The 144,179-nt window shown below is 40.3% G+C and overlaps 4 protein-coding genes across 4 annotated transcripts; 1 reads left to right on the forward strand and 3 right to left on the reverse strand.

Annotated features, from left to right (window-relative positions):
• Window positions 1-15,556: 15,556 nt before the first annotated feature.
• Window positions 15,557-36,320, reverse strand: LOC117269221 (leukemia inhibitory factor receptor-like). Its single transcript, XM_033646107.2, has 18 exons — window positions 36,148-36,320; window positions 35,846-36,045; window positions 34,770-34,921; window positions 32,857-33,004; window positions 32,469-32,732; window positions 32,253-32,379; window positions 31,221-31,357; window positions 30,960-31,105; window positions 30,700-30,853; window positions 30,542-30,603; window positions 28,564-28,786; window positions 23,608-23,787; window positions 23,413-23,514; window positions 23,148-23,306; window positions 21,535-21,663; window positions 21,289-21,382; window positions 21,111-21,162; window positions 15,557-18,669 (listed from the first exon to the last, which is right to left on the reverse strand). The coding sequence occupies exons 2-18, from the start codon at window positions 35,946-35,948 to the stop codon at window positions 18,187-18,189; spliced, it is 2,715 nt and encodes a 904-aa protein (XP_033501998.1). The 5' UTR covers window positions 35,949-36,045; window positions 36,148-36,320; the 3' UTR covers window positions 15,557-18,186.
• A 7,219-nt stretch (window positions 36,321-43,539) lies between these two features.
• On the reverse strand, window positions 43,540-65,910 carry crata (carnitine O-acetyltransferase a). The gene is made up of 14 exons (XM_033646581.2): window positions 65,687-65,910; window positions 61,925-62,221; window positions 61,595-61,713; window positions 60,307-60,360; window positions 59,518-59,683; window positions 57,057-57,231; window positions 56,628-56,809; window positions 53,001-53,101; window positions 52,671-52,790; window positions 52,427-52,549; window positions 48,276-48,411; window positions 47,824-47,886; window positions 46,319-46,456; window positions 43,540-45,365 (listed from the first exon to the last, which is right to left on the reverse strand). Exons 1-14 carry the CDS (start codon window positions 65,711-65,713, stop codon window positions 45,150-45,152), a joined length of 1,917 nt encoding a protein of 638 aa, XP_033502472.2. The 5' UTR covers window positions 65,714-65,910; the 3' UTR covers window positions 43,540-45,149.
• Window positions 65,911-67,147: 1,237 nt separating this feature from the next.
• ptpa (protein phosphatase 2 phosphatase activator) lies at window positions 67,148-104,722 on the forward strand. Its single transcript, XM_033646582.2, has 10 exons — window positions 67,148-67,285; window positions 68,211-68,308; window positions 69,317-69,403; window positions 72,399-72,524; window positions 77,398-77,515; window positions 79,320-79,419; window positions 81,679-81,803; window positions 84,277-84,377; window positions 94,268-94,375; window positions 103,951-104,722. Exons 1-10 carry the CDS (start codon window positions 67,261-67,263, stop codon window positions 104,023-104,025), a joined length of 963 nt encoding a protein of 320 aa, XP_033502473.1. The 5' UTR covers window positions 67,148-67,260; the 3' UTR covers window positions 104,026-104,722.
• Window positions 104,723-119,087: 14,365 nt separating this feature from the next.
• Window positions 119,088-122,058, reverse strand: ier5l (immediate early response 5-like). The gene has a single exon (XM_033646125.2). The coding sequence runs from the start codon at window positions 121,882-121,884 to the stop codon at window positions 120,994-120,996; it is 891 nt and encodes a 296-aa protein (XP_033502016.1). The 5' UTR covers window positions 121,885-122,058; the 3' UTR covers window positions 119,088-120,993.
• Between the last annotated feature and the right edge of the window lie 22,121 nt (window positions 122,059-144,179).

A 144,179-nucleotide genomic window follows, 5' to 3' on the forward strand; every position in this document is an offset into this window, starting at 1 on the left:
TTGGATATACTCAAGGAGGGATGTGACGTCAACAGAAAGCAACAAAAAACTCAGCAGATGAGGGTTAGCTTGTTCATATAGCTTCTGCCGCCATGTAAAAAAACTAAATGGCCCGTGAAAAAAATATTTTTTCCAGCGGATATCTTAGGTACAACATGATTGAGCTAGCAAAGCAGTTTTGTGTTGATATGTGTGGTATGTATTCAGTTTTGGGAAATCACGATGTCTAGAAAGCATCAGTGGCTGCCGCTGACAGAGACAGCTAACACTAGCAGCAAAGCTAACATCAGGATGTCATCTGTTGAAAGCCTCCCGTTGTCGGATATGACATGAAACTACTCCAGATGGCTCAATCATGTTGTAACTCAGACATCCGCTGGAAAAAATATTTTTTTTCACAGGTCATTTAGTGAGTTATTACAGACCGCTAAGGGCTATCAGCTAACGGCATCCCTACATCGCCCCGGTAAATGGTCATGCAACGATTACGTCACATCCAGAGCCCGTAACTTTACAGGAACCTTCCTTGTACTCTGCTCTCCCAGTGGAGACACGGCGGTTGAGAGGGCCGAGCGAGAGGACGTTCCTGTAGTAGTTCCTGCCCCCCAAATAGTACCAGGAACTTCTTCAGTGGAAACAGGCCTATCCACCTTATTTTTCACGGAAACACGGAAGCAAAACAGAACGCAGCCAGCTTCCGTTTTTTGTGCGACATTTCCGGTCCAGCACTCTTTCCACTGTGTAAATGGGAATCCCCTTGTTGTTTACCTTGCTGAGTTTAGCTATATACAGTACAGGCCAAAAGTTTGGACACACCTTCTCATTCAATGCGTTTTCTTTATTTTTATGACTATTTACATTGTAGATTCTCACTGAAGGCATCAAAACTATGAATGAACACATGTGGAGTTATGTACTTAACAAAAAAAAGTGAAATAACTGAAAACATGTTTTACATTCTAGTTTCTTCAAAATAGCCACCCTTTGCTCTGATTACTGCTTTGCACACTCTTGGCATTCTCTCGATGAGCTTCAAGAGGTAGTCACCTGAAATGGTTTTCCAACAGTCTTGAAGGAGTTCCCAGAGGTGTTTAGCACTTGTTGGCCCCTTTGCCTTCACTCTGCGGTCCAGCTCACCCCAAACCATCTCGATTGGGTTCAGGTCCGGTGACTGTGGAGGCCAGGTCATCTGCCGCAGCACTCCATCACTCTCCTTCTTGGTCAAATAGCCCTTACACAGCCTGGAGGTGTGTTTGGGGTCATTGTCCTGTTGAAAAATAAATGATCGTCCAACTAAACGCAAACCGGATGGGATGGCATGTCACTGCAGGATGCTGTGGTAGCCATGCTGGTTCAGTGTGCCTTCAATTTTGAATAAATCCCCAACAGTGTCACCAGCAAAACACCCCCACACCATCACACCTCCTCCTCCATGCTTCACAGTGGGAACCAGGCATGTGGAATCCATCCGTTCACCTTTTCTGCGTCTCACAAAGACACGGCGGTTGGAACCAAAGATCTCAAATTTGGACTCATCAGACCAAAGCACAGATTTCCACTGGTCTAATGTCCATTCCTTGTGTTTCTTGGCCCAAACAAATCTCTTCTGCTTGTTGCCTCTCCTTAGCAGTGGTTTCCTAGCAGCTATTTGACCATGAAGGCCTGATTGGCGCAGTCTCCTCTTAACAGTTGTTCTAGAGATGGGTCTGCTGCTAGAACTCTGTGTGGCATTCATCTGGTCTCTGATCTGAGCTGCTGTTAACTTGCGATTTCTGAGGCTGGTGGCTCGGATGAACTTATCCTCAGAAGCAGAGGTGACTCTTGGTCTTCCTTTCCTGGGTCGGTCCTCATGTGTGCCAGTTTCGCTGTAGCGCTTGATGGTTTTTGCGACTCCACTTGGGGACACATTTAAAGTTTTTGCAATTTTCCGGACTGACTGACCTTCATTTCTTAAAGTAATGATGGCCACTCGTTTTTCTTTAGTTAGCTGATTGGTTCTTGCCATAATATGAATTTTAACAGTTGTCCAATAGGGCTGTCGGCTGTGTATTAACCTGACTTCTGCACAACACAACTGATGGTCCCAACCCCATTGATAAAGCAAGAAATTCCACTAATTAACCCTGATAAGGCACACCTGTGAAGTGGAAACCATTTCAGGTGACTACCTCTTGAAGCTCATGGAGAGAATGCCAAGAGTGTGCAAAGCAGTAATCAGAGCAAAGGGTGGCTATTTTGAAGAAACTAGAATATAAAACATGTTTTCAGTTATTTCACCTTTTTTTGTTAAGTACATAACTCCACATGTGTTCATTCATAGTTTTGATGCCTTCAGTGAGAATCTACAATGTAAATAGTCATGAAAATAAAGAAAACGCATTGAATGAGAAGGTGTGTCCAAACTTTTGGCCTGTACTGTATATCACATTTTTCACGTCACTATATCACCGTTTAGACTAATCTGATGTTTGTAAAGCCTATAAACACAATGACTGAACAAACATTAGTATTTTCTCTGTGTGTAATTAATAACATGGTTATCGTAGATTAGCTGGGCTAACCGTTAGCTGTTAGCCATTAGCCGTGTCTGTAATAACTCACTAAACTCACAAAGTGGCCCGTGAAAAAAATATTTTCTCCAGCGGATGTCTTAGTTACAACATGATTGAGCTAATTGGAGTAGTTTCATGTCGTATCCGACAACGGGAGGCTTTTAACGGATGACGATCCTGATGTTAGCTTTGCTGCTAGTGTTAACGTTAGCTGTCCCTGTCGGCTGCAGCCACTGATGCTTTCTAGACATCGTGATTTCCCAAAACTGAATACCACACATAGCAACACAAAACTGCTTTGCTAGCTCAATCATGTTGTAACGGCTGGATGGTTGATGCGTATATGCTGATTCGGATGCTATCAGAGCCGATCCGCGCATCACTATGGCTTAACGATCAACTCAGCCAATTAAAACAACCCGTCCTGTGTTAGGAGTGTATGTCGCTGACAGAAAGATAACAAAAACAAAACTGGCTGAATAAACTTGTTAAAAGACTGAAACTTGTATAAAAAATATTGTGGAAGCTCTCTGAGGCCCCTCTGACCTAAAAATGGTTCCGTCCACCCCTGCAATGGATTGGTCTCTGTTGTAGCTAGAGCTGAGTGAATGACTGCTTATGCTGCTGGAGCACCAACATACATGTCTTTTCCTGAGAAAGGGAAACAGAGTTTTAAAAAAGACAAGAAAGAAAGGAAGGAAAGGGAAAGAAAGCAAAGTGACCTTGTAAAAAAATAACATTTTCAAAAGGTGCATGAAAGAGGCATGGCTCAAAAGAGGAAGGACAGGGGAATTTGGCAGGTACCAACATATGGCAAACATAAAAATTACTATATATTCTATCTATTCCCTGGTTCTTCAATAGTGGATCCCTAGGGGGTCCTGTGAGTTGGAGTGGTGGTGGGGGATGTTTATTATTATTTGATAATTTAATTTAAGTTTAATTAAAGTTTGTTTTGTTTTGTTTGTTTTTTGTCAAAGATTAAAATGTGTCTGAAAATACACAATAGTATTAATCCAAACTATTATTAGTAAAGATAAATTGGCCTATTCATTAAAAAAAAAAAATATATATATATATATATACAGTACAGGCCAAAAGTTTGGACACACCTTCTCATTCAATGCGTTTTCTTTATTTTCATGACTATTTACATTGTAGATTCTCATTGAAGGCATCAAAACTATGAATGAACACATGTGGAGTTATGTACTTAACAAAAAAAGGTGAAATAACTGAAAACATGTTTTATATTCTAGTTTCTTCAAAATAGCCATCCTTTGCTCTGATTACTGCTTTGCACACTCCTGGCATTCTCTCCATGAGCTTCAAGAGGTAGTCACCTGAAATGGTTTCCACTTCACAGGTGTGCCTTATCAGGGTTAATTAGTGGAATTTCTTGCTTTATCAATGGGGTTGGGACCATCAGTTGTGTTGTGCAGAAGTCAGGTTAATACACAGCCGACAGCCCTATTGGACAACTGTTAAAATTCATATTATGGCAAGAACCAATCAGCTAACTAAAGAAAAACGAGTGGCCATCATTACTTTAAGAAATGAAGGTCAGTCAGTCCGGAAAATTGCAAAAACTTTAAATGTGTCCCCAAGTGGAGTCGCAAAAACCATCAAGCGCTACAACGAAACTGGCACACATGAGGACCGACCCAGGAAAGGAAGACCAAGAGTCACCTCTGCTTCTGAGGATAAGTTCATCCGAGTCACCAGCCTCAGAAATGGCAAGTTAACAGCAGCTCAGATCAGAGACCAGATGAATGCCACACAGAGTTCTAGCAGCAGACCCATCTCTAGAACAACTGTTAAGAGGAGACTGCGCCAATCAGGCCTTCATGGTCAAATAGCTGCTAGGAAACCACTGCTAAGGAGAGGCAACAAGCAGAAGAGATTTGTTTGGGCCAAGAAACACAAGGAATGGACATTAGACCAGTGGAAATCTGTGCTTTGGTCTGATGAGTCCAAATTTGAGATCTTTGGTTCCAACCGCTGTGTCTTTGTGAGACGCAGAAAAGGTGAACGGATGGATTCCACATGCCTGGTTCCCACTGTGAAGCATGGAGGAGGAGGTGTGATGGTGTGGGGGTGTTTTGCTGGTGACACTGTTGGGGATTTATTCAAAATTGAAGGCACACTGAACCAGCATGGCTACCACAGCATCCTGCAGCAACATGCCATCCCATCCAGTTTGCGTTTAGTTGGACCATCATTTATTTTTCAACAGGACAATGACCCCAAACACACCTCCAGGCTGTGTAAGGGCTATTTGACCAAGAAGGAGAGTGATGGAGTGCTGCGGCAGATGACCTGGCCTCCACAGTCACCGGACCTGAACCCAATCGAGATGGTTTGGGGTGAGCTGGACCGCAGAGTGAAGGCAAAGGGGCCAACAAGTGCTAAACACCTCTGGGAACTCCTTCAAGACTGTTGGAAAACCATTTCAGGTGACTACCTCTTGAAGCTCATCGAGAGAATGCCAAGAGTGTGCAAAGCAGTAATCAGAGCAAAGGGTGGCTATTTTGAAGAAACTAGAATATAAAACATGTTTTCAGTTATTTCACCTTTTTTTGTTAAGTACTAAGTACATAACTCCACATGTGTTCATTCATAGTTTTGATGCCTTCAGTGAGAATCTACAATGTAAATAGTCATGAAAATAAAGAAAACGCATTGAATGAGAAGGTGTGTCCAAACTTTTGGCCTGTACTGTATATATACAGTACAGGCCAAAAGTTATGTACTTAACAAAAAAAGGTGAAATAACTGAAAACATGTTTTATATTCTAGTTTCTTCAAAATAGCCACCCTTTGCTCTGATTACTGCTTTGCACACTCTTGGCATTCTCTCCATGAGCTTCAAGAGGTAGTCACCTGAAATGGTTTTACAGTACAACTTTTGGCCTGTACTGTATATATACAGTACAGGCCAAAAGTTTGGACACACCTTCTCATTCAATGCGTTTTCTTTATTTTCATGACTATTTACATTGTAGATTCTCACTGAAGGCATCAAAACTATGAATGAACACATGTGGAGTTATGTACTTAACAAAAAAAGGTGAAATAACTGAAAACATGTTTTATATTCTAGTTTCTTCAAAATAGCCACCCTTTGCTCTGATTACTGCTTTGCACACTCTTGGCATTCTCTCCATGAGCTTCAAGAGGTAGTCACCTGAAATGGTTTTCCAACAGTCTTGAAGGAGTTCCCAGAGGTGTTTAGCACTTGTTGGCCCCTTTGCCTTCACTCTGCGGTCCAGCTCACCCCAAACCATCTCAATTGGGTTCAGGTCCGGTGACTGTGGAGGCCAGGTCATCTGCCGCAGCACTCCATCACTCTCCTTCTTGGTCAAATAGCCCTTACACAGCCTGGAGGTGTGTTTGGGGTCATTGTCCTGTTGAAAAATAAATGATGGTCCAACTAAACGCAAACCGGATGGGATGGCATGTCGCTGCAGGATGCTGTGGTAGCCATGCTGGTTCAGTGTGCCTTCAATTTTGAATAAATCCCCAACAGTGTCACCAGCAAAACACCCCCACACCATCACACCTCCTCCTCCATGCTTCACAGTGGGAACCAGGCATGTGGAATCCATCCGTTCACCTTTTCTGCGTCTCACAAAGACATGGCGGTTGGAACCAAAGATCTCAAATTTGGACTCATCAGACCAAAGCACAGATTTCCACTGGTCTAATGTCCATTCCTTGTGTTTCTTGGCCCAAACAAATCTCTTCTGCTTGTTGCCTCTCCTTAGCAGTGGTTTCCTAGCAGCTATTTGACCATGAAGGCCTGATTGGCGCAGTCTCCTCTTAACAGTTGTTCTAGAGATGGGTCTGCTGCTAGAACTCTGTGTGGCATTCATCTGGTCTCTGATCTGAGCTGCTGTTAACTTGCCATTTCTGAGGCTGGTGACTCGGATGAACTTATCCTCAGAAGCAGAGGTGACTCTTGGTCTTCCTTTTCTGGGTCGGTCCTCATGTGTGCCAGTTTCGTTGTAGCGCTTGATGGTTTTTGCGACTCCACTTGGGGACACATTTAAAGTTTTTGCAATTTTCCGGACTGACTGACCTTCATTTCTTAAAGTAATGATGGCCACTCGTTTTTCTTTAGTTAGCTGATTGGTTCTTGCCATAATATGAATTTTAACAGTTGTCCAATAGGGCTGTCGGCTGTGTATTAACCTGACTTCTGCACAACACAACTGATGGTCCCAACCCCATTGATAAAGCAAGAAATTCCACTAATTAACCCTGATAAGGCACACCTGTGAAGTGGAAACCATTTCAGGTGACTACCTCTTGAAGCTCATGGAGAGAATGCCAAGAGTGTGCAAAGCAGTAATCAGAGCAAAGGGTGGCTATTTTGAAGAAACTAGAATATAAAACATGTTTTCAGTTATTTCACCTTTTTTTGTTAAGTACATAACTCCACATGTGTTCATTCATAGTTTTGATGCCTTCAGTGAGAATCTACAATGTAAATAGTCATGAAAATAAAGAAAACGCATTGAATGAGAAGGTGTGTCCAAACTTTTGGCCTGTACTGTATATATATATAATGTACAGTACACAACATCAGTGATTATGATAGGGTAACTTACCTACAAATCTTTATCCATTCATGTGAGCTAGCTTACAGTAAATCAATTAGCAGCACTTTTTTCACTGTGCAGCACTTATCCATAACAGCAACATGCATTAGTTTGCTAATAGTTATGTACTATTGAAACATATTGGCCAATTAGCTATATTACCATTATAGTAATATCATTATTATGGAGTAGTTTGTAACTTTTTTAGGCAAGAGACTCTGACACACCATCCACCTCAGAAAAAGCTGGCAAAAGTGCAGAAGGTTGGGCTAACACACCTAGCCATGCTACAACTGCTGCTGACTTAGCTACAGGCTGCACACACTAGAAGAGACCCAAAAACTATTGAGAGAATTATCAAAAGTGCAACTAAATATATGTAGTGGGGGATCCCTGCTCTGCTTCTCTTTTAGTTTAGGGGTAGTAGGCATAAAAATAGTAGAAGGTCCCTGCTCTTTATTTTAACGGTTAGTGAACTGTCACAGTATCCTTGTATTATGCATTTTACTTTACTGTAGTTCTTTCTGTTAATATGTAAGGAAGGATGCGGCAGCTGTAGAGGAGCAACAAAGCAGTGAGGTATGTATTCTGATGTTCAGTTAGTAAAGACCCTCCCCCACTCTGCCAAAAAGAATTTGACCACACTCCCTTTGACAAAAAGAAAAACAAGTTATTATCTTGTTTTTTTTTGTTTTTTTTTACAGTCCCTAATCATCATAACACACTAGATTAGCTAATATTATAGTCAATAGACAAACAAGTGCAAGAGTATAACGAGCAAGGAATCAATCAACTGATCATTTATCATATCAGATCTGATCAGATCCTGATTTCAGTCTGTTTGTCATTCAGCTAAGAGACCTGTTTGATTGTCCAAATATTAAAAATCTGACAACCAACCAACAAATAACCACTGTTTGTGTGGTGTGTGTGTGTGTGTGTGTGTGTGTGTGCGCGCGCGCATATAATAACAGATCAGTGTGTTTACTTTGGCAGAGCGAAGTAATTACAGTTCTTGTAGGTGGAGCGGCCAACACAAACACACACACAAATACAGCAGATGTGTTCACTGTCTATTCAGAAGGAGGTGAATTAACTGCATTTTTGACATTCTGGTGAAGTATTGCTATAAAAGACAACAAAGTTTCACTCACCAGCACCAACACAGTGTATGAAGAAAATAATGTGCGGACAGAGACAGATGGAAATGTGGCTGCTGTTTTAAATCACTAGTGTGTTCAATGCATGTTAATTTGTAAAGGCAGCAGTATGAACTTCATGTTATAGCTTCGTGTGCAAAACTGCCAGAGTTAGGCACTCTGTTCTGTTCTTGTGCTGGGCTTTGTAGTTTCACGTGCACACTCGCAAATCTCAGAAATTACGTAACTGCGGGAGACATGCAGGTCCTCTTGAAATTTGAAACATTCTGGTCTGCAGCTGTGACGACTGCATGTGATTGCTTCTTGATGATTTTCATGTTGATCTCTCTACCCCTGACCCAATCAATTCCTTTTCCACCTTCTTCAAAAACACACCAGCAATTACATTACATTATATGACATTACATTCATTTACCTGACACTTTTTAAAGTGATTTCAATAAGTGCATTAGACCATGAAACAGAAGATGTATAGAATGTCTGATGTCCTGATGATAATGGTAATTATGTTCCACCACTGAGGAGCTAGAACAGCAAACAGTTATGACTTTGTAGAACAACAACTGGGCCTCACCTCATAGTGAGGAAGTAGCAAGCTGATTGGTAATAGCAGAGCTTAGTGGACGAGCTGGGGTGTATGGTTTGACCGTGTCCTGGATGTAGGATGTGCCTGAATCATTACCTGTCCCGTAGACAAGTATCAGTGTTTTGATTTGAGCAGCACTTGAGAGCCAGTGCAGGGTGCAGAGGAGCAACCTGGTCTCACTCTAAAGTCATAGGAATCTGGTGCTTGGGCAGTGACTTCTAGCATCAGACACCGAAGAAAAAAGCCATCCTTTGATACATTGCTGGTCCCTGTTATAGTTTAATCGTGGTTGGCAGCGTCAGAGGGAAACACAGCAGGACAAGAACAAAAGTTACTGCAGTGAAAGTCCGAGTGGGGCAAGTAGGAGGGGTCGCGGGGGGGCTGGAGCCTATCCCAGCTGACATCGGGCGAGAGGCAGGATACACCCTGGACAGGTCGCCAGACTATCGCAGGGCTGATACATAGACAAACAACCATTCATGCTCACATTCACACCTACGGACCCAACCTAGTCCCCAGTCTGCATGTCTTTGGACTGTGGGAGGAAGCCGGAGTGCCCGGAGAGAACCCACGCCGACACGGGGAGAACATGCAAACTCCACACAGAAGGGCTCCCACACCCGGGATCGAACAGCCAACCCTCTTGCTGTGAGGCGAGAGTGCTAACCACCACACCACCGTGCTGCCCATATGTATCAGCTGTTGAAGGAAAAAAAAATCAATTTGCTGTGTTGTACCAATGAAGTGCATTTATTTTGAAAGAGACTGTATGTAAACAGCAAATTTCCTGTGAAAACATAAGTGTGTTGTGAAAGAAGACAATGCATGTAACAGGCAGAACATAATATGGCGTCCCAGGAAAACCAACAACGAACGCACCCAGGTACCTTGCACATTGTATCTGGACAAGCAAACGTCGATATGTGACGAGGTTAGAGAGAAAATGTGTTGGGAGGAGTGGTGAAGTGTGGAAGATGTTGGCAGTAAAGGACAGGTCATCATCCAGTGTCACACTCAGGTTCTTTGCACTCCAAGTGAGGGACACCACAGAGTTCTTAATGGTGATGGAGTGGTCATGGACAGGAGATGCCTGCCCTGGAAGGATGAGCAGCACAGTCTGGATGAGGCTGAGCTTGAGGTTGTGTGCAGATATCCACTGAGAGATGTTAGCCAGACACATTATGTTATTACCTGATGGGGGGAAAGACAGAATTAGTTGAGTGTCATCTGCATAGTTTTGATAGGAAAAGCCATGTGAATGAATAACAAAGCCAAATGTGAAGAGAAAAGAGGAGGGGACCCAGAGCAGAACCCTGAGGACTAACTTGTCCATTTTATTTTGAGTTGGATGAGGTGTTGTGCAACCATCCATCATTGTACCCAGTGGAAGGAGATGTGTTGAATTCTACTGACAGAGATATCTCCAGCTGTGTTGGAACAGGTGCTAATGCGACAAGCGAGCATGCTAAAGAGCAGCTAGCAAAAGTGTGGATGTAATAACTGTGCACAGGACAGTAACAAAACCTGAAGTGGCCAGCTGGAGATGCATGACAGGCATGGCTTTCTCAGCTGTCCACTTGCATCCGGATAATTGAAACACATGATAATACCAGGTCTAAACAGGCTCTAAGAGATGAAAGTTTACAGTTTACCAACTGTAAACTTGTTGCTGTGACCACCACAGAGGGCCCACCACTCAAATCGTCTGACTGGACAATGGGGAAAATTATGATGAGATATTATGAAAGATTATGTGGGGCGCTTTTCCACTCTGAGTTGAGTTTTTTTTAACTCAAGGAGTTCCAACAACTCCCGGAAAAAATGCCAGGCACCCAGAGTACAGAAACGCAAAGAAACTTCTCCTCTTCCATTGTATTCAGCAGTTATCTTTGCATTGATGTGCCACTGTATTTGTCCACAGCACCAACTACAATGTGGAGAGCAAAGGAAACTCTGCAAGCAAAAGAGCATGAAGAGTGTGAGTATGCACACATCACTTGTTGTGGACACTGTGGACACTGTGAGCACAGCCAGAGTGACTTGGTACAGGTACCATGCTACGCTTGCAGCTCTGTGAAGCTGAACTTAGCATGCAAACATATGCCAAATAGAATCAAACATAAAATAGGTTTTTGGTCTTAAACTGAAGTTATGGGTCAAAGTCAAAGCATCACCAAAGTCAGACATTTTGGGAAATACTGCTCGCCGAGAGTTACGCAAAAAAAATAATATAGAATCAAAGTGAGGTTCAAAAATAACAAATTGTGGTTTTATGGGAAGTTATGGGCCGGTGAAGTGACTTTCTGGAGTCCTAGTTGGTTGCCTGGAAACCACACAATGACAACAGATGACAAAGTGACTGCGCCCAGGCAAGAAGTAGTGTAACAGTAGAGTGGCAGAGAGAAATATAAGACCAGGACAGTATCAGAGTGCAACACATTGTGTGTCAGACTGCAAACTGACTTGTATTTGACTGAAAACACAGCACATGAAGTCGGCCCGTCTCACACAGCAGATACTGTTTGTATCCAGAGTGAAGCTGACTTCACTCTGAGGTTATTTGGCTGTTTGGGGCGAGAGTCCACTGGATGTAATGGAAAAAAATCTCTCTCACACATCTGAAAGTTATCAGCTGCCATGACATCATCTGAACAAACAGGCGTGATGACATCATACTGTGCAACAGAGAGACAGAGAGAGACAGAGAGAGAGACTAGGGGAGAGGATAAAATGGAGTCTTTACATTTGAAACCACTTTAAATGTGAAAATGTGAAAAAGAAAATTATTTAAATCTGCACGCAATCCAAATACAAAAACATAACAACAAAATAAAATTAATATTGTTCAGGCTTTATGACTGTATAGAATATTATAATAACTAAACAAGGAGACAAATCACATTAACCAGCAGTATAGGATAGGTTGGGAATTTTTCAAGTCTTAGGGGGGTGACTCTTTATTTATTTATTTTTTTCTAAATCTTGACCCTCCCCTGAAGCTACAAATATTTTACTTGAGCCCCCCTGAGTGACTGGCTGAAATTGCATGACCGTCCCTCCACCATAAATTTGTTATTAGATTTTTTCAAACTTACCATCTCATGTTTGAAATTTAAAAGTTAGAAACTGAAGATGAAATTCTGGAGCTGAAAAAAGCCTCGGTTTTCCCTCCTGCATGCTTGTTAGTTCATGCAGAGGTTTATTTTTGGCCAAATTTTAAATGAGACATAAAATAAAGTGATTTTTATGAAGTACCCCTGTTATAAGCTCAAGTTTGGTGTTGTTGTTGTTGTTTTCTGATGAAAGCATTTGTCACACATGATGTGTCCAAGGACCGTCAGAAATGAAAATCCTACAATAATTTCTGTTTTTACAGTTTCTGGCTATGATAAATGGTGTTTTGTTTTGTTTTGTTGGCTATTGTTTTATGCCTACTGCAGTTTGGAAGCCATGTTTTCTTTAAAAATAAGCGGTAAAATAATACTATACATTTTATTTTAAAAGGTGCCTTTCAAAATACCCAAGGTCACTGTAGCATAAAATAACACACAGCCATTTCAATTTGAATGCCCCTCTCCTAAGCCATAAATCCCTCCCAAGTGTTAAAAAAATTATTTGACATGCCTCTCCCTCTTTGCACTACCCCCTCCCCCCTCATAAGTAATGAACACTCCCTTAATCTAAATGTTAATACTCACATACAAACATGTTAAAAGAACCACTGGTGGCTCATTTGCTGTAAAGTGATCAAAACAAAAAGTTGCATTGTTTGCTGCATTTATCACTTCATATTTTTTTCAACCATGCAGTTCCTCACAAGGGCAATTTCCTGAATTTAAAGTTTAAGCTGGTAATAATCTGTATTTCTTACTGTTAACAAATCCCACATGCAGATCCAAACTAACAGTGAATGCATCGACTAAGAAGTACTGTGTGTGTATCTACAGCCTGAAATATCTTCTTCCTTTGTGCCATAGAGCTCCACTGTTGTGCAAAAACCTTTGAAAACACATCAACAGCCGCACTGTTGCACTGGGTTACATGTTCCTTAATTACCATGAACACACAGTGGTGTGTAGTTTATTTTGACTAAATCCTATAAACATACATGTCCTGCTCCCACAAGTAGGCTACGTACTAGAGCATCACATGTGGATTAATCTGCTGCTGAAAATAGTCCCTAACAAATGCACTTTTTCCCCCTGCCAGAGTAAGGTTTGCTTTGTTTTGTCTTTTTTACAATAAGAAAACTAAAGAAAACAACACCAATATTTTAATTAAATTGTTGAAATAACTGCCAAACTAGTAAATGGAATAATGTTTCTACTTAATCAAAAAGCTCCAGTGCCCTGTGTAGACTTTGCAACAATCATTGCTGTATTCTGCTTGTGTATATGTGGTATATAGAACTAATTAATCAAAGTACTCAGATCATTTGTTTATTCAAAAGTACACATAATACAATGCATAAAATATGAGATAAGTAAAAGTTCTGCATTCAAAACAAAAGTAGAGAAAACCTGTAATATAATGTTCTGGTGTCATAAGTTAAAGTACTCATCCTGTTGAAAATTGTCTTCTGTAGCTGAGATATTATATATGATATTTTTAGATTACTAACACAGACACATCAGTGTTTGAGCAGAATTTTACTGTTGTAGCTGCTCAGTGGAGCAAGTTTGAACTGTTGTATATGCAGTTGGGTAGTTTAGTGGTTCTGAACCTCGAGGTCAGGCCCCTCCATGGGGTCACCAGACAAAACAGAAGAACCTCAGCTGGTTTCAGTGAAACCATCTGAGAAGTTTAAAGGAGAAATGTTTCTTTAGTAAAACTACGAACAACTCATAAACATCAGAAATATGACAAGAGGCCACAACTAGGATTTTTGTCGGAGTTACAGGCCAAAACAATCGGGAACCACATCTTAATTATTTAACAATGGATTGTGTGTGAACTGTAGCGTACAAGTGGAAATACACAAGTGAAGTACTAGTGCCTCATAATTTCCCTTTAGTGCAGTACTTTTATGTACCTGGTTAGTTTTTGATGTTCTTGATGTATACTTTGTATAATAGTTAAGTCTCAGTCCACACAGAATCCTCTTATCAATAATGCAGTGCTAGCTCCCTCTAGTGGTCACACACATTGTAACAACACATTTGTCAGTCCAAAAACAGTGTATTATGTATTGGGTATCCTTAAAAAATAGCAGTCTGCAAGAAAACAAGTTTTCTTTGTTTTCTCAAAAAAAGTGCATTTTTCAGATAGGAGGTTTAAATCTTAAGCCATCGTATCATTTACATGTACTTTTTTAGTTTATCTCAAAATAAAGTGAAACTGTAACAAAGACAAACATATTTATTGAAGCTCAGCAGAAGTTTCACAGTGAAGACTGAGGAAACTGAGAGGATTTATTGAAGTACAGATTTTACTAGAATAGATTAATGATTCAAAGAAAATGGCATCATTCAGGATATGTTTTTTTTCTGGAGCAATTATATGTTTAATTACATTTTGTGCATTCATGATCACAGTCACCTTGGCTGGAGTCTTTGCCATGTAGAACTGTGGTTAAGGATCCCGGTGTAGTTCTTTCAACCATGCCAATGTTAACTCTTAGCTGGCTATCATGTTGTGGATCTTCATCATGAAATCTTCGATTAGAAGATGAAACAGTCTTGAAATCTCCAATCAATTTAGGGATTTTCTTTGGTAGGCGTTCTTTCAACTTCTTTTTCTGTTTTTTCTACTCCACGATCACATTTTCCTTGTGACGTTTTGCTGCTATGCTGTCCAATAGCAGTGATGTATTATTTGAAAACCTAATTGACATTACAAGACCTTGCCACATAATGTGCCCTGGTTTATTTGGGCCAGCTGATTAGGTAGATGTGGCTCGCCTCACTTTGTCAGTCGACATACACATCAAAATATGACTACCCTCCTGCATCTGTACACAGTTTTGTGATGTGTCATGGCGCATTGTCCTGCTGGGGGGTCACAGCCATCAGGGAGTACTGTTGCCATGAGCTGGTGTACTTGGTCTATTATGGTGTTTAGGTGTCAAGTGACATTCACATATATGCTTGTTTTCATAGTACAATAATTTATTCATGTTGTTAAATGGAGTGGATTGCTGCCAACCAATCTTCGTTGTGCTCTGATATGCAATAAAAATAACGTTCTTAGTTCTTAGTGCTATGAAAAAGTTACTCTGGTCCAGAAAAGGCCTCACGTTTTCTACAGCTGCACAGTTTCATCCAACGGAAGTTTGTTTTCTATATTATTTCATACATGTTTCCCCCAAAATTATGCCTGACATATTTCATCATAGTTAACTTTAGGATCCTCACTAGGATTTTAAGTTCTGTGGGTTGAAACCATGTTTTAGTTTCAGTATCTCAGTGTCACTTTTGGTCATTTCCAAGTAACAAAATCTTCTAAGGGCAGGTTAGACATGTCTCATCTGACTGCTGTGACTCACGATTACAAGAAAACATTTCCTGCATGTTACTCCACTTGGGTTTCACAATTATTACTGCAAAACATACTGTTAGGCAGTAGCATGTCTATATGATGTTGCGTTACAGAGGGTTTGTGATGTATTTGATATTTAGCATAGGAGAGAGATCAATACCCCAAATGAAGACAGAATAGTTTGTCCTATTTTATTTGTTTCACATTCAGTGCATATCACATAAGGACATACAGCAGTTGACAAATTAAATGCATTTCTGTAACATATATATCGATTCATTCTGTTTTATTATACAATATAATTCACGGTGTTATGCTACTTTATCAGTGATCAACAACAAGACTAACAGTATGTTTATGAAGATTCTAAGCCATCCAGGTCATGGTACACCCAGAGGAGTTGCTTTAGTTTCTTAAAGATGTTAAAAGCCCTAAAACTGCGCAAGTTCGAAATTCAAACAAGACCAACAACTAACCACAACAGCGAAAAACAGAGCAGGTCATCCACACATTAGAAGATTGGGAGTTCGATCCCCAGTTTATCTAGCCCATACGTAGAAATGTCCTTGGGCAAAATACTGAACCCCAAATTGTGTGAATGGTTAACTGAGTGGCACCTCTGCCACCAGTGTATGGATGTTTGTGAAAATGTGACATGTAGTGATGCAAGATTAGAGAGACGCTGTACAAATGCAAGTCCATTTATTATTTCCAATAAGAAGTGCACAGACCTATATATTGGGGAGATAATTCAACCTCTAGATCCAACTCTAAGCAGTCTACTGACATCTGAAGGACATAGGACACTCCTTTGGGGACAGCTATGTACACGTATTGGAAAGAGAAGACAGATTGTTTGAAAGAGGAGCGAGGCAAATTGGAATAACCACCACCCAACAAAGGAAGCCTTCAGTTTATGTGAGGTGGTCAATGTGAGACATTCCTTCCCAAGCAGTTTAACACCCATTTACACCTTAAACAAAGTGACTCTAACAGCTCATGTGACAGGCAAGGGCACCACCTATACGTGAATTCAACATGTAGTCGTTTTTCAATGTGTAAGGGCCATGTTGAACTAGAGAAGAAGTAGTTTGTATGATGTGTTGTCCAACTGCATCTGAAATCAAAAGGGTTTATAGCTGTTCTGAAAGACATTCAGTTCATCAGTAAGACGTGATTTTGCCAAGCAGGACAAGCTCCTGGATCAACATCCCACATTGCGTTCCTGGACCAACATTGAAATCAACCAATCACAGCCCTCTGACATCATCAGTGTGCTGCTCCTGTGCTTATTTCAAAGATTCTTTGCACCTCTTCAGAGCTAAGCTAGTTTTCTAAATTGAAGTTAATATAGTTGAACAAAATTCTCAGTAACACTGAACAAAAACCTTGTAAGCTGCTGCGGGGTTAGTGAGTTCGCTTGCCATCTAGGTTGGCTATAGCAAGTAAGCTTGCCAATAGACTAAATTATTGTTCAGTAACAAAGAGTAGGATAATAGCATTTTTTGTTGCAAATTCCTGCAGTTTCCCTCCTTTTTTCCATGTTAATCCTGGATAAATTTGGTTAGGTTTAGCCAGTACCATCATCATCATCACACTGATTCTGGATTTTTTTTTTTTTATGTCGACATCAACCTAGTAGTGATGGTCCTGGATCAACATAAACAAGTTATCTTGGATCAACATGACAATGATGTTCCTGGATTAAACAAATTAGGCTGGATGAAGATGATGGTTCTGGATCAACAGATTATCCAGGGTCAACATTGCAGTGATGGTCCTGGATCAAAACACATAGTTTTGAATAGGCTATTAAAAAGGAGGGGGAATGTGTCCCTGGCAGGTCTTTGCAACTGCAAAATGACATAAACCTATATAATATTATTGAATAATATTTTAGCCTATTGGTAATCTTGCATAGCCTTGTTAGCAACTCGCTAATATTCTAGTCTATTGGCAAGTTTACTGGTTAGCATAACCAACTTAGTTAGCAAACTAACTCGCTAACCCTGCAGTAGCTCATAAGGTTTTTGTCAATGTCAATTTCGAAAACTAGCTTAGCTCTGAAAAAGCACAAATAAATTTTGAAAGAGGCACAGGAGCAGCACACTGATGATGTCAGAGAGCTGTGATTGGTTGATTGCAATGTTGAAATGGGATGTGGGATGCTGATCCAGGAGCATGTCCTACTTGGCAAAATCACGTTGTACCAGTTGATCACATGAAAAGTGATGGAAACAGTTGTGTCAAGAATGAATGGGCAGCGGGTTTCCAAAGCTATTCAGCCATCCAACAAGTACTTCTGAGGGAGTATACTGGCACCTTAAATGACTCCACAGAGGTTAAATGCCTGGGACTCTCCACTAGTCAGTCAGAAACTAAGAATGAGAAGGCTTAATGACTTGAAGAATCTAAAGCAAGTCCAGTTTCCTTTGAGTAAATGCTTCTGGATATAACCAAAGAGTCTATGAGACAGTGCTTTGAGATAAATGGTCACATCAGCATATAAACATGTTCACAATGACAAAGCTAGCATGTTGATGTTCAGCAGGTATTTTTTACGTTGGTAAAAGGTAAAGGGCCTTGAATGTCCGTTAGCTTTTGAATTTATAGTAGCCCATCAACTTGCTGTTGAGCTCTTTCAGTCGAGACCAAAGTAGTGGACAAACAGACATTGCCATCCCTAGAGCAATGCTCCTAGCATGGCTAAAAGTAGGCTTAAAATAACACTGTTATGTGTTCACGTTAAAGTTCCTTTTTCTGGCTACCCTACTTATAACATCTCACACAAGCTATACATTCAGCAGTTATCTGGAAGGTGACTTTGGTAACAAAATGTAAGTGGAGACACAGGACATTGGGCTCCCTGGGTCCTCTTCTGTCTGGTTCATAGTGAAGATCTCTGTGTGACCCTGAGGCTGGTATCCGCCAGAGCTAATCTCTAAAGATGATCCCTCCTGGAGCTCAGGACCTGAGTAAGACTGCTGATCTCCAGGCTGCATCGTCAGGTTGTATGACAGGTTTGGAAATAAACTTCTGAAGGGAGAAGATGGTAACACTGACTGAGAGGGGATGGCTGTAGTGGGTAAGGGGAGGGGTGGTGGGGTGGACTTTTTCAGGGGCTGGTTGTAGTAACCCTTTGGAGTTTGTGCAAAAACAAATGGCATGTTCTCCTGGCTGATATAACCATTTACGGTTGCTCCTTCACTACAGTGCAGCTCCGCAACGTCCACGATATCTTCTTCACTGTGGTGATACTGATCCACATAAAGAGGACATGTAAATTTACCCTGGAAAGAAAAAAACAAAGACAAAATGACCTCAAATTAATTTAAAGATAGGTGGTTTGAGTGTGCAAATGCAAATAACCTCTTAAATGAAAACCTCTATAATGCTCCATAGAAGAAACTCCAACTTTTATTTTCATTGAATATTAAAGAGTAGTAGGGCTAGCACAGCATTTCAATAAATTTGGAAGACTCACAGTCAAGATAAGAGAGTGTACAGCCATGCTAGCCAAATACTAATTTCAACAAGCATAGATATATATAATCATAGATGATTCATTCCTGTGGCTACTGTGCGTCAACGGCGCCGCTATCTTGGGGAGGTCACAGCCAGCTGGCTAGTACTGTTGTGTATCGAGATAAGTCTTCAGCAAACTTGGCGTGCTCACTCAAAAGTCTCAAAGTGTAATTGGGTGCTGGTCCAAAAAATAACAGCATAGCAGAAAAACCTGACAGCACTCACTAATAAGTATAATACTTTTTAATATTTTGGATTGCACAGCAGCAGTCGAACGGACACGTTTCAGCTCATAGCCGTCGATCAGCGTTAAATGGTTTGTGGGCGTGTGTCCCTTTCAACAGAAACCTGCTGGTTCAGATTAATATTAAAAACAATGGGGCATCGGTGACTTAGTGGATAGAGCAGGCACCCCATGTACAAGGCTGTTGCTGCAGCGGCCCGGGTTCGAATCCAGCCTGTGGCCCTTTGCTGCATGTCATCCCCTCTCACTCTCCCCCCTTCACACTTGGCTGTCCTGTCCATTAAAGGCAAAATGCCCAAAAATACCTTTAACAAAACAATACAATACCAATATGGATCATTCATAAATGCAACCTCAGTGATACATCGAATAGTCAATAGTGATGGAAAATCTTGAAGCACACAGTACAATACAATATCAAAGATAGACCAAAATTATATATATATATGTGTATATATATATATATATATATATATATATATATATATATATATATATATATGTATTGGTCTATCTTTTGATATTGTATTTTGTGCTTCAAGATTTTCTATAATTATATTTATTTTATTATATTTTTTTTTATTATATTTAGACTATTTGATGTACCACTGAGGTTGCATTTATGAACGATCCATATTTGTATTGTTTTTAATATTAATCAGAACCAGCTGGTTTCTGTTAAAAGAGACACACGCCCACAAACCATTTAACGCTGATCAACGGCTATGAGCTGAAACGCGTCCATTCGACTGCTGCTGTGCAATCCAAAATATTAAAAAGTATTATACTTATTAGTGAGTGCTGTCGGGTTTTTCTGCTTTGCTGTAATTTTTTGGACTGGCACCCAATTACACTTTGAGACTTTTGAGTGAGCACGCCAAGTTTGCTGAAGACTTATCTCCATACACAACAGCACTAGCCAGCTGGCCATGACCTCCCCAAGATGGCGGTGACATTGATGCATCGCTGAAACGGGCTGAAGCCGTCAACGAGGAATCTGCTGTATATGATATCTATGTCAACAAGCATACTGACATCCTCACATTGACAATGTTAACATGCTGATGTTTAGCAGGTATAATGTTTATCATGCTCATCATCTTGGTTTAGGGTGTCTGCATGCTAATTAGCACTAAACACAAAGTGCAGCTGAAGCTGGTGGTTTTGTGGGTATTGATCATAAACCTAAGTATTGGGAAAAAATTAACCTAATGATGAAGCCAGAGGAAACATCACCAAAATTATTACAATTAATCCTGAAGGAGACATGGCTGTGTTTGTTAAATTCCATGGCAATCCATTCAGTAGTTGTTGAGTCATTTCACTCAAAACCACAAATATCTACCTCTAAGATAAAAAAAAGAAAAAAAAGAAATCAAGGGATCATCAAAGTTATTATGATCTATCTTCTGAGGATCATAAATGTTTGTACAAGATCTCAATGCAATCCATTTAAGAGTTGTTGAGATATTTTAGTCTGAACCAAAGTGGTGGACCAACACACTGGCAATGTCATCTACAGAGCCACACTGCTAAGATAGCTAAAAACGTTCAAAATCAAAGCATCAGAAGCAGAGGAATCCTGACTTAATGTCTCTTGTATCGTCAAGAACCAAAAACACAGGATCCCACGCTTCCCATAATGCCCCACGGTGGCATTTGTCATTAGACCATCCCTACCTTTTAAATGCCTACGTATTTAAAACTTTACACCCCAAGTTTCTTACACAGTCTTTCCTTCAAAAATTTCAAGTCAGTCTGAGATAATATTGATGACTGACTATTCATCACTGTGAATCATCAGGGGTTTTTCTGAGACTTTAAAAAAGCTCCTTGCAGAGCCACAGAGGACATTACACAGCAATGTCCTCAATTAAAGTAATACCCCTTATGACAAATAAGCTGATCTTCATGTGTAAAATTAGTGGAATGCCCCTTAAAAATTTGCTTGTGAGGACCTACCGGTGATGTCAGCACTGGCTTTGGGATTGGAGGGTAGACCTTCTGTTTGATACTGTTGGATGTAAGAATGCATGAAAATAAATCACACAGGTAAGGCAACAACATGCATTCATTCAAATGGAACCATCAGAGGCAACTGAGCAAACTGCACAGAAAATGAATGTACTGATTTGCTTACCATGCCCAATGTCTGAAGCAAACGATAGTGAGGAGGGTAAGGAGACCAAAAACAGTGACCAGGGAAATGACGACTGCACTGATCAAGCCATCACCTGGAGAGTTAAGACAAACAGCCCAGATTAGGAACAGGAGTAAGTCAAATAAAGTAACAAATGCCTGATTGATATGTGTTAGCATAGTTTTACTAAAGAAAACTGATTTGTTCACAAGGATAGTGGTCTAGAAGAGACAGGAAGCAACATACTCGGAGAATTCAAGGTGGAAGTAATGGGTGTATCACCACATTCTCCAACAGCTGTCTTTGCCTTCACTGTGAATGTGTAGGTACCATTCTTAAGGCCTCTTGCTGTTAGGCTGGTGGCCGCAGGATCATCTAAACCAGGCACAAGAGATCGTCATTACAACTAAACTACCCTGAACAACCCCCAAGGTCCAAATTAAACACTATAGAGTGCTTTTTCAGTTAGTTAAGACCCAGTGTGTAAGATTTAGGGGGATTTAAAGGCATCTGGCGATGAGGACTGCAGATTGCAACTAGCAGAAACTAGAACCAGAATTCCCTCAGTGTTCATAGTTCAGGAGGTTTTTAGTGGGAACCGAATTATCTACAGAGGTCTCTTCCTCCGAAAAACAGACAAGGTGATTTGAAACGGTAAAGTCACTGACTATAGCAGTTCCACGTTACAAGTGTTTCTCCTACCCTGTTCAGCTCATCAGCATTTGAGGTGAGAAATAAGCAATGTTGTAACAGACTCTTGGTTCATATTTGATCAGCGCTGCCTAGTTGGACAGTTTGACCACAGCTCATGAGCAGTGACTGAATTTGTTCAGTTTTTGCACAAACGTCAACTTGGACTTAGTGATGAACGTATTGGATTTTGGTGGTCATAGATCAAAGGTCAAGGTCACTGTGCCCTTGACCATCTCATTCTCCTGAATGTAAGATCTCAAGAATGCCTTGAGGAAATTTCTTCAAATTTGGCACAAATGTCCACTTGGACTGAAGAATGAACTGATTAGAATTTGTTGGTTGAGGGTCAAAGGGCAAGGTCACTGTGACCTCACAAAACACATTTTTGGCCATATGTATCTAAATAATTAAGGTCTAATAGGATAAAATGATGAAGTGATGACATTTTATTTCCAAAAGTTCAAATGTAAACTTTACTGTGATATCATAATGTTCTGCAAAAATACTTTTGAGGCCATTACTTAATGTCATATCTTGGGAACAGAAGGGAAGCCATTTGGTCAGATACTGAATTGGTGACTCTAATCTCGGGTGTCCATCTTGAAACTGTGCTGATTGTACAGATCTTCTGAGCTGTCGGGGGAAGATGTATGTGAAGTGATTTTGGAGGCATACAACCGTGAGTACATCCGGTTATTCTAGTTTTTACAGATTATCTGTGTCACGTACTACTGTCAGGATATAGTGACAGTTTCAGCTAATATGACAGAAATTTATTTAACATAAACGTTACCAACTACGGCTTTAATTCTACAATTTTTACTGTGTTGTCATTCAATATCTGGTTTTACAGCAGTGTCCACTTATGGGTGTTAAAAGGAGGAGTTATAGTTACTGAAATGAATAAATGCTTATATCTGCTTATAACTACATTATTGCATGTTAGAAACCATTTCATTTCAATATACTGCTTATAAATGCAAAATAAGGAAAGTAGATAGTTGCTGCAACAGTAGGGACATTGATATGAAGGTTAGTAACAGTTTATCTGACATGTAAATGTGTTCTAATATCTGTGAAGGTGTCTACAGAATAAAAATAATAAGTCCTGTATGTTTTTCTGGTTCTCTAGTCTGTCACCAGAAAATAAAGGTGTGTCACAATACCTGTGCTGAAATTGATGACTTTGTTGTTGTCTGTATAATACAGGACATAGCCTTGGATAAAAGCAGTCTGCTCTCTCAGAGATACAGGGTCCCAGGATACCACAAAATCGGAATCCTGCTGTTTTCCCTCAAGCATTTTAAACAGGCCATCTTGTATTCCTGTGAAATCGTATGAAACACTATTGAAAAAAGTGTGATTTTATGGCACTGACACATATATTAAGCAAATAGGGCTCCACAGAAAAGTCAAACAATTGAAACTTACTTTTTTCGTGGACATAGCCCTCTCTTCTGTCTAGTAGCACAGGGGCTCCCGGGGTGCAGGCATATATGGACAATGAGTATCTCACTCCGTCCTTGAAGTTTTCTTTGGCAAAGACATAAGAGATGAGATGTACTGTATTGTAACATAGGGAAATGTAATGTCACATAGAAAACTATTTTGTAGAATAAGACTAACTTGAAAATACAATGGCGTTGCTCTCACTGGGAGACACTTTCAGCCACTCCACAATGCAGTGCCCTAACGTAGGACACCAGTCCACTATGTAGCCACAGCTGGCTACAGGACTGGCAGACCAGGACAGGTTGAAGCTACCATTGCTGCCAATGATCCGAGAGGTGTTCACTCTTGTTCTGTCTGAAAATGAAATTCTTTCAAAGTTAGTTTTGACATAGTTGCAATTAATTGGCTGTTATTTGTAGCAGAGATTAACGAAACTTGTTGTAACCTAAGTGCATTGTGAGTCTATTTGCCATTTTTGAGGTATTGTGCATTTTCGCTGTGTTCACTATTATGCTAAAGCAATAAATACAACAAATACACTGCCTGACCAAAAAAAAAGTCGCCACCTGGATTTAACTAAGCAAATAGGTACGAGCCTCCTATTGGATAATTACTGCATGGGCGATTATCTTTCAGCTGGCAACAAGTTATTTAACCCCAACTGGTGCAATGAGTTGCTTCTCATTTCCTAAACAACCATGTCGAAAGACACATCCCGTGGTCGTGGAAAAGATGTTAGTCTGTTTGAGAAGGGTCAAATCATTGGCATGCATCAAGCAGAGAAAACATCTAAGGAGATTGCAGAAACTACTAAAATTGGGTTAAGAACTGTCCAACGCATTATTAAAAACTGGAAGGATAGTGGGGACCCATCGTCTTCGAGGAAGAAATGTGGCCGGAAAAAAATCCTCAATGATCGTGAAGAAAAACAACAGTAGAACTCAGGGCTATGTTTAATAGTGAAAGTAAGAGCATTTCCACACGCACAATGTGAAGGGAACTCAAGGGATTGGGACTGAACAGCTGTGTAGCCTTAAGAAAACCACTAATCAGTGAGGCTAACCGGAAAAAAAGGCTTCAATTTGCTAGGGAGCATAAAGATTGGACTCTGGAGCAATGGAAGAAGGTCATGTGGACTGATGAGTCCAGATTTACCCTGTTCCAGAGTGATGGGCGCATCAGGGTAAGAAGAGAGGCAGATGAAGTGATGCACCCATCATGCCTAGTGCCTACTGTACAAGCCTGTGGGGGCAGTGTTATGATCTGGGGTTGCTGCAGTTGGTCAGGTCTAGGTTCAGCAACAGTATGTGCTCAAAGAATGAGGTCAGCTGACTACCTGAATATACTGAATGACCAGGTTATTCCATCAATGGATTTTTTCTTCCCTGATGGCACGGGCATATTACAAGATGACAATGCCAGGATTCATCGGGCTCAAATTGTGAAAGACTGGCTCAGGGAGCATGAGACATCATTTTCACACATGGATTGGCCACCACAGAGTCCAGACCTTAACCCCATTGAGAATCTTTGGGATGTGCTGGAGAAGGCTTTGCGCAGCGGTCAGACTCTACCATCATCAATGCAAGATCTTGGTGAAAAATTAATGCAACACTGGATGGAAATAAATCTTGTGACATTGCAGAAGCTTATCGAAACAATGCCACAGCGAATGCATGCCGTAATCAAAGCTAAAGGCGGTCCAACGAAATATTAGAGTGTATGACCTTTTTTTTTGGTGGTGACTTTTTTTTTGGCCAGGCAGTGTATATACAGGTCCAGTATGTAGGATTTAGGAGGATATTAAATAAATTAGTATTAGTATAAATTTAGTATGTTTTGTTTAGTGTATAATCACCTGAAAACTTAGAATCATCAATTTTTTGTTACTTTAGAATGAGCCATTTTTATCTTCAGAGAGCAGGTCTACTTCCATTGCTATGTTTCTACAGTAGCCCAGAATGGACAAACCAAACACCGACTCTAAATAGGGCCATTTGCATTTTTGTGTTGGCTACCATAGTCAGCAGCCCCTCCGTGACAAGAGCCTTGGAAAAACACTTTTTTTTTTTTTTAGCATGAAACTGTTTTATTCAGTGTTTTGTTTAAATCTCCCGGTCTGTTTTTTTTGTTTTGTTTTTGTTTTTTTGGAGGAAGAGACCTCTGGTCTCTTGGATAATTCATCTAATGCTTAAAACCTCCTTAACATCTGTCAGCAGCCTGTCTCAAACATGCTAACAGCATCAGAGACACACTGATTTGCAACGTGAAATTATTCAGTGGTTTTGTGGGTTTAAATCACCTGTTTTGGTCAAAACCTCCTGAACAATGAACACTGAAGGAATTCTAACCAGGACACATTTCAGCTGGATGGAATCTGAAATCCTCACCACGATGCTTGTCATGCTACTGTATATCCACCTAAATCTTACACACTGTTCCTAAGAAAGAAAGTAATTATAATGTATGAAAAAGGGGTGGGATTGGATAATGTTACTTATTTGTACTCATTTTTGAACTTGTGGTGATTTCTTCATCACAGTGTTAAAGCATTGGTTGATTTCCTTTTTAGCCAACTGCGTTAGCAATTAGCTTGCCTTGTTCTGTTAACGTTTTGGTAAATTTAACGTAGCTTACTGCTTACAGTAAAGATCTACTCCCTCTAAAAGATGATTTCTTATGACTCAGATATAGACACTAACTCACGCGGTGAACATTTAAAAGAACAGTGTATAAGATTTAGGGGGATTTAGTGGAACCAAGTGGTGAGGATTGCAGATTGCAACCAAATTTCTCCCTGTTAGAATTCCCGTATTGTTCACTGTTCAGGAGGTTATTTACCAGGAGCTTAACTATCCACAGAGATCTCTTCCTCTCCAAAACAAACAGATTCAGTGATAAAACTGGTCAAAACACTAAATAAAGCTGTTTCATGTTACAGATTAGGGTTTCTGTGACACTGTTTAGCATGTTGGAGATTGGCTGTTGGCATAGCACCTTCTAATGTGTGCTCACCTTTTGTCTATGATAACTTTAGATCCACGCATTCAAGAGGCTTTTACTGAGAGCCGAATTATCCACATAGAACTCCTCCTCTCCAAAATAAATGGACCCAGTGATTTAAGTCAGTAGGAGGCCTTCAGGGTCGTGATTAGAGGCCATATTATCTCATTTGAATCTTGTAAGAAGAGAGAACGCCTTCGGGATATTGAAAAGATTCTTCCAGTACTGGAAGAAGCATACAGATCCTCCCTCTTATCTGCTGATTACAATAAATTCTTAAAATTAAAATACACATATAACACCATCCTTCATAAACGAATCAGCAATGTTCTGTTCTTTTGTTTGCTTGTTTGATTTGTTTTTGTTTTTTGTTTCTCGCACCCCTGACAATATTGCAGACTGAAATTTCTCAGACTGTATTCGGTTGCTCCATGTATCCTCTGTCCTGTTTTGTTTTTTCATGCAACAATGTCAGGTACTGTGTCTTTTGTGTTTGTATTACGAAAGAGTTAAAATAAAATAATTCAAAATCAGTAAAAACACTGAATAAAGCAGTTTAATGTTAAAACATCAGTGTTTTTCGGACCCCGCTTGTCGCAGAGTGGCTGCTAACCACGCTAACACGTGAGCGACTTGAATGGCCCTATTTAGAGCCAGTGTTTGGTTTGTCCATTCTGGGCTACTGCAGAACATTTTGGGCTACTGATGCATTGCAACATGGAGATCTCCATAGACAAGGACCTGCTCCTTATGTAGATATTGGCTAATTCTAAAATAAAGAAAACACATGTCGGTGAAGATTCTCAGTCATCCAGGTCATGGTAATGAACTGAAGAAGCTTCTTGGATGAGAGGCAAAATGTCTTCAAGAAACGCAAGCAAGTCCAGCTGCCTACGATATAGCACTTATGAAAGAAAACACAACAATTCTTATTTTCACGTGATTATAAACTACAGAAACATACTTCTTATATTGTATTTCTGCAAATATATCCCACTAAAGCCTACACACTGGACCTTTAACATAATGCAGTATTATTTTAGCCGCATGTAGAGTAAATAAACATAACATTTAATGCTAGTCAATGCAGTTCAGGCATTTTTAAATCAGAGTTCTACTGATCGAAAACTGACGCCTAATTCAGCAGAAGACCTCAGTAATATCAGTAATATGAAGTAGTAGTAACATAAATAACTTTAGGCATTCAGATTTATATGACATAAAAGAAAACGTTAAGTCAGAAACACATTCTCAGCCTAGGTCCACATGTAAACTAAACCTGCACCCAACCATAGGAGAAATGTCAGTGGGCTTTAACGGATTAATAGTTTTGGAACTGAACTGAACAAGACAGCTGGTAATGTCCAAGTGGAGGGCTGGAAGGGATCTGTGTTTATAGATACCATATTTAGTCAAATAGTGCCCCTTGGCATCCTGCTTGAGTTTGTCTCAGTATGGTTTTCCCTCAGTTTGCTTCTGCTTTCCTGTTTGACCATTTAATGTATTAGATAACTTGTTTACTCATGTTGATTACTGTGCCGCTCACTTTAGCTATTCTTTTTAAATTGCGCCATGAGTGACGTCACACACAATCCACACACATGACTCACAAAAACAGATAGCTTTGCCAATCACAGCCTCAGTGATAAATAAATATTGCACTTGATAAACTGGATGTTTCACTCCCATCAGTTACAAATGTTACTTCACTACAACTGCAAACCACCATATGCTATGCCCGCTAGGCTTGGGCATATTATGAGACAATGGGCCCCTGGGCAAGGTAATCCATCAGTAATCTATCCATGCTGTGAAGAGTTGTTGCAAGTGGACCCAAATGCAGAACACAAACCAGGAGGCAGATTAAGTTTAAAGTCCCTGACACACCAAACTGACGGTCAGCTGTTAGTGAATGCTGAGCCATCGGTGAGTGTGTCACCCTAGTTGGTGTAGTGTGTCGCACACCACTGGCCTTTGGCAGCCCGTCGGCTTTTTAGGGTTGATACTGTAGGTTTCATGAGCTAATTACAGCTAGGTGTGTGGTAAACTGGGAGAGGAGATGAGCTGATTGGCAGCCAGGTGTGCCTCCAATGGCCAGGATAAGACTAATTTGTGTTAGCGTCATACCTGAATTGAGGCTGGGGATGGTGATGGTTGATGGCGTTGAGCTGCCATTTATATTCCTAGCTGTAACTGTGATGATATAGTCTTCACTGGTGTCCACGCTGAGGGCAACACTATGGGTGTTGTGAGCCACTGTGGTTCTATTTTGTCGTTCTCTCTCCGTCGCCTTTGCCCAGGTCACTTCATAGTCTAGGATCTGTCCATGACTCTGGTTGGCCAGCAGCATCTGTAGAGAGGTAACAGGACTTAAGCTTACCTGCCAAAGCACACCAATGGAGATCAACTTTGCTTTCCAATAAGGCATGCTTTATAAAGTTGTAACTAATAGCTGTATTAATGGTTAATACATCATTTACTAATGTTTTACAGATTAGTTTTAATACACTCATTACAAGGTGTGAAAAATCCCTGAGGCTAATTAGTCGTTAAACAAGTCATTAATAAAGGGTAATGTGCCTTACTTTCTAACCAGCCATCTCGTCTGCAGTTATAAATGTTAGTAAGTCATTAATAAGAACTTTCTAACAAGCAAACAACAAAAGTAGTTTATGCCAATGACAGAGCTAAACTCCCCAAAAAATGTATTTTAAGGTGTTTTTGAACTACAGTAGCCTAGAGAGTAAAGAAAAAGACCCTCCTGATGTTCCAATGACCAGCAATGACAATTAAACGGCTGCACACACACAAACACAGCACAGAGCTACCAGCTTCTGACCTCATGACAGCCACAGCTGCTTGCTCGTGTTAATGTTCAAGTTACCACTTTGCTACCGTTAAACTGTTAGATGTTAACAGTAACATTACAGTTAACAAAACGAGTCAGCAGCCGACCTTTGCATTTACATTTAAGTTATGTTAACGATGATGAGTTAAACTCTGCAACAGCTCAAATCATGATACTAACATTAAACACTTAACTTATCTATGGTCAGTGTTTTATGCACAGCAGATGTCCTCTAGTTTAGAGAGGCAGGATGAAGTCCAACACTGAAAATAAGCAATGTGCTGTGGATGGGGGTCAGCAACAAAACACACTCTAGCTATGTAAAAAAAAAAAAGAACAGTATCAGTTTAAGCAAGACTCCACTGACAAAAACAGTAATTTTAGCTTACTGAACACAGGAGCTGCTGGTCTACCGCTGCTTCGATGAGTCGGTTAGTTTGTGTTATTGTGTGACTTTGGTGAAGCTGAATTAACCCTTCTATAGGCCAAAGTCACACAATAAAATAAACAAAATAACAGTTCAAGGCAGTGGTAGACCAAAGGCTCCTGTGTTCAGCGATGTTAAATCACTGTTTTTCTCAATGGAGTCTGGCTTTGAAGAGCTCAATATGATGGCTTCTTTTCCTGTTGGAAATCACTGTCTGACATTAAGATAAAGCAGTGGAAATACTCTTAATATGGAGTACACTTAAACTGACATTGATTTTTTTTAGGTGGGACTTTTTTAGGTGGCTAAGATACATTCCACAGCAGCAGATTGCTGAGCTTCCATGTCAAACTCCAGCCTGCTCCTCCAAACCGGGGGCATGTCGACGGAAATCTACTGTAGCTATGTAATATACTGTGTACGGAAAGTACCCTATACAGCCCCACTTCAAAAAATCTGAACATGTTCTAGTAGAAATCCAAAATACAAGTATAAACCTGAAATTGAGCATAATAGGTCCCCTTTAAGTCCTCAACTGTAAATATCAATAAGTTATTGAAAATGGATTTAGGTTTGAATGCTCTGCAGCACTTTTCCAGAAGGTCAGAGGTCAAATGGTGAAGTTGAAGCAGGCTACCTGAGGAGCTAAAAAGACAAGCGTCCTGCTGGAGGAGGGTAAGCAGAGAGCCAGACAGATTTTTCACAACCATATAACTGATTTATTAAGCACTGGTATAAAATAATTCACCACCCACAAATAAAGCCATTAATTCATAAAGCCTATATAAAGAGCAGCTTATTAGAAAGTGGTATCCACTTGTCTGACTTACTTTCCAGATGGCTATTATCTGGTTGTCCTTCATCTGCATCCAAACATCAAGAGCATCTGGGACTGTGGAACAATGATGACCAGATTTGTAAACATTATCTATGAAACTGCCATTATGGGTTAAAAGTTTCAAGGTTTTTACGTTTTGTTATTACTTACCATCACCCCTTGTGTGGAAGTTGACACTTTTGCTCCAGTCACTCCATTTCCAGAAATGCTGTGTTGTTCCACATCGTACTCTCACATTATATGACCAATTTGGTATTAAGTAATTTAAAACTGCAAAATTAAGACCAACTCCAAAGATTTCACTCTGGTAACACAATACAGAGAAAAATTATGTTAGTGTAGTTCAGAAAAGGACTTACTTTAAAAAAAACTTTGCTACTGTCTTGCCCTCCTTTCTTTTGTCAACTCACTATGGTATTTTTTTCAACATGGCTAATGTTTACTTGGCATGTTATATTGAGATTATAGTACTGTTGCACGTTCCACTCCCACTTCAGGCTGACATTTCTGGCATTCACGGCTGAAGCCGTCACTCCCTGTGGAGCAAACATGTGCACTGAAACAAAAGACATAACTACAGTCAGCTGAATTGAATTATTTAAAAGAGATGTCAGTGACTGAATTAGCATTTTAGCACATACACAATAATACTCATTTGTATAAAGATATACCTCTTTTAGTCAGGTCTGCAGTGTCTGAAAGATTCACCTTCCCAAGCGCATTTTCTGCTGTCAATGTCCAGTTTCTCTCACCAACATCTATTCGCTCTGTTTTAGAGCATGTCCCCTTCGACGGATCCTTACATGGACTGAAATACAAATGCCAGGAAAGTCTAACATTTCCTTTGATACATACAATTTGCTTAATTCTTTTCCATGGCAGAAACAGGCAACCAGGACTACACCTCCAGTATGGAGGCAAACAAAGGCCACACATTAAAGAAATTGTAAGCTACTGAACACCAAATCCATCCATTTGTTATTCGTGTTTATCCTCTTAGACAATTTTTGTAGTGGACAAATAGTGGTACTGCGATTTCTGGGGTCTGTCACATGATGCCCTGTGGCCCAAAAATACTTTTTCCCATTGACTTACACTGGAAAGGAGAAATCTGTTAATCAGGGGATATATTTTTTGAGTGACACAACCCCTACAAAGTGGCTCATTTCACTATCAGCATTTAATCCATTTGGTCTGATAACATTTTGTAAATCTAGAAGAGTCACAAGAATAAAGTCAGCAGCTGCACCAACCCGAATCAACCAGCTCAAACCCTAGCTCTGGGGACCAGATAGCCCTGACTCCCCGCTGAATCAGCACAACTTCTGTTGCTGTTGTTACTCAGGTTAGACTTAGAATTCCTGCTGGCCATCAGCCAGCACTGGGGTTTGTGCTGGCAGATTTGAGCAACTACAGCTGCCAAACGAAGGTTCGTCTCTTGACAAAGGTTTGTCTCTTGCCTTCTCTCCTCCCAGTGAAGCAGTCCACGGTGGTGGGGAGTAAGGCAGAGGGACTGCGGTGTGGCTAGTTAGCTAATTCTTGTCTCATCTGCAGTCCACTAGAGAAAGACAGAGAGAGTGGGGTTACAAAGGGCTGAGCTGTGCGCTGTGTGTGACTCTACAATAAAATTCAAATCTTTACAGCCTTGTTTGCTTCCATACTCCACGTGTGGTTACACCTGTTTTACCTTTATCATAGCCTACCTCCCAAGTAGCTGATACTTTGTTTCCTTCTCTATCTTGCTGGAGGATGTTCTTCCTACTGTCCAGTGACATTCAACCGATGTCAGATTTCGGGTTTCACACTGAAGGTTACTGTCCTGAGGTGGGTCTGAGTGAAGAAAAAAACCCAGTGTTTATTAACAAGACAAATATAAGACTCCAAAATCCCCAATTCTGCACAAAATAGGTCATACTTACAGCCAATGTAAGCACAAGCCCCACCAATATTTGTTACTGTTTTACATTCCACATTAGTGCAGCTGTCTCCTGATGCCTGATCCAGGTGGACAGTCAGGTCAAATATCTGATTGCTGATTTTAGTAGGCTTCATATCAGCACCATTCAGATACATTTTTTTTAAATCTTCCCCCGCAGGCAGAACACAGCAGAAGGTGAAACTACTGCCAACCTTGAGCCTCCTGTCCCTTGGAAAAACCTGTGGCTCTTTTGAGGTGTTCATCTCTGCAAAAACATGATAATGGACATGATAAGGACAACAAGCAGAAGTGTCATATGTGAAATGTGTAATGGTAGTTTGAATGTTTTTAAAGGTCAAAACAGGGAGTTAAGTAAGCTGAATATTAACCAGGAAGGGTCCGTTCTTGTTTCCATGGGCTTGTATGGTTTTTGTATCGGGACCTGAGCCTGACTGAAGCACACTCCAATGCCAAAGAGGACGTCCAGTTCCAAGAGTGAGTGGATTCTATCTGCTCGGGCTTCACAGGAACTTCAGCCTGAAACATTTTCAAAATCAAATTACAGATATGTCCTTTTGGCTAGTCCAGAAGCTGTGGCTATAGTTATGGAAGACAGCAACACTGGTGCAAAACAAATTAAAATAACACTAAGGGTGGTTTCACACCTATCCTTTTTGGTTCGGTTCAATTGAACTTAAGTTTGTTTCTCCCCTTAGTGCAGTTTATTTGGGCAGGTGTGAACACAGCAATTGCACTCAGGTGTGCACCAAAACAACCGGACGGAGACCTTCATGAAGAGGTGGTCTTGTTCCGGTTAAAAATGCATCCTGGTGCGATTTGTTTGTGGTGAGAACATGTACCAACTTTGATCCAAACCAACGCAGTCGTATTACGCATTGTTTGGGTTAATCAAGCATTAGCATGTTAAAGTCCCGGAAGATTATTAATGTGCGCCTCCTCCTGTACTGCCTTTGAATGCAAATTTAGCACATCCAAATCTAATGCATCAAAACATTGTTTTCTAGTTGGAGCTGCAACTCATTTTCAAACTGTATGGTTTGCCTAAAATGATCAATGACAGCAATATAGTCCACGATGACCAGAGCTAATATCAACCCACGTAGTTGTCCCTTCATTGTAACCTTAGAAAGTGTTGCATTTATCTTGCAAGTGTACTCCTCTTCAACATTTTGTTTTCTTACTGGATTTTTCCATGGAAATTCTGACCAATCAGCTTTCTCACGCAAGGCATTTTATCTTGTCCGCTTGTAAATGCTGCCGTGAGAACACAAATAACTCTAGGCAATTATGTAACTTTGTACCAAAATTAGTCCCTGTAGGACCAAAGCAAGCAAACTCTAGGTCTGAGAGCACCCTAAGAGTCTTTGACATCTGCAGTTGGGTTCCTTTAGTCCTCTGATACTTTGTTGCATTTTAGTTTTGGTTTGGCTCCTGTTCACAATGACTTTTTGCAAATGAAACAAGAGGAGTAAACATGAAGATCTACTGACTGACAGGTAACTGATGGGACAGTTTTGGTGTTTGTCATCCTGCATTACCAGTGCATCATCAGGAACCACTGAGGAAATCAAATTCTGGTGGCGGACAGAAGTTTATGCTTCTGAAGTGTTTATGTTGATATGTTGAGAAATAACTGATTGTAAGCATTATTATTAGGCTGTTATTAAACTGCAAATCAACGGCATGTTATGAACAATGACTAACACAGAGACAGGATGGAAAAAAAGGCATCTTGTACAATAATGATTTGGGGCTTAATACTGTGGGATCACTGTCACACACTTTTTAATGGACTTAATGAACTGACAAAGTACACGGAGTCGTATACTACAATGGCAGTTTTAAGAGTTTTTTAATCTGGGAAATTATCCTTACTTATTGGCAAGTGTGTTACCATGGTTATATTTATGCATTAGCAGAAACAGTTTATGGGATATATGTGGCATTTGTCAGGATCAGTCATGAGATTGCGGATAGATTTCACAATCAGCAGATGGATTTATTATTGATTTAGTTGTTGAAATCATGCTAAAATCACGTCTGCTATCATAAAATCCTGTGGTTGCTTTGTTTCCTTTAACACCACAAACAAACAGTACCCAAGTCAATTTGGAAGTGGACCGAGACCCACCTTTTTCAGTGGTCTCGGTTCGGTTGTTTGGTCCCCATCAGGGTTCGATTGACAACTGTCATACCAGCCCAGACAAACTTTACTAACTGTACAAAAGCACCTGAGTTTGTTTTAACTGAACCAAACAGGTAGGTGTGAATGCATCCTTACATAATGTACTTGCTCGTCTGCTATCAGAACCACCAGCTCATAGATCAGCTCATCCTGTACTGCAGAGCATGAAGGCTCGACTTTCCATGTCACGTGGATCATCTGGCTAGAGCTGCGAACTGTCAGATTCTGAGGTCCACAATGCATGACACCTGAAGAAAAGGAACATAGTACATTTTAAAGGATCGTGGCAGAGAAGGTATTCAGATCCTTAACTTAAGTAAAAAGCACTAACACCACACTGAACATACTCAGTGACAAGTAAAAGTCCTGCATTAACAATGTTACTGTAAAAGTTGGTAAGTATAATCAGAAACATGCACTTAACATATTAAAAGTAAAAGTACTAGGGGTGGGGGGAAAGAAAAGAAAAAAGATACAGCATAGTACCCCGATATTTTTGCGTGGCAATATCATATCAATACACAAACTCATGTCGATTTTTTATGATATAAATTATTAATATTACAAATACAAAGTAAACTTTTGGTAGCCTACTAGAATAATAAAATCCTTTTCTGTCCACTAAATACATTTTGCTACAATAAAATTTCCTTAAGTCAGATGAAAGGACTTAAAACTTTATCTTATTAGATAAAACAGATGTTGACAAAGTTTTCCTTTCAGTATTTACAGCTGAAAAAAGGTAATAACTTGCAATATATTTTATCACAATACTATAACAAGTGTGCTTTGAATCCAATTGCAGCACTCCAGAAGCCAGTGACAGCTGGTAATGACCTGTATTTATAGGCTACATGGAGTAAAAATGAGGCACAGGCAGACAGAAAAGTGTATGGCAGGTGAAAAGTGCCCACTGTGACAAATACACAGCATATAGCAACACATTTAAAATCACAATATTATCGTATTGTGACATAGTATCCTGATAATATTGTATCTTGGATCATGTGGTGATTCCCAACCCTAAAACGTACCCACTGCAGACTCTAAGAAAAAAACCCTCAAATTTCTTAAAAATAAATAAGAAATAACTTAAATGCTTTATAAAAATATATGCCAATTGTTTTTCTGATACCTGCAGCCTATTAGAAGTAACAGGAAAACACACTCACCATTGTCTTGGCCATTTCCATCCATGGCCATTTGTATGCTCCTCCAGAACAATGAGACCAGTAATATCCATGTGATCATCGTAATTCCCCTTACAATGACCATTTGTGGCCAATTGTTGTTATTTCCGTAAGGTCAGCTTGGCTTCATGGATTTCGCACTGTCCTCATAAAATTAAACATCCACTGATTACACTTGATACCTGTGGAAATAAATGTCAGTTTATTTAGTGTCAAAATAATATATACTTTATTAAAGAGCATATTCCCAAGGCTTTTTTATAAGGATGAATCAAAATACTTACATGAGGAAGTCCGACTGGTTGTTAAGGCTCTTACATAGGAAATAAATTTAATTTGAAGGCTAAGAATCAAACAGAAAAAATCATAGTGTCAAGTTACTCTCTGAAGGAGCACTCCCTTTGAAAGTAAGGCCAGTGATACATGCTTTGGAAATCCATTTGCTGCTTGAGCGCATAATGATTGCGAAATCCATGTGGATTTCAATGCAGGAAATGGGGAGGCTGCCTTCTGGTAATAGTGAGTCACAGTGGCCAGATGAGACATGCCTGACGTGCACTCACAATGTTTTGGTTCTTGGGAACTACTTAACAAAGAAAAAATAGTTTCAGTATCTCTGTGTGTCGGGCGGTTATCAACACAGGAGTACAACTCCTCAGATTAATCCTTGTGGGTCAAGGCTGTACAATGGAGAGAAATCCGGAATTTATACAACTTATTGAAAATGTTTTCGTAAGAAAAACACTTATCAGTCTTTCCTGTTCTGTTATCCAGACAGTGCTTTACATAAGGCAAACATGTCCACACAACCAAAAAGCTCTTATTGGTTTCAAGAGACTTAAAATAGACACAGTTGTTAGATACTAAATTCCAAATGTTTTCTGTCCACTGTACATTAGTCCACTTAAAGGATAACTTCAGCATTTTTCAACCTGGACCCTACTTTCCCATGTTTTTGTGTCTAAGTAATGAATGGGAACAGTTTTTTAAACTGGTCCAGTATTGAGTGAGGGGGCTGCAGCCACAAAACAAGCTGCAATTTTACCACGTGGGGCATTTGTGCAATGTCAATTTACATCCACTAAATGTACTTGTTTTTGCAACTGACAGGCTCAGATTGTTATTCTGAATGTCTGACAACATTATGGAAAGGATCTCTACAGAGAAAGACCTTTTTGTTCAAGATTAAGATCCTCTTTGTTTAACCAGAAACAGCTCCGGAATCACCATCGCCACACCCATCGGAGTCAAGAGAAACAAAATAAAACTCACAAAGGCCATTTTTGTTTGTCTTTCCGTTGATCCAACAATCACCAACACTGGTTTACAAAATAAACTCTTAATTCACCCAGTTAGATGTGAAAATACGCTGCCTCTATACACACTAAAATTACTGTTTATTTAAATGGCATCTAGCGGGTATGGAGATCGTGATTTTGGGGCTGTTTCTGATTAAACAAAAAGGATCTTACTCTTTAACAAAAAGGTCCATCTGTGTCGGTATCCTTTCCATAATGGAAGCCCATTTCTCACAAAAAATCCTATAACACCCGCTAACATCTGGCTTTTGCATTTAATGGGAAAGGTTATGACTGGCATTCACACCCAAGACAAATGACTCTGCAGTAGTCATGTCATTTCCGGGTACCAGCTCCAGTCAGCTCCAATCAGCAGTAATGAAAATTCGACAGCCAAATGGACACGCAAATTTTAACCCCTTTGCTGGCGAGATTCAGTGACGAGCTGCCACAAATAACCGTCTATCTCCATCCAACCAGCACTCAAACATCATTCCAAATTAGTCAACATTGAGATTTAGGGAGTGACTGAATAAGTAAAAGATATAAAAAAGAAGTAACTTGTTTTCTTGCCCGTTTGTGATATGGAAGGTGACACACCAAAAAAATAAATAAATAAAAGGAAGGCATACTCATCTAGTCTGGTCTACAATGGCAAATGAGTCTATGGCCTATTTTAAGTGGGTGTTCCAGCATTTAAAAAAACCCACTTAAACATGCAAATTTTTGTAGAAAAGGGGGATTAAGAACACAATCAGAGCCTGTTGGTGGCAAAAACAAGCACTTTTAGTGGACTTAAATTAATAGTGCACAAAAGCCTTGGGTAGTTACATTGCAGCCAGTTTTGTGGCTGCTGACTGCAGGGTTCTCACTCAATATTGGACCAGTTTCAAAAATGTGTTGTTTTCATTAGTTACTTAGACACAAAAACATGGGAACATTTGGGTCCAAGCTGAAAAATGCAGACGTTACCGTTTAAAGGAGCTGTTTGCAACATTCAGAGCATATCCTGTCAATGATTCAGAGTCTGGGACGAGACTGTTTGCACATAGTTCTCAACATGGAGGTGGCTGAGCCATTAGCTAGCAGCAAATGGTGTTAATTCAATAAACAACACTAAAAAGAGCAAGAGTGCTCACAGAGCTGGGAACCAGAGGGTTGGCGCTACATTTCCGTGATGACACAGTCCCGATATCAGCTATAAATAATGTATGACCGCAGTGAAGCACACACAGAGAAAGCATGATTTTATTCTCTGCTCAGGATGCCTTTATTCCACTATATCTTTACATAGCAAATGCTTTGCTGCTATATTAATGCTCTGAATGTGGCATACAGAACCTTTAAATATGTTCTTCAGAAATGTTACATCCGTGGGCAGCTTACAGTCCAAGAGGAAAGTAGAAGAGGAAGCTGAAGCCACTAAGTTACAAAAATGCAACACACAGAATGCATTTCAAGGAAAATGTTCTCAGTTACTCGTAGTAGCCCAACATTTCACAGTATCCTCATAACTCATCTTATGTAATGGGCTCTTCCAAACCAAATTCAAATACATAGCATTTTTTGCATGATGCAAAAGGAAATTCTTCAAAATTGCCAAAACATCCACTTGGACTAAAAAATGAACTGATTGGTTTTGGTATTCAGGGTTCAAGATCACTGTGACCTTGCAACTGTCTCATTCTCATGAATTCAATATCTTGAGAAGGCTTTGAGGTAATTGAGGTAATCATTTTGGCACAAACATCCACTTGGACTCAAGAATGTACTGATTAGAATTTTGTGGTGGAAGGTCAAAGGTCAATGACAATGTGACCTCACAAAACATGTTCCTCCATATTAATTCAAGAATTCATAAATCATTATGACAAAATTTCACATAAATATCTAAAAGATCAAAGGTCAGTTTCACTGTGTTTCTGCAAAACCACTTTTCTGGTTAGTATTCTTATCTCAGGAACAGAAGGAAAGACATTTAGTCAAGCACTGAATTTGTGACACTAATCTTGGGTGTCCACCTTGAAACTGTGCTGATTGTATAGATATTCTGTGCTGCCGGGTTGAAGATGTGTGTGAAGCATCCACATTTTCACAGACGTGGATTTAAACTGCATCTGCAACTTGACCAGTTTGCAGAGGCATACAACCACAAGGCAGTAATTCTAGTTTCTTGATATCTCTGGTGGAGTTTTACAGAAGACAACTGCCATTTGGATTAAAAGAAGAGTTCCATGTGTAGGCTGCCCTATAGGATAACTGGTACTCATGAATGTTAATTGTGATATGAAGTCGTATTTCTACAATTGTTTTGTCACTTCACTGCTATCTATTGGATTTTAATGTATGGTATTTGTTCTGCCAAGGCCAAACGCTCTTTCTCTCCATACATCCTGTTTAAATAATTTAAACAAGAACATGGCTGATGATTACACAAGAAATACAAACCCAAACAGTACTCTTTCCAGTTAAATTGGAAACTATGTGTTAATATTTCGTTAATATTTGGTAACCTCATTCTTGTACTGTTGCTATGACGCCCCTAAATAAAACCTGGCGCTACCTCCAAAAGTCATATAATTATTTAAAAAAGTAATTGCTTACAGAAAGGAATAAGAAAACGTTTGGGGTACACCAAAGAAGGAGACAGGAAGAAGAAACTCTGTATATTAGATTAAAATTGTACTCTTTAGCCACTTTTCATTGAGGCATTTTATGTGCTGCACACAGTCTAAAAACAGCTGGTAAGTCCTTGCAATTTCATTTGATTTCATCCATCTCATGGATAGGCTATGACTTGACACGCAAAGTTGAGTTGTAGGTGAGGCGGCAGACGGAGAAGTGAAAGTGTGGACAGGATGTGAAACACAGGGACTCAATCACCACCACAAAGTGTATAAACAGTAGTTCTCAACATGTTGAGAAGTGTATAAACAGTAGTTTACCTTTTTAAAACATAGAGTGGATACTTGCTTCAATACCCATAAAAGCCACAGTGACTAATCTGTTTAACTACAAATGTTGTGTCAGCTTATAGGAAACTCATTGTTACACACATCCTGACTACTGACCATTAAATCAAAAGAAAAACAAAAAAAAAGAAAAAGGTTTTCCTTGAAAGGGGTTTAACTCATGATTAACAGTACTTTCCATGCTTTTCATAATGACAGTGCCATGCTGTAAAAACCTCTAAACCTGTATATAAACCTAGTTAAACATGCAATACATCATTGCATCATTTCCATTAAAGGTCTCAGTCAAAACAAAAACAAAAGACAGACATTTTTATGATGTCTTGGAATCATGGGAGTTGTTATTTCCATTGTTTAACAACCACCAACCGGCTGAAACTTCTTCTGGTTAAGATTCCTTTAGTGTTCATTGTTCAGGAGGTTTTAAGCAGGAGCCAAATTATCTACATCTACAAATGGACCAGGTGATTAAAACCAGTAAAAACACTGAATAAAGCAGTTTAATGTTACAAATCAGTGTTTCTCCTCAGCTGTTAAGCATGTAAGTGATGGGCCACTACCCTATAGCACCTCCTAATGTGTACTCACATTTTTTCTCTGATAACTTATTCACAAAGATTCTCAGAATCCTCTCAGAGAGTTCCTAACTTAGCCTAAAAATTCCAAGGAATCTTAGCTTAAGAGTGATTCAGGAAGTTTCTGAGAGCAACTCTGAGCAAGGAGGGGACAGACACGTTTATCTTAGTGAGGAGGTGTGGTTGACTCCGTTGCTAGGTATGACGCAGTCTTCTAAAAGCTGTGATAGGTTTTTACAAAAAAAAATGCGCTCCTAGTAATGAAACAGTGAAATCAACCATCATAGAACTTAGACTGTAGGCTATTCAGAAATGTGTAATCGTGAAAATAATTTTATGTCATGATGATGAAACTCAGCAAAATTAAATTAATTGTTACACAGCTTCAAAATGTTTGAACGTACCTCATTCACATGCCGATTATTATATTGATTTTCTTATTGTTATTTTTACTCGCCATGCTGGTAATTTTACTACTTAATCTATTTGATATTAATGTTGGACGCAGACTCAGCTGTCAGCAATTACTGTGATTACTGGCCTCCTCCTTTTGATTTGGCAGAATGACCAAAACAACGAATGAAATGGAGAGAAAAAGAATGAAAAAGCCGAACTGGACAGAAGAGCAGTGCCTGCTGTTGGCGCAGCTCGTGGAGGAGAACAAAGGAGTTTTAAGTGGGAAATTCTGTCCCGGGATCACGGCACAAGGGAAGAGGCAGACTTGGGAGCGCATTGCCAGACAAATCAATGCGTCGTTCCCTCTCCTTTTACGCACAAGCGATGAGTGTGAGAAGCGCCGGTACGTGCTGCAATCCAAAGCGGGCGTTATTGCGTTACTATGCTGGGTGGGAAAAGTAAGCTCATCCCTGATGAGGTCAGCCACAAACATTACCCCTGCACAATCACACCGGTAGCGTCTTATTAAATCACTGTCGTTCAATATACGGAGAATATCTCTCCTTCCTCTCTGTCTTTACGCCATCTTCTCTGTTTAAGACACTCTTAGGCTTCTTAAAAGTCCTCTCTCAAGGCCTCTTAAGATGCTTTGTGAATAACTTTTATCTCACCAAGGGAAAATTCTAAGAAAAATCTTAGAATTGGAGGAATTCTAAGATTTTTCTTAGAATGACGTCACTAAGAGCTACTTTTAGTCTTAGGATTCTTTGTGAATACGGGCCCTGATGTTCAGGAAGCTTTAAGCAGGAGCTGCTGGAGCAGGACTCTTCCTATCTAAAATGAATGTACCCAGTGATTTAAACTGGTGAAAACACTGAATGAAAATCTATGTATTTTCAGGGACTGCTAACTATGGTGGCTAATGCAAAAAAAGCAAATGGGTCACATTCACACACAGCCACCATACAAGGTGCCACCTGCTTCTCAGTTGTTGTTTTTTTTTTTTAAATCACTCACACACCGATGGAACAGCCATCAGGAGCAATCTGGGGTTCAGTATCTTGCTCAAGGATACTTCCGCATGTAGACGGAAGGAGCTGGGGATTGAACTGCTGATCTTCTGATTGGTGGATGACCCGCTCTACCTCTAAGCCACAGCTGCCCCAAATGGCCCTATCTAGAGCCAGTGTGTGGTTAGTTTGTTCTTGGCCACGGTCGAAACATAGCGATGCAACATGGTGGACTCTGTGGATGAGGACCTGCTCCCTATGTAGATAGCAATGGCTTATTCCAAGATAACAACTTTACTGAAGTTCTTACAAATCCAAAGATGTTGATATTGTACACCAATGAGCCAAAACATTAAAACCACTGACAGGTCAAGGGAATAAAATGGGTCATCTTGTTACAATGGTGGCACGGTGGTGTAGTGGTTAGCACTGTAGCCTACACCAGAGGTACCCACGATCTTGGCTGGAACTTGGCTCTGACCTGTCAAGGCATGGACACAGGACCTCTGGGAGGTGGTGTTTGCAGATCTTTTAAGTCCTGTGCGTTGTGAGGTGGGGTCCTACGAATGTCCAACATGAGACGCGACTGAGGCTAGTGTTGCTGAGTATAACAACTCCAAGGTTCAAAGTGCTGACCCTGAGGTATTAGCAAACACCATTAGAAAGAAAGAGAAGTTGTGAGTGTTTGCCAGATACGGAGAGTCTAACAAACATATGCTATCCCATTGCATTATAGGAAAAGTAGTATGCAGAGTTTTGGAAACATGACCCAGAGACTGAGGCCCCATTAACACATGATCAACATGTGGGTATGTTATTTGGATTATGACATATGATCATGGGTCTTTGTTCTTATTATCTTGATTTTCCCTGCGTTATGATTAGATCTTAATATGCACATGAGCTAAACTGAATAAAAAAAAACTGAATTAAGAATGTGGTCATGCTGTATTGATTGCATTTGCACCTGGCTAGGATCATAATGTGAGCCTGAACTCTTCTATATGTGGCCTGACTGATCCAATCACATTACAGTCCTAATGTGTTCTGCATGCATTTGCACCTTGTATTAAGGGGGTAGAAAAGTCAGGATACCTCCACTGCACTGATTTGGTCCATTCTGTAACTGATCTGTCTCTGTCAGTCCCCCAACTTCATGTAAGTGCAATGATAAATCACTGGATTAAGACAGTTTTGGCTGGTACCAAACATATCAGTAGTGCACTTTGATGGTGCCGAAAATAAAATAGTGCAGCAGTAAAATTTAAGAAAAATTCCACTGTAAGAACAAAACCAGCCATAAGGTACAGCAAGTGCTTTGAAAAAAACAAAACATGCATTTAATTTGGGAGAGTATTGAACAATTAAAACAAAAACCATCTCATCATGGTTTGTGTTATTACAAAAAAATCCTGCTTGATTATCCTCTCAAAATATTTGTTTTAATTTCTGCATTCAGAATAATTACACCTCTGTATTAAAACTTAATTTATGATGACTACTGCACAGCAAACATGAAAGAAACTTTTACTGGCCAAAAAAAGTTGATCAAGTGGAGGCATCTCTCCTGGAAGACAGTCATTTTGCAGTTTGAAATGTTTGGAAAACAAATTTTACATTCAGAAAACAACATGTGGCTTCATGGCATGACACAAAACAGGGTAATATTAAATTATTTCAAACGGGGTGACTTTAAACTGATAAAATCTATAAAGATTTTGTTTTTAAAATCTAATTCTGACTTTTGTAACTGTCGTATGAAATAAATAGACACTGGAGAAGACAACAATGCAGAGTAGCCACAGTACTATCACCTGCTGGGTGTCATATGGTGGAGATATTATATATTGATGTAGAAATCAGAGCACACAGGTAAATAAAATGAAATAAAAGGCATGGATTAATACACTGTGTGTTCATGGAGGTAATCTACGCACACTGATTGATGAAATGTACTGCATAAATCTTGTTTGCTAATGATTAATTTACATGTGATAACAAAGTACAACAAAGAGTAAGTGTACAGTGGCTAACATGTTTTGACTTGCTTCTTTCTTTGTAAGAATTTGAATTTTCTGTATTTGTCCTGAATGTCAAATGCACAAGGTGGAAGTCCACAAAACTGTGAGCTCAGTTCATCAGTTCCTGTGCATATATTGTTAGTCTGTGGAGACTAGAGACTTATTGTGTGTGCTCAGATTTCCACACCTGTATAATTCTACCATGAGAGCTCTGGCAGGCTCTGTACAATGCAGCAATGGAGCAACCAAAAAAATGCCATCATAATTATGTTTGAATGAACCATGCTGGCCATTATTACTGCAAAGACGCAAAGTGTTTCCTGATGCAGCTGTACAGCTTGGTGGTGTTCATAGTTTTCAAACAACAGTGGAGGTCTAAGGCACAGAGGCATAAACCAGATTGTGGGCTGTGGGTGATTTGTTGATAAGAACAAAATAATAAAATATTCAATCTGTAACAATTAACATGATCATTTCTGTTATTGATATTTCAGTGTTGAAACAGAAATGTCGTTAAAAAAAATAATCTAATGTGTGTGTTCACTGTACCACCAGAAGAACAGCATTACACAGCGGGTATAATCTCTATAAACAGGAACTCAAGTAGCCAATAGGACCGTAAACAATGAGCGCCGCACAAAAGAGGAAGTGTTGGCCTAGATATCTGTTATTTGGATATCTGCTGGCTACACCGGAACCCCTGAATATATATTGGCTGTTGCACCAGAGGCTAAATCGTCACTGGACTGAGAGCCAATGGGCTTTGAGATTGCAGCCTGAATCACTGCATTATTTAAAGTGTGTAGGATGATCAATATCATGGTGGAAATACTAGTTCAGGCTATCAACCTGAGCTTGGCAGCCTTGCACCAAGTGTGGGGATCAGTCATTCAAAATGTCACTCAGTCACACTAAGAGTAGTCTTCCTATCACATCTGACGCATTAGCACTGTAATTTAGACTAGCCCTGTCACATTCACTTCTACACAGAGGTTAGTAAAGTCTGGAGACGCTTCACAGTTTGGCTCTAGGGGTTTGTTCCAGCAGCGTCCTCATGTCCAACAGCGCATCCTGCATTGCCTGGGCAAGATGTGCTGAATTTGTTTCTTTACAGGCACTGAAAGATGACATCGCAAAGTTGATGTGATCCTCCATAGGATTGTAGCACACGCCGTATCCGTCGGGTACAACCGGGCCGAAACACATGACGCAGTCAGTCTTGGACGGTACCTTGTGAAGAAATGATAATGTAGCGGTTAGTTTTGGTTATGGGCTTAAATACACAAAAGTCATTCCATGAAAACTGTTAAGTTCAGTTCCCCAACATTTAAATGGAAAAAAAGGAAGTATAAAACAGTCAATATTGTTTTGAGTGACACTAATTCACCTGTAATTATTAGCATTATTAGAAGTAAAAAAATCAAATATAAAATTGCAATTTTTATGTTTTCAATTATTTTCTGTTAAAATTAGAGTCTGGTAGAGTCTTGTGAGGTAACACTCCATTTTTAGGAGTATTCATGCTTCATCTTCATGGGAAATGTGTTAATCAAATAATGGGGAAAAAAAAAAAAAAAAAAAGGATTTCAGCCTCATGGTTGTATGCCTACGCAAACCATTCAAGTTGCGGGAACAATTTGCATCCATGTCTGTCCAGACTCATAATAAGCCGTGACAGCTGATAATACTTCAAATATGGATGTTGCCGGCTGCCGCAAAGATATGCTAAGACATGGATGCTTCATACACATCCCCCTCCAAACAGAACAGAAGATCTATACAATCGCCACAGTTTTCAAGATGAGTGTCACCAATTTAGTATCTGACTTTCTGTTGCTAAGCTGTGACAATGAAAACTGGCCAGAAAAGTGTTTTCACAGGACAACCTAATGTCACAGTGAAGTTGACCTTTTGGTACTGGAGAAAACCCATGCTCATACGGGGAGAACAGCAAACTCCACACAGAGCAGGTCTAACATATTCTTCATGCTATTAAATACAAAATTCTACATTTGGTTATGATTGAATGAAAAAAAAAAATCTTAGAATTCCAGTCTTAACAGTTTCCATGGAATGACCCATTAAGCATACTGTCATCTATGATTCTTTGAGGTCTTAGTAATAGGTCATAGGAAGACATAGCTTTGCCATTATGCAGTGGCAGTTTCAACCCTGACTCGTACCTGACTTGTGGATAGCTTGTAGTGTAAGGCTTTGGCGAAGGCAGTGTCTGTGTAGATAGCAGGAATGGAGACTTTTTCTTCAACAGCCTGCATCTTAAGGCCCAGCAGGTGTCTGTCTATGGCCTGGCCACTGACTGCCTGTGGAGAAGGAGAAAATTCATTTGTTGGCGATGTTAGTTACCAGATGTTAACAACTAAAACACAAGACTTTGTTATTCTAGATTTTTGCAAACGAGTGATTAACACCAAGTACAGTGTTTCCTACCAGTTGGCCATTGTCATTTTTTTTTCAAAAGCTACTCAAACAGGAGAAAATAGTGCATTTGTTGGGGATGTTGGTGCTCTAGTATTTCAAGTATTTGTGGCAGCAGGATGGTGTGTGTGGGATTGCGTCAAAATAAACTACAGTGTGTCTGTGTCCATCGTAATGGAGGAACAAGTGCAACCCAGTACAACAGTGTGGCTCACTGATGTGTTTTTAATAGTTTTTGGACAAAAATGGCGCTCTGTGGCAGAGGAAGAAGAAGTATCAGGCTTTCATATGCACATAATGCATCATTAAGTCCCCAGAAATCATCATTTGCCTCCCGCGAAATGCCGTGTACTGTGACACCTGCCATAGTGCCCGGTCACTGAATGTTGATAGTTTGTCTGAGTGGAGGGGGCGTGGCTTAGCCATAGGTCAATTAAATTAACAGTAATTCTATCATCGTAAAACACACTTCATTCAAAGTTGAGAGAAGCAAAATAAAACCCACAAAAGCCATCTTGGTTTATCTCACAACTGTTCCAAGAATCACCAATGCTGGTTTGGTTGATAGTAACACTTAATTCACCGAGTCAGATGTGGAAATATGTTAGCTCTATACATGCTTAAAATTACTGTTTATTTTAAAAGGAGTCTGGTGTCTGTGATGATAGGGATTTCAGGGCTGTCGCAGTTTTAACAAAAAGGATCTACTCTGTAAGAAAGAGGTCTGTCTCAGTAGGGATCCTTTCCATAATGTCTTCAGACACTTAGAATAACAATCTGAGCCTGTCAGTGGCAAAAACAAGCACTTCTAGTCGCAGTACATTGACAGTGCTTAACTGCTTGCAGCATTTAAGGCCCTGACACACCAAGCTGACGGTTGGCCGTCGGTCAAAGTCGGGCCGTCAGTGAGCGTCTCTCGCCCTAGTTTTTGCGGTGTGTCCCGCACCGTCAGCACTTCGGCGGCTTTTCGGCCGATTGAGCATGTTGAATCAGCGGCAGAGCTTGTCGGTGAGAGAGATCACTCTGACTGGCTGTTCAGGTTTTATTTCCTCGCCCCTGTAGCGAGTGAATCTGCCTGTAGTGCATGGCAGTCTGTTTTGCAGCTGCAGCCCTCTCACTCAATACTGGACCAAACTCAAAAGCTGTCATTCCCCTTAGTCACTTAGACCTAAAAACATGGAAAAATCAGGCCCAGTTTGAAAAATAGCAGTTATCTTTCAACTTTGCCAATCAAGTTGCTGTGAATACTCACCATGTTAGTATATGACCTGTGTGCTTTTACAGCTTTCTCCATTAGATCAACCTTCTCTGTGTTCTGTAAAAAAACAAGAGGAAGACAGGAACATTACAACCCATCTCCAAGTAGATTATTGTTAAACAGTGTTCAAATACATTTGAAAAGTAGACTAAAAACTTGTTGTCCAACAAAGTAGAAGGATAATCTGTAGTCATTATACATCATCACTTTGCCTTTGCCTCTATCTGTGACTTTATATTTTTAAATGAGGTTCTCAGTGGTGTCTCTGTTAAATGGATAAAGGCTCAGTGCTCATGTGGTGTTGAAAGACATTCAGCAATAAATTCCCTTGATTTGATACAGCCCAGCATTACCATGTCAGAGATTTTGGGCTGTTAACTGGTCAGTTAACTGCCAAAAAGATTGCTGTAAATACAAAAATACTCCTTAAAAATTTCTCATCAGACCTGTTTACTGGTATCATCAAAGGCCTTGACAAAGGCAGCCGAGGCACTTGAAGCTGATCGGATTGTATCTGTGCGGCCCAGTCTGAACATCCGCAGGGAGGCACTTTCATATGTGGCACAGCAGCGCCGGTACATCCTGCCCAGACAAGAGGAGGGAAAGAAAGTGTGAGGAAACTATGTGCTGGTGAAGACACAACCTCTGTTAGACATAAGCGTAACCTCTCTTTGCCTACATTACATATGTAGGCTATGAAATATAAAAACTCTTCTAGCCTATTCTACATGAACATGTCAGTATAAACTTTATGGAAATCTTTCATGTTCAGGTCAACCCTTGCCTTCTGTTTGGGGAAACCATTGTAAACATGTATCTGATTCACATTGCAAACATTTAGAAACTTCACAGATCTCACTTCATCTTAATTCATTTAAAATCTTCTGAATAATATTCCAAATAGCAAACATTTATACTGTCAACATAACTGTGAGAGAAAACCTCTCATACAGTTGTGCTCATATGTACTATACAGTACGGCTTCAGAGCTAATCACTCAACAGAAACAGTGTGCTGCTACTTAATTGATAACATTAAGTTCAATCTAGACAAAGGAGGAGTTGTAGGAGCAGTGTTTTTGGACTTGCAAAAGGCTTTTGACACGGTTAACCATTCTATACTTCTGTCAAAGCTGTCCAAATATAAACTGTCCATAAATACTCTTAACTGGTTCAAGTCATATCTGTCAGGTCGTACTCAGTGTGTGCGGGTAAATAATGTAATGTCACCGTCAAGAGCGTGTACCATGGGAGTTCTACAGGGTTCAGTTTTAGGCCCTTTACTCTTTAGTCTATATATTAATGATCTTCCGTCAGTATGTGATGATATGAACATCGGAATGTATGCAGATGACAGTCATCTACACACATGGGAAGGATGCTACACAACTGGCAGATAAATTATCTCTTGTCATGGAGAAAATGGCAAAGTGGCTCCAGGACTCATGCCTCACCCTTAATGTAGGGAAAACAGCCACCATGTTTTTACGATTAAACAAAAAGGTAGGGCAGGTCAGGTTCCTCCAGATGTAACTGTGTTTGGAGAGAAAATAAAAACTGTTGATGAGTTCAAGTATCTGGGCTTAACATTAGATCCAACTAGGGCTGGGTGGTATGACCTAAAATTCATATCATGGTATAAATCGAATCCCTTCACGGTAACGGTATATATCGCGGTATAAATTTAAGTGTAAAAGTTATAATAGAAGTGTTTCTGAATGTTTTTTTTTTAGCAAAGCTAAATTGATAAAAAAAACAACAACAACAACAACAACAACAACAAAAGCAAAGATATAATGTATTTTTTAGAGCATTTATTGTGCAGAATGCAGATCTCAAAACTCAAAATTAAAACCCAGTACTCTATGGTGCAAAATGTCCCCTGGGATCTATATCAAAAGGTAATTTCCTTCTTTTAGCAAAATCCTAAATGACTGAGTTGTGTTTTTTCCACCTGGACCTTTATGCTCTGCCATTTCTCCTCTAATCATCACGCTGTAACCTTTGACAGGCTGTTATGATACCACAACTATTCACATATGGAGTTTTTTGTGGAGCCCCTAGCGTCACATAGGTTTACATTACCAAAGGTTTATGACAAACTCTCTTGCCGAAAATCAACTCCCGTGTGCGCACGGTGAGAGAGGAGAGGGAGAGACGCTGTGCTGCTGCCAGAGGAGACACTGAATGAGTTCCCTCTGAGTGGTAAGTCGCTAAAGAGTCTGAGAAGTCCGAGGCTGTTCATAAAACATTAACTCACTCACTCACTCACAAGTTCTCCAGCAACACATGTTGCACGTGTTACGCTAAATCACGGACGTGAACCAGCTCCTCTTGCTCCGCGGTCTCTGTGCTCGCAGCCATTTTCACACTGACGCAGGTGCGATGACGTCATCGACGATAGGACGGTAGAGCGCAAATCTCTACCGTGGGCCAAATTTATATCATTTCTACCGTCTACCGCATATACCGTGCAGCCCTAGATCCAACTCTCAGTTTTAAAAAACACATAAAAAGGATGAGCCACACCTTGAAATTAACCTATTTACTTTTAGATATATAAGAAACTCTCTCACAGACGAGGCAGCTAAGACCTTTCTGCAAGCTATGATTTTGTCCTACTTCTCATATTGTATAAATCACTCTACAAGCAAGCGCTGAAAACATTTGATAAGAAAACACGAATGTATTATCACTCTAACATACTCGCTAAACATAACATGATGAACTTTGAGAACTTTGTGATGTATTCCGATCTATGGCTGGTTTTTGAAATTGTCCATGGCACTGCACCCCCCTCGCTTAAGAAATTCGTTCAGCTCACCTCGGAGCAGTCAAAGAGAGCTACAAGATCAAGCCTCGCAAGTTGCTATTACATTATTTGTTTTTGATTCAAGATTAATGTTTAGGCTATAACACATGGTCCCTGTTAAATAAAATTAGAAAAAAAAAAAAGAAAAAAAAATAAGTTTACTGGCAGACAGACAGACACACACACACACACACACACACACACATATATATATATATATATATATATATATATATATATATATATATATGGGGAGAGAGAGAGAGAGAGAGAGAGGGGGGGGGGGGGGGGGGGGGGGTCTGACAGCCCATTGTTCCAACCATATTAAACCCATTGTTCCGAAGTCCCGTTGTTCCGAAATCATCATGATGCCCTGTGGTTAAGGTCTGGTTAGGTTTAGGCACAAAAACCACTTGGTTAGGGTTAGGAAAAGATCATGGTGTGGGTTAAAATGAAAAAGACAAATACAGTACACAAATACAGTAATAATCACATATCGGAACGACGGGACGTCTGACTAATGAGAGGTCGGAACAATGAGAGGTCGGAACAATGCTACAGCACCAATAAAAATGAGCTTGGTAGATTCTCCAGGGAAGCCCTCTCGCCTCTCCCCGCAGTTAGGGACCGTTCTACACGGTACCGCTGGCAGGGTGGAAATAAGTCAAAGTGTGGAGGAGACGGACCAGGTTAAGCGGCCGACCTCCGAAGCCCTCTCGCCTCTCCCCGCAGTTAGGGACCGTTCTCCAAGGTACCGCTGCTTCTCCTCTCAGTTTCTCTTCTGAAGTACACTGTAAACTCCATAGTTTTGAAAGAAAATAGTGCGGGACTGTGCGCAGGTGCAAAGATGCATTCTGGATGGGGCATGAGCGACCGGAGCGAAATTGGAGCGAGAGATAAGGCTCCGCTCCACCTTTTAAAAAAATAGCCGCTCCTCGCTCAACACAAAATCCTCACGCTCCCCGCTCCGCTCCGCTCACATGCTCTGCCATCAGCTTCCCAGCAAATCTAAACTATCACTTGGACTTTCTATTTTATTTTAAGAACAGCCCAGTATCACTGCTGTTTGTGGTAAGGTTTTTAAATTTCATACTTATTTCACATATTGGTCAGTTATGTCTAAACAGAGAGCAGGAGAAACGAGCAGACACACACGCACGCACGCACACACACACACACACACACAATCAAGCAGACAGAGATTTAGCTTTATGTGTATTTAGAAAAGCACAGAGTAGCAGAATTGCTTGTTGCCTGCAGCTTGTTCAAAAATTACATTTTTGTTAAGGCCAAAACACACCGGCAGCGTCATATGACGGCGGCGCCATTGACGCGAGTCAAGTGCCGCCTCCAACACACACAAAAAGCGTCGCGCTGCGGGGTGTCAACCGGATTTCTATTGCACACTCCAGTCCGCTAGGCTGGGAAGTACAAAATAGTGCTTTTTCAAGGGCGGCGACGCTGGAAAAATAGGACAATAGCGTAAAGTGCAGCGGTGCGGCTCGACCTGTGTGGGTTTGTAAATAGAAAATAATGGGGGCAGCTGTTTTGACGCGCGTCGTACGCCGCCGGTGTGTTTTGGCCTTTAGAGTCAAGTATCTTAAATAAAATCCTGTTGGGAACCAGAACATAATTCGAGGTACTTCTATCAGCACCAGTTAAAATGTGAATGGTGCCCAACCCTATGTGTGATCAAGGCTTTTTTTAAATTCTGTTTAGAATGAAAAGAGAAAAAAGTCTGCATACAAAGATGGTCCCATCTCCACACCACTCTTCAATGTCTCACCTGTAGTACGCCAGTTGTAGCGCTACCTGTATGAAAGCATCAGGACTCATCTTGTGGGCCTTTGGGACGTTTTTCCCAAAGTGGCTGAATACAGTGACCCTCATGTCCAGGTCTTGGGCAAGTCTGTGGTGGGAGAAATGTCATGAGAGTGAGACCAGTCATTCTCTATGCCTAATGACATGCAGTGAGAATGTGAGAACTTATTTTACAGGATACAGAGTGTCATGATAAAATTTGCCCTCACATGTTCATGGCCTGCTTGGCTTCCTCAATGTCCTTCTTGATCTCAGGAGTGATGTTGAAGTGGAGTTTCTTGGGCATAGGCAAAGGTACCATGGGAGTCCGCACCATCTCTGGCTTCCTCCTGTTACAACCAACAAGAAAGAAAAGACACATGAGATGGAAGAAGAACCAAAGTCAGACTCATGAAAGCCATGGTTTTCTGTCTGCGATCAGCCTGTAGCAGAACGCTTCTGTGTACTCTCTGTCTTGCTGTTGAACTTCCAAAAGCGTTATAACAATAAGAAATCCAAATAGACACCTACAGAATCTAAATAAAGAGTGACCCACTTACGTGTATTCTACAACATGGTCGATCAAGGCCACTATAGGTGGGCCCTCAGCCGGTGCATGCTCGTAGTTCGCACCACATGTCCCATCTTGTCCAATAATAAACTGAAAGAAAGATCAAAACTTTAAGAGAACAAAACATAAAACAAAAATATGCATAATGTTCGGCCTAAGGAATTTCTTGATAAGGTCAAATTATTACCTCGCCAATTTTACATTGGTAGTTACATGAAAAGTTCTACAGCTATTTTAAGTCTTTTGAGCAAGTGTAAGTCATCTCAAGTCTGTTTACGTAAGTCCTTCTGGGAGGTCAAAATCAAGTGTTCAAGAAGTATAACACTGCTATAAAAATGGTCTTCTCATTAAACTGTCTGTCTACGCAGTAGAGAGATGCAAATACTTTTGAAATTGGCACTACATGACCTGAGAGAACAGAGAAAAAGGGCATTGGCTTTTACTCAAGAGGTAGAAAACCTGCAACAACTAGACTGCACTGCATGTTACAGGACCAATAAATGCTCCTGCTGGTGGGTAATGTAATGTAGGTTGCCCATTCGAAAACCGTATAGCAGTTGGTTGGTGACAAATGGTCTCTTATTACAGCCAAACAGGGCACTAAAATATGTTTCTGAAGACATTTAAGGCAAAAAACAGGCAAAACAGTAACAGAATGTTGGTTATATTTGATCAGCACTGACTTGTTTTACCAGTTGATCTGAGTTTGACAATCAGAAAGACAGAGAGAGAGAGATGTGGGTCTCTTAATCCACTTCTGTACTCTTTGTGTCCTGATGTCAAAGAACAATCTGTAGTTCAACCAACAGTCAGAAAGACAGCAAAAATCCACCAGATAATGTGATTTAAGGTGTGGGATGAGTTGGGAGATCTGGGCACTGGTAAACTGGAGGGAAGTTTACCACAGGTCATTTACACATATTACCCACATTGTTATGACATAAAGCTGGTTGAAAATCAGCAAGGTATCCCTTTAACTTTCAAAGACAAACACCTTGGATCATACTGACTAAAAAAATGCTGCCTCTGTGAAAGGCCAGATTATTGTGGAGGGGGAGTTTGTGTGTCTGGTGTAGCTGGAAAACATATTTTGCAATCCAGTTCTTTTTGAGGACACTGCCTGGGGATTCCATGGTTCTGCAACTTCAATACTCATGTCAGGAACAACGGAGAGACCTGGGGGTGACTGGGAGGACCAGCCTGCCTAAACTGAACCACACTAGCATTTTGTTACTGGACTTCGAGTCATGGACTGTCCTTAACAAACACTGAATTTAAGCTTACGGTGGTTTCTAAGGAATCCGTGTACCCTTCCTTCTTTCGTTTTTCTGTTTCAAACAAAATCAGAAAAATGGGAAAACAGACCAACAGAAATCACACACTGTCGTTGTTTTTTGTTTTAAAATTAAAACAGAAGACCGTGAAAATGAAGTTTTTAATTTCTTTGTTTTGTTATTGTGATATCTGGATAAATTCGGGCAGCATTCCCCGAGATCTGCGGAGGAACTTTTGAACTTCACAGAGGAGCGCTCCATTCTCAACTACTTGTAGCCTAGTTACGGCCGCACTCTAGCCTTATGCAAACCTGATTTGTTAACTTTTTGAGAGTGGCAAGACACGCAGAAATCAGTGACATTTTGCAGCGTGAAGGGGCCAAGCAGTGTTCCATAATGAGCGTCAGGAGATTCTGCATGTTTCAGAAGCAGAGTTGGAAATGGCTGTGGTTTCTGCAATAAACAGGGTACATGAGAAAAACAGAAAAACAAGATTGTTTTTCTGTTTTGGTTTTGAAATGGAAAAACGAAAGAACGAAGGGTACACGGATTCTAAGGCTGCAGGCAAATCAGATTTGTTTCTCAAATCAGATATTTAAGACCAAGACTGTCCACACTGTTATTTGCAAGTGATCAGGCTAGATTTGTGTGTCCAGACATGAGCAACCTATCTACACGGGTTGCTGTGGTATTGACGTAAGTCTGCAGTAACTACTTGGCTATGCTGGTGACCCAACAATCACGTTTTTGAGTCATGGTGCAGAACTCCTCTGACGCACCAGACAAAGTAAGTGACAGAGGAGGCTGGTACATGTTGCAGTACACTTCAGTCACTCTGGATTTAACGTTGTCGTTGTGTGTCGTGTTGCGAGTGATGCAAAAGAAATTTTAAAATCCAATTTAAGCAGCATCTTGACTGAGATGCATCTGTAGAGAAATCCAGTTGGAGTCACATTTCGAACTCCCTCCAAAAGTGTTTTGGATTTGACTTGCACAAATCGCATTTCATGTGTTTTTTGCTGTCCAGACTTTGTAAAAATCTGGATATTCTTAAAAAAAATTATGTGGGCTGGCAGTCTGAAACAGGCCTAATTGTACTTGCTACCAGTAATATCTACTATTAACTCAATAGTTGTAACATCAGATCTTCCAGCGCATGTCTTCCAGTACATGTCTTAGACCTCAGGTGAAGAAAGGATCAGAGCTGACAACTGATGTGAGGATGTGAAATAAATCCTAGGTGGGTTATTGTGTCACACGAGGCAGCATTGATCAATAAAAATCAAGATTCTCTAACCCCATTGCCTATTTCTCACATCAAATGTTTTGAGAAGTGTATTTTAGTGTACTGTTTAGCTGTAAAATGAGAAAGTTCATGACCCGGCCACCATGTTGGAAACAGACAAGCCACAACCAAGCACTGCCCACCAGCTGGAGCAAAATTTCTGAGCCTGTGGTGAGAAAGTGAAATTTGTTAAATGTTGTTAATATGTTTGTTGTTGAATGTGTTTGGAGTGACGGACAAGTTTTAAGGGGAATTTATACTTCTGCATCGAATTGACACCGTACCTACAGCGCAGGCTCTGCTTCGACACAGAGCTTATACCATAACTTCTGCCGTAACCTAAGTCGTAGCCTGAGATACACCTCCCCAGCAATATAAATGTGTCATGGTAACGCAGACCCCCTGTCTATTTTTGTAAGCTGAAAACCATTTCCCTTTTATTAAGCTCTTATTTACTTTTTACTTTACTTCTTTTTTTAATAAATTGTGAAGACAATTAAACCACCAGAAAACAGCACTTAAAGTCTTGTGTGTCATTTATCCTGGCTTCATATGAGTAGAGGAAATCTACACTATTCACTAGGCTAATTTATACAATGTAAAATGCCATAGGCTTGTGCTAATAACTTTAGCATTTTGCTTTTGTGGGGAAAATGTGTCCAACAAAGTGCTTTGTCTGTGAATCCCGCTAGTTATAATGAAGCCGATATGTGTACTTGTAATTGAAATTGTCTCTATTAAGCCATGTTTAATGTGTAATTTGGGTGTGTTTTGAATCAACTAAACTTTACAGCACTTCACAGAAACCCCACCACCAGAGTATTTTGGAGGTGTAACTACAGAGTGACACAGACACACCATCACTCAAGTATAAATGCTCACAACAGCGTAGACCACATTCGTAGGCTCTGCATAGAGCTGACGCACAGGTATAAAATCTGCCTTTATGCTGCCTTTTGGACCAACAGCCTTGGGAAACATAAGTCAGACTATTAATAGTAACTCCACTTTAACTGGGTGTTGATAGAAGTGTATATAAAAAGCCTCAATGGGTCACCTGCAGCGTCTTGTCAAACCAGCGGTTGCCACTGTTCCACTGGCTGCCTCCTCCGTGCAGCATCTGGACAGCAGCACAGCTGCGGTATGCCTCATCACCTGACACCTGAGGCATTGCTCCGTCCAAACACAAAGTGAAGATGCTCCTTTGGATAGCTGACACTGACTCTTTGTTGGTCTTATCTGGACACATCAGGTACATGCACACACAAAGCAAACATAACATTCTTAGAATATCAGAGTAACATTAACTCATATAGATATCAACATTTTCACATGCTGGGTCTATTTATAGTTGCCATATTAGGGAGGCACTTAGTTTTAACTGATTTTTTTAATCAAGCTTTGAATTCTCACACTTCTCACACTACTTATCAGATATCTCAGAAAACAAAATCCTCTAGATCAGTGCCAGCACTCTTTAGCTTACCCTTGGTGAGGTTGATGTAGGCTTTGCCCCAGGAGTCTCGATGTTGGGTGGTGAGGATGCCCACGGGCTCCACATTGTCCTGTAGTGAGGAGCTACAGATCCTCTCCAGTTGAACACATAGTTGGTCAGCTGTCAGTGGAGTCCCGTTGCTGTTGTACACGTCCAACACAAAGAACTGATTCCAAGTGGAGGAAAGATAAGAAAGGCTCAGTCAGGCTTCTCTGATCAACTGTAGCTAGCAAATGTGATCAGCTGGAGCTAATTGATGTTGTTACAATAAGTGCAAAGTGAAAAGACAAAATAATGATGAGTTGGTTGTTATCTGGTTAGTTTGCTCCCTACATGCCTATATTCGTATCCAAAGATAGCAGTGAATGCTTGCTCATAACCTTATTCTTTTTAATGTAATCTTTTTTTTTTAATTTTTTATTTTTTTAAGATATTTTTTCAGGCATTTTTAAGCCTTTAATTGATAGGACAGATGAGCATGAAGGGGGGAGAAAGAGGGAGTGACATGCAGCAAAGGGCCACAGGCTGGAGTCGAACCCGGGCCGCTGCGGCAACAGCCTTGTACGTGGGGCGTCTGCTCTACCACTAAGCCACTGACGCCCTTTTAATGTAATCTTTGATCTGATGTTTAGGCTTAAGCTCATTTGAGGTTCATACATCACAGATGTTTAAAATACCATTGTGTCTCTGAAGACCTGGGGCGTGTATCACAAAGCAAAATTAGTGGGTTATCCACCTAATGTTGGTTTTAACTCAGGTTTCCTAATATCACAAAGCTGGCTGAGCTTTAACCGGAGAAGATCACCATGGTAACCTGTGCTATTCAGCTAACCTGCCCATAACAGGCTCAGTTCAGAAGACTGGATCAAATACACAAATAGCCCACCTCATGACCAATCAGATCACTGGAGAAATCATTGTTCCTATAGCATCTTGAAAGGGACAAAAGTGGACTATTGCTTTTAAAATCAAGTCATAGGTAAGAGCACATTGAAGAGCACATTGTTACTGCCAAGTAGAATAACTTTACTGTCTTACTTTGCCCTTCTACTATTCCAAAAATCACCAACTTTGGTTTGGTTGAAACAAACACTTAATTCAACCAGTTAGATGTAAAAATATACTGGCTCTGACATGCTCAAGTTACTATTTATTTAAATAGAGTCTGGTGGCTTTGGTAATGGCAAATTTGGGGCTGTTTCTGGCTAAACAAAAAGGATCTTACTCTTTAATAAAAAGGTCTTTTCTGTAGGGATCCTTTTCATAATGTTGTCAGACAATTAGAATAACAATCTGAGCCTGTCAGTGGCAAAAACAAACACTGCTAGTGGCCATAAATTGATGATGCACAAATGTCCCAAGTGGTTACACTGCAGCTTGTTTTGCAGCTGCAGCCCTCTCGTTCAATACTGAACCAATTTCAGAAACAGTCACTTAGACACAAACATGGGAAAGTAGGGTTCAGGTAGGGCTGGGCAATACGGGCAAAAATTCATATATCATTTTAAGGCTGAGAATGGTGAGACACAGTCTGTATCTCAGTATTTTCTATGAAACGGGATACATGTCCAGTTGCAAGTCAAAGTCACATTTGAGATGTCACAAGCACTTTAAGAAAAACAGACTGTGATCAAAATTAAGCAATGCAAAGACAGTTTGAAAATATATAGTTTATAAATATTTTTCTGTTTGAAAATATACAGCTGTACAACATGTAAATGAAAAATTATATAAAATAAATAGCAGGGCTGTACATTAACTTTTTGCCCAGAGCACTGGAGCTACAGAGGTTCAAAGGTTTGCAGCACAGGCCACCAAACTATAATATGAGTATAAAAGTATCAAGCAGGCCTAAATCCAATGGAGTTTGAAACAATGAAAATTCTCTGTGATGGAGTTTAAAGGCGCTTTCCATGGCCTTTCAAATGAATCTAGTGCTGGAAAATGATGTAACTATTTCCATTTAGTTAAGCTATTAATCTTATTTATGCACAGAGCATCAACAGAGAGGCAGAAGGTGGAAAGGAGCATGAGACATTTTATATACAAGATGTATATAATGCGGACATACATCTTGTATATGAAATGTCTTTGTTGCCGTTGCATTTTTTTGAACACATCTGTCATCTGCATCCAGGCACTGTCTCAGTGTCATACAATAGACTACAACTACCAAGAAGAACGGTGATGTGCTACGATCCACCTCACACACAAACTAGCAAACAAACGCTTACCTGACACAATACTCAAGTGAGTGATGATGTTATAATCTAGACTACTGAACTACTTCAACACAGAGTCCACTGTGCCTGTTCATACCAGTTATCCTGTAGCACTAATGCCAGGCCCAGTGAAGCCAGGTAACCACAGAGAGCCATACCAAGTTAAACTTGCTTTGTGATACAGGTCCCTGATCCCAGAAGAGCTCCGAACAAGACGTAGGACTCCTCACCTGAAAGTTGTGCACCACAGTAATGTGTTTAGGGGGCCTAGAGTTCTTGGCATGGTTCACCACTGAATCTCTCTTCAGACCAGGGATACGGCAGGACGACAGCACTTCATAGTACTGATTCATACACAGGGCCTTCCCTCCCAGATGCTCGACTGGTAGTGTCTCACTGCAAAACAAACAAGCTCTGTCATTAAACACCAACTCAACCACAACATCATTTACAGTACTCTTCCATTTACTCAGTATCACTGAAGCTACTATGTTCACTGGATACTGCAGCACTGCACTGAGTAAAGTAGTGCTGCCTCCATCTCTGATACACAGTGAAGACTCAGCTAGTTAGGAGCACTATCATACAAAGTCCAGTATCCCATGACATGGGTGAAAAGATGTTTGTTTTGAATTCAAGTTGATAAATCAGATTCCAGAACAACACGTAAAAATCAGGTGGTTTAGTGACTGTTTGTGAGGAATCTAATAATGTCAATAACTTAATAACCTGCATCATTGTACTGACAAGTTAGCAACAGAGCTTCATCAAAGAAACAGTTGCTGCAACACACAGTAAGCTATTTAAGCTAGTTTGGATGTAACAACTGTCCACCAATTGTGGATGTTTGTTCCAATACTTAAGAAATGTTTGGTAGACTGTCTGAACCCATCTGATCTTTTTACTTGTATTAACTATAGGCAGTAATAGCAACTGGAAGCTCAGAGATAAAAACCACAAATAGGACAAAACAGAGCAGCATAGGTCAATAAGGAGAGTGTTATAGGCACAGAACTTACTTGTCAATCATTGTCTTGAAGTCCAAAACACCTGCTATCAGTTTGGCAGCAAACCTAAACAGACAGAACATGATCCATACTCATTTAAAAGTTAACTACTATTCTGACGTTGGTTAAATGGAATCCAGTGAATGAATAAAAGTTACAACTGTGCACTTTCTAGAAACATCACTTTTAACAAACAGAATGGATGACAGCACAGTGGAGCTGCATGATATGAAAATACAGTATGTGGTGGTAATATGTAGCAAAATGAGACATACTTTATTAGGGGCCGTACACATGCAACGTCTTTAACCACCTGGAATGCGCAAGGTCAGGCGCTGGGTGTGACTCTTGTGCCTTTTCTGTGCCAGCTTTCAAGAGTGCGGTGGCAGATTGCGTCTGAAGTTGCTAAACAACCTCAACAAGCACCGTATCACAGCCTATTTGCCTGAAATCCTGAGTGCAGAGCTGATCTTCGAGGTGCTGTTTGTGTGCAGGCCTATTGTCCATGGGACAGATATAAAGCTCTGGATAGCTCTGCACTAAAATTATCAACTTCTTCTCTGAACTGTTGTATAAAAGCAATATCACACTCGAGGTTGTGACATTGTACTGTATATCATCACGGCTGTAATTGTCTTCGGCACAAAGCCGCAGGCCGAGTGCCTATGACCGAATCACAACTGTGACAATACACAATACAACATTACTCATGTGATACTGCTTAATTACACATCTGTGTGACATTTTGTCACACATGAATCCTAGAGTTATGGCCAAAAACATGTATTGTGAGGTCACAGAGACCTTTGACCACCAAATTCTAGTCAGTTCATTTTTGAGTCCAAGTGGACATTCGTGCCAAATTTGGAAAATTCCCTTAAGGCCTTCTTGAGATATCAAGTTCATGAGAATAAGATGGACAGACAGGCAGACAACGTAAAAACACAATGCCTCCGGCCATGGCTATCACCTGCGTGGGGGTAGGCTTGGGCGGTATCTAATTTTTCATAACTTCTTGGAATTTCACTGAGGTATATAGTATATGAGCGCAGCGCTACGCTGCTACATGCTGTTAATGAATTTAATAGAAAGATGAGTGTCTGTGTTTTTGACGGTATTGAAAATTATACTGCCAGGATTTTTAAATACCCTGATACACCGTAAAACTGTGATCCCGACCAAGCCTAGGCAAAGGCATAACAAAAATGTAGCCAACCAGACTGTAGCTGAAAGTGATGACACCTTAAAAGTTGTCATAATTGTTGCCAAACACATGCTTTGTGTGTGTACATGTGATCACCTTATTTGTCCCTGCTTGTCACTGAAGTTCATGTGGGGCAAGACTAGTCCAGGACTTGAATGAACCACCACAGGCAACCGATAATCAAGATAAGCAACCTGCACCCACCACTGCGACAACTATAGAGACATAGAGACACACGGACACAGACACAAGCAGTAACAGATTGACATTACTGGCAGAATAATCTATAAAAAAGGAAATCACGAAAATGTCAGTGGGGTTTGCAACTGAATTGTGCGGCTAGCGAAAGAAAACGGGTTCTGTCAGGGAAGCCTTGAATCATCACACATCATAATACTTTCTTAATTCAAAATGTCAAAGTCTCACCCAGTTCTCTGTTTTCTGTGCTCTCTTTTCCAGGCTTTTCTGAAGTTTCTCTCCGACCCCTCCTGCTTTCTTAAACTCGTCCACCAGCTCTTTAGTGTGCGTCAGTTCGTCCATCTCCAGGATGGGCTCCAAGGCACTGATGTAACGCTCGCAGGTCTGCTGCAGAGGGGGGACGGGCAGAGTGGGCAGTCCCTTTTGGTGGGTCAGGTATCTGCCAGGGACCCGAGTTGCTGATACAGGCTTCACCAAGTGACAAGGTTTTATTAAGCCACAGGGCTTCACCATCCCCACCTTCACCTGAGAGACAAAGAGTGACAAATTGGGAGGGTCTGGTGCAGACATTTCTAGTCGCCTCTCTTTCTGCTCTGGCATTTGGGCTAAATTCATTCACATATGCCTATTTTGCGAGTGTCGGTGGTGCTTTTTGTGATCGGCTTTGGATGGTGGTGGTGTGTGGCTGCGAGTCATGGAGGAGGATGAGGATATTAGTCTATAAACTCTCCTCCTGCTGACTTCTTCTAGCTAGGTGCCAGCTAACCAGGTTGTGGTTTTCAAATGTAAAATCAGTAAATATCAAGGAAAAAGATGGAGAAAGACTGGCACCAGTCAAACTAGCATCCTGCTAGCCACTGTACAGGTAAGACTCTTTCTCTATATGCCAATCTAACAGAGCAAAGGACAAGTGGAGGTGTGTCCTTTATGGTGAAAAAGGACTGGTGTGACAGTGAGAATGTGAGGTGCTGACCTGCTCCTGTTTACCCTACACCACAAGAGGAATAAACACTCTGGATCACTGCTATATGACGTTCAGATGGAATGCAGAGCGGCACTGTCCGTGTTTGGGGGGAGCAACCATGCAACCATCTTGTTGAGGTAAAGATATGTAAACAAACCATGACACATACCCCCAGTGACACAAGAGATGGAGCCAATCAGTGTCTGGAGCACGTTCCAGGATGCTACAGTCAATGTCAGTGATGACATCAATGAATTCACAAAGTCTACGGTGGATTCAATTTATAAACCAACAGAAGCAATTTAACCCAAAACTACATTTAAATCATTCCACAACCAGAAACTATGGATTACTAGAACAATCCAGAAACATGAACAATTATAAAGCAGCAGCCAGCAATGTGAGAGGGAGCTGATAGTATCGCATCTCACTGGAGTTGTACCTTGTATGAATTTATGTGACAAATAAATGATGATTCATTGAATCATTCATTGATAGATACTTATTATTTCTCAAAAAATATAAAATAAAAAATACATGTCTGTCAGGGACATTATAAACAAGATCAATGTGAATTGGCTTCTTTTATTTTTAATCTGTTAAAGGCCTTTGTTAAATAAACGGACTTGACTAATCAGGATTCTCAGTGGATTTTCTTGGTGTTACACCAAAATCAGTGGCCAGTGGGTTTATAAATTGTGACCCTATCTACAACCCCAATTCCAAAAAAGTTGGGACGCTGTGTGTAATGTAAATAAAAACAGAAAGCAATGATTTCTAAATCCTTTTTGACCTATATTAAATTGAATACAGTTCAAAGCCAAACATTTAATGTTTAAACTGATAAACCTTATTGTTTTTTGTAAAATATACACTTATTCTGAATTTAATGCCTACGACACATTCCAAAAAAATTGGGACAGGGGCATGTTTACCACTGTGTGACATCACCTTTTCTTTTTACAACACAATTAGGCATTTGGTAACTGAGAATGCTAATTGTTGAAGTTTTTCAACTTCTTGATATACCACTTCAGATGCTCAACAGTCAAGTGTCTCTGTTGCTGTATTTTGCGCCTCATAATGCTCCATACATGTTCAGTGGGAGATAGGTCAGGACTGCAGGCAGGTCAGTCTAGTACCTGCACTCTTTTACTACAAAGCCATGCTCTTGTAACAAATGCAGAATGTGTCTCATTGTCTTGCTGGAATAAGCAGAGACCTTTTTGAAAAAGACGTCATCTGCATGGCAGCATATGAGGCTCTAAAACCTTTATGTATCATTCAGCATTCATGGTGCCTGGCTTTGAACTTTGAGCTGGCACAATCTGGATGGTCCATTCCATTTCACCCTGAAGGACACAACGTTCATGATTTCCAAAACAATGTGAGATGTGGACTAGTCAGAACACAGCACATTTTTCCAATTTGTGCAAGTCCATCTCAGATGAGCTCGGGCCCAGAGAAGTCAGTGACATTTCTGGATGTTGTTGATATCTGGCTTTCACTTTGCATGATAGAGTCTTAAAAAGCATTTGTAGATGCAATTACAAACTGTGTTTACTGACAATGGTTTCCCAAAGTGTTCCCAAACCCATGCAGTAATATCCTCTACAGTCATGTCAGTTTTTAATACAGTGCTGCCCGAGAGGTTAAAGTTCACAGGCATTAAATGTTGGTTTTCAGCCTTGCCCCTGTCATGCAGAGATTTCTCCATCTTGATGATATTATGGATTGCAGATAGTAAAATACATAAATTCCTTGCAATTGTGCATTAAGAAACATTCTCAAACTATTTGATTATTTGCCCACGTAGTTTCTCACAAAGCGATCATCCCTGCTTGTGAGAAACTAAGTCTGTCGAGGAAGCCTCTTTCAAGTCAGTCATGATACTTTAATCTGTTTTCTTTCCCAGGCTTTAGTTGTCACTGTCCCAAATTTTTTGGGGAAGTGGCATCAAATTCAGAATAAAAGTATAATCACAAAAAAACAATAAAGTTTATCAGTTTGAACATCAAATATTTTGCCTTTATATTGTTTTCAATTAGATAAAAGTCCAAAAATATTTAGAACTCATTGCATTTTGTTTTTAATTTGCGTTACACGGCTTACCAACTTTTTTGGAACAGGGGTTGTAAAGCCCATTGAGGTATATTTTTGGCAGCATATGAATTATATGTGATGACCTTAAAAGCGACATGTCACCAGTGGAGGGCAGCATGCACTCATTTTCAACTGGACGTTACTCCGGAAAACTTGTCAACAATATTAACAAGAAGTAAATGGCATTGCTAAAACGAACATAAATACTGTATAAAGACCATATTCGGTTCCACGAGCACATGTGATTTATTGTACGACGATAGTACTGTGGTTGCCTCATCTAACGTTAACGCTGAATGATTCAATTTGGATTAATTAAAAACAAGTATCTTGCAGCATCTGTTTCTGTAAACTGTAGAACAACTTCGAGAGATCCGTCACTAAAACAGCTAGCCTCGGAAAACCGAAATCACATTTAAAGCCTTTGTATGTTACTGTTACTGTGCTAATGTCATGTGTAACGTTATTTAACGTTAAATTGTCTTCACAAATGTTGCTGCAAGCAGGTGCGTTTGTTGACATGACATGGCTAACATGTTAACTTTCTTATCTTCCCCAGCTCAATAAAAGTAAATGTTATAGTCTCGATCGAGCTTGTCCTTCAGAGTCTTCTGGCGACATTCAATCTTAGCCAACTACAAAATCACCTTTGACCCAGATGGCTCAGCTAAACGTGAACTACCGCTTATGTCACTTGAGTACATAACGAGCTACGTTAGCAAATGTTGCTAACAGCTAATGTTAGCAAACACTCCTTTACCATCTAGTTACCGTTAGCTAAGTTAGCTAGCTTTCACTGATCAATCGCCATACGGCTTACGTCAGTGATTATCAAGGCAATTATATTTATACATGTCAATAGCTTAAGTTGGCTTTTGCCAGTGTCAACAGGCATATTAGTCTGATAAAGGTGCGTTCCTTACCATAGTTCTGCTGCAAATGCCCCACATTCTGTCAATGAAACGCCCACAGATTCAGATCAGTCAACACTCAAAGTCCAGCACAGATTAGCTTGAAGCTAAAGCTAGGTATTTTACAGGGGTTCTGTCGGACCTTCTGCAGACAGGCTTGAGGGGACACTCGTGAATTTACAACCGCACGTCAGCTACTCAAAACAGTACCAGGGTGGAGTTGCTCAGCTGTACAGGCTGCTTATCCAGCTGCAATAAAGAAGTGGTGGGTGTGAGTGATTTAAGTCACCTTGATATGCTACCTGCAGTGTTTACAATTGAAATACATGCAAACTGATATATAGAGATAGATTTGTTTCAGTATTATTTGTGTGAGGAGATCGAGAAGATTTGTAAACTCATAAAGATTTTTGCAAATATAAAACAAACAAATTACACTTAAAAAAAAAAGACTCAGTGTGCACAAAATTCAAATTTGCATTGGTAGAGTTTAGATTCACAAATAAAAAACTGGATTCACAAGTATCTGTTTGAAACTTGGAAATGTTAGGGACTGTCTGTTATTTATTCAACTCAATTCAATTCTATTTATAAAGCCCAATATCACAAATCACAAATTGCCTCACAGGGCTTTACAGCATACAACATCCCTCTGTCCTTTGGACCCTCACAGTGGATAAGGAAAAACTCCCCCAAAAAACCCTTTAACGGGGAAAAAATGGTAGAAACCTCAGGAAGAGCAACTGAGGAGGGATCCCTCTTCCAGGACGGACATGCAATTGATGTCGTACAGAACAGATCAGCATAATAAACAATAATCCGTATGACAAAATGATACATAAAGAGAGACAGAGACAGAAGAGCTGCAGGACAGACAGTATGACAGTAGCTACAATAACATTAATTTTAGCAATACTATTATAATATACGGTAATATAATAACAGTAATTGTGGTAGCATATGTCTTTAGCATATATTGATATATGATAGTAGGCTATATGTATGTGACAATGATATTGATTTATGAGGGAGGGGTTGTACAAAAGCGGGGAGGCATGTCAAATATTTTTCAAGCACTGAGGAGGGATTTGTGTGGGTTCGAGCCCCAAGGGCAGGAGTAAATAAAATACTAGCCTTTTTTTTTCAACTCCAGGATTTCATCTTCAACTTTTAACTTTCAAAAATCAAAGGGCAAGTTTAAAAATCGAATAGCTCATTTTTGTTAGAAGGAGGGGGGGTTTTGCCAGTCACCCAGGGAGGCTCTATGGAAAAATATTTGTAGCTTTGGGAGGGTAAAAAAAAACAACCAAAAAAAGTCACATCCCAACAACACCCCTCCTCTGATAAGTAAAGTAAAACAGTCCCTTACTTTAAGTAAAAATATTTGAAATTAGCTAATTCAATTATTTATCGTTTAATTTATCTTGGAATTACGCAAGCACGGAAAGAAAGTTGTAGAAAGAGAGAATAGGTTGATTTGTAGCATTTGTAGGGACGCCATTTCCTTTTCGAACAGCAGAGTGCAGTAGTGAGCTATTGCTGATTTAATCCTGCCTGGAACCCACGAAGAAGACTGCAGCCTCACCATGGCGGAAACAGAGCAGCAGTCAGGTAAAACACAGCTGAATGCTTCTGCTCAGTATTAGCAACTTCTGTCTCACTTTTGCACACTTGTGTCATATGCTAGTAGCGTTTGCCGGTTCACCACAATGCCACATGGGACATTTAACGATTGAACTTTACGTTTGTTAGAAAAGTCAAGAAGGTATAGCGCAGCTGTCCTCAGGAAAAACCATCCACATACATCCTGAATAACTTGAGTTGCCATTTGGGCTCCTTATATACTGGTATACCGACATGATGTCGTGCTCTGTATTGTGTTGTTAGCAGTCGTTTTCATATTCTTAAAACCCTTCAGTTGCTTGTTTTACTGCCCGGTAGCTGTTAGCTAGCATGTAGATTGAATTTGAAGGAGACAGTTTACAGTGTAGCACCACTGCCGTCTATTCATTTATTGAGAGCATCATCAAGGCAATATGTACCTTAAAGTTGGAGGGTTAAATTATTCCACACTTGTTTTACAAAGTCAAACCAACCATGCACGAAGACTGATATGACTAATGGAGCCAAGTAGGTTACCATAGATTAAGCGTTCAGATTGAAGGTCCAGCAGTCACAGGAGACAGATTTAAACATGAATTGTATATAAATGAGACAGCAGAAGCACAGGTGTCTTAGGATATAGTCCTTAGTTTGGGTCAAGCTCCAAACATACAGGATCCTACATTTCCCATAGTGCAAACCAATAGACCTTTTCTGATTGGTTAACAGTCACAGCTTTTAAACTCCCGTTTCTAACCCAGGCTTTCTGTTAAAAATCTATAGTAGCTAGTAGACAAATTTAACTGTCTCAGATTGAATATATTGAATTCACTGTTTTAGAAAACCAAAAATAAGCAAACAAAAGCAGTAAAATATTTGCTGCATATCTAAAGTGGAATCATCTCTGAAATCTGTCTCTTCCTAAACTAATTAGGATCCACTCCTGAGGATGAAGCACCTCAAGTCACCTACATGGTACCCAAGAAGGAAATCAGCATGGTGCCTGACATGGGCAAGTGGAAGCGATCTCAAGTAGGTTGCTTCCTGTGGCTGTGTGAACATGTTTCAGAATCTTCTGTTCTCTTTCTTTTTACTTTATTGATAATCTTTCTACTTTCCAAGTACCAAACCACACCAAGAACATGTTGAGAAATAACATGTAGGCCTCACTCCGTGTGAAACTGAGAGGTGTTTATAAAATCAACCTTTGACAAAAGTGAAGTTGGCATTAAAGGAATCTCTGTACAACAAAAATGTTTATTATCATCACATACAGGCTTTATTTACACCTGTAGTTTGGTTCCTGAAGTTGTATAGAGGGTTTGTTATGATTTATGATCCTCAGACTTAGGAAAGAGATTTAATTATCGAGATTTAGTTATAAAGGTATTGAAGTACATGATTAAAGAGATTTTTCTGCTGTAGTCCATCACAATGGAACATTTGCCATATCGTTACCATTATTATTATTGTAAAAAAAAAATTTCCTATTGATATCATAATATTGTTTTTAGTTTTTGCAGCAGTTCTTCTGACAACACATCTTTAAGGAATACTTCACCCACAAAATGACCATTAATATATCAGTTATTCATGCCGTGTTACAACAAATTTGTGACAAAACTTATTTTTTGTTGCATGCCTCCGGTGGGTGAAGAATCCAAAATCGGCAAACATATCTGAATTATTGAAGTGAATGAGGACCATGTTTAACAACAGCAAAACTATATCTAAACATCTGTTTACACATCTGAAGTATCTGAAAGCAGAGATACGTTTTGCATTCAGTCCTGATCAGAAAGACAGATGTTTTGATATAGCTTTGCTGTTGTTAAATGTGGTCCCCGTTCACTTCAATTAATCAACTAGGTTCGCTGTTTTTGGAGTCTTCGTTCACAGGAGGCATGCAAGAGAAAACAAGTTTTCTTAATGAATTCAAAGTAACACAGGGTGAGTAATTCGTAAATTCACAAATGGTCATTTTAAGGTAAAGTTTTCTGTAAAATACATTCATGTTTTCAACATGTCTCCCTCCTCCAGGCATATGCTGACTACATGGGCTTCATTCTGACACTGAATGAAGGTGTGAAGGGAAAGAAGTTCACATGTGAATATAAAGTGTCTGAGGTAAGATGACTTTCATAGCAGTGGCTTTTAAAAGCACGTGCTGGTCGCCTTTTACATTTCTAAGTATTGTTGATGGTTAAAGAAAAGGATAGGAAACAATGCTCATGTGCATGGAGACGTCATGCTTCCACAGTTTTTTGAACGGTGGAGGTTCTACAGACCATATTGGTTCATTGTGTGTAAATTAAGCCTATTTGCATCAATAAATTGGACAGTATACAGTGGCAGATTCTGATCAGGTTTTGTTGTGGACTATGATTATTTTGATGATGATTCCACACTTATGCAAAAATATCAATAAATGACAGCTTTAATTGTCTTTTTTTTTTTCAGTCAATTTTACACCTTTTATACAATCAAAGTGCTTCACAGAGCAAGATTACATACAGCACAGACCAAAAAAGTAGCAGGAAGAAAAAAAAAGAAGCAGTCAGTAGTAAAAAGAATTTTGCACAGCCAAAAAAATTACAATAACAATAAGCAATAAAATGTTTAAAATAAACAGAAGTCAGTAGAATAACTAACCTTAAAAGCATAGTTTGGATTTTTCTGAAGTTGGGTTGTATAAGGTAATCATTCATAGTCATCGTAAAATGACGATTGTTGTAGATGGTCGTAGATAGTGGTCAACACGCCCCCAGCTTGGAGAAGCAGGCTTGAGTCCGACATGGAAGCTAAGCATGTAGAGGGTCAGCAACAAAACTTATGTAAGCCATCTAACAAAAATTCCACCAAAACAAATCTGTATCAGTTTAATTTTACGCTATATTTAGAATATTTTCACTGCTAAACCTTTCGGCAGACAGCCATTTTAGACCGGGAACTTAAGCCGTTATTTCGCTCTCTTCAAAGCCAGACTCCATAGAGGAAAACAGGGATTTAACATTGCTAGACACAGGAGCTGCTGGTCTACCACTGCCTCAAACTGTTATTTTGTGTGTGTTATTGTGTCACTTTGGTGTTTAAAAGGGTTAGTTTGGATTCACCAAAGTCACACAATAACAGCTCCTGGTTTTAGTCGGACTAAGACCATAGATTGATTTTCTCGAATGTCATTGTGAACGTAGTGATTGGCTATGGATAATTACCTCATACAACACAACTTCAAAAAATCTTTACTATTCTTTTTAAGTAAATGGCAAGCTACAAAGATTTGTCTCAAGGTTTCTTTTAAAAATGTCCACAGAGGTGGAGTTCTTCAGATTCTCAGGCAGACTGTTCCAGAGACTTGGGCTGCAGTGGCCAAATGCTGACTCACCACGCGTTTTTGTTGAAATTTGTTGGACGGCTAGGAGGCCAGCTGTAGAGGATCTGAGGAACCTGCTCGCTGCAACAGCATGTCTGAGAGATAAGCTGGTGCCGGACAGCTTAGTGATTTAAAAAAAAACTAGCAAGATAATCTTAAAATCAGTTCTAAAACTGAAAGGCAGTAAATGCAATGACTTAAAAATAGGAGTTAAATGTGCTCTTAATCTGGTCTTCATTTGTATTCAGGCTGCTGCATTAAATGTGCTTGTTTGCAGTGTCTCCTGCAAGCTAATAAACTCTTACATAATAGACACACAGTAAGCCCACACTTCTGGCTATATTAATCACTTAGCCTCTTTAAGATCTGACCTGAGATCTGTCTCCAGCTGTCTTTTCTCTGCTTCCTGCTACCTGCTCATGTTAAAATGAAACATGACATCCAAAAACAAATCTACTGGACTAAACATTTTTGACTTTTGGTAATTATAGTTTGAGTTGAGTTTATTTCAGTGTCCAGTGTTTGCTCAGAGAGTTTGCTCAGTTGTCATGTCATTTCCATGACACTCCTTGTCATGGACAAGGATTTTGCATATGGGGGCAACAACCAATATTTGTGTTGTTCCCATGTAGCCAGTGGATATCAGGGCCAAGACTTCCTCTTTCGAGTGCCGGTCATTGTTTACAGTCCTATTAGGAACTATAGGTGTAGGTTTTTTTAGGTACAGGCAGTATTTCAGCTAATCTTTATAAACAGATATCTGTATATAAATGCAGATTTAAAAAACAAACAAAGCTACGAAAAAGCTAAATCTTCATCAGACGATAGCAGATGTGTTCTGAGATTTCATTCCCTCTGGTGTGTTCCTCCTCTTTTGCTTTCACACAGACTGTTTCCCCTCCGGCAATCAAAGCCCATTCAAACGTGATTGGTCAATAATACTCAATACTACAAACGGAAACGGAAACACTTCAGATACCAAAATCTTGTCTCATTGCCTACAGATTCTGCATTTATATGCAGACGTGTTCATAGAGATAAATTACATGAAAATTCCCTGACCAGATGTTTATGAAAGTTAGCATTGATGATCATGGCTCCCAGAGAAAGAATCACAAAGTTGATATTTTTCACTAATGCTCTCACAGTGGAGGACTTTTAACCCACAGGTATCATGCTGGTATATGCTGTAGGGAAACAGGGAAACAATAACATACTGTGAACCAACTCACACATGGTCAGGTGCTGTGCTGTAATTCTTCTACAATGACAACTTCCGTTGCCTCCTATTTTTTTGTCATTGAAAAATGTAAACATAGCTTATCATGCAGTACAATTTTTGACATTAACATGTATTTATGCGTAAGCCATCAGACGACTTCACAGTATAAAATAATATTGTGATGTATGTTTCAGGGCAGCAGCAAGAGTGATTGTTCTCCTTCAAATGGCATAATGAGCCACTCAATAATCACCTTTTCATTCTTTTAATTTGTCTTAGACAGAAACAAAACTATTTCAATGAGAAAAACACAGTTGAAATTCTGCTACACTAATGATCACAGAGGTTTAACCTGCTGAGAATTAGCAGAGTGAACAGGCGCTGTTGGGCTGATTACATAAATCACATGGTTTATTGTTTGCTCTTTATTTCTCTTTAGCTCTGAAAACCCATCATGTGATGATGGTACTGATGATAAATATCAGTTACGGTGTTGCTATAGTCACTGTGATCTTGTTGTGTGACAGACAGTGGAGAAGTTACTAGATCTTTTGGATACTCTTGACCGATGGATAAACGAGACCCCACCTGTCGACCAGCCGTCACGCTTTGGTAATAAGGCCTACAGAACCTGGTACGCCAAACTAGATCAGGTTAGTGTACACACACACACACACACACACACACACACACACACACACACACACCCCCCCAGAGCTCAGACACAGTAGCATTTAACAGTCATTCCAATGCCTAATACCAATTACTGATCAGATATCAGTCTTCTACATTCTTTCTTAATTTTTTTTTTTCTCTCAAATGAGCTGTCATATATGATAGTGTCAGCAGTGGATAGAAAATAACACAAACAGGTGCATGGGATTTTAGAAATATTTGTTAATCAACCACCCAAACCGCAAAATGCAGACTTTATGCATAGTAATAATAATAATAATAATAATAATAATAATAATAATAATAATGATAATGATAATCTTCTTCTTCTTCTTCTTTTTCTTTTTCTCATTATTATTATTATTATTATTATTATTATTATTGTTAACAATATTTTTATTTTATTTGATTTGATTTTTAAGTGCCCTTTAAAGCACTCAACGACACCTTGCAAGACACAGTTAAAAACAGTCAGCAATGTATCCGTAGATCATAAAGTCAAACAATTCAATAATATCCAATAATAAGTTAATAAAGTGACTTGACAAAATTCATAATTATAAAAATCATCACCATAAAGTCATCATTGGTGCAAGTCTCAATATGTGTTTCACCAGTAAGTCAGACCGAGTATGCCAGCTTGAAAAGGTGTGTTTTCAGATGAGATTTGAAGGTGGAAAGGTAGTCAATGTTGCAGATGTCATCGGGGGAGAGATTTTCCAAAGCCAGGGGCAGAACGATTGAAGGCTCTAGAACCCATGGTAGTCAAGTGGGCTGATTTTGATGTGAGTTGGATTATAGAAGAGGATCTAAGAGTACGGGAGGGTGTGTAGTGCTTTACAACTGTCAGGACTGAGGACTGAGATGAGTGCCACAGTGCTCTTCAGGTTGTGCATGTGTGTGTTTAGAGAGAGACAGAGACAGAGAGAGTGAGAGAATGTGAAGGTGGACAGTTTCACAAAATATTCCTGTAAGTTATAGAGTGTCCCAGGAATGAGACCCAAACCCCGGAAATGAGTTAGCATTTAAGCACTCCTGGTTCCCTCGTGTCGAAGTCTTTGGGTTTTTGAATGGGTTTTTGGTTAGATGCCTGAAATAAGGTCTGTGATTAACACAAGCTGTAGAGACTTAATGTTTGTTCTATGACATCAAATACGTCAGCAAATAACCTGTCAATTTTTAAGCTTTTATGCGTCTTCAAAAAAGGTGGTTGTTGACAAGTGGCTAAATGAGACTACAGAACATCCTAATGCTGAGTGTAAAAAAAATCAGAAGAATTATAAAAAATATACAGTGCCCTCCAAAAGTATTGGAACAGTGAGTCCAATTCGTTTACTTTTGTTGTAGACTGAAAACATTTGGGTTTGACATCAAAAGATGAATATGAGACAAGAGATCAACATTTCAGCTTTTATTTCCAGGTATTTACATCTGGATCTGATACACAACTTAGAAGATAGCATTATTTGTAATGGAACACAAAATTTTTAGGTGAGCAAAAGTATTGGAACATATAAACTTAAAATAGATTAAAGTGAATGAGACTTAATATTTAGTTGCAAATCCTTTGCTTTCAATAACTGCATCAAGCCTGTGACCCATTGACATCACCAAACTTTTGCATTCTTCTTTTGTGATGCTTTTCCAGGCTTTCACCGCAGCCTCTTTCAGTTGTTGTTTGTTTTGGGGGGTTACTCCCTTCAGTCTCCTCTTCAGCAGGTAAAATGCATGCTCTATTGGGTTTAAGTCTGGAGACTGACTTGGCCAGTCTAAAACCTTCCACTTCTTGCCCCTGATGAACTCCTTTGTTGTTTTGGCAGTGTGTTTTGGGTCGTTATCTTGCTGCATGATGAAGGATCTCCCAATCAGTTTGGTTGCATCTTTCTTTAAATTAGCAGACAAAATGTTTCTGTAGACTTGTGAGTTCATTTTGCTGCTGCCATCATGTGTTACATCATCAATGAAGATGAAAGAGCCCATCCCAGAAGAAGCCATGCAAGCCCAAGCCATGACATTACCTCCACCGTGTTTCACAGATGAGCTTGTATGTTTGGGATCATGAGCAGATCTTTTCTTTCTCCAAACTTTCGCCTTTCCATCACTTTGGAAAAAGTTAATCTTTGTCTCATCAGTCCATAAAACTTTTTCCCAGAATTTTTGAGGCTCATCTCTGTACCTTTTGGCAAATTCCAGCCTGGCCTTCCTATACTTCTTGCTAATGAGTGGTTTGCATCTTCTGGTGTAGCCTCTGTACTTTTGTTCATGAAGTCTTCTGCGAACAGTAGATTGTGATACCTTCACTCCTGCCCTCTGGAGGTTGTTGCTGATGTCACTAACAGTTGTTTTAGGGTCTTTCTTTACAGCTCTCACAATGTTTCTGTCATCAACTGCTGTTTTCCTTGGTCTACCTGTTCGACATCTGTTGCTTAGTACACCAGTGGTTTTTTTCTTCTTCAGGACATTCCAAATGGTTGTACTGGCTATGGCCAATGTTTGTGCAATGGCTCTGATTGATTGTCCATCTTCTCTCAGATTCACAATTGCTTCTTTTTCACCCATAGACAGCTCTCTGGTTTTCATGTTGGTTCCACCTCTAAATGCAGTCTGCACAGGCAAAACCTATCGTACCCAATCTGAAACTGAGCTCAGACATTCAGTGCTATTTATTGTTTGAATAATCAATGTAATTGGGAGACACCTGGGCAACAAAACACACCTGTCAGTCACATGTTCCAATACTTTTGCTCTCATGAAAAATGGGTGGGTTCAAACAAAAGGTGCTATCTTCTAAGTTGTGTATCAGATCCAGATGTAAATACCTGGAAATAAAAGCTGAAATGTTGATCTCTTGTCCCATATTCATCTTTTGATGTCAAACCCAAATATTTTCAGTCTACAACAAAAATAAAGGAATTGGCCTCACTGTTCCAATACTTTTGGAGGGCACTGTATGAAAAATAATATTGCAATTTAAATCCTATAATATTATGCAACTAGGGTTGCAGTGGTGTATATGTTTTAAGGTATAGTGTGGTATGAAAGTTAACAGTTATCTTACCATGTACAATTACTCATCTGCGGTATTGAAAAGATACAACCAGACAAAGAATCTTGTTTGCGCATGCACATCTCCTTCACTTATTTACTTTGTGGATTTAGATTATTAATACAAATTATAAATCAACTAATTGTGTATTATTCTGGATTTAGCTTACTCCTCAGCAGTATATATAAAATATGATAAATAGCTCTACAATTAAAAGCTGCAACATTAAAGTATTGTACACATCAGTGCACCAATAATTAATAATTCAGTGAGAATTCTTATGCATTATTCTGAAATGGGCAATTCTGCATCAAGGGTATTTCTACATTCGGTACTTAAATGTATTTTAATGCTAATATATACTTTTATACAAAATTAAGATTTTGAATATAGCACTTGCACTTGTATTGTAATATATTTACACTGTGATAATGCTATTTTTAGTCAAGTCAAAGATCTGAATACGTTCTCCACCTCTCCTGATAATAATAAGAATAACTGTGTAATACTATGAAACCATGACACACTCTGAGACGGTTATTGTACTGTGAAAATGTTATACCGTTGCAACCCTATATACAAGTGTGCTCATGAGTGTGCGTAGATTCTGTTTTTACCTAAGAACAAATCCCAAATAAGAAAACATTGGTGAATTTTAGAATCTTCATGAAAACTGCGCAAGTAGGTTCCACTTAAGAATGGCCAGTGAATGAAGCCCATTCAGACTTACTACATATCACTTCCTAGTGAGGTTGGTCACACTGGCCTTATTGGGATTGTACAAATTTCAGTTATAGCCTAATACTTATGAACTTGCATGTTTCAGTGCATCAGTCTAATAGCAGCAGACAAACCATGCTCAACTTGTCCAGTGCATGTAACACACACACGTATAGAGCTTACCACAGCACTGAGCTGCTGCTATCAGAGCCGATGCTGTTCTCTGTGTGTCCACACAGCGGGTGGAAAAGGCTGAGTGTAATTTCATGTTTCTTCACCTCTTCACTCAAACACTTTGTTTGTGACTCTGTTTTTGTCTTGTTTTGTTTTGTTTTAACCACAAACTGAAAACCATCTGCCATCAATGCAGCTTCTCCATAGCGTTGATAATTTCGGTTTATGATGTCCGTTGCTGAGCCATTCCTGCAATGATCAGTGTAATAAAAAGATTTTTGAGTTATTAAATTGAATTATCTATTGATTTACATAAAGCATTTGACACAATCGGTCATTCCCTACTTCTTCAGAAATGTGAACACTATGATTTAAGAGTAACCTGGGTGTTCCACAAGGTTTGGTATTGGTACCTAAGTTATTTATGCTTTATTTAAATGATATTTGGTTTGATATGGTACCTAATATGTTGAAATTGGTGACATTTGCTGATGATACAAGTTTATTTTGTACAGGTGAGGACATGAAAGAGTTATTTAAAACAGTAGACAGGGAATTGATCATGTTTTTTTTTAAAAAAAAATGGTCAGTTTTGGGAGTCCAACAAGGGAATGGACTCAATGCAGAGTTGAAATTGTGTTGCTCATGCATTTTGAAGCAACTGCCTGTTACACATTATTTGCTCACTACATGAAGTGAACTAAGCAGAACAAAAAAAACTATATTAAATGTAGATCAGTCATGTCCAGCCGATACCAGATTCTCTTAATTAGATCTTTATCTACTGAGCATCCCTAAATGAGACTGTAACTAATCTCACACATGATGCGTATGACCTCATGTTGTATGTGTAGATACATCACAGCTGACAAGTAATGTTGGTGTTTGTGTGTGGGTGGGTGTGTGTGTAGGAAGCAGAGGTCTTGGTGTCAGCTGTGCTCCCTGCTGATAAATGTGCTGCAGCTCCAGAGATAGCTGTCTATCTGAAAGAGTCTGTGGGGAACGCCACCAGGATAGACTATGGAACAGGTAATATTGCTGTGTGTCTGTGTGTTTCATTTTAGTTCTTTATTACCATTCCATACAAAGCACTCAGGTCAGCCAACATTGTTGCAAGTTAGGGACAGTATAATATGGCAATAGAAGAGAAGTTGGAGGTCCTGAGGACCTGTGTTGCATGGCTACCTCTCCTCCTCCTGTTTCCTGTCAATTCTACACTGTGTTCGATCAAATAAAGGTTAAAATGTCCCAAATTATACTTAAAGATGACATAGAAGGCTTTTAGCAGTCTATAGCTTGCTCTGTCTGTTGATCCATAAAAATGTCCTCTCTCTTGTGTGGCCGCACACAGAGCGATGCCTCCAGAAAGTGTCCCTGTTACTGTGGATCACCTACAGAACACACTGGAGACAGTTTTGTTTGGGATTGTTTCTTTGGTAGTCAAATGGAAATTAAAATGAATGGCACACAGATGGTAGTAAAAAGGCACAATAACACCAATAAATGGAAATGGAAGAATACAAGGTAATGTCAAATTACTGTACAAATCTAAAACAGAAACTGGTAAAACTTGCTATGTACGCATGTATTTATGTATGTACAGAAACAGAAAACAGAAAATAATATGTCTGGCCACAGGGAGGCGCAATGATACACTGTAACTCTGTTATTGTGTACAAAGTAAGCTGGATTCAGAGCTCTACAAAGGCAGCAGGCATGTAGTTCTACAGAAGTGAATCTATAAAAGAACACAAGATGAGGAAAAGACTTGTGCCTTAAACACAACGTGAGGAAATACGTTATTTTAAATTGTCATCTGGACAAAAGGCCAAACAATATAAAAATTATAGGTAATAATGAAATGTTAAGCAGACGGGATTCAAAGTAGCAGAAGTATCAGTATCGGTAGTATTATAAAAACTGAAAGTCAACCAAACATTATTTATAGTGGTAGTAAGCTGTAAAGTAATAGCTGAAAGTACAAGAAGTCTTTTGATTTGTCATGTTTTCTTCCTCACATTACTGTGAAATGCAGAAAGGTGCACTTGTGTGCCTTTTCCACAGTCTCTTTTGGCCGTGCCGAGTCAAGCCATGCCGCACTGATTTGCCTTTCCATCATCAGTTAAGAGGCCCTGTACCACGCTGAGAGTAGGTCCAGAGTAGGTCCAAAAGCAGGGCCGCCCACCCTCAAGCAGATTGTGGTGACATCTAGCCAACCGCAGCCAACCCCTGACGACCCCGCTTCTCCCCCTCCAACAAGTCTTGCACAGTGATGGGAATAACAGCATTATAAAAAACTCAACATTTCCTTATTTTGCTGCTTCACAATAAAAGTTTTTAGGTAACGAAATAACAGGGGACTTTTATTGTGAAGAATCTACAGTAAAGGAAATGTGTTTATCACTGAATTAGTGGAAATTTGTTAGCGGCTTTTCTTCAATAAAGGCAAGTCTAATAATACCAAAGGGAGAAAGTAAAGTTAGAAACAGCCACAGTGAGATGTTGATGAAGAACTGCAGACAACAGGCTCTTACTGCACCTCTGCAAAAAAAACAAAAAAAAAAACACAGCAAAAATAACAGTGGACTTAAGCCGTGGATTTGCCCTCTTATCAGTTAAAGACACACCTTCAAGCAGGTAGCCCTGTTGTAATGGAAATGCAAATCCCTGCTGTGTTGGGCTGATGGCCTAAACCAAACCAAGCCAAGCTAAGCCAGCACATGACTGTCGAAAAGGGGTATTGGTGTTGAATTTCTGGTGGAGCGAAACTAGATTGCACACTGATCCTGTTCAGGCATGAAGATCTTTAATGTGTGTATATTCATCTTCTCAGGTCATGAAGCTGCTTTTGCTGCGTTCCTCTGCTGCCTCTGCAAGGTCGGAGCTCTTAGGGTTGATGATCAGCTGGCTATTGTTTTTAAGGTTTTTAACAGGTGAGCTGTTGCTGCTGTGGTATGCTTTGTGTTAAGCTGTACTGTATAATGTGTGTGTGTGTGGGTGGGTTGGGGGGGGTGGGGGGGGGGGGGACTGAAATAGACTGAAATATCTAAACTGCTGGATGGACCGCCATTAAATTTTGTGCAGACTTTCATGGTCACCAGAAGATGAATCCCTATGATTTCAGTGACTTTTTGTGTAATGCCATCATCAGGTCAAAATTTCAATTTGTCCAGTACTTTGTTTTACCTATCTAACAGCTAGATTTCAGTGTTTGCTAGAATAAACAAGAACAGTACTCATGTAAAAGTACTGTTACTTTATAATTGTATTGACTCAAGTAAAAGTACTCATGAAATAACTACTTAAGTGAGAGTAAAAAGTATCTAATAGCTGTGAATACCTGTCCCAGTAAAAGTTGCGAGAAGTGTGTTGCACAGTGTTACTGAGTAGAAGTACAAATATTTTATCATAGATGTACCGTAGTAAGAGTAAAAAGTATTCTACAAAGCAACTCTTTCTAGAAATACAGTTTATTGAAAAAACTACTCAAGTAAATGTAACAGGTTAGGTCACTGTGCATTATATAGTGTCCACAAAAATTACAGCAGTGGAACAAAAAATGTGTCTGTGACACATTTGAAGCAAATGCTGTGTGGCAACTCCTGTTGGTGATGACACAAAATAAGTGAATAAGACTGCCTTATGATAATTATTTGCATAAATGTAAGACAGACTCTGATTTGTCAAGTGTTTAACACCTGTTTTAACTTGTCAGGTTATTTGATATGGAAGCACATTGCATTCACTCAATTAAAAAAAAAAATGGACCCCTTATCTCATAATGACAACATAAGACCTGGTAATTATGAGATCCTGATCTAGGGGTGAAGTTAGTTTAATAGCCTATTTGATATCCACTGTTTATCACGGCCATTATCTGCAATAGCTCTGTATTAAAGCCTAGATTTTTTTTCCAGTTTTTGGATATTTCTATGTTAAACTAAAAAAACAAAAGTTACTTAATATTGAAATGGGTCTTATTACACTTTTAGGACAGTCCCTAAATGTGCCTATAGTCAGAGTTTTTTTTGTAATTCGAATTTTTGTTTATCTATTCAGTCATATCTAAACAAACGGACAGTATTGTTATTGGAACGCAACATATCCACAGGCACCTGGTAACTACACATTCTTAGACCCAAAATAGTAATTTGCAGTGTAGCAGACATATTACAAACAAAAATGTCTGTTCATGACCTCTTAAAGTTGTCAACTTCATTGTTGACCCTAGCTAACGTGTTCATATGAAACGAATTTTAACAACGATTCCTTCCATTTCTCAAAATCTGGAGGTGATGTATTTTTCCAGAATCTGGGGATCACTCGAGCAGCTGTGACCTCTACATTTATCACAGCAAAGTCATATTTTGATTGATTTGGCAATTCTGTTTGATCCCCCATAAGGCATAGCTTTGGTAATTTAGGTACCATCATACCCAACCACTTCCCTATGTGATCCACAACTTTTTCCCAAAATGGGTTAACCAGTTTACATTCTCAGATTGTGTGAAGAAATGTTCCTGTTTCTGTCTGACATTCCCAAAATAGATTGTTTGCCAGTAGACCCATCCTGTGGAGCTTAGAAGGAGTAAAGTAAAACCTACAAATTGATTTATACTGAGGACATTCAGTTTGTTGCGCTCTAACCTGCATCATCGTTTATGATTATTTCGAGTTGGCTAAAATTGTGAAATAATTGCCTGAATTAGCTTAACAATATATCCAAAAACTGGGAGAAATCGAGGCTTTGATGCGCAGCTACTGAAGATAATTATAAAAATGGTGAATATCTAATATCAATTAGAAGATCTTACCTTGTAATTATTAGGTTAGAATGTCATAATTATGAAATTCTATCTTGTAATTATTAGATAAGGTGTCAGTTTTTTTTATTCAGTGAATGCAATGCACTTCCGTAATTTGATCTATAAACACTATCAATTGAATTTCTAGATTATATACATTATATGTATCGTTATCGCAAAATACAAATGTAGTATTTCTCCACATCTCCTATTTCTGGAGAGTAGCTAGCACAATATTAGCTCATCGGCTAATTGATCACTCTCTGTTCTGACCATCCTACAACATCCTGCTGTGTGTGTGTGTGTGTGTGTGTGTGTGTGTGTGTGTGTGTGTGTGTGTGTGTGTGTGTGTGTGTGTGTGTGCGCGCACGCTGTTTGTCCTTGCAGGTATTTGGCAGTGATGCGGAAGCTGCAGAGGACCTATAGAATGGAGCCAGCTGGGAGCCAAGGTGTGTGGGGCCTGGATGACTTTCAGTTTCTGCCCTTCATCTGGGGAAGCTCCCAGTTTGTAGGTAAGAGTGTCACTTCAGCAGTTCAGTGTCCGCTTTTCTCTCTTTAGAAGATGCCATGCGAAATGACTTTTCTCTGACTCACTCATTTGTTACTGTTGTTACTGTTGTTACTGTTTGACTGTTACCTCTCATTTCATATCTCACTCACTTGAGTTGCAGTGATGCAAAGATTTGATTGATTTAGAAACATCACGTGAACTAATTCAATGCAAACAATTGGTCTGTTAGTTTTTCTGGTTGCTAAACCAGCACTACAAGTGCTGCTGCGGTTACAAAAGAAACACTCCATTGACATTTAATAACTCCTAATAACTTTTCAGTTATGCGTACAGATGTAGATAGGACGGTGACAGGGTGTGGACCCAGGGGACGGAGAGAGATGGCAGGTTAACAAGGGGGACACATTTTGGTCATTTTGCTAACAAGGGGGATGGCATCCCACGTTGTATTGCCTACTGAATATAACATGTTTTTGGAAACTACATAAGATTATTTAAAATGTATGGAAATGTGAAAGGAGGTGCATTTGTATACTGTATATGCATGGTAATATGTAGTCGGCACTGTATTACCACACAGAAGTAACTAGGACAAATTGATTGTTGATATATCGATTTTATATCTTGATTTGCAAGAGCTGCTGTTTGATTTGAACCAGTTAAGTGTCTTTAGTTACTGTAGTTTAATGTTAAATCTGTTAGTTGGCAAAACAAGACAGAAATCTTGGCTGTTGCCTGGTTAATATGAGCTCTGCATGCATGAAGTGTCTTTTTCTACATAAATGATCTGGTAGGGCTGTTACTGAACAAATTTTAATTTGTTGCTATAAAGCTGCCCTGTGTGCTCCAGTTCTGGAAAGCCCCTTTGCCACTGTGCAAAAAAACACCCACACCTGCTAACATCTGCCTTTTATATATAATGAAATGGTTACAATCTGCATTCATACTCTGGTTAAATGACTCTGCTGTAGTCAAGGGTATTTATCAGCTCCATCTCTGATTGGCAGTGATGGGAACACAAAATCCTGGTGTGTGGCTAATTTTAGCTCCTTTACTGGCGAGATGCAATGACGCACCACCACAACATATCGTCCATCTACACCCAAGCAACAGTTTGAAAGAGAGACTGAATAAGAAAGACATACATTAAAAGAAGTAACCACTGTAACACGGGTCTTGATTTTGACTGTTTACTATCCTGCTTTCTGGCCCGTTTGTGACATTGAACTTGACACACCAGTAAAAAAATAAACAGAAAAGCATGCTCACCTGGTCTGCTGGTGGTGAAAAAAGGAGTCTAAAGCCTATTTTTAGCAGGTGTTTACAAAACCTAAATGTGCTAATTTGGGTGGAAAAGGGGTTTGTATCCTGAAAAACTTCCCTTTTTTTATCATCAACTATTCAAAATTGTTTTTAACATGGGTTGGTCGGAAGAAAATGTAGTCACATATTTACCTCAAATTGAGTCCTTCCCTGGTTTTTAATCTGGATTGCAGGAAAGCTAAGGTCACTTTCACACCTGTAGTCCAATTCATTTGGTCCAGGCCAAGGTTAGAATCAAACAAAAAAAAATGCATTCACCATTATATTATGGTTCCATCATTTCACTCACTTTTTATTAGGAAACACAGAGCAAGACCCAAACTCAATGAACCTCTGGTTACTCACTTTATGATTGATAATGGAAAATTATCGCTCTCATATGTTACCATGGTTACCAAATGATTGTGCATAAATATTGGTTATACATTACTTCCAGTTCACACATCAGGAGATTGCCATCTTATTTTTTCATGATCAGTAGATAGATTAATATTGGTTTGGCTTCTGAATTTACGCTAAAATTACATCTATCATCATCGAGTTTGACTGACAGCTTTCACACCAGCCTAAATGACTGAGTTTATTTGAACTCCACCAAACTGGTTCAGTGTGAAACATCTTTAGAAGTCCCTGTCTGAGGATCTCAGACTATGTGGAATTAAGTGAAGCTCTGCAGTCTAGGTAGACATAATTAGGCCATGAAATGCTGTAAAACAATAATGATTGACATTAGAATTTGAAATAGAATCTAAAACAAGCAGGATGATAGTTTAGAGAAGCTAAAACAAGGCTAACGTGATTCCTCAAATCTCATACAATCTGACTTTTTCCCTGCAGACTTTTTGACTTGTCATAGTCAAAATGTGTCCCAGTAAACTGTGTCATTTACACCCCTGCTCTTTCTACTGTCACATGTCAAAAAGATAAGTTAATGACAACACAAAACCACTCCACTGTGCTAATTAAAAGTCATTGCTGTAGTTCTGGTTCTCCTTGTAATGGTAAAAGGTGCAGATTTGGGTCCACTTGACAGAACATCTCAACAGTGCTGAGAGGTGACATTTCAAGGGGAAGCAGTCATCAGTTAATGGGAAGGTAAATGGTGACACCTGGTGGTGAAGTTGTGCACTCACAGCTCACTCTCTCTTCAGATCACCCAACACTGGAGCCTCGGCACTTTCTTGATGAGAGGGTGGTGAGTGAGCATCACCAAGACTACATGTTTCTGGAGTGCATCAAGTTCATCAATGAGGTGGGTAAATTAAACACAATCATCACATTTGATCTTTCTCTCAGCTGCTTGCCATCTGCCTGCTGCTGTTTGATAGTGATACAGAATTTCAGAATAAAGGCATAACCTTAAAATGATGATATGGATCAGTATTTTCACTTTGCATCGATGATATTGGATCATTGATCAGTCAGTCACTCTATCGATTCAGATTGATGGATTGTTATACCCCTAGAACATATTGGATCACTTAGCAGCAAAGAGCCAAATATTTTTCTCAGGAGTTGGTGGAGAGTGAAAAGGAGAGTGAGTATTGGACTTCCTTTAGGTGGACACAAACACAACTCCAAATAAATGCCTATGTTGCTCTGTGTCTATTGGATGTGTAACTGATCGCTAACAAGTGAGCCATAACAATCTTGTAATGGGATGATACAGTCATGTTTACAGCTTGTTGCACTGCCCCCAAGAGGCCAAAAAATAACTGTCGCAGATTTAAGAAAATTTCAGACACCTTCTTTTTTTCCACATTTGTTTTCCCAGATTTATTTTATGTCTTTAATCTTTAAAGTTTCAGTTTGCCCACATTACCAAACAAATGTTTCCTTGCTTAGCCTGTAGCAACGTATAGCCATGCAGACACTTTTGGTTGTATTTAAGCAGATTTTCACAATTCCGTCTCCAATTCTGTCACCTACAATGGGCGTGAGTGGAATTTGGCTTGAAGTGCTCACAACATTGGAAATGGCTTTGAAAATTAAACATTGACAGCTCTTTCCAGAAACACCATACCTGGTGATCTGGGTAATGCACACAGCAGTGGGACAATATTTTGTGTTGTAGAAAGTAGTTCCAGTGAAAACGGTTCACAATGAGGTGGATAAGAAAATGTGTTTTCTGTAATTTGGGTGAACTGACCTTAAAGTTGACATGGAATGAAAAATGCCTTTTTAACCCCTTTATGTCATATCCATGGTGATATTGTGCATCCATGTAACAATATATGCCAAAAAAGCAATGCTTTGTATTCTTGTATCAAAAGGCAATCATGTTTTCATCCTGTAAAACAAAATTTGACGTGTGCTTACGAAAGCCAGTACCAATTTTAGCCAATAATATGACATCCACCCATCAATCAGCAACTTATAGCAATAACTTTGCAGAAACCTAGAGGTTAGCTTTGTTGGCAGCCTTGACATCAGCTCCCAAATTTTCCCAAACTTTCCCTGTTGTTTTTACCACAAGTTTTATTATTTTCTTTCCCCGAGCCAGAGGATGATTGGAAACAATCTGTCAGTTCTGTCTGGACATGGGCAGGTATCCAGATACTGCCCCCTGATGGACATTACTCTCACTGTGTAGTTGAAGAATATCTGTAGATGAATTATATATTCAAATTTTTATCTTGCTGTATCCTATCACTTTGTACTTTTTAGATTACTTACCCTTGGGATTTGTTTTATCAGATTACATATTGATATATTTTCAATATGTGTATACAGTACTACATGTACTTTAAGAAGACAATGTACTGATTTAATACTGATTTAGCAATTGGAGATGAATTAGTCCATGTCAGTTTTGTCCAGGAAAAGGAAGACAGGAAAGAGGCAGATGGATTGTGTTGGATGGGGGCCAGAGCAGGAACCATGCGCTTTGTTTTTGGTTTCGGAGGAAAAGGAGGGGAGGGAAGTAGAGGAGGGTGTTGTTGGAGCAGCTACATCCTTTTCCTCCTTCCCACTCAGAAGCACCACCTCCTTCCCTCTTTTTCCTCCTGCTCCTCCTCATCCTCCTGCTGTTTGACCTCTCCCTCCTCCTCACGGTCATGAAAGGATGCTACTGTTATGTGAAGAAGGAAGAAGGGCCTCCGTGGCTCTCCTCATCCGTCACTCAGTTTTCATTTTTTTTTTATCACCCGCGACTTTTGGTGTGACAATGCTTTAGACCTAAAAGACAATTTACAAAAAAATGAACCAGCAGATATTTTCAAATAATTGTTTCAGTCATTATGCTGCCAAATATACCCAGCGCCTGGTTCCAGCGTCCCAAATGTGAGGATTTGTTGCTCTTTATATCATTCTGAACTGAATATCTTTGACTTTTTGACTGTTGGTCAGACAAAACGACATTTGAAGACTGAGTACTTATCATATGATTACAGTTTTAAGTGATGGGAGTACTCCCAGCATGCACTTGGGCAATAGACTCATGTATATCAGTCTTACATTATGGGTGCGTCTGCTCTGTTACTGGTGCTATTGTTTTCTCCATTGTGCTCAACAATCTTTCCAGTCTCATAATTAATATTAGACTGTGAGTGATGAACTGTTAAGTGATTTGAAGCTCTGTAAACTTACTCCAATTTAAAAATTGTTTCAATCTAAGTATATACAGTGTGTAAGTACAAGTACATTAGATACCTTTCAGTGCTGAAATGACAAATTTCCATCATAACGTCAGATTGGGTTCTACTATAGAGTTTCCATGGACACAGGGCATCCCACTTTAGCCACGCTGCAGCCAGCAACTGAAGTCATCAAATATTGCTGCTATGTCAGTGGACATACACCTACAATATCAACACACAAAGGCAACTTCTGCGGCGTTGTGAAACGCACTGGCCAGCAGCAGTTTGTAATGCTGCCGGCAACTACGCAGCATTAAGGGCAAGAAAGTCCCTCTAGGGTAGGCGGGAGGGGAGGTGGACGGGTTTTTAACAACAACATAGCGTGCTAGTATGAGTAACATGGCACGGTAGTGACATATGTCACATGACAGATGTCACATGATGTTACATTATGTTAGTAACAACTGTCCTTATTTTAAGCCAAGCCATGATTTTTTTTTCTAAACATGCTTTTGTTGCCTAACTTTGGGAAAAATATGTGAAAGGAGGTGTTTTAGGTATGTTATACGTTTATTTTGAAAATGACTCTGCACCTAAGGAGCAGAAATGGTACCTTTTTATTGTGAAAACTGAGGCTTATTATGAAAAGACACAATGCACGTAACAAGCATAAATTGTCATGCTGTCCAAGAACATCCAAACCTGATGCAGGAGGGCACGAAGCACAACATATTTTGCTGTTTACCACTCACAAAGCGGAGGTGTTTGACGAGTCAGGATGAGATAAGTAAACATCTTCACCATTGCTAAAGGTTGCATGGCAAACTTGTTAGCTCAATAGCTTCGCCCCTTAAGGGCACACACAATCCACAGAATTTATTCAATGCTGTATTTGCCTTATACATCTTGTAGAGCCTTAACAGCTGTACACCACCCCTAAAACCACAAGTTTATTTCTATAGACAAGGGCTTTACAGTCCCATTTAAGTCTGGTCAACAACTGTTTTATTCACAAACCTGCCATTTTAGCTGCAAGCAAAAGCCCAGCGAGAGATTGAAAGTAGGGATGCACCAATTGTGATGTTCTGGACTGATACTAATACCAATGTTTAATATGACAGTTTGGCCAATAGGCGATAACTGACAGCCGATACTGATGTTTTTGTTGTTCTTGTTGTTGTTAATTTTGTTTTTGTTGTTATTTATTACACCTTTTGTGCCAGGGAGACAAAGAAATCTACACTATAAAAAATAACTGTTTTAAAGCCCATAATTACACTACCTTTAAATGAGCACAAATTAAATCATTCACAATTATGAAACAACCTTTAATATAACCTTAAAAAAATAACTGCTTCAAAAGTCTTTTTACTGTTTATAAAATATCATAATTCCATTTCTGTCTATTTTATATTGCTGTGAAGACCTCAACAAATTTCTCCTTTATACAGCTGTGTTTATTCAAGTTTCTCACCAAAAACTACACTTTACAAAATGACATTTGAACACACCAAGAGGACATTATAATTTACTTTACGACAGACACTCATTTTAACTGACTAGAGCTTGAACACATCGTAACGTACCTCATTGCAACCTCCGTCAGCAGTTAGTTCTGGCCACTGGCTGCCTACAGCTAATGTTAACTAGCTCTCCACCTGCAGATGTCAACAAAGATTTGTTGTTCACATTGAAGGATTGTCAGGGAGACAATAGGGTGTGTCTTCTAACGTGTTGGTAGGGAATTTATTGCATCCTTTCGTCCTGACAATGTCCTAGGAAGATCTCTGTTCGTCCCAAACGTTTCTTAGTGTCCCCAGGATGACAGGATGGAGTTAGTCTTGAGCCCTGCTCTTTAGCCTGAGGAAAAATGATGAACAGAAAAACATCAGCCAGCCACTGCCACTGCCAGCACAACCGATACCGATGTGTGGCTGATAAATCAGTGCATCCCTAATTAAAAGTGGTCTAAACAAACTATAATTCATACCGTCTATTTATGGTATGTGCAAGAGGAATACCAGTTTGTGATTGTTTTGTAGGTGTGGACACCTTAAATGTGGTCCCAGTGACCATTACCCATAACATTCATTCTAAGTCAGAGTGCAACTGTGGTTGACCATAGCAGAGGTACCCAGGCTTAATAGTATGTCCTTGGAAGTCGTAATTTCCAAATTCCTTGTCAGAGATTTTATCTTAAACTCCTCTGAAGTCACATTTCCAACATATATAGTCAAAGAAAGCTAACCAACCCCAACCTCAAAATCCAAGATGGCTACTAAACACATGCATGAAATATCTCGGGCCAATAGATTATCAGATGATAATGGGAAATTTCTATTATAATATATTATTCCAATAATACAATTATAGCTGATAAGTAGAGCTGATAATTCAAAGCCAAATTGCTTTCATGTTTTCAAAGTGGTGCAGCATCTACACCGCCCATAAATGCACAGAAGAAGAGGAGCAAGCGCAGCATGCTTACTAGAGAGCCAAACGTGTTGTCGCCAGTGTGGACATTTTTCACAGTGTTAGATGAAAACATCACAATGAAGGGGTTTGATCCCTTTCTGTCACTGCTATTACACTGGTTAGATGCAGTGCTGAAGGACCGTCCCCGGAGCTGCTGCTTCTCAGGCAAATGGTCAGTTAAATGTCTGCCCGGATAGCTCGAGCTAACACAGCAGCAGCAGCTAATATCCGACACAGAGCTGTTAACAAAAACCCACACTGACACGGCACTGCACTTACTTCAGTTACTTGTGTTTAATATGTCTGATTTGACAGAGTATGTCAAAGCATTTAATTTGAAATTTTAGGTAAAACGCTCTATAAAAGCTATGAATATATGAAAATTCAGAAAAGTTTTTTGTTTTTGTTGTGTTAACAATAATGATGTTGGTTAGATGTGGTCAGCTACCTTTGCTCATCACATCTTAGCCTTTCTTAGCCTCAGGTGTGCATGAACTACAGGTTATGAACTTCTTTTTTAAACACAAAAATATGAAATAATTGGTTATCTTATCGGTATCAGCCATGAGAAGTAGGTAATTATTGATTATTGGTATCAACTGAAAAGAATCCATATCCTGCATCCATACTGTTTATTAGCAATTCAGTCTTATTTGTGTCTCATTACAACAGTGATACACACAGTACCGTCCAACTTCTATCTGCAGACATGTTGCTGTAGTGTTTGTATGTGCCAAATACAACGTAATGCTTTGTTACCAAGTGGTGCTGCTAACAGTGGTTATGCTAGCTAGCACTGATAGTGCTAACAACATCATGGTTTTCCAACTTGTTGAACTGGAAGCGGTCGATTCAGGTGTGGCGTCATTCCAAGCTCTGACTTCCGAGGTAAATGAAATGAAGCAATAATGACGCTTAACTCTGACTGTTAAAATCAACTTTCTGAGGTTTAAACGGATTACAAAAACATGTTGAATATGTCTTTTTGTTTGACGAGTGAAGCAGAATAAACCTGATAACACACTCTGAGGCCTTCTTTCCTTTCTTGGATCTATTACTGGCCTTATTCAGCTCTGACTTCAGGTTTGTTTTTCCTCTTTTGTTTACTGTCGCTTAGACAGGCCTCTAAGCATGCAATGCTCCATATGTACACCCAAGTATTTCCCTCCTATTCACACACATGTGGATACTTCAAACTTATGTTCTTTTTTGATTCACACACAAGGCTCCAGTGTGCGTGTGTGAGTATGTGTGTGCTGTTCTAAACATGAGTCACTTCCTTCCCCACATGCTGCTGTGAATCACTCCTTCCTCCAGGGAATACGGGCTGTCTCCACCCCCCTTTCCTCCCTCTTCCATGCCCTTCCCCCATGTGTTCTCATGCGAGGCCCTGGAAAGTGTCTAGAGCAGTGTGAGAGGGGGTGAGTGGGGAGATGGAAAAAGGAGGGGGTTGTTAGATTGATGCCCCGGGGTCTGGGTTTGGATTCCCCTGCCTCTTGGGAAAATGGTGGGAAAACAGTCTATAGTCCTCACTTCATTCATACATTTATGAATTTCTACATTAATTTGTCAGTCACACTTGTTACAGTGATTGTGTACCTATTGTTCCTCTGTATATTCTTACTATTTGCTGTCTTTCTGTAAGCTAGCACACTCTGTTTTCATTCCAGAATTTATTAATGTTATTTAAACACTTGCTGCAACAACAGGTCCTTTGTTCCACATGTTCTTTTTACTACATTGATTACATTGCTAAAAGCAGAGTAATCAGTGTATTAAGAAAGCAATGTAATCAGTAGCTTTTGTTTGATATGTTTCTATTATAAGGGTAAGGGGAAGTATTGATTTTCAGTCACGCTCATTCTTCTTGCTCTGCATTTTTCTTTCAACTTCATTTTAAACAGTTTTCAGGAAAATAAACCTAAAAAAAAGCCAGACAATTGGAGAAAGCAGAAACGATAACTGAAAGTTCAGTGCGCTTATGAAATAATTTCCACAGTTCAAAGTTGCGTTTGCAAACATCAAATGTGGGGGCACAATTAGGTGCAAATTTAAAGGGACAGTTCACACACAAATCAAAAGTACTTTTTCCCCCTATATTTTTCCTCTTACCTGTAGTGCTGTTTATCAGTCTAGATAGTTTTGGTGCCAGTTGATGAGTGTTGGAGATATCAGCTTGTTTTGTTTTCAAGGTTCGTGACTTCACCCACAATGTTGTGTTACACCTTTTTTCTGCTGCCTCCTTGTGATCAAATTAAAAATGTAATAAAGGCAGCTTTAAACTTGTAATAACTTTTTTTGGCCTCTTAGGTACAAGGTAATATGACTGCAATATATTGTCAACCTATAAGTTGATGGGACAAACTTATTAGGAAACAGTTGCTAATTTACATGCAAAGCAACATTAGCGTTTATTTGGAGTCATTTTTTTACTGTCCACCTCATAAATGTCTGTCTGTTTTTCATTCTCCTATAGTGCTGTTTTTGTCACCACCACCCTCTGAGAAGCCTTTAGTTGTTAAATAGGGCCACTATGAAGTCCCTTCTCTATGCCGCCTTTGCATTTTTACACAGCACCAAATGATGGCTGCATCATGCCGCTCCAGTGTGTGGTATTAGACAGCATTCTTGCATCGCAGAAGCAAAAGAGGCGTGACGAGTGTGACATGCAACACAACAGCATCGGCCTCTAGTGTGACGTATCACATACACATAGGCAGTGCTTCTTTAAACAATAACAATGGCATTAACATGGCGACAGCAATTTGCGAACCATTTCAGCAGCTGTTCCTCCTCTTTGAGTTAGCTAGCTGCTAACAGCTACCTTTGAAATCTTCCACAATGGGTCACACACGGCTGTCCTGTTAATACAGATCTGATTCCTCCGCTGTTTCTACCTGTGATGTCAGCTTAAAGGTGCTCCATTACAGGACTGTTCCTTTTGTACTAGGGCTGCCCTTTTTAATAGGCAACCATACGTTAGGCAACCAGAAAGGTCATTAGTCGGCAAGATTTCATTTGTCGCTTCGTCACAAAAAAAAAAACAAAAACAAATGTGAAACTCTATTAAAAGCGGCGCCTTGTAAAAATAAATTAAAACCTCTATGACTGGACCATGTGGGAATTTAATTTTAAAGGACAGACACAGGAAGAGGCCACACACACTCAGCAGTCAGACAGGAGTCAGGTTACAAACAAGCTTTACATCTGTCCCATGGACGATAGTCCTACGCACTTACAAACAGCACCTGGAAGAAGATCAGCTCTGCACTCAGGCTTTCAGGTAAATAGGCTAAACGATGCTTGTTAAGGTGACATAGCAACATCAGACGCAACCTGCCGCCACACTCTTGAAAGCTGGAACAAAGAGGGCAAAAGTGTGGCGCCCAGTGCCCGACCTCACGTTTTCCTGGTGGTTAAAGACGCGTCAGGTGTATGGCCTCTATTTTAGAGGCCATACACGCATCATAGATGCATCATAGATGCATCATTTGAAACATGTAAGTTGCTACGTACCCATTAGCCACACAATCATTACTGCTTTGCTTACAGCATAATTAACAAGTGACTAGCTCAGTGTGTGACATGCACTTAATAGATAGAATAGAATAGATAAAATATAGGCCTATATTGATTCATTGGTATGTTTTTTTTTTTTTTTTTTTTTTTTTTAAATGTAGCACAGAGTTAACAATGTTACTTATGCTATTCTTTATCAGACCTTGTTGCCCCGCCGAAAATATATAATTTTAATTATATAATTGATAATATAAACATGCGGGCGACTAGTCGACTAATGGTCCTAAATGACGACTATTGGTTGACTAAGACAATTTCTTAGTTGGGGGCAGCTATATTTTATACAGAATAACGAGGCGGACTAATGGTGTGAAATTCATGCCTTGAAGAGACAGTGTGGTCAGGTAGTTTTCAGAGCTTTTCTGCCTCCTGCTGATAAGAATGAGAGCTGTGAGAGTGAGTCAGAACACAGTCATCAGTCAGAAAACCAGAAGCTGATCAATACTGTAAAGCTCTGTAGAGCTAAGGGGAGCTGCAGAGTTGGTTACATTTCTCTGACAGTATCAGTGACCACATTCATGTAGAAGGGGTGATGTCATCCATTAATTTAAAAAAAAAAAAAAAAAAAAAGATTATGAGCAGATATAAGGTCTGGTCTGGGACCGCCACAACTCTAAACAAATATTTAATCATTAGTACAGAATTTCAAACTTGTTCTTGCCACATTGTGGACTGTGGAAAAAGTCAAACAGCAGGGTTAACTTTGGGTTCCTTGCTGCAATAAGCTCAAGATCTTCCTTTTCCTTATACACAGTAGGTTCTGTTCCTTCACAGGTATACATCCTTCATTATCACTGGTGCTGCATTTCTCGCATTGCCTGCTAAATAAGTTGTTACTTTTAAAAATTACAAAAACTGGCCCTTTAAAGATGGATATAAAAAGTATGTCATTTGTTGGTTGATTGAGAAAAGCAGAGAGGTCCATAGAAACCTCTCAAACCACTACTGCAGCATAAGCCACTTCTCCACTGTCCATCAGTAAGATCACTATGTTCCAAAAACATTTTGCCAAAATATGTCTTTCTGCTATGGCAGTGAGTCGGCATTAGAATCCATTATAAGTGACTCAAGTCAGGCTGACCAAAGATTCATCACTGAAGACACGCAGAACTTTTGAAAGCCATTTTTCCAGCCTACAGAGGGAGTGTTTAATACTCTGAAAACTGATTTTGGATGTTTCACTTTAATGGCGGTTTCAAGAATTGGTGTGGCACCACTGGCAGGAAGGCTTAAAGGCTATCTTGTTTAAATCCTATAAATCTTGTGGTGCAATAAAATTAATTAAACAGATGAACTATAATGTATATACAATACTGATATTAATAAAAGGTTTAAGTTCTGCATATAAGCAGTTATGAACATGCTGTCATCCTCCATTATCAAAAAAAGTTTAAAATCCAGTACCAGTGAGTTTTCCTTTGTCTTGTATTTTGGATGAAGTGTGGATAAGTTACACCAGAGCTGTCTTGCTCTTTCACCTCATCTCTGTCCCTCTTTCTCGGCTCTGTAGATGAAGACAGGTCCGTTTGCAGAACACTCCAACCAGCTGTGGAACATCAGTGCTGTTCCTTCCTGGTCCAAAGTCAACCAGGGCCTGATCAGAATGTACAAGGCCGAGGTACGTTTGTTTCATTTTCTGTCATCATCACTTATTAGTCCAATTCTTTAGTGATTTATTAGTCTGATAAATAGGTTGGTGAAGAAAGAGTCCGTTTTAGGGCGTCAATTTAGTTTCATTCCTTGTTCTGTTGACTGACCCAAAAGTAAAAGACTAAGTGAAAAGAACATGATCGCAACTTAAATAGGAAATCCCAAAATTTGAACTTCATGAGTATAAAATCTATAAAAGATATATTTGTCAAGGTTTTTGCTTTCCTTTGCTGAGACAGTACCTTGCTGGTTAGTGATGGTTAGTTCAAGGGTATGTATTTGTACCATGCACTTCTGTCTTAACTGGCTGCAGACCATACAAGGGAGGGTTATATAAAAATGGGTGATGTGACACAGATATGTTTATTCAGTTGTTTGCTGCATGTTAGTCCAGTTGTTTATCCAGTTCCCTCAAAGGTCAGCACTGTGGAGATAGTTTGCAATCACTCAGTGGTGTGAATTTTCACACCGTTTACCAAATTCGAACTTTGTGTGAATGTTACTTAACCTGCGCAATCCAATCCACTGATCGGGACAATAAACTAATTTCAGTCAGAAAACTCACTGTTAAAAATTCTGAGGTGACCGTGCCTGGCCTGTATAAGAAGCTTTTTACACGACTTTTTCTAGCACGTTTAAAAACAAAAAGACAAAAGCCCATTTTACACTGCCTCTTCAAGGTGGTAAGATTGTGCCCTTATTCCACCTTGCTGTTCTGTATGAAAGGTACGATCACAGAATGGGGAGGGCAGAGTTGTCTTGCCTTTAAGTCCAAAGTGGAGGTGGTAACAGCACTGAACTGTTGTCTGTGTAAAAGGGACAGCTGGCAGGATGGGACCATAGATGAGACGGTGTGACGTTTTCACGACTTATGTGTTCAACCCGCCCCGGGCAATTTAAAAGCAGCTAGAAGCAGTTAGCAGCTAACTCAAAGAAGAAGAACAGCAGCTGAAAATGCCAGCAAATTGGGAAAACAATGAGGTCCAGGAGCTCCTTCTCCTCCGAGCAGAGAGTCATCTGTGTTAAAAGGACCTAAAAGTCTACAGCCATGCTATAGGTTCTGTGAGGTCTTACTCAAGCCCCTTTCCCACTGCACAAAAAACCCCACTAACACCCGCTAACATCTGGCTTTTTAATGCAATGGGAAAGGTTTCAACCGCCACTCACACCAGGGTCAAAAGACTCTGTAGTAGGCACAGATATTTATTGCCTTCGGCTCTGACCAGCATTGATGGAAACACAGCACCTGGGTGAATGTGCTAATTTTAGCTCCTTTACTGGTGAGATTCAGTGATGAGCCAACAAAAAAATACCATCCATCTCTGCCCAAGCAGTGCTCAAATATCCACCCAAATTAGTCTGCACCAAGATTAACAGAGAGAATGGATAAGTAAGAGATACATAAAAAGAAGTAACCAGCGTATAGGTTTCATAGGCCTTCATGCTCCTCTCTGCTGTTTACCTGTTCTCCGGCCTGTCCGTGACATTAAACATCGCACACTACAAAAAAATCAAAACAAAACAAAAAAAAACACACACACAGACAGGCATACTCGTCTGCTGCAGAGCTGTGTACTCTCGTGTGTCTATCGCCTACTTCTAGCAGGTTATCCCACATTCACATGCTAATTTTGATGGAAAAGGGGCATTAGTGGTGCTTTAAGCTGAATACTAATGTCAGCATGCTAACATGCTCATAATTAAAACACTAGCATGCTGATGGTTAGAAGATATATAATATTTACCATGTTCAACACCTTAGTTTAGTGTGTTAGCATGCTGACATTTCCTAATTAGCACTAAACAGCTGGTAATAATATCAGTAATAAACCAAAAGATTGACCTGATGGTGCTGTTAGATTGAAAGTCGGAGGATCAACAAAGTCATTAGGAGCATCCTCTGGAACCATGAGTGCACAAAAGTTTTCATAAAAGCCGTGCTTGTGTTGTGGTTATAGGAAAGGCCATGTCTATCTGTCAGTTCACAACTTTGACTAAAATATCTCAACAATTTATTCATGAGTCGTACTTACTTTGGTGATCCCCTGTTTTTCCTCAGGCTCCACCACAAGGTCAGCATGTTGGGTATGATTTAAGTTGCTACTTTTGGATGGATTGTCATGAAATTAGGTGCAGGCATTCATTGTCCTCAGAAGATGAAAATGAATAATGCTGATAACTTTGGTGATCCTCTTATATTTTGTTTAGCACATTCACAAGATGAAACTATAGACTCTATAAAAAATAATGGGCGTAGCTAGCGTGCCATCACCCATTGGTTTGTGGACTCCTGTTTTGAAGCTTCAATTTTTTGGCCATCGGCCTTTTTTTTTTTTTTTTTTGCAGCCAGAAGTGGACAAAAGGGTGGAGGTGTGGAGGAGCAGGAGGTGGATCTGATTCATAGACTTTAGTGACACCTTGCAGACAGGGTTAGGGTTAGGATTAGGAAGTTAAGGAAGTGGCCACATCCTTAATTATGCATAATTTAGGCCTTAATTAAACTTAACATGGTGAGTTATGTAAAATTTAATTCCCTGACAGTTGTCATGAAATTAGATATAGTGACCAGAACTGTTTTTTGTACGACACTGTGAACATGTTTAATTCTGCTGTAAAGTTGGGCATTTTAACATGGAGGTTTATGGGGATTGACTTGCTCTTGGTGCCAGCCTCAAGTGACCATTAGAGGAACCACAGTTTTTAGCTCTTAAGCATTGGCTTCATTTTTCAGGCCCTGAAGTTGCTGCTTGAATAAAGCATTTAATTTGTCCAACAGTGCTTGAAGATCCACTCATTACTAAAAGTGAATGCCATATAAAAACTAAAGTAATGGTCAAAGTTGCTGTATACTGCGGTAAATACTGAATATTTAAGGTGTGTTGACTGAGTCACGTCGTCAGCTCATGCATTGAGTAATATTACAAGTTAATGTTCCACCTTAAAAATCTCGGCAGTCGGCTCGAATGAAGTTATTTTTTCTCCAACTCCGGCTGCTGCAAGAGGCAGCAAAACATCCTTATATTTTATAGTTACAGTCTACTAATTAAACTCCACTCAGCCCTGAGTGGAGTGACCACCGCTACTGACCAATCAGCAGACTGCAGTGCTCACAGCTCCACCTTTTAGTACCAGATCTATGTGCTAGGTACCCCAACAGAAGGGGTACCAAAAAAGGTAACATTTCAAATCGGTTCCATCCACAACTTTTCGCAGCGGAAATGGAGAAAAAGCATACCAAACTGAACCGTACCTTACTACTCGGTAGCTTACTAACGGGGCTTATGATTGTTAGTACTCATTGCCTTTGTTGGTTGCACTGTTTAGGTTTAGGCAAGAGGAGTGGGATTGGTTAAGGTTAAGGGTGAGAATGCCAGGGTAAGCCAGTAGGAGGCAGAGTATGGCAGGGTAAAGGTGGATTTATTTTTGTGCGTCAGGTCTATGCAGAGCCTACACCGTAGCCTAGGCATGTGGCCAATGCCATTGTGACCATTTCTCCTTGTGCGGTGTCTATGTCACTCTGCAGTTACACATCCAAAACACTAGTTGGCGGTGAGGTTTCTGTAAAGTGTTGTAAAGTTTAGTTGATACACACCAAAACACACATTAAACATGGCTTTATTACGACAATTTCAAACACCAGTACACAAATTGGCTTCATTATAACTCGCAGGATTAACAGACAAAGCACTTTTCTTTGCTGGACATATTTTCCCCTCAAATACAACATGCTAATGTTATTAGCACGAGCCTATGGCATTTTATATTGTATGAATTAGCTCAGCAGCAAGCACACATTTCCTCTATTCAGATGAAGCCAGGGACAACAGCAACATTTAACAAAAGTAACGTTACAAAATTTGGCTCCATTACAGCTCACAAGGCTCACTGACAAAACTGTCTTATGCTAAACATGTTCTCCATACAAATGCAACATGCTAATGTTATTAGCTCAAGCCTTTGGCATTTTACATCTTATAAAATAGCTAAGCGACTAGCAGAGAGTTCCTCTACTCATATGAAGGCAGTATAAATCACACACAAGATTTAACATGCTATTTTGTGGGGGCTTTATTGCCTTCACGATTTATTGTTTCTTATCTGTGAAATAAAAGTAAATAAAAGCATTGTTACCACTGAGGGAAATGCTTTTCAGCTTACAAATATAGACAGGAGGTCTGCGTTGCCACGATGTGTAGTAACATTTCTGGGGAGGTGCATGTCAGGCTAAGGCATAGGGTACATTATGCTATGGTGTTCATTCGATGCAGAAGCATAAATCCCACTTAAGGTGGGCCATTCCTTCACCATCCAAGGATTAACAAATTTGCGTACAGTACATGCCCATTGTCACTCTCTGCATGTTAGCATGCTGATGTTAGCATTTAGTTCAAAGCACTGCTGTTAAAAGGTGGGGTGGTTGTAGATCTCATCTTTGTTTCACCGTCAAATTCACTAAGATTTGCAGCGTATTTGTCGCACTGTAACCTTTCCCTCTAGATTGGACTTGAGACTCTCAGTTTTAACTTCATCATTTAGGATACAATGAGGCTTGGATACATAAAGTGATCTTTTCTTAAAGCATTGCTGTTACAGTGAAAGCTTTGAGGCTCTGCACATATATACACAAAAAACGTTTGAAACGTAGTGAAGCAATGCATGGTTAAAAAAAAGAGTACAAATGGAAATGTTGCTGTGTAAACTGAATATTTTGTAATCCATCACTGTTTTCTGTTTTCTTGCTTACATGACATTAAAGAAATCAGATCAGTTTGAAAGCTGACTGTCACCAGGTTCATTATGAGCAAAATGTCCTAACAGACTGGTTCTTTGCGTAGTAGAGGAGAGAGGCAGGAAAGGGTTAAGAGAGAAACGGAGAGAATGGAATTGTGTGTGCGTGTGGGCGGTTGGGGGTGGGGTTGGGGGGATGTCTAAACCCGTTCTCCCCGCCTGCATGCCCACATCCTGTGTTTTCCAGAGCAGCCTGTGAGTCTTCCCAAAGAGCTGAGGGGCCAAGCTGTCTGCCTCTCTCTCCCCCTCCCCCTCCTCCTCCTCCTCCTCCTCCTTTGCCGTTCCCTTCATTAAATCCTCCCCTCCCTCTGTCCCGACCTTCCTCCAAGCCTGGAGCAACCATCAGCAGACTTGCATTCCTCTCTCCCTTTTCCTGGCCCCACACAGGGTTTCGGCAGAGAGTTGTACTAGACCCAGAGAAAGCAGAATCCACCATTTTCTGTCTGAGTGGGGAGGCAAGTCTGAGGCCTTATAGCCTGTTTGGAACATAAACTGAATGCGTGAAGTGACACGCTCAGGGAAACAATGGTGGTCGGACTTGGACTGTTAGTTTGACTTGAATGGACAGAATTACACTGTTTATCTTGCCCATACATGGAAAGAACATCAGTCAATCAGCTCACCTATACATATTAAAGGCCCCTGCTAGTGTTCTTTGCACATTTTATCCTGTGTACTACCAGTCATGTATATTTTTTAGCTTTTTTTTTATAGCTATTGAGTTCAGTTCATTTCAATACACTATACAAAATCTACTTGTACAGACTTGCTCAAGTTGGATATTCATCACAGTGAACATCATGCCTGATTTATTGTTGTCAAAGACAAGCTAGCTGTTGGTTTCAGCAAGTTAATTTACATACTGGAGAGAAACGAATGAAATCCAGACTGTCTGGAAGGAAGGAAACCCATTCAGAAACACTTAGCAGATAAGGCTGGTGTTACTTTATGTTTTTATGATTGTTAAATCTTTTGAAAAGACCCAAAAGGAACATGTCAGCCAGTGTAACAGTGTGGCTCATTGATGTGTTTTTAATAGACAACAATGGAGCTCTGTGGCACAGAGGAAGAAGATATATCATCAAGTTTTGATACAAACACACGCAATACTTGTTAGTGGATACAGTCAGTGTTGGTTTGGGTCAGCACATGGGATTTGTTGACAATAAGAAAAATCCAGAATATCATCAGACTTATCCTTTAAACAATATGGTCTTCTGTAGAACAGGTTCAATAGTACTGAAACATAAGAACTGAAGTACGGAAGGCTGAAGCGTATAAAAACAATGGTAAAGCCATTTTCAACATATTTTCAAATTTATCTTCGAGCATTTCTGCCTGACTCTTTCATTTCAAAGGGTCTGTATGTAACACTGAGAACATTAATACAGCAACAAACTATTTGCTATGTAAAGATATAGTGGAGTAATGGCAACCTGAGCAGAGAATTAAGTCACATTCTCTGTGTTGTATTCCGAGTTTCTGGGTTAGAATCCTAACACACAGAGCCAATTTGTAATTGCTGGTGGTATTGTTCACTTGCGCACGGTAAATGTGTTTGTTCTTTAAGGATCAGTTGTTGAAGTGCTAACTAGCATCTTGAACCCGTCCTGTCGGTCTTCTGGTTTCCATTTTTAAATGACAAATACAGACTGCTGCCACCCGCTGGTATGGAGGGTAATTTCCTCTCATGCAGGCGCCAAATGTATGTGCTACTTGGTTGTTGGCTGTAGTCTCTGTGATATGCTAAAGTGTAACTTTTTGGCCGAGCCACAGGAAACGTAAGGCGACACGACAGCCAGCCTTCATCGCCGCTTGGATGTTGGTTAGGTGCATCTGAGCCTTCAGCTGTTGTGGTAGATGGTCTAGCAGTGTTTGCACATTAGTCCTTGACTGTGTATCCCACTGGCTAGCTAGTCACCACCCTGCTCTCCCTTTGATTGGCTCGCACACATTGCCTTCATTAGTTGGATTGGTTAGGTTCAAGCAGGAGGAGTGAGATAGGTAGGGTTAGGGTAAGAATGTCAGGGTAAGGCAGTCAGGGGCAGAGTAAGGCAGAGTAGAGTGGGTCATGCCTTGGCTATCCTAGGAAACGCTAATATGCCTCCAGTACCTGCCAGCATTAACACCATTAGCTCTGTCAGCAGCACTGTTGCCATTGTATGATTGCACTGTTTGTACCATTAGCACTGTTAGCTGCTAACCGCTGGCTCAGCCCCCTCCATGTTGTACAGCTGCTTCAAATAGTTACAGTGGGTTTTTTTTTTTAATATTAGAGTTTTTTGTGTTTTTTTTTTTTTTTAATTCTATATTTACGTTTCTATATACCAAAACACCAAGGCAAATTCCTTGTATGTGAAAACCTACTTGGCAGTAAACCCGGATTCTGATTCTAATAAGGAGCATGAACGGCTTTACAAATGTGGAGTTAACTAGGAGACATGTCATCAATGGGTTTGTCATAACTTTTTTTCAGCAATGTTGATTTAATCTATGTTAATCCATTTCAATAAGATATAGTTGTGTCTTTTAACTGACAGTATAGTATGATAGCCCTTGAATGGGTTGTATGAAGAGTTTATATGATCAGTGACCCTTTGATGATTTTACTAATTCTCACTGATTAAATATGTGTTGAGACCAAAGTTCTCTGAGGCATTTGTTTCCACCCCAGTTCTGCCCACATGATCGTGACTGATAGTGTCACTGCACAGACACACTGAGCACAAGAGTTCAATTCCACTGTGTTCCCCCAGCGTAGCCTTCCAACCCCCACTGCAGACACCCACCACCCCCACCACTGCCCTTCCAAAACTGGCTCCACTGAATGTCTGTGTCAAAGACCAGGACGCGTCCTGTCACTAAACCTCAATGGAAAGTCCCTGTACAGAATCATATGCTGCTTTAACTTCCACACCTGCTCATATCAACTCATGTTGGGGACAAACTTGAATGATGAATGGCAAGATATGTATATTTGGTTTTATATTGGGTCTACTTAATAAATTATGATTGTAGGTGACCAATTTATCAGAAATAAATAATAAAAAAGTGCAATTGAATGATATATGAGTTGGTTAAAGGGAATATATCGTTTATTACAGGTCAGGTCTTAATAGCTGCGCCAAGGAGGTCATGGTTTGGTTTGTGCATTTGTGTGTCGGAGGTATAATGGAAAAACTACTGGCCCAATCTTCATGAAACTTGGCGGAATGTGTAGCATGGGCCAAGGAAAAACCAGCAAAATTTCAGAGCAGACCTGAAAGATTTGGTCTTTGCTGAAGTCTGTGCTCTCTGATTACACTTCTAGTTTTTTGTAGTTTTGGTCATCATTTCTTTCTGATGGGAATGGTGCACATAATAGCAAAAATAAAACCTAAATTGTCGCAGGGTCAAACCCATCCCCCATGACCTGAGGAGAATTTATAACGTCAAGGGGCTACAGCATAGCTTTGGAGTCAATGCACATAGCCTCTTTAGCTAACATTCGCCTTCTTCAGAACGTAAGCACATGCCAGGGCTATTGCAGCTACAGAGATGCCATAATTAGGTTTTCTTGTCAGCCCCTGCAGAATTTAGCGGCGTTGCAATCGCAATAAATAAAGCAAGTTCTGCCAATCCCAGTGAATTCCCCACAACCGGAGCTCTGCACCTTGAACAGGGTCACAAACAGGGCTAACTGTTAGCATCACAAAGCTAACTTTATTCAACAGTTATTAACAGGTGTAACAACAACGTTAAGCCTTTTTAGTGTGAGATTAATGGCTCTGTGTCACATGTTAACCACTGCTGTGGGGCTACTGGCCAAAATGTGACGAGTAGCAATGAGATCACGTTGTGTTGTGTTAGCTCAAGCTAACTGGGCAGAAAGGTGAAGGAGAGCCTCACACTGGGACGGTCCTTCAGCACTGCGTCATACAGCTTTAACAGCTGATTGGCTGTAACCAGCTATGGTGGGAAACACTGAATGTTCATAATATAAGCTCCAAATCTCAGACAGAATCACAGCTAATATTGAAAATTTTACCTGTCTTAGTTACTGGTGGTAGTGGTTGAGATAGTTGACAGTGACATAGCGGCTAATATATCAGCCAGTACATCAGCATGGCTAATTTATCAGTAAATGGACTGCACTCAAAGTGCTTTAAAGCTAAATGTCACAGTCACCCTTTCATACACATTCACACACTGGTGACCGAGGCTACCATACAAGGTGCCACTTGCTACTCAGTAACCATTCATTCGCACACCAATGGCACAGCCATCAGGGGCAATTTGAGGTTCAGTATCTTGCCCAAGGATACTTCAACACACGTGCTGGAGGAGACAGGAATCCAACCACCAATTTTCTGATCATATCAGTGGATGACCTGCTCTACCTCTGAGCCACCACCACCCCATCGGTCTAGCTTTAGCATTAATAAAAGCAGCAGTAGTCCTATTCATCAGTGAAAGAAAGTTACCTGGTTGTAATTTAGCATAGCTATCTGAATGTAAATCAAACCTTTACTGTACAAACAAATATGCAGATCATCACATGCTGTCCTACATCATCTTTGGGTATATTTGAACATGCACTGCAAGCATATGGTAATGAATGGTTGGCTTAAAGTGGCTAAACAATGATGATATAATAGGCTGATGAAGTACTAGAATAAGTACTGCACTTCATCAGTACTGTACTTTGTTTGAAGCATACTTTTCTCATGTTAGATAAACAGTCTGTCTCTTGTTTTTTTGCCGTCCCATTTCCAGTGTTTGGAGAAGTTCCCTGTGATCCAGCACTTCAAGTTTGGTAGCCTGCTGTCTATCCAGCCAGTGAAGCCTTGACTCTGACGCCACGCACACGATGGAAAGACCAAAATCCCAACAGTTGGAACCAACAGTTTTCCCTTTCCTCTGGCATCCTCACATGCAAATCCAACAGTAGCAGAAATCAACCACATGTAGTTTGACACACGCAATTCCACATGTGCACACATGTGGTCATGAAAGCTTGTTGGCCATCCATAACTTTAATGCGGAGCATGTTGTGGATGAGCTTTGTGATTTTGGAGCATCTTTATATTTTTGTCATTTTATTTATATAATGGATAGAGTTTGAATTGGGCCCTTTTTTGGAGGGATGTAGAGATTATCTTTTGAAGTGTGCTCATTGATGCTTAATGCTTGAATTTACCTCAGAGTGTAGATCCTCATGAGCAGTAGGCTCATTCAGAGTGAGGTGATACAAATAAGACTGTGTGACTTCTTCAAAAAAATGTTGTCATAGTTTCTTCTTCAGTTTTAGGTGTTTTCTTGGTTTTGCTTTTATGGCCAAATGTTTTAATTTTATTGCAAATGTACCAATATTTTTAACTCCTCATTCATCCCAACATGTAAGTCACATCAAGAATTTGCTAAGAAATAACTTGTGTTTGAGTGGTTTTTTTTTTCCCGAAACAGCTCAACATTTCACCATCTTGCTCAGATATAAAAAGGTCAAGGATTAGATTTATAAAGCTTTCATAACAACTCATGTACAAAATTTCATTCACCATAATTTCATGAGAAGTCAGTTTAGGTAAGAATCTTTGACTGAAATCTCATATTCCCAACTTAGCCCAGTCTTAACTTAAAGGAGCTCTATATAACATTCAGAGCAATAATATAACAGCAATCAACCATTTACTATGTAAAGATAAAGTGGGGTAATGGCGTTCTGAGCAGAGAATGAAGTCACGCTCCCTCTGTGTTGCTCCCGTGTGTTGTAATCCGAGCTTCTCTGTTCTTGTGGTAGCCAGTCAGGCCACGCATGCATGTTAGTGCTTGTGTGTGTATTCCACTAGCATTATTTCTTTTCCCCAAGCGTGTTCAACCCAGTTGGAAACACGCTTGGGAAAAAAAATTGAGCATCCCACTGGCTAGCCAAGTGCCATCTTAAGGCTGATCATGCGGTCGTGCTCCAGAGTGTTGCAACAGTGTTGTCAGGGAGGTGTAGTGTCCATCCTCCAGTTAACACTAGCCCCTTTTACACTGCCTCAAAGCGGGAATTTCACACCGTTATTACACCTCACCAATCTGTATAAAAGGTACAATCACAGAATGGGGGGACAGAGTTGTCTCTGTTAAAGGCAGCATCGTAGGTAGTAACAGCGCCAAAATGACCTCTGTAAAAATGCGACAGCCTGCAGGACAAGATCATGGGCAGCACGGGTGTGACATTTTGATGACCTGTTATATGTGCGACCCACGGGAGATTTTAAAAAGTAGCTGATAGCAGTAAGCAGCTAAGTCAAAGAAGAACAGCAGCTGAGGATGTCTGCAAATTGGGAAAACAATGAGGTCCAAGAGCTCCTTACCCTCTGACCAGAGGACGTGATCAACCGCCATATAACAGGGATGGTAAATGGTTGTTACTGACACCTTATGACAGTTATTGTTTAGAAAGCGCTGTCAACACATATGGTACATGTCACACTATAGGTCGACGTTGTTATACATGCCACACCCGTCACACCAGTTTTTGCTACCACAATGTTGGCATGCTATCTAAAATCACGCACTGGAGCTGCATGATGCCATCATCGTTGGTGTCTGTGTAAAAAAGCGAAGGAGGCATAAAGAAGGGACTTTGTAGCAGCTGTAATGAGTAATCTCTGTGTAAAAAGGGCTACTGTTAGCTCTGTAAGCACTGTTGCCATTGTTAGCACTGTTGGCGCTATAAGCACCATTTGCTGCTTGCCGCTGGCTCTGGCACCTCCATGTTGAGAGCCATGTGCAGACAATCCTGGCTCGGACTCGTAATCAGTGATATGCTCTGATGGTTGTAAACTGCTCTTTTAAAGGTGCAGTCAGCAATTCTATCCATCTCTTCACCGTTCGCTAGCTGCCTGTTCTGATGTACGTACACAGCCCTGGCTCTGTAAATGACAGTAAATCTGACACATGCTGTGCTGAACTCCACAGCATATTATCAACAATATTTGTCCAGAATTGCTCACTCCACCTTTAATATATTTCTTGTTTTTTATTGGATCAGATATAGTAAACATTTATGTAAATTGAGAAACCATACTTGAAGTTCTTATGGTTGTGTTGTGCAGCTTTTTCCTCAAAATTGTCAACCCAGGTAAAATACTGTCGTTGTCCACCCCGCCCCCCCCAAACCCCCCCCCCCCCCCCCCCCCCCCCCCCCCCCCAAAATTTGACCCCAGTTTTTAAAGGAATGGTAAATTCTGCATGTGTCTCAACTGGCACATTTTAAAGATCATGGCATGAGTTTTTTCATTCAATTAAAGAAAAACTATTTTTGTGTGATAACATTGACATTGTCAAACCTGATTTAATAAATTTCTCCATTCTTGAATTTGCTACAATGCTCGCTGCTAATTTGAAAGGTGCTATAATCAAAACCAAAATTCTGGACATAGTGGCTTTAAAGGGACAGTTAACCAAAAGATCAAAAACATATTTTATCTCTTACCTGTTGTGCTGTTTACCAATCTAGATGGTTTTTGTGTGAGTAACTGAGTGTTGGAGATAATGGCCATACAGATGTCTGACTTCTCTCCAGTATAATGGAATTAGATGGCACTTAGGTTGTGGTGTTCAAAGCGCCAAGAAATACATTTGAAAACAGCAACAGCGAGGTCTCTTTCCAGAAGTCATATCCCAGTTACTAAAGATAACCCACAGACCTTGTTGTGAGCAGTTTTGTGGAGTAACTTTTCTATTTTTCTACACCCATCAACCGTATTACCACATAGAGGGAAACGTGCATCTACTACCAGCTCACCTGGCACCACTGAGCAAGCTAATTACATTATATTGGAGAGAAGGCAGACATCTCTATGGCCCATAACTCCAACTCGTCAACCAGCACCAAAATGATCTAGACTGATAAACAGCTAAGAGGAAAAATATGTAGTTTTGATGTTAGTTTATGGCAGAATAGTGTTTGATTTTTCATCCTCATTCAGCTGTATCACATGTAACAGGCTTAATGTTGCAGTGAACAACATTTTAGTTTGAATCATCAAAAATCTTTAGAACAGACACCATTACCTGCACCCAACAACATTTTCACATTGTTATTGTTAAGTTTTTTTTGTTTTTTTTTAACGTTTCTACAAATGTTTAGATGTACTTAACTCTTATGTAGACAAACTTGTTGTAAATCACTTGTTTGAATGCCACCTGTTCAAAAGAGGTCGATGTTTGTGTAGTTTCATCATTAGCATAATCGACGCTGCGAAAATTGCCATGTAAGGTGACCTGTGTGTGGGAAGGTTTCATTCACATAAAAATTTAGATTTGCAAAAAGACTCAAAAACTACAGAGCTTCTAGTCCTGGTTTATGTTATCAGCAGACTGAACATTTCAAACAAATTGAAACTGTGCTGACTGTTTAGATCTTATCTGCTGGAGGTAGAAGATTCGAATGAAGCATCCATGTTTTCACCGACATGGATGTAAACTAACTGAAACTTGAGTGGCTTGCAGAGGCATACAACCACAGCAGTCCATGACTGGTAAGAGAGATGAGAATATTTTAGCCTACAGTAGGTGATGTGACAACGTTTCAACAGAGGATGATAAGGGACATGAGGCTGATATCGGAGTAAGAGAATTTTCCTAAAATTTACTGAAATGTACAAGTGTCAACAAAAAACTACAAGAAGCGATAATAACTTTTTCTTAGTTATATTTTTTATTTTAGTTAAATGTGGTTTCTGGTGTATTCAGCCACAGATTCTGTAAAATTGTGAATTGTGCGTACGAGTGGCTGTTACACTGTATTATTGGAAATAGACTTTAACTTGCTCATGACCCAGAGATGAACCCAGCAGTGAGGCAGATAGATTCTGAGATGAGGAGAGAAAATCTTGAATATTGCATGAGTTGGGATACTTTACACTATTCCTTCATGTGACGGATTATTCTTTTTTTATTTTTTTAGTGGGGGAACTCTGATTCATGTCAAATGTACAATTCCAAAACATCATTCAGCAGCCTTTTTTAAAACTTACAAGTCCTCTCCTAAGGACTGGAGTGGAATTCCCCTTACATACAGGACTGCAGAGCAGAGCGTGGTGGAATGAAGCACAGCAGTCCAAAGACGACTGAGGGACTTTGTAAAAATGTTGTTAAACTACAACACAGCTGTGTCCCATTTCAGATGAAGCCTCTGTTGTACGACCGTGAAGGTGTGTCCTTCAGAGGAATGAAATGTCCCCAGATGAAACGCTCTACAGAATCAACTAACTATTATACGCTGCTGCTTCTTGACTAATTGAGAAAAAAAAATCTGTTGCATTTAGCCAGTCCGCTTCAGCTCTCAAACTCTGACAGTCATCAAGTGGTATTTACCAGGTCTTTGTGTTCAGTCTGTGTTAAATATATCATGAGAACTGAAGCACTGAAAAAGCCACCATGTAAAAAGTGGAAACCTAACACAAACTTCAGTTTGTTCCTGTCAACTGCCTGAACATGTTGCTCAACACTGCATGTGGGCTGTTAAACCCAGCAGTCTGCTTTCAACATCCTCAGAACATCAATATGGCGTATTCACACAAGTAAGCCAGTGGATTTGTGATGTTAAGTTATATTGATATTTTTGTTCACCAGTTGTCCATTGTGTTGAAGTGATGTACCACAACTAGTATTTTGGGGGTGTCACAGAACTTGTCCACCACTGGGATTTACTGCTCAGGTGTTAGCAGTGAACAAGGAAACAGGCAACTTTCTGAGTTGATGAGGACTGCCTGAATTCATGGTTCACATGTGAGTGTGCATGGTGGATCAGGGGTACAACTGAGGGAAAAAAGACTGAATTTGTTGGCCTCATTTGGAGGAATGTTTGGAATGGGACAGCTGCGTCGACCCGTTCTGACATGTCTCGGCTTGAAATGCGGACTGCATGGAGGCAGTTTTTGAAATGGGATGCAGCTGCAGACATAGGATGGTAGAGAGCAGTGGTGGAAAGTAACTAAGTACATTTACTTAAAGACTAAATACAATTTGAGGTACTTGTACTGAACTTTCCATTTAATGCACATCCTCACCTCACCACATTTCAGAGGGGGATACTGTTTTACTCCATTACAAAGCTTAGAATTCATTATTATACACTAAAGCAGTTCTTTCCAGCCTTTTTGGCTTGTGACCCCTTACTGGAGGCCTCATGTCAAATGTTCCAGAAGTCTGAGTTGTTGCAGTCCCACCAAACAGTGATTTTTCCCTCTTAACTTCTCACATGGTTTCATTTAAAGAAATATTCAATGCTGAAAGAGGTCAGATTATACAATCATTCTCAAAAAGCAAAGATCGGTGAAATGATTACTTCACAATCCCCCGGATTTATTTTGTGAGAAGGCCTTCCCCCTTGGTTGGGAACCACTGGATTAAACTACCTGTACATACTGTATGTAAAGTAGAAAAACTAGTCCTATCTTAACCAACTACAGCAGTAAAATACTATTTACTGTACACATGAATGCATTGGTAATAATCAGTAATGGAATATTTAATAAAATACCTCTCACAGGCTATTTTTTTAAGCATGAGTAAAATGGTTCAATTGCTGCATATAAAATTATCGGAATGATCGGCACTACTACTGCACTGTGTGGGCCATAGAGCAGGTGCACCAGAGACTTACTATGGCCAACTAGGATTGAGCGTGGCCAAGCGGCTAACCTCTGCCAGCTTGAACTTCCAGTTTAGCAATCTGCTAACTTGAATGAGAATTAAATTATTTATTTGTGCGGCTCTTGTGGACTTTTCAAATGTTACCAAACTAAACGGATCAAATCCTGATAGTGAAATAAGTCATTTTGTGGGGTTGTGACACTCAAAAAAATGTATCCACTGATTTACAGATGCCTCTTTAGCCATGTAAGTCAAAGGGAAAAAGTATTTTGGAGCCACAGGGCATCATGTGACGGTGTAACTGCACTGTTTGGCTTCCATTAAAAGTGGCTTCAAAGTCTGGCATACTTCCAAGGAGCCTGGTGGAGATAGGTCTGGCTATGCAAGACTAGCGCTAGGTTGACCAGTAAAGGGCAGTGTGCATCACGATGGCCAGCGTTAGCGTGAGAGAAAACGTCGGAGAGATTCAGCCATGCAGGTTTGAGCCGCAGTCAGACCCAGACTCGGATGAAGAGTCTGTTGTGCATCAAAATCAGCAACTAGTAGACATATTAGAATAGTGAGTGTAGTTAGCATCTTTTATTTGTGTATGTTTTTGTTAGCTTGTTAGCTTGTAACTGGCAGTGGCTGACACATTGTCAATAGTTGTGAAAAATGCAAATAATATCTGCTACAATGATACAGTGTGTCCACACTACATTGTTATTGAGTTCTTACCAGAGGTTTACTCAAAGTTAACCAAACGCTCAATTCTGTTTGTCTGAGATTTTTACATCAGATGCAGTAGACCGCTCTGCCCTGGAGGTTTCGTGTTTCTGCCGGTGTTGTGTTGAAGTCTTAACCATCAATACACGTTTCCCTATATTAGAACAATAAAGTGAGCCAGGAATGAGTCCTAAAACATGGAAATGAATTAGCATTTTACCACTCCTGGTTCCCTTGTCTCACAGTCCATGGGTCTTTTCAATTAGTTTTTGGTTAGATGCCTGAAATAAGGTCTGGACAAGGTGAGGACACTTTCACATTTTGTTCTGTGAAATGAAGTACATCAGTAAATACTTTAACTTCTATGTGTCTTAAAGAATGTGGTTGTTAACAAGTGGGTAAATGAGACTGAAGTACCAGAATCACGTTGAGCCGCGCTAAACACGGCTTTACAGTCTTGTTATGGTGGTGACATTAGGTCTTGCGACCATGGCGTAGTTTGTTTATAGCCTAACTTTAGCTTTTTACTTCTAGCAATTGCATTTACGCTTCAATAATCATAAAAGTGGTGTTCATTTGTGAAGATTATCTTGCTGAACAAAACATGTAAGTATCATGTATCATTTATGTTTGTTGCTTATTTTTGGCAATAATCCACAATCCAATGGAAAATCTCATAGGCTTTTTGACGAGCGAACCAAGACGAAGCTAACTTCTGCATTGACCTACAGAAAAACGCCATCCCTGACCGCCCCTATTGGCTTTCATATTAGCGACACAGATGTCAGGGAAATGCACAGACATCATGCCCTTCAGCTGAGGAATGTGAAAACACCTCTCAAATGACAAACTTTGCACAGATATAAGTCAGTGTAGTCAAGGTCAGACATTTTAGGGGCTAATGAACAGAAGACAAACACAGCGGAGGAGGGACTGTAAGTAGGCTACATTCAGCAGATAATAGTTAAGTACTTTTATTTTTAACTTTAACTTGTGATTATGTTTGTTTATGTCTTTGCAATAATACTTTTACTACAGGAAATCCAAGTTGTTTTTCACAGCTGTAGGAAATCAGCAACACATTCACCACACCACCATCCAGTCCTCTCTATCAACTGAGCTACAGCCATTTTACTTATCAGGACTGGTTATTGCGCAAAGACCTAAAACACAAGAAGTTTACACTGAAAGGGAGAAAGGGTTCACCAAATGTTTAACATAGTCCAGTCCAATCGTTAATATATTCTAAACTTTATTGCTAAAAGACTGAAAGACATAAAAAGGCCCAAATGGAATGATGATGATGGACTGCGTAATAATCATTCATTCCATTTCTTCATCTGAATTTGTATTAGCTACTTAATATCAATTCAAAAATGACATGCAAAATGATCTTGATTTATTTTCTATTTTCAGTGTGCAAGCAAGACTGTGACCTAATTAGTTTTTATTATGATATGCAAATATAAAACAGCAGAGTTTGCCCCAAATATGCAAATAACAGAATAACCTAGTTTCCAATATGCAATGAGGTAATTAATATTCAAACCAGGGCGTGGTCTGTTTCTCTCAGTGTTAAAATGTTGGCGTAGCTGGTCTTTTTCGTGATTATGCACCAATTCTTATGCACCAGGGGCGTGGTCTGTTTCTGCCTTTTAGTCAATGAAAACAGGGGAGTGACCCATGTGTACAGGCGCTACTTTTTCTTTCTTTTCTTCTTAACTTAATCTATGTCATCTTGTGTAAGGTCAAGATATTTGACGAAGGGTATGGCCTGCTTTACATTAAAGAGGACAGTAGCTATATTTTGATATCATATGCAATTCATCATTTATGTGACCAGAGTGACCAAGACGTTGCTTCTAGAAAGACACATTGCTGTTGAATTTTAAGACACATCAGACTTAAGGTTCTGGGGATTGTTCTGGTGGTCAGTCCAACAGTTTGGTCCAGACTGAGTTATCTTCATTACTATTGGATTACAGCCATGACATTGTGTATAATATTCATGGTGCCCAGAGGATTAATCCTGATAATTTGGCAATCCACTGACTTTTCACCCAGCACTATCTAAAGGTGGAATCTGGTTTAAAATGAAATATCTCAACAACTGTTGGATGGATTGTGATGAAATGTGGCACCAAAATTAAACAGATATCCCCTCAGGATGAACTGAAATAACTTTGGTCAGTCTCTTACTTTTCTTCTAGCCCCATCATCAGCTCAGAACTTAATTTTTTTCAGTACTTTTTGGGATTTTAACCAAACATGTACAAAACCATCAGCCAATGATATGTGTGTATTTTTTGTTTAGTAATAGAGCATGCTAACACTATAGACTGTATAAAATAATAGACACTGTGACGTCACCCATTGGTTTTGAAGCCTCGGGTCTGGCATTTTGGCCATTGCTATCTTGGATTTTTGGAATCAGAAGTGACCATATTTGGACAGGAGGGTGGAGCTGTGGAGCAGCAAGGGGTGGATCTGACTCCAGTAGACTGCAGCGACGCCTCACACACGGCCTGTCACTCAACCGACCTCATCCTTAAATATGCGTAACTTTAAGCCTCCACAACATTTTAACAGGTGCGTGATATAAAAATTCATGCCCCATACAATTGCATGACATTAGGTATAGAGTGCTCCAGGAACAAATCTAAAAACCCAGAAATAAGTCAGCATTTTAGCATTTTAGACGGTATGACAGTTGGTTTATAACGTTAGCAGTAAAGTGGTTTTAATTTGTGGAGATTATATCGCAGAATAAAACATGTAGGCCTAATCATCCTTTACTTGCCACAGAGCTTAATTCTGTAATAATCTGAAATCCGATGGAAAAGTCCCATGGGCTTTTGGCGAGGGAGCCAACTTCCATGTTGCCCTACAGAAAAACATCATCCCTGCAGCACTCTATAGAGACCACTGTTGTATCAGGCTGTTAATATGTTTATTTCTGCCATAAAGTTGGGTGTTTTAACATGGGGGTCTATGGGGATTGACTGTGTTTTGGAGCCAACCTAAGGTAGCTATTCAAAGACCTGCAGTTTTTAGCACTTCTCAGGCATAGAGGTTGCCGCTTGACTAACATGCTAAGCTAAGATAGTAAATTTTGTAAAAACAAAACAAAACAAACAAAAAAACCACACACACAAAAACTGCTAAACATCAGCATGTTAGCTTTTTTTTAAAGATATTTTTCAGGCATTTTTAAGCCTTTAATCGATAGGACAGATGAGCGTGAAGGGGGGAGAGAGAGAGGAAGTGACATGCAGCAAGGGGCCATAGGCTGGAGTTGAACCGGGCCACTGCAGCAACAGCCTTGTACATGGGGCGCCTGCTCTACCACTAAGGGGCCGTTTATACGACAACGATTTCAGTAAAAACGGAGAAGTCTGTCCTTTGTGTTTTAAAAAACTTCTGCGTTTATACGACGACGTTATTGAAACGATCCCCGTTCACACGGAGCTGCAAAATCTACTGGAAACGCTGTAGTATGCACGCCAGGCCAATGGGTGGCAGTGTAAATTTGCAAAGCAACACTACGGCATGACGCCATGCGCCTATACTGAAGCGCCTCCCTCTACAACGTGGTGATTACAAACCAAAACAAAGAAGACACAACGGCGAAAGCATGCACAGATAACTTTGTTGTTGTGACGGTCAGCATGCCTAGTGAGTGGAACCGTAATGCACATGTGCGAAAAGTCCGTTTTCAGAGGAACTGAATATTGCAAGTTTACGTGACAACGGAGACGCTGCCGTTTCCAAAACGTTGCATTCTGGAACCCGTTTTCAAACCATTGCGTTTTCAGGCACCCAAAATACCGCTGACATGTAAACGATCGGCCAAAACGCAACTAAAGTTTACCGTTTTCAGTTGAAATCGTTGTCGTATAAACGGGGCCTAAGCCACTGACTAACATTTAGCCCAACGCACCACTGTCTCTATGTACAGCCTCACAGACCATAAACTTAGTCTCGCCACCAGACAATCAGAGATCTCTGCCTTCTGATAGTCTGGGGACACTCCTTTCTAAAGTGTGTTTAACACACCGGCGAAAACGGCCGGCAACAAAGCAACGCCTTTTGCATTTTTGAAAAGGACACGCCTTCTCGGAAATGTGCGCTCCTCCTTTTCTCGTCCGCAAGGAAACAAACACACAGAGAGCTTGAAAATGGATGCCGAGAGATTTAACTCCGTTTTATCAAACGTGTGCTCATCCGTGAAGAAAATATTTTTTCCAGCGGATGTCTTAGTTACAACATTGAGTTAAATGGAGTAGTTTCATGTCGTATCCGACAACGGGAGGCTTTTAACAGATGACGTCCTGATGTTAGCTTTGCTACTAGTGTTAGCTGCCCCTGTCAGCTGCAGCCACTGATGCTTTCTTTCGACATCGTGATTTCCCAAAACTGAATAAATACCACACATAGCAACACAAAACTGCTTTGCTAGCTCAATCATGTTGTAACTAAGATATCCGCTGGAAAAGATATTTTTTTCACGGACCGTTTAATGAGTTATTACCTATTACAGACACTGCTAACGGCTAACAGGGCTAACAGCTAACGGTTAGCCCAGCTAAACGTGCACACAGAAATAGTAATGTTTGTTCAATCATTGTGTTTATAGACTTTACAAACATCGGATTAGTCCAAACGGTGATACAGTGATGTGAAAAATGTGATATATAGGCTATATATAGCTAAAAGCTCTGCTGGTTTTCTACCTGGAAGTATTCGTAAACAACAAGACGATTCCCTCTATAGTCCGGCCAGACGGATGAGTCATGGCCTTGTAAAAGATAGATACCACCACAGCAAATGAGAAAGTAAGTTTTTTTTTCTTTATAAATTAGGAGAATGGACACATTAACATTAAAGGCCATGACACACCAAGCTGACTGCTGGAAATCAATCAATTGCAGGTCGTCAGTGGGTATCTGTCACCCCAGCTTTTATTGTGTGTCCCTCACCGTTGGCACTAGTTGACCCCTGCCGGCTGTTTTTCAGCCCAATTCAGCATGTTGAAACGTGGCCAAGCCCATTAGTGAGAGTGAAACAACTTACATATCGTAAGATTTCCTTTTTTAGCTATTAAGCCCTCATTTTTGTGTTATTGTTTGCTAGCGCATATTAACTATCCTGTGTTCTTTCAATGTCGGGTTGTGTTGTTAATGAGCTAACTGGCTAACAAGCATCTTGAATCCGTCCTGCCGATCTTCCAATTTCCTTTTTCAAATGGTGAATACAGACAACCCGCCACCTGCTGCTATGGAAACTTCTTTCCTCTCATGCAGGTGCATAACGTACATGCTAGTTGGCTGTTGGCTATAGTCTTTGCAGTGTGTTGAAGGCCAACTTTTTGGCATAGACACAACAGTGCCAACAGTTGGCCTTCATTGCCACTAGTTTTTTGATGTCAGTTTTTGTGTGTCTGGACCTTTAATTGATTCTTTAACAATATTGCTATGCAGAAACGCAGTTTTAAAGGGCTGACTCACTGCACCTTTGAAAGCTTGACCATCATAATTAAAATTTTCAGAAATGTGTTTTTTCTGTTCATGGTAATATAATATCAGTGTTCTAATTTATCCAATTTGCCTCATTTAAACCAGCTGGTGTACACAGAGGACCAACCTGGCTAAAAAAGGAGAGTTCTCAGATGTATCCACATGAGCCTAGACCTGCTCTGCATCAGAACCTTCTAGAAAAAAAACCCTCCCTGACCTCCCATCCCCCCACAGACCTCTGTGCAACCTGACTGACCTGTCTCTGCTGCCACAGTCTGCCTCCCCGTCCCAGAACACCTATTCCCTACAGTCCACCCCCAGCCCCTCCCTGCTGCTGTCACATTTGGCCTCCTCCCCCCTCTGCAAACCCCCTAACACATCAACCCCCTCTCCTGACAAAGCAGGCCTCCCTCCCCCCTCATGACTGCTCCTCTCCCCCTCCCTCTGTTGTCCCCCCCTCCTCCCAGCCGCCTCACACAACAACACTCGTCACCACACTCCCCCCACCCCCCACCTCCTCCACCGCCACCTGGTATTGTCTTTTAATGTGTATCAGTTGATGAGAAAAGTGAGTGAATAGTAAAATGGATAAGAACACACCAGGAATAAGTTGACTTTTAGTATTTTTATCCAAAGGCTTCAAATCTATAGATTTTTAATTTACTTTACTTTAATAAAATTAATTTAATTTAATTTAATTTAATTTATTCACATATCTATAATCTATCCAGTGTTCAACTTGTTTATTGTGTATATTTTTTTAATTTGACATATACTATGAATATAATATTTAAACAGTATCAAACCAAATCAAAATATTCAGGGGAAGATACTAAATACATATATAAATAGCAAATCACTGATATCTGAAAAGGAAATTAAAGATTTTAATTGTGTGTTCATGGGTGTGAGTCTTTCCCAATCCAGATGGAGGAGCTGTGTATACACCATGAAACAAAACCGTTGTCCACACCATTTGTCAGCAGCGAGAGGGAGAGGGCTGAACCGTGGTTTGTTGCTGATATCATTCTAATGTGTTTGTTTTGTTGAAATCTTTATTTTCAAGGAAATATACTGTGTCTTAATGCAGTTTCTTTCAGTGAATAATCAGATATAGAATCCTCCTGCATCCCATTTTTGCATAATTACACCCCGCATTGTTCACATTGCCTCATTCCTTCCATTACAACCTACCTACTGCAAGTTATTATGGGTAGCGGGAGCTGGAAAAATCCCACAGAGCTGGAGGAGCAAACAAGCAGCAACGATGAATGTGATGTGCTGGGGTAGAGCGATGCCTCACTCTGAGAGGCAGAGAAATGAGCTAGCCAGGAAGAGGAGGAGGATGAAAGAGAGCAGGAGCAGGAGGAGGAGGAGGAGGGTGGTGTCGGGGCTGGTGAGTGGAGAGTTTGAGGGAGGGTCAGCCTGAGGTGGCTCTGCTCTGCATACACAGCCCTACTGATATCTTCATTCATTGATTTTAAAGAACACCACCAAGTGGCACAGAGCAGAGATAACAGGACTCAAAGTTTTGCGAGAGGAGGAAAGTCCAGGCTGAGATGGGATGTGTAGGCTAAGTCATATGGTACACTGTGGTAGTGCACAGTAGGGGCAGGCTGCAAAAATAAAGAATGGGCATTTTTATTAGGTTTAGCATTAATAGTACGAGAAACATACCTATTTTAATCACCAATTATGAGGTGATTCATTATCTGCAACACTTTGCTTCAGGAGGTATGGACAGTAAATTGCAAGATCTTGCTGTTGGAAGAAAAAAAAAAACAACAACTCAAGGTTCACCTACAGTTTTTTTTCTTCTGGAGCTTTCAACTGCATGTTACACTGGAGTTTGATCATGGAAATAGCTCGGTTGTCATCACATGACCCAAGTAATGTAGTATAAGCACTTTCGGCTGCAATCCCTTGTATGAAAAGTGCCCGCTAAATAAAGTTTATTAAATGTATCATAATATAACAAGTGGACTATAAATAATATGCATACTATCTATTGAGGAAGACCATGATTATGTAGCTGAAAGCCCCAGAAAATGATAAGAGGATCTTGAGTCAAGTTCTTTTAATGAATTGATTTTAATGTATTTATTTATTTATGTATTATAAAACTACTGTTTTCAAAGTCAAACCAAAAATACACAGTGTTATTGTGGACAGTGTTTTATTGCATTTATATTGTTTCCACTTTCTAACGGTTTATATGTTGTTACTAATGGCTTTTAAAATGTTCAATAATTTAGTAATGATTAATAAATCAGTTACAAAATATCAACAGCAACCACTTTTAGGTTACCAGGTTGGGAAAAATAACATCTGGAAAGTAAGTGTGGAAAACGTGGACCACAATCCATTTATTAACATCTCGTTAAAGGAACAGTTTAATATTTTGGGGAATATGCATTACAACCCCCTCATATCTGTCTGCAGAGCTAAGAAATTGTCTGCAACATAACCATAACTGTTGTTCTTTTAGATTTTGGTCTTGGGAATAATTTAATAAATAATATATGTAATATTACTGTGAGCTTTTGGGGTGGCGGTAGGCAGATTTTGTTACCTTTAGACTGACCCAGGCTACTTGTTTCCCCCTGTTTCCAGTCTCTGTACTAAGTTAAGCTAACGTCTGCTAGCTGTTGTTTCTTATTTAATGATATAAGAATGATATTGATGTTTTTTTCCATTTAACCACTACTGTAGACTTGGTGGATTATTGTAAAAAGTCCTTCATTAATTACATTTATATCTTTGGACTTATGGGTATACCCTAGTAGTAACTTCATGGGGGACCTGCCATAATACTGATTTACTAACATTTGTATTACCAAAAAGTAATTATACACACCAGCTAAAGGAAAGCATCTTTTTTCCGGTGACTTATCTATAAAGCATTAAAGCATGTCCTGCAAATGTATAATGCATGTTTGTTTTTTTTCATGTGTGACACTGGTCAGCCACCGTAGGCCTGTAACTGCATCAGTATTTCATTATAATACATGGCTCGATAACGAAACACAACAGTTAGCATTAAGGTTTTCATTTTTTATTAAGATTATAAATTTTTAACAAATATTTTCTGCAACAGTTTTACCCGGTGATATACAATTTTTAAGCACAAAAATACAAGAATAACAACAAAATATGTAGAGAATGGCTGAATACTCTCTTTATTTTGGTACACATAGTGCTCATAAAGCTAATGCGTGGATTCTCAGGTTATGGCTAAATCATGAGTTTGCCTTTTTAAAACAAAAGGACTAAGATCATTCTTTAACAAAACAAAGTAAAACTCACAAAACCAAGACATGTTGGAATTATGAACTGCTGTGAAGGCTTTGAGCAACAACCATGATTAAGAGGGGTCAGACGTCAAACTGCCAAAATAACCCGGACTGTTTACCGTCACACACTGTGAGTGGAGGTGAAGTGATAACCACAGTAAAAGCCCAAAAAGTGTTACATTATGAAAGTGTTGGCACTCCATTAAGTGATATGAGTTGGTTCAGAGTCCATGTACCTCAGAAGTGTTTAGGAGGGAGTCTTGAACGTGGTGACAATAAACTGCTCAGAATGTGCAAGGTCCAAAAGAAGGGTTTTTTCCCCCCAAAAGGTTCCTCAGCCCAGATTAGGAGAGACATTCACTCACTTTCAATGTACTTTTAATTTATGACAATAGCTAGCAGTGGTGTGCATTTGATTTAAGGCAATGGAATCTCAATCCATTTCATCAGTCACAAAGTGTATTCTGAACACATGTATCTCCCATTCTGACAACAGGACAGCCTGTACATGGTGTATATGGCACAAACTCTGTCCTCTCCCCGCCAAAACTATTGTCATTAATTGTCATTTTTTTAAATAGCTTTTCTTTTTCCTGCAAAAATAAAGTTGATTTAGACCTTGTGGAGGAGACCAGGCTCAGTTGTAACACTGCCATATCCTCCAATCAGAAACAAGTGTGTGTGATGTCACCCAGTGCATTGAACCACTCTCACATTTGTTATTGATTTTTTTTTTTCAAGACAAAGATTTGCCTTGAGGTATAATTCTAAATACCTTTTTCTTCCGTATATTTTGAATTGCTGTTTTTGTTACAAGTATGCTGCTGAGGTTAACCAATCCGATGTTGAGATTTCAGCACATGGTATTTTACTGTGACACCAAGAGGTCAGTTGTGATGCATGTCAAAAGGGACTTACCTAAATGTTGAAATTCTTTGTCACATATTGAATTATGAACATTTATAGTGATGAAAAAATAAGTTAACAGGGTTAGAATTTGGCCAACTACTATGTTTTTACACTTTCTGTTAAAAGTTAATTAATAAACCCCAAACCAGTAACCATCACTGGGCAGTTTAGTTACATCTGCTCCTGACCAAACAGAAACTGGAGACAAGAAAAGTTGAATTTTTGCAGCATTACCACTGACCTCAACCATGGAGCTCTATTCTACACATCTTTCACTATTGGCACATAGCGAGGACGTGGAACAGTACAGAAAACTGGTTTTCCAATGAGCTTGCAACATTTCCCTAATGTTCCCATTTATTCTCTGTAATGTTCCGAAAACGTTCTGGTTTGATTTATTTGTTCTGAGAACATTCCCGGAAGGTTTCAGAGAACATTCCGCCATGGAGACGTAAATAGTGTCACTAATTCAGGTCATTTCATAAAGCTCTCCACATAACATTTGCTGAAAGAGTAACTATGGAAAAAGTTCCACAAATTACATCCTCATGTGAAATGTTCTTGGAGAACAATATGGGAACGTTGACTTTGTTAACAGGAACATTCTCCTGAATTTGGAAAAAATGTTCCGCAACAAAGACTGGCAGAAGAAAACAGCTCTCCACTGGGTTTGGTTTAATACTTTAGTGTAAAAATACGGTACAACTGACCCCGGTCTCTTCTAAAATAATAAAGGGTTTGATTCAAAACGCCACAATCGCTCGGGTCCATGCCCCCAGACTGGCCAAGACCTGTTTGCTACAGATCTGATCCAAGTCCGCCTGTCTGCTCAGCAGCCCTGTAAACCCCGAGCCGAAAATGGATATCAGATTGGAGATGTTGGAAGTGTCTGTGTAGTCTAGGTTGGAGTAGGAACAGTCCTCCCGTTTCGCCCGTTTGCGAGCCGCTGTAAAATCCGATATTTCCTCAACGTCGGATATACAACAGCCGAACTCAACCTTTCGTTTCTTGGCAGGGGACTGCGCGCCCTGGCCGCACTGGAGCGCGTCACAGCAGCAGTCCTGGTGGAGGTAGCCGTTCTCCACCGTGGTCACCACATGCGTGTCCAAATCCAGCACTGTGGTTTTGTTGCAGTGCGTGCTGTTTGCAGGAAACTGGTCACAGTGTGGCACAGGGGAAGCCTCCATGCAGCAGCTTCGATAGTAGGAGGGATCCGGTTCTTTGCCGCCGTCCTCGAGGGGAGAGCAGCCGGAGAGAGCGCTCGGTGCCCGGGCGTGCGCCGCTGGCTGCGCCGCGCCTCGGTGGCACGCAGAGCCGCACAGACTCGCCTCTTCGCCGCAGCAAGCAGCCCGCGTCTGCTCCTCATCGTCTGCGTCCTCTGCGTCCAGATCCAGCGGGTTGAGCTCCTGGATCTCGTTGCAGACCGTCATCACCTCCTCGTACTGCTGCATCCTATAGATCTCCGCGTATTTCTCCTTGATGTAGACCTGTCTGGCGTTCCTCAGCACATAGGAGACCAGCAGGTTTTTGTGCAGCTTGATGCCCCCTCTCTGCGTCCTGGAGTTGTGGATCTTCATTAAGGAAATGGAGATCAAGCTTTGCGCGTCCACTGCGCATTCCATGGTGCTGATCATTGTGATGTTCCCCCTGGTCCACCTCCAGCTCCTCTCCACGAGAGGAAACCCGACTCTCAGCTATCTCAATGGGAATCGTTTTGTTCGAGGAGAAAGGTTCAAGTCAGCTCTGTGGAGAAACATTGGACACAATGATCCGCCTCTCTCTGAAAGCCAGCAATCATTCGCAGATGGCCTGAACCAGAATACATATAGTCAAAACAGAGGGTCCGCCTTCTCCCGGCAGAGCCAATCAACTGCCTGGGATCTGTTGAGTGGCAGACTCGCGCGCTGGAAATATGTCGTTTTCGACCAATGAGCGTCAGGCGGTTCCTCTGTACTATTCAAATTCCACCCAGGTTGTCTGACAGGAATGTCCTCATTTCAGTTGCCCCATCCAGAAACCAGTTAATACTCTGGGTAAACAATAAAACAAGCAAGAAAGTTATCACAGTTTATTTTAAACTTTGGTGTTCCAAGTAAAATTGTTTAAACCTTTGACCAAGAAATCTGAAGCTTAACTTACTCTCATCCAAAAACTATTAAACTGAGACTGAAGTGACAAAAAAGCAATTACATAAGAAAAAAAAAAGCCAAACAAAACATGGAGATTGCAAACTGTGACAACCTCTTGAGGCAAAAGGTAAGATTTGCGTACAAGTAACAGTCCTTATAAACCCAATAAATAATTTTATTGTGATATGATTTTTGTGAGTATGATCCATGTCCAAACAGCTGAGAGCAGGCTGCCAGTCAAAATGAGGAAAGTGGTGGATTTGCTGATGTCATCCATTCTTCTGATGAAGAAATGCTCAGGCATCTGGCATGTCAGCACCACAGCCCTGCAAGAGACTGTTGCAAACTGTGTTCAGAGAGAAATTAGTAAAAAGACCTGTTGAAAGGGTCAGCTCACCCAAAGTACACACAGACACATAAAACAACATCATACAAACACATTTCCCCCGTACCTTCAACAGTTTTCATTGGAACTATTTTCTACCAAAGAAAAAGTCCCCACAAGCTTGTCATTCATTTATGAAATTGTTATGATGACACAGAATTCCATTCGCCTCCATGGTATTGGGGTGGAAGCAGAAATCCCAGAGACAAATCTCCACCTTGTTTTATTCATGGATGCAGCGAATCCACACAAGCGGACCTCTACCACCACCACCATGGCTATAGACTGGTCATTAGTGCCATTAATGGCTCAAAAAATTCTCCAGCTGCACAAAATGTCCAAACTTCTCTCTTGAAATGTGTCAGTATGTCTTTGTCACAGGAGGTCAGGGTTTCTACTGAGATGCTGAGTTTAATGCATCTGTGTGTTATGGTGGCAATTTCAGGATAAAAATTAAAGCTACAGTAACTGATGAGTCAAATGACTGTGTAAAATGAACGGACTGCTTGTAGTGACAAACCCAGAGAATTACCACCCAACCGCAGTAATTAAGGGTCCACAACTTTACTATCTTGGCCCACTCTCAGCACTCTTATAGCACTGTTTGGGTGCTGGATGTGTGAATGTTACAGTCCTGTACAAAAACCACCCAGATAAATCTGTTAAGCTGCAAATAAAAGTGTAACTAAAATAAATCAGATATTTCATCAATTTTTATTTTAAATACTGGATCTTCTACCACACAAACACAGGTCTTGAACGGTTTATAAAAAAAAAACTGGGAGGAGTTAAGTCCCATTTATGCTTGCCGTGGTGTCCGTGGCACAAGTTTCACATCAAAATGTGATATCCTCACATCTTTTCCGTAGAGTGCAGTCCCCCAAGAACACTGCTCAGCATTTCCTCCAATTTTTTGCAGTGGCCACTCTCAGTATTGCAGCCAAACATTTCCTGTGATCCAAAAAGCATTTTGCTTATAGCCAACAATTGCAAAAGAGACATCTGTAGAACTGTGGACAGGACACCTCCAACTGCAAACAAGGTCATTTATGACTCTTCCTATTTTGAATTTTGGGTCTATGGAGGTTTTATATTAGTAAAACTTATCTTGAGCAGAGAAAAGTGACTTTAAAATATGTGATGTCATCACAATGGAAAGTCTATGCCAAGCAGGAACTTGGGGCAAGCAGGAGAAACAGTGCTGCGCATATTCAGTCAGCTGCATATCGCGGAAGTAAACCAGGAAGCTAGAAACTTTTTTTTGTTTTTTTTTTTGCAAATGCACCAGGCGAACAATCCCACTGGACTGGATAGGCACCATCTTGAAATCCGGTATTTAGTTATTAATACATCTACATCTATGTTCGAACACAAAGACTCCAAAAGTTGTTGCAGCATGTGGCTGGGCACCTCTGAATATTTGTAACTTTATATTCACTGCATGTGTTGCACTTTTCAGGTCAGCACGCCTTCAAGGGAAGACTGGCTGAGCAGGTTCACCTGTACAGACAACTCTTCATTGAGAGACCACTTGGACAGTCAACTGGCCATAAATTCTTGGAAAGATGCAGCCACCACATGGGGAAAGAAGAGGCTTTTTGCTGAAGGATGTGGAAGAACATGTAATAGCTAAAAAAGGGCCTCATGGAAAGAGTGGCACACCTGGGGGGAAACAAAGAGATTTAAAATAATGTCGACTTTGAGGCAAGCAACAGTAAAAATAACAGTACACAGATGCAATGTTTGGTGATATGTTGCTCTACTACTGTTGCCAGGCAGCCTACTTTTGCGGTGACCCACTGACCTATCCACAGAATATTTAGTTTGCACACCCTGCTGTTTGAAGCGTATTGCAACGAACAGTGCATTAAGCATAAACACCTGTGTGGATGCTCATAGTTCACCCACCATCTACAGAGGCCTGAGCCACGCTGTTGTGCATGAGTATAAACAAAGCTTTAGGAGGCAGTTCAAAGTAGCATCAGATGCTAACGCTGCTAACATGTTGGAATGTTGAGAGGCAGAGACGTCATTGGGGAACATAGCAGGGCAGCAGGAGAGGGGCGGGTAGCACACACTTACACCGACTACAGATTGACAGGGAGAGAGTGAACTTTGAAATGTCTCTTTTGACCAATATATTGATTTTTCTAAATTTCATGTACAATCTGTGTTATATATGTGGCTGTGTATTGATTTAGTCAAATCTGAGGCTCTTGTATTCATTTTCTGATACACATTGGTAGATATTTACAATCCTAAATAGACAACTGATGGCTCACATTTTCACCATATCCAATACTGATATATTTTATTTCTCTGTTGCCTTGTTGTGCTGCCCCAAGTGGCCAAAAAATTCGTTACTGTGGTTTTAAAAGAAATATGTTTTGGAGGTGTTTGATACACTGACAGGTGTTTCAGTCTGTAATAGTCAGCAGTGATGGTTACCCATGCTGATCCCACCCAGACTGCCCCCACTTTGACAAAATTAAGATTGTCAGTGAAGGGGAAAATCCAAACCCTCTGCTTCAAATCAACTAACACAGACATTATGTCAATGTATTTTTTACAGAATATATGGCAGCAGTTTGAGAGTGATAGTGGAGTATCCTGCATAAAAAAGACAACAAATTTCATTAGACATCACAGTAGCTGAATGTGTTTGTAGTGAGAAAATTCAAACATGAAATAGTTCTGCTTCCTCCTTAATTATTCACAACCCTTACTGTCAGTAAATATTTTGGTATAATAACTGATAAATTATGCAGTTTGTCATAGTTCACACTGTCAGTGACATAATCTAATTGTAAAAGCTGCTCAGTACCTGGAATGATTAAAGGATTGTGGGATGTGAATGAAAGAAAACAGGTTTGCTTTGTGTATGAGTCTGAGCTATCCCTCCGTTGCAAACCAACCCAGTCCCATATTGCAGGAAGCCAGCATTGCAGTGGCCTCTACAGGTTCAATCATAGGTTCAAATGTTTGCCATGTGAGTGCAATAACCTGCGTTGAACCTGTAGAGGCCAGTGCAGCACTAGTTTTCTGCCCTGTGTGATTAGTGTTTTGTTACTGTTTCCAAATTCTCATTCTGTGGTGGGACAGGGCTTCTACAGTCTGCAACAAGATACATATTTTCATGCAGGATGAAGCAGGATAGAATAGGAAGGTGGGACTCCCTCTGGATAAGACCCAGAGCACACTGAGGGATGGCTGAAGGACGCCCGATTGTAATGTTCTCTATGAATGATGAATGTATGATGCAAAGCAGGACACACACTCATCTTTTCTTCCAGAGGAGGTAGCTGTTTGCAAAGAGGAGCACACCCCAGAGGTTTTCACCAGTTTAATATATAAAGATCACCACTGCTGGTTGGAGGTGCTAGAGCTGGTATCCAACAAGGAAGAGCATCCCCACGCTGCAGTCTGAGCCATATTGATTTATTGAGGAAAGCTTTCAGGAAGGAATCTTCTTGGAGAATACATTTTTCAACCTTTGAATGACTTGTTTAGGAACAAAAGCCTGTTTTTTCCAAATGCAGCAAGTTAAAAACAAAACAAAACAAAGAAACCTTGAAGGGAACATATGACAATACATTAATACATAGGCTTTATACAATATGCATCCAATGTACATGCATGGTTATAATACACGTATAGCTGCATTATGACAAAAAGAGTCCACTGGTGTATGCTGTAGTGTGTTAGCCAACATCTGGACCATCTCAGAAACTCTGTCATCTTTTAAGCCATGCGGAAATTTTCTGAGAGACTTTCCACAGTTCAAATTTAAGGGCTGTGTTGCCCAAATGGAAAATATGTTTTCTTCCTTGTCTCTACTGGTACCTCTAAAAGTAGGCCTACTATTAATATTCTTATTGATATTCTTGGTTTTATTTGTCCATGTTTTGAGACATCTGTCTCGGTCATCTGGCACATTAAAGTCAGGATATGGTTAGCCTAGCTTAGCATAAAGATCAGAAGCAGAGGGAAACAGCTAGCCAGTTCTGTACAAAAAAATACACTTACCAGCATCTCTAAAGTTTAATAAACAGCATGTTGATTCTTATTTGTTTAATCTATACTTCAAGAAGCATTTCGAACATGTAATTCCCCCTAAAACCATAAATTGTCCCTCCACATTTCCGTAAGTGTATTCAAAGAATGAGACAAGAGCCAAATAGTTTACTTAATGTATGTTCAGTGAGAATTATTTTAATCATTGGTAATGAATTTGACTGTTGGAATGTATATTTAGTCTGTGTTTATTTGACCCACTCTCAGTCCCACAGTGTTTATTTCTATGAAAAAAACTATGATGAAGAATTTTCATCAACAATCTTTTTTAATGACGAAATTGAGAAGGTGACGAGCTAAAAATTGAGCTTAATAATAAAAACTAGAACAAAGTTTATGTTTCATTTTCGGTGACAAGACGAGACGTGATGAAAAGGTTTTTGGTGGACTATGAGACCTTGAAAGCCAAGAATGACCATGCTTGTAATTATCTTCAAATGCCCCGTGAGCGACAAGCTGGCAAACTCCAGTAAATTGTCTGCCCCAGAATGTTTCGCTAGCTAGTAAAAGAAAAAAAACACTCATATCGGAGCCGCGTCAGCTGTTCATATGAGTTATGAGCTGCAATTCAGCAGTAAATAATCAGCCGTCTGTTTCTGAATGTGGATGGTTTCATGCTTTAATTTATTTTTCTGTTTCTCAACAACATTAGTCAGAGTTTACAATGATCCTGGGTACAAATCCTAGTTGTCTCAGATTCGTTATTTGTGGTGTCAAAATTTTTTGAGAGCACAAATAGAGAGATGTTGAGCTTTTCGAATGATGATCAGTAAGTGTGTGCTCATAAATCACCCCTTAAACATGTCAAAAACTGCTGGAGAAATGACAGTTTCTAAGTGTGCAGAAATTATTTGTAGTTGTATAGACAAATTGTCTAAATGAATTTTTTTATGCAACCTGTCACCTTGATTCTAATTTCTGATGCATAAATTTGTCTGACTGGATTAGTTTAAAGATAAAAAAAACATATAAAAACATAATGACCAAAAGCTGACTAAAATGTAGTGGATACTTGTGGACTAAAATGTTTTACATTTTTGTCGATTAAAACGTTTTGAATTTTCATTGAGTAAAACTACACTAAAACTATGAAGAATAACACGGTAATGTTGTGAAATGGTTGCAGTTATGTTTAGGCAACAAAACTACTTGGTTAGGATTAGAAAAAAGATCATCTTTGGGGTTAAAGTAATGTAATGTGAGGTGTATAGTATGTCACATGAGTGATGTCACTGCATGATGATCATACAAAAATTACCAAATATTACGTTAAAACAACATGGACTTTTGGTTTTACACAAGACACGAACTGTGGTCTCCTGGGTGACAGTGGTTTTGTTTGACCCATGCACCTCCCCTCCCTTCCACCCTATGAGGACTTTCTCACTTTTTGTACTACATCAGTTGCTCTTAGCATCAAGTATTGCCACAGATGGATTTACATTGTAGTTGAAAGCCCGGAGTGTCTCATAAAGGCACCAAGGTGTGCCTTTTGCGCTGATATGACATGCCGTTTGGTGTGATAAAGCATCAGTATTTGACAACCTAGGGATGAGAACGGGCTGCTTTATTAGTACTTAACAGCCCATGTACTGACTGCACAAACATGAACATAGCTAGCTGGCAACTTACTTGATGGCCCAGTCTTCTTTTTCCTTTCGTCTTTCTACATTTATGAAGAAGTTTTTTTAAAGTCCTGGGACAGCCATCAATTCTTGAAACATTTTTATTTGCATCTCTGCTTTGATTCCCACCGCGCAAAGTGAATTTGCCACTCTTTGTCTTTTCAATGACTTTTATGCAACTGTGCTGTACCTAAAATTTGCATTGTACTCTCAATGAACATTACTTCATGGCAGATTTATTTATTATTTTTGTCTGTTACACAGGTTACTGTCATGAAGTAATGTTCATTGTACTCTCAATGAACATTACTTCATGGCAGATTTATTTAATATTTTTGTCTGTTACACAGGTTACTGTGTCAGAGTAGGAGATTAAGTCAGAAATTCCAACCCGTTCTCATCCCAACTCTGGTCAGTGCTGTTCATGTCTACATATTACAAGCTAGGTATCCTCCTGCATCTGTTGTTGACTGACAGCGTGTCAGTTTACGCCATGCAACAAAAGTTTAGACAACAAAAGCACATCATTGGGTTTAGGCAACAAAAGCACAGGGTTAGGCTTCGAAAAAAAAACACACCATAGTCTGGCTCTACATTCATTCGGGAAGGGAACACCAGGCTCCCAGGGGAAAGTTAGGGGTTTGCTGGGCCCATCCGCCTCACCTCAGCCCCTCATATTACGTTGTTACCGGCAGTGTTTTAAACTGACGCCTTCCAGTGGTGTATTATAGTACTGAATCACAGGGGAAAAAAGCAAGCACTCTCAAAATAAATCCCCTCGAAAGGTGCACGGCCAGAAACAGCAAAAAAGGGGAAAATGCCAGCACTCACAAATGTCCTTTTGGTAAATTTAATAAACCAACTTGGGTGGCAGTACCAGAAAACACAGACGTTTTGACATGTTTCTTCAGTATGTGAACATATGTGACATACTGACGAAGACTTTCTGTCGAAACGTCTGTGTTTTCTGGTACTGCCACCCAAGTTGGTTTATTAAATTTACCAAAAGGACGTTTGTGAGTGCTGGTATTATAGTACCGAAACAGGGCCGTCCAACTAACTGACGCCACCCGTCCCCACATCATGCTGCCGCAACGGGTGCTGTCCGGCTGTCCAGCCGCATAACAAATTAACGTTTCATACTACAACGAAAGGTGAATTTCGGTGTCATGTCTAATGCCGAAATCACTGATAAAGCGGTGGTGTTTGACAATTTCAGAATGATATCGTTCTGAAAATTCTTGCTGTGACTTGACAAGACAGACTAAACATTGGTCCCTGACCAGTCATAGCTTACCAAGTGATGGAACATGTTGTAGAAGTCATTGTGGAAGGCGAAAAAATATACAGCATACTAATCTTTCTGTTGGGATGTCATGAAGTGTCCCAGATGCAGTGCCGGTTGTTGCCCACTATGACACACTACACAGGATACATCGATTGTTGCAACCAACACCAGTAGTCGACCAGACCTGACACCCATCTCCTAGACTGGGCTTTAATCAGGCTGAAATTGTGTAGCCTGTGCCCAGCATTAGAGGTGATGGTACTTAAGAACTATGAAGAGGGCAGGACTAGCCTTTTTTCCCCATAAAAATTAACATTGATCTTTATTTCAGCCTAACAGAGAAAACATGTAATTCCCAAAATACTGAACTATTCCGTTGACACAAAATTCCCCTGCATGAATAATTCTTTAAAAATACTCACTTTATTGTAACTTAGTGACATGAAGATACCAAGTAAATCATAACTGATCACATTTTGACAGCTGTGCATGTAATTGTGTTGTTTTTGTTCAAGTGTATTCACAACTTTCCTCCTGCCTGTACATACATACATATACAGTATTTTATACAGCACCTTCCCATAAAATTAAATCCAATTAAAATGATATTAATACATTTTCATGTAAAATACAGAGTTCATTCCATTATCCTACTTTCTGTCTCTCCCCACATTCTTTCATGATACTGCAGCCTCTTTCTATTTTCAGTCTTTCCTCGTTGGATCTGCACTCCCCTGTTCACAGCCGTCCTCCCACCCTCGCCCATCTCCTCCATTTATGTTCTCCCCTCATCTTTTCAGCCTCACTGCTCGATTGTCTCTGGCTCCTTGTACCACTCCCCTGCTCACCGTACTGACATCCTCTTGTTTTTCACTGCTCAGTTTCCTCTGAAGCATGTTTATTTCTCTCTGTGTAGCTTGGAGAGGGAGTGCAGCATTGCAACACAGTTGCAGGTGTCAGCAAAGCTGGTGCTGTTTTCTTTCAGCTTCCTTAGCATGCATGGTCAGCACCAGAGACCAGAGAGGTGCTGCTGCCACAGTCCTGTATCAATACCCCCAGATATTACTCTGATGCCTCCCAGCTTCCTTGATCAAATTTCTCAACGTCTTCCCTTGTGTTCTCTATTTATGTATTTTCTACAGTGCCTAATTACTGCATTACTCACCAACCTTTCCTCCAGTTGTTCTGCTTAGTCTTGGAGAAGAGGAATTGGTTGTTGCAGAACTTTTAGAAATTAGAAAAAGGAATGTATTCCAAAAAAGAGACAATAAAATGTTCTGAAAATGAAGCGTATAATGATTTTTTGATGAAGACTTGAGTCATTTTCTCCCTTAGTAAAGCTTGCGAGGATTATGATGCTTGATTTTTTCATCCAAACTTGTATGTCCATCACACAGAATATATCAGATGGATTTTAATGAGGCTTTAGGGAATAATGTTTCAGTGATTGGCCTAAGGGAAGCAAATAATGTTTGTTAACAGACTATTTTTATTCCATATGACTTCTCTATGACTTTGCATTGTCTAAGGGGAGATGATCTATGTCTTTTTTTGTAATTTAAGTAAACTGACTCTTTTAGTAACTTATCTATAAATGGCCATCACAACAACAACAACTAAGTAGGCTATTCAAATGCAAGCAAAAAGGGTGAGGCTGTTATTCTTGATTACATTAAAGGTCCAGTGTGTAAGATTTTGTGGCAGAAATTATATTCATAACTATGTTTTCATTAGTTCATAATCACCTGAAAATAAGAATCCTTGTGTTTTCTTGACCTTAGAATGAGCCATTTATACCTACATACAGAGCTGGTCTTCTTCCACAGAGTCCACCATGTTGTTTCTACAGTAGCCCCTGAACAAACAAATAAAGGCTGGCTCAAGATAGGGCCATTCACATTTTAAGTTGGCCAGTGTAGTTTTCCCTCACACTTGGCACATGGGTGAAGGGAGTTGGTCACCACTACATGCCACTAAATCCTACACACTATACTCTACAGTTGTAGATTATATAAAGTGGTGTCACAGCAGAAAACGCAGCATTTGTAATGCAATGAGAACAGCTTATGGCACTTTAAAGCTACATTAAAGGATAACTTCGGTATTTTTCAACCTGGGCCCTATTTCCCCATGTGTATGTGTGCGTAAGATTCATGGGTACCATTCGTTCTAAAATTGGTTCAGTATTGAGGGAGGTGGATGCAGCCCGGAGCCGCGAAATGAGCTAAAATGGTAACGGGGGCAAATGTGTCCCGTATAAGTTTGCGAATTAAAAGTACTTTTTTTCGCCACTGACCGGTTCAGATCGCCAGTGCTATCTCTGTAGATAGCATATTGTAGCGGCCCTGGGGCAGTGGTGAGTGTAGTATGAGTGGAGTCAGCTGTCAGTCAGTGTTGGAGCAGAGAGGGGGAGGGCTGCCCCGCTGGGTACTGTAAGTGAGTATGTGTGTATGAAGTGTGTGTGTGTTACGCCAGAAGAGTCAGAGTTTGGGACGGAGTCTTTTACGTGCTACTCCCTGGAGTGTTACCGGAGTTTTTGGAGTGCTCAAATAAACGGGCCTTTTTCCCGAACGCAAGAACAGGATGTCACGCAACACCCCTACAGCTTTCACAGGCTGCCTTTGTTGGACAGCGAGATGCTGAAGTTGTGGCTAGTTGTTCTACAAATGGATGCTAACACTCCTGTCCAGACACTGCGCAGACCATCGGGTCTGCAGTGCTCACTTCTCCCAAGATGACTACTGCCAGCCGAAGAAGAGAAGACATCCAATCCCGAAACACCTCTTCCTCAAGAAAACGGCTGTCCCACAAGTAGAGAGAGCTACAGGCACAGTGGAGCAAAGCTTGTGACATCGCACAGCCCAGAGGTAAGGGAAAAGCTAGTATGCTATCTACAGACATAGCACTGGCGATCTGAACCGGTCAGTGGTGAAAAAAAGCACTTTTAATGCGCAAACTTATACGGGACGCATTTGCCCCCATTACCGTTTAAGCTCGTTTCGTGGCTCCCGGTTGCATTTGCCTCCCTCAATACTGAAACAGTTTTAGAACGAGTGGTACCCATGAATCATACGCACACATACACATGGGGAAATAGGGCCCAGGTTGAAAAATACAGAAGTTGTCCATTAATAGACTTTTTTGGCCACTTGGGGGAAAAGGATCAAGGTAAAATTGATTGATTGTTTGCTTATCGACTGTCTTATATCAGTCACAGCTGTCAAGCTTCTTTCATCTTTCCTGTGTGGGTAACGTTACTCCTTTCCCATCACCATGGCTTCCTCCAGTGATGGATAATGCTCCCAGTGCCGCTCTGATATGTTGTCGCATTTGCTTTTTAAGGACTCTCAATATGTTTTCTGCTGCCTTGACCTCCAGTTCCATTTTGTTGGTGGTCCAAAGAAAGCAATCACTAGTCTTACTGTTATCCATCTCCATAGTATTTTTTGTAACCAAGAACACAACTGCTAAGTAGACTATATATTGCCTGTTTACACTGCCACATGCATGCCCAGTGTATGAATGGTCATATGATATGTGGTAATTATTTCTAAAATGGTGCTAAAACATTTGTGTGCAGAGATCTTTTTGTTTTAAAATGTTTTAAAAAAAAATGTTATTGAAAATGTTTTAGTGTGAGTGTGGCCAGATTTGATTGCTAGGTGTGAACTAATAGACAGAGCTGTCCACTTGTGAACGGCTCACCCAAGAATCATGTTAATACCAGGGGCTCTAGTTTCGCAGACCGGGCGAGGCGGGGGTGCAGCGTACCTGCGCTTCGCCAACTGGGTGTGGCCAGGCGGATTTTGTAAGTTTGGCACAACGTGCGTCTGGCGCAGCTACTCCTCTTTCCCACCTCCGTCCCTCCTACCTGCGCAAGTCGGAAAGAGAGAGGAGAGAAGGCGTGGAGTGGGTTTTACACACATCACACCAATCAAATGAGCCCCTCTCCTCGCCCTTAAATGTGCCGCACGAAGGCGTGATGAGAGTTTACTCAATTTGCCATGGCAGAAGAGAGCAGCAGCGTCAGACGGCCAAACTTCTCCCAGGAGGAAACTGATGTTTTGGTCTGGGAGGTCCAAGCTCGCAGTGTCTGAATATACGGAACTGTGAGCAGACCTCCACGGGCTGATGATGCAAAGGTAGCCTGGGAGGAGGTCACCACAATCGTAAATCAATGTTGCGTTTCTCTCGTGCGCACGCACGCTCTCTCTTTCTCTCTCGCAGTCTCACTCTGTTTCTTTTCTTTTGACTTTTCTAAGATGACAGATGCTGAATATATACTCCCTATCTGATGCTGTGGCTGTTTGTGGTTGGCTGAGAGGGATGTGAACTCATTAGTTTGCAGCTGTGTTAATCAAATCAGGTTCAGTTTCCATTACGCGTGCCAAACATGCCAAACGGTGCCAATTGATCTGACATCAGATGTGACGGGACAGTCGATATAGAGATATATTTATGTGCTGATTGCAGATTGTTCCATTGAATAGTGTTTTTTGGGGTATTTATTGCATTGTTAATGTGCCTGATATTCTGGAAACCTGCCTGTGAGGTTTTGGTGACGTGTGCGCACTGTCTGCCGGTCAGCCAAACTTCGGCTTACACCGGCTGCACTCCCCCTGCACTGACAGTAGACCTGGTTTCAGCTGGCGAACTTTTAGCGCACCTTTGGCGAAGCCTTTTGGCACGAAACTGTCACTACGCCAAGCTGGATCTGTCGGCACCTCCCCCTGCTGCGCCACCACACCCATCTCAGCGCACCTCGGTCTGCCAAACTACCAAACTGAGCGCGCCTCGGGTTGCGCTGCTCGAAACTAGCTCTGCGCGGGATTCGCCACCCTGTGCTGCGCCGAGAAACTAGAGCCCCAGGTGTTTTAAGGCTCCCAGAGGCCCCTTTTGCACTGCCCGCTCATGGCTGGAATGTCACACCATTGTTCCGCCTCACCATTCTGCATAAAAGGTAGCAGGTAACAGTGGTGTGCACAGGGGGTTGGGGGGGGGTCGCCCCCCCTCATGACCCAATTGTTGAAAAACGCTCGCTAAAGTGCCCTCCTGGGAGCCAAAATGCACGCTAAAGTGCCCTGCTGGGAGCCAAAACGCGCGCTAAAGTGCCCTCCTGGGAGCCAAAAATGCGCGCTAAAGTGCCCTCCTGGGAGCCAAAACGCACGCTAAAGGGCCCTCCTGGGAGCCAAAACGCGTGCTAAAGTGCCCTCCTGGTTGGCAAAACACACTAAACTGGCTTCTTGGGTGGAAAAAACACACTAAACTCCAGAAGACTATTAGGACCAAGAAATGCTATGAAACATTACTGTTGCAATGACTTTTATGTTGGGCCCTTTTTTGATCTATATTGAGCCAGAACTATATCTCACAGAACCAGTTTGGATTATCTGGTGCTAATATGGTGTTAAAATGCAGTAGAATACAGGAAATAGCAGCTACTTAATTGAAAATGTTCTGGGGGACGACGGCCAGGCCCCCCCCCCAGGGATTTATTTCCTTCATACATCCATGTCTCTGTGTGTTCTTCACAGTTCAACGTTGAATCTACAGTTCTCATGGATGCTGATCCTAATTACAAACTAACTTGAGTAGTCTGTCTAGTTAGTCTGTTTTAAGGCTATATAATGTGCCATTTGTATAACGTATAAACATGTCTAAAGTGCCCTCGAAAACATGCGGAACTTAGTGCCCTCTTCAGTGGCGAGAACGCGCTGTATGTGCCCTTTTTTTTCTTTTCGCCCCTGCCTTTCAAAAAGTCTGTGCACGCCACTGGCAGGTAGTAGAATGGGGCACATAGAGCGCAGAAATGCGAGGCGCATTGCAACGTAAAAAACATGAGCAAAAAGCTTCATACTCATAAAAAACAATTACAAAAAGCCACCTTCCAGCTGCTAAAATGCATATACATGTATGTATGTATGTATGTATGTGTATTTAGGAATTTGTCATCTCAACAATATTTTCTGACACTACACATAAAAAGTGTGTGTTACTAACTGATACTAGCAATTTTATGGACAAAAGGCACACCCCACTCCTGGTGCAACATTGCACAGGCTGGAAGAGAGGCAGGAGCAGGATGAATACATTATTAGGGAACTGCAGTATCAGCAGGTGGAATTTTAATGATGGCGAGCTTCAGTAATGGCCAATCACATCGGCTCCTTTAATCCCCTTTGAAGGAGTAACTGTAGGCAGCCTGAAAGTCCTGGTCATGCTGCCATTTATCAGTTTCTGTATGCTCTGCCACACCCTAAATACAACTTCAGAGGACGCCATGTAACTGCTGGGTGTGGTCCCGAGTGCTATTTACACCTGACCACACCCAACAATGATGTTAGATGGTCAGAATGCACATTGAACCTTTCAACCTATAGAGGTCAGTACAGTCCTTTCACCATATACAAGATTTGATGTGAAGTTTCTCCTTGAAAGCAGCAGAAAGTTTTCAGCAGTTTTAAGATGACTGTATACTTCTTTAGGAGTGCACCCACACCTCTCCAATCTCAGATTAGGGGGGTCTGTGTCAAGAATTTCTCTAATTTTCCAAGCCTACTATTCAACATTCACACCTACTTCACACAGTGATTGGTCAGCTGTGAGGAGCTGAAAAGGAGCAAGAGTTTGAACTTCTGTCTCTTGCTTTCTTTTTTCATTCTCAACACAAATATTTCATCACATTTCCAGTGGACAGCTGAATGCAACACCATGAATAACTTCCATGTGAGAGTGCACTGAGAATGTGCACTGTTACAATCCATCCCCGGTGAATTTTATTGTTACTGAAAATCACCCATTAAACATGTAAAGACCAAAACTAACTGGTACTTTCTGACTTCCCTATCTCGTCTGTGGCACTCCAACCCAAGCCCATTGGTTCCTAACGAAGAGAAGTATTTAAAAACATCTAAAAATATATATTTAAATTAATTTTAAAGTTTCAGTAATTTCCTAAAACAGATGATAGTTTTTAGCAAACATTACTCAAACTGTGTGTTCATGGTAATGATGGAACATGTCAGCCAACAGTGTGGTCCATTGATGTGAGTTTAATAGTTTTTGGATAACAGTGGAGCTCTGTGGCACTGCATTGCTGTGACTGGTTTCGTGAGATTTTTCTGCCAGAAGTTAATTTTTTTTTACTTGGTGAACTACGGTTCATTACAACTTTGGCTATATATTTAAGTAGCTCTGGCCACCAGTTCTATCTCATATGAAAACATTGCACTCACCAGAGTAATCTGAGATTTAGGACTGTAATGACATCAATAAGATGAAGCATTAAAATACTTTTTTTAGATTTAGCCCTAATTCTTATTAGCCATGCTAACAGCAGGACTGTCGACAGATGTCAGATTCAGCCTGTTAGCCTGTCTACCAGTTTGGCCCAGACTAAAATACCTCAACAGCTATTCAATGAATTGACATGAAGTTGTGTACCAACATTCATGGTCCCCAGAGGGTGAATCCAAATTACTTTGTGACCCTTGATTTTTGTCTCTAGTGCCACCATATGGTAGGGTGACCATATTTTCATTCATTCATTCATCTTCTAACCGCTTCATCCTCTTGAGGGTCGCGGGGGGGCTGGAGCCTATCCCAGCTAACATCGGGTGAGAGGCAGGGTACACCCTGGACAGGTCGCCAGACTATCGCAGGGCTGACACATAGAGACGAACAACCATTCACGCTCACATTCACACCTACAGACAATTTAGAGTTATCAATTAACCCCAATCTGCATGTCTTTGGACTTTGGAGTGCCCGGAGAGAACCCACGCTGACACGGGGAGAACATGCAAACTCCGCACAGAAGGGCTCCCACGCCCGGGATCGAACCGGCAACCCTCTTGCTGTGAGGCGAGAGTGCTAACCACCACACCACCGTGCCGCCGGTGACCATATTTTGATTTCCAAAAAAGAGGACACTCGCCCCGGACACGAGATAGCCTACTTAAATGATACTCGCAGTTTACTCAAAGATGCCTTTTAATTTCAATATATTTAAAGTTTATATGTATGGATAAAAAAATTCAGTTATATTACAAAATAATATCTCTCAAAGACAGAAATTTAGATAGGCTTCTCAGAGGTTACTCAACTTGCTTTTATTATGCCTAAAGTAATAATCTTTTTACAAGTTTCAATTGTACAAAAATAAATATAAATGTAAAATAAATGTAAAATCTCTGGAATGAAATAATGATAGAAATAATGTCTCTTCTGTATTAGAAAAATCAACTTGTAAAATAATAGCTATCTTTTCAAGTCTTACTGGACAAATAAATAAATAAATAATATGAAATAATGTTCTAAATAATAGCCTACCTCTTCTGTATTAGAAAATCCAACTGTAAGCTCCCCGCCACCTTTATTAGACATAGAATCATATGTGCTAACTTTGGATACGGTGCACTCAGCCTCCCATATATCCCGACTGGGTCGGGACGGTAAGTTGGGAATTTTTTCTGCAGTTCATCTGTGATCCGCCGATAAGGCAGCCTCTCGGGGATTACGCGCGCGTGCACACACACACACACACACACACACACACACACACACAAGGAAAACCGGACATTATCATCAATTTTATACCCCCCGGACGCCCCGGACAGGACGTAAAGGACGTTGGTCAGCCTACCATATGGTTGACATTTTTTGTTTTCATAGAAATGTCTCAACTGTTTAATGGTTTTCTATGAAGTTTTGTGCATATATTTGTGTTCCCTTCAAGATGAATTTTAGCAACTTTGGGTATCCTCTGCCTTTTCTATAATTCTATCATCCAGTAAAATTTTGAATTCCTCAGCTGTACTGTGTATTTAGTACTAATTAGCTAATTTTAGATTGTTAACATTCAAAGGTGACCTTAGTAAATATTATAAATGCTAGTCATCAGCATGTTAGCATTGCTATCGTGAGCATGTTAGCATGCTGATATTAAGATTTAGCACAAAACACCAGTGTGCCAAAGTACAGCCACACAGAGCAATATGGCTGTAGATTCTTAAGGCTTGGACAAACTTTCCACATTGAACATCCGCAGACAGCTGAGGTCACGCAGATGCGAATGCAGTTCTATTCATAGTACAACTGACAGACCATATCAGCCCCTGGCAGTAAACAGAAGTGCTGGGAGGTGAGCTTACTATCCTCCTACTGCTGACATTGGGTGAAAGTAAAACTAAACCATGCTGCTGTGTCAGGAATCGAGTCGAGAACGCCAGTCGAGTATCATTCTTAAAACAAACTTTACTATGGTGAGGTGGCTGCAGCTAGCTTGACAGCAGTGTTTTGGGCAGGACCGGGGTGTAGAACACAAGATTGGAGCATGTGACCCCCACAGATACGGAAACTGTGAATTGGCCTTTAGGCTTGTTTTGCAAATTAAAATTGTGCATGCACATGTTCATGGGAGTTCTTTCTCACCTGAAACTAAATTTAAAATCATTACCCTTCGGAGAATATCTGGAATGCTGTATCATGCCTTTGAAGAGTTGTATATTACCAGTGCTGGGCAGTAGCATCACTACAAGTAGCAACGTTACTAACTTAACGACATTTCTCAGTAGCCTGGTCATAACGTCATGACTTTCTGGGCTCTAGTTTCCTGGCGCAGCACAGGGTGGCGAACCCCACACAGAGCTAGTTTCGAGCAGCGCAACCCGAGGCGCGCTCAGTTTGGTAGTTTGGCAGACCGAGGTGCGCTGAGATGGGTGTGGCAGCGCAGCAGGGGGAGGTGCCGACAGATCCAGCTTGGCGTAGTGACAGTTTCGTGCCAAAAGGCTTCGCCAAAGGTGTGCTAAAAGCTCGCCACCTGAAACCAGGTCTACTGTCAGCGCAGGGGGAGCGCAGTCGGTGTAAGCCGAAGTTTGGCTGACCGGCGGACAGTGTGCACACGTCACCAAAACCTCACAGGCAGGTTTCCAGAATATCAGGCACATTCACAATAAAATAAATACCCACAAAAAACACTATTCAATGCAACTATCTGCAATCAGCACATAAATGTATCTCTATATCGACTGTCCCGTCACATCTGATGTCAGATCAAAGGGGATTGGCACCGTTTGGCACGTTTGGCACGCGTAATGGAAACCCAACCTGATTTGATTAACAGTTGCAAACTAATGAGTTCACATCCCTCTCAGCCAACCACAAACAGCCATCAGATAGGGAGTATATATTCAGCATCTGTCATCTTAGAAAAGTCAAAAGAAAAGAAACAGAGTGAGACTGCGAGAGAGGAAGAGAGAGCGCGCACGCGCACGAGAGAAACGCAACATTGATTTACGATTGTGGTGACCTCCTCCCAGGCTACCTTTGCATCATCAGCCCGTGGAAGTCTGCTCGCAGTTCCGTATATTTGGACACTGCGAGCTTGGACCCCCCGGACCAAAACATCAGTTTCCTCCTGGGAGATGTTTGGCCATCTGACGCTGCTGCTCTCTTTTGCCCTCTTCTGCCATGGCGAATTGAGTAAACTCTCATCACGCCTTCGTGCGGCGCATTTAAGGGTGAGGAGAGGGGCTCATTTGATTGGTTTGATGTGAATGGGCTGTGTAAAACCCACTCCACGCCTTCTCTCCTCCCTCTTTCCGACTTGTGCCAGTAGGAGGGACGGAGGTGGGATAGAGGAGTAGCTGCGCCAGGGCGCACGGTGTGCCAAACTTACAAAATCCGCCTGGCCACACCCAGTTGGCGAAGCGCAGGTGCGCTGCGCCTCCGCCGCGCCCAGTCTGCGAAACTAGAGCCCTCTGAGTCAAATAGGATTTCAGTAGTGGAATTGATTAATTGACTAAGTTGCACGGTAGCATCCACAAAAGTTACAAGCTTTTTTCCCAGGAAAGGCTCTTGAGTGCAGTGGACATTTTTTCTGTGGAGGTCTGGATAAAAGTAAGGACAATTAACCTGAGGATAAGTAATGTGACTGACGCCAGCGCCACACAGAGGCATGTAGATGAGGGAAGCACTTCCGTATGACATCACATACTAATCCTTCAGTTTCTCCTGCTTGCTGCTTCACCATTGGCTTTCTTGGCAAGAACCGCCCTACTCTGCCTCTTGCCCTTTGACTGTATATGGAGCTTTCTACCGAATGTGTGCAAAGTTAGGCTGGAAATATTTTGAAATTTTGTATGTTTTATTTCCAAAACTTTGTCCCTATATATATTGTACCACAAAGGTCATATATCTAGTAAAATGACTGTAAATTTTTATATTGTATTTTCAGGCTGTTTTGGAATGTTTTTCCTCTCCCAAAATTTGTCACTACCGAAACATATAGTATTATATTATACAAAAAAATATATATTGACCTGTTATGCTTGTTCCTTCCCCTGTCTAAAGATTTAAATTTTTACAAATTTTTACTAAAGGTTTTCACAACTGAATCTATAAAAAATAACTTTTTAACAAATTTCGAAGTTCAAAGAATTCTTCAAAATCTAAATGCAATCTTTCTTTGTAAAATGCATAACGCGGATCAGATTGATTTCAGAGTTAATAATTGATGAAACAGAACATAAATATAACCGATTAGCATCATTATACTTTAGTTGATAACTCAATATACTTTACTTTTTACAAAACACCCAGTGTTTCGGTCTGGACTGTTTCAGTTGTGACTGTCCTGTTTCGGTAGTGACCATTATTCTGTCTTTAAGGTTGCATCATATTTCCTCACATGTATGCCTTATGGTGGGAATATTACAAAGACAAATGTTTTGTGGTAAATAAAACAATTTAATTTTTGAGAGAGCAGAGCAGAGTAGAGTAGAGTAGAGCGGAGCAGAGCAGAGCAAAGTAGAGCAGAGTAGAGCAGAGAAGAGCAAAGTAGAGCAGAGAAGAGCAAAGCAGAGTAGACTATAGTAGAGCAGAGTAGAGTAGAGCAGAGAAGAGCAGAGTAGAATAGAGCAGAGTAGAGCAGATTAAAGCAGAATAGAGTAGAGAAGAGTAGAGCAGAGTAGAGTAGACCAGAGTAGAGTAGAGCAGAGTATAGAGTAGAGCAGAGCACAGTAGAGTAGAGCAGAATATAGTAGAGTAGAGCACAGCAGAGTAGAGCAGAGTAGAGCAGAGTAGAGCAGATTATAGAGCAGAGCAGAGTATAGTAGAGCAGAGTATAGTAGAGTAGAACAAAGTAGAGCAGAGTAAAGCAGAGCAGAATATAGTAGAGTAGAGCAGAGTAGAGCAAAATAGAATAGAGCAAAGTAGAGTGGAGCAGAGCAGAGTAGAACAAAGTAGAGCAGGGTATAACAGAGCAGAGTAGAGCAGAATAGAGTATAGAGTAGACCAGAGTAGAGTAGAGTAGACCAGAGCAAAGCAGAGCAGAATAGAGTAGAGCAGAGTATAGCAGAGCAGAGCATAGTAGAGTAGAGCATAGTAGTAGAGTAGAGCAAAGCAGAGCAGAACAGAGTAGAGCAGAGTAACCAAAGTAGAGTAGAGTATAGTAGAGTAGAGCAGAGCAGAGCAGAATAGAGTAGAGTAGAGCAGAGTAGAGTAGAGCAAAGTAGAGTATAGTAGAGTAGAGCAGAACAGAGCAGAGTAGAGCAGAATACAGTAAAGCAGTGTAGAGTAGAGAAGAGAAGAGAAGAGAAGAGAAGAGAAGAGAAGAGAATAGAAGAGAAGAGAAGAGTATAGAGTAAAGCAAAGCAGAGTAGACCAGGGTAGAGTAGAGCAGAGCAGAGAAGAACAAGACTTTGGACCACAAAATTATGGGGTTTAACTACTGACCATTCCATTTTGTCACTACCGAAATGATCATGTCACTACCGAAACTTTACCATAGGTTTCGGTAGTGACTGTTTCGGTAGTGACATTCCTAGCTATTTTTCAGGATAACTAAAGAATGCTAGCAGTCACATGGCTAACAAGCACATATTTGAGTTGTTCACACAGAAAAACATAATAGTTTGCATAAACCCCCCAAATTTTCATATAATTGAAGAGAACGTGTTCGGTAGTGACAATTTTAAAAGTTACACACTGATTTTCAGACTTTGTAAGACATTTATTTAAAAAATGATGGGAGTCAGCGACTTACCATGCAGCCATCTGGGACGGGGGTGCAGTACTACCCCCTTCTCAGAAATTCAGGGGTGTGGCTAAAATCCAGACTCAACCAGTGCATTGAAACTCTTGTGTTTCGGTAGTGGCATGAAAACAAGGGACACTATTTTTTTTAGCATAGTTTCTTAATTTAAGAATTAATCCCACAATACATCTAAATCTTTCAACTTCTGTTTAAACTTAATCACAAATATGTTTTAAATTACACTTTTGAAAAAAATATGAAAAATGTTTTAAGTGTTATTTACATGAATTGAATTTTAGAGGTTGTGCCTTGTCAACAATCCTGTTTGTGATCTTCATGAACAGGATCTCGAGGCATCCCTGCTTTTCGCAGATGATGTGGTTCTGTTGGCTCCATCACACCGTGACCTCCAGCATGCACTGGAGCATTTTGCAGCCGAGTGTGAAGCAGTTGGGATGAGAAGCAGTACCTCCAAGTCTGAGGCCATGGTCCTCTGTCGGAAACTGGTGGTTTGCCCTCTCCGGGTTGAGGGAGAGTTACTGCCTCAAGTGAGGGAGTTCAAGTATCTTGGGGTCTTGTTCATGAGTGAGGGTAGAATGGAGCATGAGATGGATCGGTGGGTTGGTGCGGCTTCTGCAGTAACGCGGGCACTGCGCCGGTCCATCGTGGTGAAGAGGGAGCTGAGCCAGAAAGCAAAGCTTTCAATTTACTGGTCCATCTACGTCCCAACCCTCACCCATGGTCATGAACTCTGGGTAGTGACCGAAAGAATGAGATTGTGGATACAAGCGGCCGAAATGAGTTTTCTCCATGGGGTGGCTGGGCTCAGCCTTAGAAATAGGGTGAGGAGCTTGGACATCCGGAGGAACTCGGAGTAGAGCCACTGCTCCTTCACGTCAGGATGCCTCCTGGGCGCCTCCCGCTGGAGGTGTTCCAGGCACATCCCACTGGTAGGAGGCCCCTGGGCAGACCCAGAACACACTGGAGGGATTACATATCTGGCCTGCTGCCCCCACGACACGGCCCTGGATAAGTGGATGAAAATGGATGGATGGATGGATGGATGGATGAATTTTAGAGGGTTGTGGACAGCTATTTCCCAATAGAAAGTACCCTATAAATGGTGATTTTGTATATATTTAGCTTATCACTTTTTCATTTAATGCCCTGGGTTTAAATAGGTCATAACATAATCTTTGTAAATATCTATGTCTGAATACTCAATTTTATTATTTTTGTTGTGTTTTTGTTAAGGGACAGCACTACAATTGGTATAATTTAGTGGATTTGCAGTGAACACTAGAGAAATAGACACAACAAGGGCCAAGAAAAAAGAACAGTACTGACAAGGAATAGAGGAGAAAGAGAGAGAGAGAGAGAGAGAGAGAGAGA

This window comes from Epinephelus lanceolatus, chromosome 19, assembly GCF_041903045.1.
Source record: "Epinephelus lanceolatus isolate andai-2023 chromosome 19, ASM4190304v1, whole genome shotgun sequence".
NCBI lineage: Eukaryota > Metazoa > Chordata > Actinopteri > Perciformes > Serranidae > Epinephelus > Epinephelus lanceolatus.

Coding starts and splice junctions, on each gene's coding strand:
- ptpa (XM_033646582.2), top strand. CDS start 67,261: ATGGCGGAAACAGAGCAGCAGTCAG. Junction 79,420..81,678: donor GTTTTTAAGGTTTTTAACAG/GTGAGCTGTTGC, acceptor TTGTCCTTGCAG/GTATTTGGCAGTGATGCGGA. Junction 94,376..103,950: donor TCAGAATGTACAAGGCCGAG/GTACGTTTGTTT, acceptor TCCCATTTCCAG/TGTTTGGAGAAGTTCCCTGT.
- crata (XM_033646581.2), bottom strand. CDS start 65,713: ATGTGGGGCATTTGCAGCAGAACTATG. Junction 61,714..61,924: donor CACAGAAAACAGAGAACTGG/GTGAGACTTTGA, acceptor ATGTCTCTATAG/TTGTCGCAGTGGTGGGTGCA. Junction 52,550..52,670: donor GCCAAGCAGGCCATGAACAT/GTGAGGGCAAAT, acceptor CTCCCACCACAG/ACTTGCCCAAGACCTGGACA.
- LOC117269221 (XM_033646107.2), bottom strand. CDS start 35,948: ATGGTCATTGTAAGGGGAATTACGATGATCACATGGATATTACTGGTC. Junction 30,604..30,699: donor CTTCCACACAAGGGGTGATG/GTAAGTAATAAC, acceptor ATTGTTCCACAG/TCCCAGATGCTCTTGATGTT. Junction 23,788..28,563: donor CATCCCCAGCCTCAATTCAG/GTATGACGCTAA, acceptor TTTCATTTTCAG/ACAGAACAAGAGTGAACACC.
- ier5l (XM_033646125.2), bottom strand. CDS start 121,884: ATGATCAGCACCATGGAATGCGCAGTGGACGCGCAAAGCTTGATCTCC.